The sequence below is a fragment of the Onychostoma macrolepis genome, chromosome 08 (assembly GCF_012432095.1).
Source record: "Onychostoma macrolepis isolate SWU-2019 chromosome 08, ASM1243209v1, whole genome shotgun sequence".
NCBI lineage: Eukaryota > Metazoa > Chordata > Actinopteri > Cypriniformes > Cyprinidae > Onychostoma > Onychostoma macrolepis.
This window is the reverse complement of record NC_081162.1, coordinates 18583422-18727600: the sequence shown is the minus strand read 5'-3', so window position 1 is coordinate 18727600 and position 144179 is coordinate 18583422. Positions and strand designations below refer to the sequence as shown.

The 144179-nt window shown below is 37.9% G+C and overlaps 9 protein-coding genes across 15 annotated transcripts in view; 8 read left to right on the top strand and 1 right to left on the bottom strand.

Annotated features, from left to right (window-relative positions):
• The window catches only part of npl (N-acetylneuraminate pyruvate lyase (dihydrodipicolinate synthase)), a 4189-nt gene extending 3924 nt beyond the window's left edge, over nt 1-265 (top strand). Inside the window, exon 12 of the mRNA XM_058784888.1 lies at nt 1-265. This exon is cut by the window's left edge and continues 675 nt beyond it. The gene's annotated coding sequence lies outside the window, so the exon portion shown is untranslated.
• A 1664-nt stretch (nt 266-1929) lies between these two features.
• Nucleotides 1930-8101, top strand: sec22bb (SEC22 homolog B, vesicle trafficking protein b). Its single transcript, XM_058785046.1, has 5 exons — nt 1930-2195; nt 4585-4694; nt 4855-5015; nt 5106-5252; nt 6805-8101. Exons 1-5 carry the CDS (start codon nt 2121-2123, stop codon nt 6957-6959), a joined length of 648 nt encoding a protein of 215 aa, XP_058641029.1. The 5' UTR covers nt 1930-2120; the 3' UTR covers nt 6960-8101.
• Nucleotides 8102-8722: 621 nt separating this feature from the next.
• si:ch73-281k2.5 (neurogenic locus notch homolog protein 1) lies at nt 8723-22052 on the top strand. 4 transcript variants are annotated; one of them, XM_058785042.1, is made up of 7 exons: nt 8723-10465; nt 12062-12143; nt 13614-13769; nt 20249-20371; nt 20892-21125; nt 21387-21542; nt 21690-22052. In XM_058785042.1, exons 2-7 carry the CDS (start codon nt 12125-12127, stop codon nt 21881-21883), a joined length of 882 nt encoding a protein of 293 aa, XP_058641025.1. In that variant the 5' UTR covers nt 8723-10465; nt 12062-12124; the 3' UTR covers nt 21884-22052. The 4 variants fall into 4 exon arrangements, with proteins under 4 accessions (XP_058641025.1, XP_058641026.1, XP_058641024.1 ...); XM_058785041.1 differs by lacking the exon at nt 8723-10465 and adding an exon at nt 10546-10825; XM_058785043.1 differs by lacking the exon at nt 13614-13769.
• A 7190-nt stretch (nt 22053-29242) lies between these two features.
• Nucleotides 29243-41409, top strand: LOC131545846 (neurogenic locus notch homolog protein 2-like). 3 transcript variants are annotated; one of them, XM_058785037.1, is made up of 8 exons: nt 29243-29402; nt 29979-30060; nt 33406-33656; nt 35472-35594; nt 35902-36135; nt 36331-36486; nt 36592-36773; nt 37624-41409. In XM_058785037.1, the coding sequence occupies exons 1-7, from the start codon at nt 29330-29332 to the stop codon at nt 36720-36722; spliced, it is 1050 nt and encodes a 349-aa protein (XP_058641020.1). In that variant the 5' UTR covers nt 29243-29329; the 3' UTR covers nt 36723-36773; nt 37624-41409. The 3 variants fall into 3 exon arrangements, with proteins under 3 accessions (XP_058641020.1, XP_058641021.1, XP_058641022.1); XM_058785038.1 differs by having other exon boundaries at nt 37352-41409; XM_058785039.1 differs by lacking the exon at nt 37624-41409 and adding an exon at nt 37266-37283.
• Nucleotides 41410-56527: 15118 nt separating this feature from the next.
• notch2 (notch receptor 2) lies at nt 56528-103601 on the top strand. Of its 2 annotated transcripts, XM_058785035.1 has the most exons (34): nt 56528-56852; nt 68513-68594; nt 80950-81215; nt 81369-81710; nt 82499-82621; nt 86745-86978; nt 87192-87347; nt 87493-87678; nt 87811-87924; nt 89090-89203; nt 89389-89622; nt 90175-90285; nt 90545-90737; nt 91001-91146; nt 91237-91350; nt 91927-92046; nt 92230-92382; nt 92741-92969; nt 93062-93263; nt 93532-93685; nt 93805-93989; nt 94384-94516; nt 94607-94849; nt 94957-95069; nt 96752-97266; nt 98970-99320; nt 99417-99559; nt 99663-99867; nt 100218-100308; nt 100399-100552; nt 100673-100995; nt 101599-101746; nt 101869-101966; nt 102075-103601. In XM_058785035.1, the coding sequence occupies exons 1-34, from the start codon at nt 56780-56782 to the stop codon at nt 103464-103466; spliced, it is 7440 nt and encodes a 2479-aa protein (XP_058641018.1). In that variant the 5' UTR covers nt 56528-56779; the 3' UTR covers nt 103467-103601. The 2 variants fall into 2 exon arrangements, with proteins under 2 accessions (XP_058641018.1, XP_058641017.1); XM_058785034.1 differs by having other exon boundaries at nt 100218-100552.
• A 2403-nt stretch (nt 103602-106004) lies between these two features.
• slc35a3a (solute carrier family 35 member A3a) lies at nt 106005-113416 on the top strand. Its single transcript, XM_058785040.1, has 9 exons — nt 106005-106148; nt 106237-106363; nt 107063-107285; nt 108701-108855; nt 108935-109057; nt 109156-109330; nt 111665-111783; nt 111960-112093; nt 112240-113416. Exons 3-9 carry the CDS (start codon nt 107096-107098, stop codon nt 112328-112330), a joined length of 987 nt encoding a protein of 328 aa, XP_058641023.1. The 5' UTR covers nt 106005-106148; nt 106237-106363; nt 107063-107095; the 3' UTR covers nt 112331-113416.
• On the bottom strand, nt 113075-118696 carry fam78bb (family with sequence similarity 78 member Bb). The gene is made up of 2 exons (XM_058785045.1): nt 117632-118696; nt 113075-115399 (listed from the first exon to the last, which is right to left on the bottom strand). The coding sequence occupies exons 1-2, from the start codon at nt 117892-117894 to the stop codon at nt 114877-114879; spliced, it is 786 nt and encodes a 261-aa protein (XP_058641028.1). The 5' UTR covers nt 117895-118696; the 3' UTR covers nt 113075-114876.
• Nucleotides 118697-126741: 8045 nt separating this feature from the next.
• Nucleotides 126742-128525, top strand: foxe3 (forkhead box E3). The gene has a single exon (XM_058785270.1). It carries the CDS (start codon nt 127174-127176, stop codon nt 128440-128442), a length of 1269 nt encoding a protein of 422 aa, XP_058641253.1. The 5' UTR covers nt 126742-127173; the 3' UTR covers nt 128443-128525.
• A 3706-nt stretch (nt 128526-132231) lies between these two features.
• Nucleotides 132232-134532, top strand: foxd2 (forkhead box D2). The gene has a single exon (XM_058785117.1). It carries the CDS (start codon nt 132684-132686, stop codon nt 133791-133793), a length of 1110 nt encoding a protein of 369 aa, XP_058641100.1. The 5' UTR covers nt 132232-132683; the 3' UTR covers nt 133794-134532.
• The last annotated feature ends 9647 nt before the right edge of the window (nt 134533-144179 follow it).

The window sequence follows — 144179 nt, the reverse complement described above, 5'->3', positions numbered from 1 at the left end:
GAATGTCATAGAGATGATGATTTGTATCACAAAATCTATTTCTCTGGAAGTGATATTTTATATATACTCTCAAACAGAATAAGTTCTTTTCAGATTCTATTCAAATGTGAGTGCTGTTGTCCATGAACACTAAATGTTTTTTGGAAAATCACATGCACCACACTGTTTTAATCTCTTGACTTCCTCATGTTTGCAGAAAACTGCTCAAAAAGGGACATTTTTGTATGTTTAATTGGAATGAATAAAAATGATTATTCCTTACTGAAAGCAAGATACTGCGTTGGAGTTCTTTTTCAGCCTCATAATAGCCTGGAATCAAACCACTTTAATTTGAAATTTCTATTTTGATGTCTGTTTAGTCAGTGATGATTTATTTATTTATTGTTTTTTTCTGATTGTTTGGCATTACCTTATTTTCTTCGGCCTTTCCCATTTTTATTTGGGTTGTTAGAGAGCCCTACAACAGGGGTGTCCAGTCCTGCTCCTGGAGGGCCACTGTCTTGCAGAGAACTTCAGCCGCAATTAAACACACTTGAAACCGTTAATCAAGGTCTCACTAAACATACTAGAAACTTCCAGGCAGGTGCGCTGAGGCAAGTTGGAGCAAAACTGTTTGGACACCACCAGCCTAGAAACTGTGAAATTGAGAAGGCATAGAATGTATCTCTCTTTTGGTCTGATTAATCCAGCTGTTATGTCATTGGAATAGCCCACTATTATCTGACTTCCCCCCTGTTCAAGCCTTTGGTGGGAATCTGGCAGAATGATGTGGAACAAATCAAACCTTTTAAGTAAATTAAATTTTCCTGCTTCCTTTGTCTTTTAGTTTAATTTCATAATCTCCCATAAACAGCATCTCATATAAAACATTCCATTTTTTTTTTTTTTTGATCATTCAAAAAAACTGAATGAAAATGAAGTATTGATTTTTTTTGTTTTGTCTTAAATATCTGTATGTGTGAAAAACAGTGTCGGAGGGGTATGGTTCATGTTTCACTACTATCTCAGCAGGACACATCCTAGACTGCACTATCATCACCTAATCATTTGTTTTACTGCTGACTCAACAGTCTGACTGAAACAAGCGCAGTATTTCAAAGTACATGAAATTATCATTGATCAGCGGCAGCAGCAGGAACAACATTAGCAATTTCCTTCCGGTGAGAATACAAGTAAAGATAACTAAACTGTGTCTGAAACAGACACCTCAGCTCTTTAAAATTCAGGTCATGACCACGTTTCTTGTAGAAAAAGCTGCCTGACTACAAATTAGAGACTGTTTTTCTTTAACTGGACACATAGTGTAGATATCCTTTAAATTACTTTTGTAACATCTCATGTTGTTATCAATAAAGTGTTTTTGATCCTTGGAGAGTGTCTGGTACAGAAATGTCATTGGTTCTTTATTCCCTGGTCTCTGTCCAAAAGACTTGTCATTTTATATGAGAAATGCTGCTATCTAGTGTCTGCTGAGTGCACCGGCTGCATCTGTCTCCAGTAACTGTCCTGACCAAACATAATGTTAAAGGGCAACTGATTTGTTCTTCGAGGGAGGTCCGAAATCATAAGGACCACAGATTTTAAATAGTGTTGAAGCTTTAATGAAAATTTAACCTCTGTGATTTTGTGAGGCTGAAACAAAATAGACACACAGATATCACTTTTCATTATTTTTATTTGAGCTATATTTTATGTCCATAAACATGTAAATATATTTATGTAACTTATATGAATTCCATTGTGGACAGATAATGGGTTAGCAGACAACAAGATATGTGTCTTGTTAGATAAGACGTTAAACCTGGTAGACTGGTAAAAACAACTGTCCCTAGTAAAATATCGAATAAATGACTCAAAACTAAATAATTAACATTAATTGCTGTCCTTCAAAGTCAGTATATAACAATATCTAATCTCCATTCACAGGCGGAACCAATGATACTGGTTTAAAAAAGTAGAACACTGCGGGACAATAATACAGCGACGCCAAATATTCACGTATTTCCGGCCAGCTCAGCGTACGGAGGAGTGTTGTAAAGCTATAATCCAGACACAGATATTTTACAGCTGTTAACCGCTTCATACACACCTGCTGTGGGTAAATTTTACATTACAGCAAAATGGTGCTGCTGACAATGATCGCGCGGCTGGCGGACGGACTGCCGCTGGCGGCTTCAATGCAGGAGGACGAGCAGGTAAGAGCTCAGTATATCTGTATGCTTCATCATTTACTTTAGGCCTATGCGTGCTATAATGTAAGAAATCAAAGAGCAATATCTTGAAAACATTACGTTTACTTTTAAAAGTGTCTAGTTATCTGGATTTGTAATCCACAACAGCAAAAACTGATTTAATCTGGCCTTTATTAGCTCAACTTGCAGTAATTAGACGTCTGTTGGAGTATTTACGTTAATTTGAAATGCTTTATTTGGAATCTAACAGCGTAGTAAATCTTGAGCTATTATATTTTTCTCCATATCGTTTATTCTCGGTGTGAAAGATGTAATTGGTCATACAGAGAGAGGCTTCATTAGATGGATTCGCATAATTTTGATCAGTTACAGCGCCCTCTTCTGTCATGATTTGAACTCACACCATTTGTCTTCCCACCATACTAAATATAGTAAATATACTAAGTATATCATTTTAAAAATATTAGAGTTGTTTTAAATATTTTTATGTAGTTTCCAGGTATATTCTGACTTAATTTTTATATATATATATATTTGGCACTTTTAGTTGAACCCTAAATTAATGGTGTCAGAGACATTACCCCCAAACACTATCCATGTTTTATCTGAGTATATTCAATAACCTGATGCAATAAATATAACATTTAAAAAAAAAAAACTGTATTTAAAGACCGTTCACTGAAAAAGGTTGTCATAATATTCACCTTTGTGTTATTTGTTGATTCTTCTGTGTAACACAAAAGGAGTGTTTTTTCTGTACATAGAAAGCATACAGTGATCATGGGCTGTCAAGCTCCAAAAAGGCATCAAATGATTCTTATGGTATATTCCATAAGTAGAGGTCGACCGATAGTGGATTTTACCGATACCGATAGCTAGGTTGGACCACACTGGCCGATACCGATTAATCAACCTATAGTTTTCAAAATGGATACTGAAAGAGAGCTAGTGCTTTACTATTTAAAAAAAAAAAAAAAAAAAAAGCAGCAACAGTACTGAACCATACTTTGTAAATGAATAAAAATATTAATATTATTTACTATATTGATCATTAAACTTATTTCATAATTTGCTAATGTTAAAAGAAGAAACTTTAAAATGTAAAAATATAGCCTATTAGTAGCTAATAGTGAATGTTGAAATGAACACACTCTAACAAGGAACAATACTTCTACAGTTTTCATTAATGCTACGAATGGACTTTTATTGTTAAATGTTACCATTTAATTTCAACAGTCATGCTTAAAGATGGCCATGTTTAAATATCTACACAAGGCCATAGCATTAAAATTACATGCATATGGATATTGTATGTGTACTCACACACTTTATTTGCTTCTATTTTTTAACACTTGATAATTATCTAATCAAAAAAAAAAAAAGTTAGTCACGCAGCGCTATCAAACACACACACCAGACGCTTTGCATTCAGATCAAGTGGCGGTCTAAAACAATTTATTTAAATCACCAAACGGACATAAGTTTGCTTCAAGAATGAACAATGTGGCATAAATGAGTTTGAAGTTTTTTCTTTTTTTTTTTTTAAATGTTATATTTATTGCATCAGGTTATTGAAACAGAGCAAGTGGAAAGAGAGAGCGCAAGCTATTACAGCTCTCTATATGAAGCATACCGACTTTATTAGAGCCACAGAAAGACAAACGTTTTGCTGAAAAATGCACAATACATAATTTATAGCCTAGGGTGAAGTCATTATATACATTCACAACGATTTGGGACAAATATAATGTAATTTAATAGAAAACTATGTGAATGGCGTTCTGTTCCGCGGCAGGCTTTTCTATCGGCTGTATTTAAATGCGCGTCTGGAGTTTCCTGCTCTGTGCAGTGCGCAGTGTCACATGTCAAAATAAACAACACGAGCTGTCAGTGATTTCTGCCTCTAGAGGCCGCTCTCGTACTGTATAATGCCAGCGGACCCTTCTCAGCCATTCCGGCAACGGTTGCAAACCGGAAAACTATCGGCATGGATTTTTGCCGATAACCGATAGTTGTGGCAATCAACTATCGGTGCCGATTAATCGGCAAAACCGATGAATCGGTCGACCTCTATCCATAAGGTATATGTTTAGAGGATCAAGACAAAGTTTTGGGCTTTGGTTGATTTGAAAGTAAAGGAAAAAGATTCTTTAGAGTTACTCCAAATAGTGTTAATGTGACTAATAGTTGCCCAGCAGTATTATTACCTTTACAACAGTCACTTGATTTAGGTCTAACATCTCTGTTTCCTCCTTTCATGCTGCCATGAAGGGAAGTGAAAAGGTTTGTTCACCTTTAGCTTTGTAAAATCCCTCTGAAGAGGATTGAGTCAAATGTATCAGAGTAAGAGTGACTGTGTTTTTATCTAATAAATTTGCACTTTTGTTCTCAGATGGGTCGAGATCTCCAGCAATATCAGAGCCAAGCCAAACAGCTCTTCCGCAAATTAAATGAACAGAGTCCAAACCGATGCACCTTAGAGGCTGGATCAATGGCCTTTCAGTAAGTTTACAGTACACTACAGCTAAAATAATTGATCATAAGAAGGTGAGTTTATTGATTTCGAGATCACAGTACTTTTTAGTTCTAGTTTTACACACAAAAATATGTGATAGATGAAACGCACGGCTAATAAAAGATTTATTTTCACCTCTTTTCAAAGCTACGTCATAGAGAAAGGCGTTTGCTATCTGGTGCTCTGTGAGGCCGGGTTTCCCAAAAAGCTAGCCTTCGCTTATCTCGAAGATCTGCAGGCAGAGTTTCATGAACAACATGGCAAGAAGGTGCCCACGGTCTCCAGGCCCTACTCCTTCATAGAGTTTGGTAAGAGCCCTCCATCTCTCAATAACCAGAGTTTAATTTACTCCCCGTCAAGAGACAAGTTTGTAATTCTGTTTTCTTATCTGTCCAAAGATACATATATTCAAAAGACCAAAAAGTCATACATCGACAGCAGAGCACGCAGGAACCTGAGCAACATCAACACAGAGCTACAGGATGTACAGAGAATCATGGTGGCCAACATAGAAGAAGTTCTGCAAAGAGGGGAGGCCTTATCTGGTAAATACTTCTTGTGAACTATTTTTTCTTTTTGGTTCTGATTTTATTACATTCGAATTTATTGAAAGGATATATTGTCAACGTTGACTGTTTTTACTCCATTTGGTTAATGAAAATAGTTCCAAACAAAGATCAACACACAGACAGCGGTGTTTTGTTAATTAATGATTCGCGTTTTTGAATTTTGAATCATTTGAATCAATGATTCAGTGGTCCATTCATAAGGACAGGCACTTGCTTCATTCTAGACTGAATCAACCGTCTGAACGAATCGTTTGAAGGCATGCTTCGACTTGTTAATTGCTGCCTCCTACTGGCGATTTACTTTCCTAGTAGCCTATCTTTGCATTTTTTTCCCCCCAACATTTCATATTTGTATATTAAAAAATATATATTTTAAAAACGCCAAGCTCACAACGTTATTTATGCTGTTATAATTTTGCAGTGTAAATGCATTTGTGCTAAATTTGCATCTGAAATAAATGTAAATGCATCTGAAGTCACTCCAGTCACTTCTGTTACTTCTGCAGTCGAAAGATCGATTTTGTAGAAACTGATTTCATATGATTGGTAACAGCCCTATATTATCTTATTATATTAAGTGAAATTATTAATAAAATCTAAGAATTGATATGAAAGATGATGAATGCATTTAATACGGTTAGGGAAAAATGCCCTTTAAATAGGTCAAAAATGACCTGGAAATCAATTTAAATAAATTTTTGTATGCAGTATTAAGTCATATAAAACGTAATTTCCCAACAACAAAATTGTGGCCAGTGAAAATGCGGAGTGGTTAGTAAATTTGGAAAACCACTAGCCCCAGCGGCCGGTGAGCAAAAAAGTTAATGTCAAGCCCTGGAGAGGCATTTAAAATACAATATTTAATCAAAGCTGCAAGTTAAGTTAAGAAGTTAAAGTTCAGCTGAATGTTTTACTGTCCTTCCTTATTTTAAAAGTGTAAATTAAAATGCAAGTATATGACTCTGTAAAACAATAAAATGCTTTTAATGGCTTTAATGACAAACATCAACAACATTTTAGATTAACAATGAATGTAAATGTATGAATATCAAATTTTTGTACATTACCATTCTGTGGATTTTTTTATTTAATAAATTTAAATTCTTTTTTTTTTTTTTCAGCAAGGGCTCATTAAATAAAACAAGGAACTGCTTTCCAAATTAATTATAATAAAAAATGTTTGTCGTGACTGCTAAAAATTCATCTTTGCCATCACAGAAATATTTTACATTTTAAAAATAGAAAATAATATAAAAAAAATAGAAAACTGTTATTTTAAATTATAATAATATTTCACAATATTACTGTTTTTCCTATATTTCTGATTCATTAAATGCAGCCTTGGTGAGTGTAAGAGAATTCTTTCAAAAGCATACCAACCCTAAATATTTTTAACAGTAGTGCATATAACAGCAGGTCCTTGTCTCTCTATCCACTAAAGACTCCTCTTCCTGAAAATCAAGATCCCTGAGCTAAACCTGCAAAATTTCAGCTTTCTTCTCTTCATTTCTTCATGTTATTTCCTCAGCGTTGGACTCGAAAGCCAGCAACTTGTCCAGCCTGTCCAAGAAATACAGAAGTGACGCTAAGTACCTGAACACTCGCTCCACATATGCTAAGCTAGCTGCGGGTGGAGTCTTCTTCATCATGCTGATCGTATACATACGCTTCTGGTGGCTGTGAGGTGTTGGATGTGCGGAGGGAAGAGGTGCTCTTGAGAAAGTTACAGGTGAAAAGCAGACGGACTCTCACATGACAAGTTCACGTTGTGTTTTAAAGCTACAGCTTGTTCTTAAAGACTGTTGGATCTGGCAATTTCCCTCCTAACAGGCTGTCGAGTCCCTAACCTGATCCTCACTGGTATCTGTTTTATGAACTACACAGAAGTTTGTCTGAGCTCGTTTGGAGTGTGAATGAAAGAGAAAGCGTGTTTTCCTGTATACTGTATGTCTTTGTGAAATCCCTCCATTTATGGAAATTAATCTTATATACTGTATAACAGTATACCATAGAGCAGCAGTGCATCCCAAAAAAGGTGAATTGATAATTCATTAACAGAAGTATGTTAATTCAGATTTGTAGTTTTAGCACATTGTGGGTTGGATCGCTTCCACTGGACACTTAATGCTCCTCATACTATGGCTGTTTGGTAAGATTACCTTCCAGCCAGGGGATTAAATGTAAAGCAAGCTTGTGGATCAGCTGTATTAATAAAGCTTTGGTCCCCCCAATGATTTGTGAAAAAAAATTAATAATTGTACTGACCGCCCATTTAGGCTCTTATCAATAAGCCAGATATTCAAGAATTCAACTTGTATCTCTTAAAGCCTTATAAAATGGAGTAGATTATTAAGTCTTAGTTTGAATTAGTCTCAAATGTATGTTTGTGTCGTATTTAGACCAAACAGATATTTTGGAATTTTGGATTGTTTTCTTGGCCAAAAGTTGCCCAACAAATTGCACTTGCACTGCAGCGAGCAGATTTGCGGTCATGTCCAGTTACTCAATCCAGACCAGATCATTGCAAGTAGTGTCAGGGTGGAATGACAGTTTTTCAAGAAGCAGAGATTTGGGACAAATGCAATCCGGTGCAGTCTAGAACTACATACATCTGTATCTGTGGTCCTTCCTCTTATACGGTTGCAGATGTGATATATGACCTGGGTTCCAACAGCTTTCTCTTTCAGTGTTTACATTCATCTGTATTTTACATGCATCGAAGAATTTAACCCACAGTAACCAACCTGACGCCCATGTACCAACTGGATGAAGCTAAAATGCTCATCAGAAGAGAGTTTGTTGGTCTCACCAAACCTACAGTATAAATAAAATGATTCAAAATCGATTTTTATTTGCTTTTCTATATCTTTTTACAGTTCACACTGACATGCACGTTTTTTTTAAATATTTGGATTGGTATGTCTTATTACAAGGCCACTGTCAATCTTACCTACAGAAAAGGTATCACTGGCCTGTGGCTTTTTGGGATTTTCATAGCCAAAGCAGGCCATTTTTTTTGTTTTATGTAATTTAACATGCATGTTCATTAGAATAATGGTTGAAGAGCATGACCTGATGAACTTAGATGGGAATATCTCACATTAAGTTACTTAAATGTCATAAAGTCTGTTCACAATTGCTGATTAAAAAGGGAAAAACAGCCACAAATTAAAGGTACACTCAGTATTTTTTACATTGTGTTTACCGCTATGACAGTAGACTTCCTCACCTACCAGACGAAATTGTTTTTTGTTACCATTGCAGATGTAAATGTCTTATTTCAGACATTAATTCAGGCACTATCAAAATTTCTTTTGAGTTTTCAAGATATATTGGAATTAAATCATCTGAACTGTGATATACATTGGTGTATATCTGATGTATGTGTTTTCATCTGGAAGATATTTTTAGACTGCTCATCTGCAAAACAGTTCCTTATATTTAATAGACATTTAGAAAATGTATTTAACCCATTTTAATATAAACTAACATGAGATGTTTTGATGATCATACTTGGATGTTTTCTGGATGAAATGCACTTTAAACAACTTTTAGACATACGTGTACTATTTGGGAATAGTATAGTATCTTTAGTCAGGTATTCCATATTGTTTTTAACTCTAATTAAAATAGGCTGTGAGGGACAGACACAGCCAATGCCACATATAAAGTAAAATGTAAAAGTTTTTTTGTAAGAAAATAAATTCTGTCAGTTTAAGTTCAGTTGCCAAACTATTTGTATATTCAACAACAAACCATTGAACACACTGTACATCTATCCCTCACAGCCTTGTCCAGCGCTACCCTGACTAAGTTTCATGGATGTGACACTTTCCTATATATAGTTATAGTATAGTTATAATAATGTGATTAAGTGGGGTATGATTTATGGATGTGACGCTTTCCTAGTGGGAGATAAGAGTGGGTGCATTTCCTGGCAGACTGGCTTGCTCTGAAAATCATTACATTTGTTCCATTTAATTGTGTGAGTTCAGATAAAGCCTTTTTTGAAACAGCCTCCTCACATTGATCTAAACCAGAGTCAATACATTTTATTTATTGATTTAACACTGGAACGCCAAAGGGGAAAGTTCTCAGTCCCCTCCTCTACTCCCTTTTTCTCCCTTATTCATCCTAGCAATTCCTTCAAGTTTGTTGAAGATACACCAGGACTGATAACAGACAAAAATGAGACAGCCTACAGGGAGGAGATTAAGATTTACCATAATAATCTCTGCTGACCTCACCTGGTCCACATCTCACAGATGGGGAAGGCCAACAGGGACCATACTTTCTTAGAAAGTTGAGTCAGTGATAGAGAGCCCCAACTGCTAACCCGACGTGGTTCAAAAGCTGCACAGAAGAGAACAGGATGGACCTGCAGCGGGTAGTGGCATTTGTGGGCAAACCACAAATGCATGCAGTGATCCACAAATGAATGCCAGGCAGAGTGGTGCGTGTGACATAAAAATATAATTGTGAATGTTTTTCTATTTGCAAATCTCATTTTATTTGTGAATTTAATTCATTTTGTTAAACACCAACTTATTTGTGGATCTCATTCTATTTGTTAGTGTTCATCTATTTATTTGGAATAAAGGAACAATTTTAACCCCATATGAGAAAATGTAGTGGATTTAAACAGTAGGCTACTGTAGTCTCTGCCCTCTGTATTTGGAAGAATTTCACCATTTTTTTCTCTACCGGCTTTCCTAGTCTTCACCCTGCTGCTGAACAATATTTCAATAAAATGTGATGTAGAACGAGAACGCTAATGAAAGTGTCGGTTGTTATTAGTTTGGTTTTCGTAAGGCAACTAACTTAAAATGCGCGTTCCCACGATAGGTGTACTTTTCTCTGCACACCGAAGTTCATAAGATCTCTCGATATGAATCGCAGACAAATGTTGCGGATTTGTCGTCGTTGTGATCTACGTCCTCCCACACTCTTTAAGTAGGCTACAAGCAGATTTTTAAAGTTTTAAATCTTTCAAAACAAGACACCACACGGATTTATGTGGCCAAACGAGACATTTTAAAAGACAGCTTCTCTATCGAGAATAATTCGTTTTCTGACGAGCACAACCTCTCACTGGTGACTGGATTTAACTCAAATTATGGGCCACTTATCCATTGTCTCTTCTAGCAAATTAATCCTCCTCGTTATTTGCTGCTTTAAAGTATCATATGGTAAGTATTTTATAGTTTATATTTCAGAACACATTTTTGAAAGAGTCATCATCAGTTCTTCATGGCCTCGAATGGCGTGCCGGCTTCACGTTATTTAAAACGCACGAGTAAATCGATGCGTTATCTATGTATTTTGCATAAACATTTAAAAAGGCCTTAGGATTTTTTCTTTTTTCTGAGGGACGCTCTAGTGTTTCACACCTGTGCACAGATGTGACAGCTTTTAACGGTTTTGTTGCATTTCTTGCGTTTGAATTGCAACCAAAGACGCGTAATTTTCGGTTTTTAAACTAAACCACCGCCAAGCCATCATGTTTTGTTTATGTTTGGAAGGCTACTTCGCAGAGCGCGCTCTTTAAGGTTTGCCATGTTCTTTAACCACATTTTGAACGAATATGAAATCTATGCAGTCAAAGTGCATGTGCATGCTAGTTTATTCAATATTTCAGTTCGATTTTAATTAACATGCTTGTGTAATACAAAATAAAAACTTAAGTACTAATGACTTAATCTTTGGGTTAGTTAAATGTTTGAGTAGGCTATTCTGAAATTATCAGGTTTTACTGGGTACAATATTTAATTTGCCTGTGTAATAAAATCTATTGACTAAACATGTTGATAGGCTACATGGTTCAGCTCTAATATTTATTTTAAATTTATACTGCTATTGGTTCTTTGAACAGCACTGAGCCAGTCCTGGGGTGTATTCCAGAAAGCATGGTTAACTTACCGTCAGATAAACCCTGAACTTTCGGTTGATTAACCCCAAACCTTGCTTACTCGAAGTATGTGGTTCCAAAAACGCGTCCGGGAGTAAGTTCATTCAACTCAGAGTATGTTCCTGGTTAAGACTCAAGACATTCTCAACAGAGCGACGAATCGACGAGTCACTATGGAAACGGACGCTAAGAATAAGCGCGCCATGCTGCTTCTTTCTTCTTCTTCTGTTCAAAGGTCATGTAGGCCTTATGCTTAGTGCATATCGCCACCTAATTGATGGTTTTGCAATCATTTTTATTTTTTTTTCCCATTTAATCTTTAATCCTTGAGAATAAGAATTATATTGTTTATTTGATGCTAATTATATATTAAGTCATATCAGATGTGTATTTTTATTATAGAAATACATTATAGAAAATACCGATCCATGTGTGAGATGATAATATAAAATGTAATAAATATATATATATAGGCTAATATAATAAATTAAACATTACATTTTCATAATAGTGTTTTATAATTTATACAGATAACTTATATATGCCAATAAAATATAATAACCATATTAGAGCAATATATAGGCTAACCTTATTTATTACTTATATTATCTGTCACGCCCACTGAAGGCTCGTCAGTAGATCATACATCCTCTGATAGCGCTGAAGTGAACTAACCCTGGAACATAACCTGCTCCGGAGCAGGTTATCTTCAGAGAGCAAGTTGCTATGGTTACTTACTTACCCAGAAAGTAACCTCCGATTTTGGAACCGAAAGCTGAGGTTATCCGCTCACTTATCCTCAAACATACCTGGGCATGTCACATAACCTGCTTTCTGGAATACACCCCTGATCTGATGTGTTCATGTTTCTTCACAGCTCTGCAGTGTGTGGACCCCGTGAAGCCCTGTGTCAACAACGCTGCCTGTGTCACTTTCCAGAATGGAACAGGCTACTGCAGGTAAGACAGGACGATTCTCACATTTAAACTCCACTGTCTGAGGCTCAGTGTGAACTGGGAAAAAACAATTGATGAGTACGAAGTTTGTATAGTTGTGTCATAGTTTGTATAAAGCTGTCTACCTCCACAAAAGTGTGTAGTGTGTGCAGAAGTGTGTGTGTGAGCGTGGCTACATGACTACGGAATGCCAATCCTGCCATAATTAGAAATAAAGAAATGTACAAAGAAATGTAAAAAAGTGTATGGGAAATGTGTGGGATGAATGACTTAGATGGGCGATATGGCCAAAATCTTATATCAAGGTTATTATTTCAGTTTCACGTGGGGGGTTGTTTCGGCTGGGAAGCGTGCAATCTGTGATTGCGTGCATTTGCTGAAGCTCGCGAAAGCGTGCAACCGCTCTCTTATGCGCACTGTTTTTTTAGGTTTCACTTTCAACACATACAACACGTTTCCAAGATTCAGAATAGAAAGAGGTATCAGTTACTGTAGAAGATTTGTCGCCTCGCACCACTTCTCGTGTGGACAGTCACCGCATCTACTGATTATAATGGGTTCTCTTGGTGTAGACGCAGCTTTAGATACTGATTAATCACACATTTTAGGCTGGAAATATCCAGAATTAGGTCAAACAAAAGGTGTCCATGGGAACGGAGCTAGTGAAACACACGCCATGCATTGAACATACAAGCATCATGCTCATCCAAACAGTGCCTGTTGTGTGCCCTCAGCATTTTGAGCTAACTTTAAACTTTTTTTTAATGTAACCAAAAACGACATTGACAGCATCAGAAACAAATCCATAAACTGATGTCCTGGGGCATTTTTTTAAAAACCGTATTAAATGTATGCATCATGAATATGGAATGCCATGTTCTTAATTCCAATCAATAAATTCAGTTAAATAATAAAGGGCTGTTACTAGTAAAAATCAAATCAGTGTGAACAAAAGCCATCAGAGACATCATTACTGAACGCATTTACACTGCAATTAGCCTACAAATGCATAAAATGTTATGAAGGCATGAAGGCAGAAATATGTCAGTATGTCAATCAATTGAATGATACGTTTAATATGAAACTAAAACAGACATTAGATGGCGCCAAGTCACTGTCTTAACGACTGAGTTCAATCCGGATTCCTTCAAATAGGTTACGCTGATTACAAAAATACCACTTGTTGCCGCGGTTCAGCTGTGGATTTGTTTCTGTGATAATTATACGTAGGCCTAATGTGTTATTTCAAAAAATAAAAAATATTTTCATGACAAAATGATTAAAAAGATGGCAGGTAGTGGACATGATCTGGGGAGCACGACTTCTTATGTTGAGAGAACGACATTTATTTCTCGTGGCCATTAATGAACGAACCTGCGTGACAGCAACCTTGGATATTCAGAAATGGATATTATGAATACATTAATATTTTGTTTTGAATTTAAGAAAGTGTTTTATTGTATTTTAATCAAGGTCTTCACTGGGGATATGACTCTGGGGCTCATCTCGGTGTCCTGGTCTCCGCTGACGATCAGGGCTGTAGACATCATCTCTTGGTGCTGATCCACCATCTGATCGGATACGGACTGAGAAACAGAATAGGAAAGAAACTGTTGTATTTTTATACCGGTATAAAGGTCTAAAACTTGCACTTTACATCTTCATCATCCATAAGTATCTAACAATCTAGTGATGCATAATTACCTCTTGTCTGGATAGATGTTGTTAGAAGTTTTAGACGCTCTCTCCTGGTGACCGTCCTGGCTCAGTCGAGTTCGGACCACTTGAAGCTCGATGAGCTTGTATTCAGGTTCAGATAACTAGTTATGATTAATTAATCACTCTGAGACTTGTTTTAAAAAGTTAATGAATCACCAACACACTGGTTTCGTTTTATTAAAAAACAATAACTCATAAGCAAATAACAAAAATAACAGCGAGTAGTCTTCACCACGAAATGTTGGCCTCGACAAATAGTTTTACAAACATTTATATAGTCTTTGCATATCATTTGCATTAATCTCATTAAAACCTCCCATAACTCTTCCGTCTTCTGCCAGCGCTTTAGACTGCCTCCTCCCTTTAAGACAGGAAGCAGGACCTTTGTTATAGAGTCTGCACAAGTCAGTGTCAAAAGGAAAAATTATGACATCTCTAGATAGCAAGCGTGTCTACTTCTATTTTAAACTATAGGAAAAATTGTGACGCCTCTCAAAACATAAGTGATACATAAGCGCATATGCCTAATCCACAATATAACACCTCTAACAAGTGTCAAGAGCATTTTATGCCACGGTTAACTAGAAGTTCCTTTTTGCACTAGAATTGCAAAATGCATCCCCTTGTTTTTAACTGTTTCGTTACAAAATAAGCAATGCAACTATATAGCAGTTAGATACACAAAGATATCATTATCAACATAGGATACACTTTTATGCCGCTTTCAACACTTATACTTTTATAACAGGAGTCTGGAGTTTCACTGTTTCTAAATCTTTTGTCAATCTTTGTAATTCAGCTGAAAAATCACACAATTCAATAATCTCTCTTATCAATTTCATTATTCTCTTATTTGTTGATTCTTGCTTTCTCATCAACCTCAGAATTGCCTTCATCTTGAAGATGATCTTTTGATCCTCCCGCTCTCTCTTGAGCCCGTCTGCGACGTTCCTTCTTCTCCTGTTTCTTGACCTATCTACTCCAGTTTCGTTGTATCCCTTGAACTAAAAAATCGTCAAAATCAATTTATATTTTGTCTGACCTTTTCTTATCGGTCCTGTTATAGGATCGGTCAGGAAATTGCATATCAGATAGGTTGGGACTAGGGATGCAGGGATTAACGGTTTTATGATTAACCGCGCTTTAAAACGTCACGGTTAATTAATCGTAAAGGCTCCGCTACACCGAGTGTTTCTGTTGCAGGGAATAGAACTGTTGAAACTTGCGCAAAACGAAAACAAAGTTACAGTAGCGGTGCACCATTTTAAAATGCCGTGCTTATCAGAGACATGGAGGCTACTAGATTAACTATGACAGAGGAACCAAACAGCGATCCTTTATTTCCACCAGAGAAATGACTGAAGTCGATATTGTGGGACCATTTCGGGTACACCAAGAATGACCAGGGAGTCATTTAAATAGTGCTGTAAAAATTGCTAAAGAGCGAATAATGCAGCTCGCCAACCTGTTCTCGCTGTGCAATAAACGATTTTAATGCACGACGTGAAGGCAAGGACCACCTGACACATTCTGCTCGCTTCAGAGATGAAATAATGCGGTGAGAGAGAGAGAGAGCGAGAGAGAGCGTGTGTGAATTAGCCTACCTGCATCTGCGCGTCACTTTAAGCAATGAAGATTTGAGTTTAGTTATTTAAACCGTCATTTTACCCCCTCTTTGCTGATTAATAGAATGGTGACAGAGGTCACGTTTTTTAATTCCAATAGGAGAGGTGTACTTTTTTTTGTGCTGTATTATTGGTTACTGTGTTATTTCTGTTTCAAAAGGCAGCAATCAATAACACGTTAATATCTAAAGCGTGTTTATGTGATTTTTATGTTGTGAAATGAATACATGCATAATAATCGTAATAACCGTGATTATTCCTCAGACTATAATCGTACCAACAAAATCTATAATCATTTCATCCTTAGTTGGGACTAGGCATGGGACGATAACTGGTTTCAAGGTGTCCCGCGGTTTGGAAAATTCACGGTTTCAAAACCACTAAAATTTTCTGTTATACCGTTCCTGCGGTATGCGCAGTTTTTTACGTGTCGTCAAAGACGGAAAGTGCTGGACTCCCTCAGTTGTGAGCAGTGAAGAGCGTAACGAATCACACGACCCCTCCCCCTCCGGACAGCGGTCAGTGAGAGTAACCTGTGTGTAGGATGATGGCCGCGTGAGGTGAATCCCTGGAATTTTTTCCTCGTCGAAAAAGGCGGAGTCTGCTGTATGGGAATTTCTCGGGTAACGTAGACCAATCATGTTCCGTACACAATGATGTTCCGTACAGATGCCGTTTTGGCGCCGATCGCTAAATAAATACTTCCAGGTCGTACACAAACGATATATCTGTGTCGTCTTCATTTCTCCCTCTTTCACCCTCAATCAAGACAGAGACCCATTCGCCGGTTGTTTCAGTGTTGAAATAAATACTATTTTGCTTGATACCGAGGCAGATAACATACCTAATTAACTAGCTAACGTCAACTAGTTTCCTCCCTCACGTTACTTCACAGAATGTGAATGTTTTTTTTCCCAAAAACATTGTTGAGCTGCAGGTTTAGGCTCACTTAAGTGACTGCACGTAATTTAATTAACAAGAATTCAATTATTTATATTAATTATTTAGCCTGACATGTTTGCCATTCCAAAATGTTCTATATGTTTCTTAAAAATAAAATGTATTGTGTTCAGTGGAAAAAACGTTGTTTTTTTTTACCCAGACATTTAAAAATAACATATTTTAGAGCTATAATCGCAATACCGTGATACCGTGAAACCGTGATATTTTTATCTAAGGTTATCATACCGTCAGAATCTCATACCGGCCCATGCCTAGTTGGGACCTTCTCCTTCAGAACAGACAAATATTAGTGTAGATGCCATTCTACTTACGATGTAACGAGTACATTGTGTGTTATGGGGAGGGTTCCCGGTTCCGGTTGATCTAATTAATGCAGCCTAACAATCCTTTAACGGATTTGAATAATAGAAGCATATTAGTGTGTCGTGTAAGCCAGGCTAAAGAGATGGGTCTTTAATCTAGATTTAAACTGACAGAGTGTGTCTGCCTCCCGAACAGTGTTAGGTAGATTGTTCCAGAGTTTGGGTGCTAAATAGGAAAAGGATCTGCTGCCCGCAGTCGATTTTGATATTCTAGGTATGATCAACGGCCAGAGTTTTGAGAACGCAGTGGACTATAGTGTGATAAGAGCTCGCTCAAGTACTGAGGAGCTAAGCCATTCAGGGCTTTATAAGTAGTTAACAAGATTTTAAAATCTATCTGATGTTTGATAGGGAGCCAGTGCAGTGTTGACAGAACCGGGCTAATATGGTCATACTTCCTGGAAGGACTCTAGCTGCTGCATTTTGGACCAACTATAGTTTGTTGATCAAGCGTGCAGAACAACCACCCAGTAAAGCATTACAATAGTCTAACCTTGAGGTCATAAATGCATGAATTAATATTTCTGCATTCGACGTTGAGAGCATAAGTCGCAATTTAGATATGTTTTTGAAATGGAAAAACGCAGTTTTACAGATGCTAGAAACATGGCTTTCAAATGAAATTTTGCTATCAAACAGCACACCTAGGTTCCTGACTGATGAAGAAGAATTGACAGAGCAGACGTCAAGTGTTAGATAATGTTCTAGGTTATTACATGTGGGGTTTTTAGGTCCGATAATTAACACCTCTGTTTTTTCAGAATTTAGCAGTAAAAAATTACTCATCATCCAGTTTTTTATATCGACTATGCATTCCGTTAGTTTCTCAATTTGGTGTGTTTCACCGGGCCGCGAAGAAATGTAGTGCTGAGTATCATCAGCATAACAGTGAAAGCTAACACCATGTCTCCTGATAATATCTCCCAAGGGTAACATGTAAAGCGTGAAAAGTAACGGCCCTAGTACTGAGCCTTGAGGTACTTCATACTGCACTTGTGATCGATATGATACCTCTTCATTCACTGCTACGAACTGATGGTGGTCAGATAAGTACGATTTGAACCATGCTAAGGCACTTCCACTAATGCCAACAAAGTGGTTGTGGTTGATAGTGTCGAACGCAGCGCTAAGATCCAGTAGAACTAATAAGAGATACAACCACGATCAGATGATAGAAGCAGGTCATTTGTAACTCTAATGAGAGCAGTCTCAGTACTATGATACGATCTAAATCCTGACTGGAATTCCTCACAGATACCATTTTTCTCTAAGAAGGAATATAATTGTGAGGATGCTACCTTTTCTACTATCTTTGACAGAAAAGGGAGATTTGAGATCGGTCTGTAATTAACTAGATCTTTGGGGTCAAGTTGTGTTTTTTTAATGAGAGGCTTAATAACAGCCAATTTGAAGGTTTTGGGGACATATCCTAATGACAATGATGAATTAATAATAGCCAAAAGAGGATCTATGACTTCTGGAAGCAGCTCTTTTAGTAGTTTAGATGGGATAGGGTCTAACATACATGTTGTTGGTTTACATCATCAAGTTGTTCTGAGCTATTGGATATGCTGAGGAACTGAGATAAGTCAGGAAGATTATTTATAAAGCAGTCTTTTGTGGTAGAAGTGATGGTTCCACCTATTTGTAACAAGGAGTTGGCTTTACAGCTTTAGCTATATGGACAGGAGACTAGATAATGATCTGAGATATCATCGCTCTGCTGCCAAATTTCAATGCCACTGACATCAATTCCATGTGACAGTATTAAATCTAGAGTATGATTTCGACAACGAGTAGGTCTTGACACATGTTGTTTAACACCAATAGAGTTTAGAATGTCTATAAATGCTGATCCCAACGAATCTTTTTCATTATCAACATGGATATTAAAATTACCAACAATTAGGACTTTATCTGCAGTCAGCACTAACTCCGATAGAAAATCAGAAAATTCTTTAATAAAGTCTGTATGGTGCCCTGGTGGCCTGTATACAGTAGCCAGTACAAACATCACAGGGGATTTATCATTAATACTTGTTTCTTTGGATAACGTTATATGAAGCACCATTACTTTGCGACCTTCTGATTTTCAAACCATATATGCGCAGAGGATGCTGAATTAACTTTTTTTTATTTTATTTTGTACTGTATTGTATTGTGGTGCATACCATGTTCATATACAATTCTTTGGTATTTGAACTTTTCTAGTGTTTTTCATCTACTGCAAGATTACTTTCCAGTAGTAAAATAAAAATGATCTGTTCCCAAAAGTTCATTGCTGAATTATTATTATTATCTGTAATTTAATTTATGTTGTATACTATACTAGACATGATTAAGCTGCAAAGATAATTCCTGAATCCTAATAAGAGCTTTTTGTTAATTGTTATTGATCTCATGAGTGTTCACCGGGCAGGAAAGTCATCTGTGTATTTGAATTGTAAGCATTTAAGAATACCTGTAATAACTAGATAGAAAAGTTTGAAAGACAATTTTATGCTGGCTTGTCTTAAAGTCTTGTTTAAGAAACATAAATAGTTTGGTCAGTTAGATGTTCTAGATGTTTGCTAAAGTGTTGCTAGTTGGTTGCTAGGATATTCTGGATGGTTGCTAGGCTTTTGCTATGCAGTTGCTGGGGTGTTGCTAGACTATTGATAGTGTTCTGGGTGATTACAGACATTCCCACCTCTGGTAATAACAGAATGTCTTCTTTAATGATACAAGCTCAGAAAAATTTATAACCTCTTGAAGTTTTTAATATTGTGTATTGACTTGGTGCCATGATGGATATTGAAATGTTGTTATTTATTTTTCATTTTAAACAGTATAGATGATTACTTAATGGTAATGCAATATTTGTGAACATAACTGTGCATGTCAGACAATAAATCCCCAAAATCTATGCATGCTTGCTTTGGTGTTGCCACCCCTCATAGACCCCATGCCACCCCTTCGCCACCCTAAATATTATTTTCTAGATCCGCCCCTGACATTAAGTCCTTGAATTTGAGGGTGTTGGACCTGGAAAGTCCTTGAAAGGTCCCTGAATTTGAAGTTAACCAAGGTGTGAGAACCCTGACTATAGAATCCATTATAATCAGTGATGCTGTCATCACTGGATGCAACGCGGCACAGCACAACAAATCCCTGACAGTAAACTGATGCCTTGTTCTATTTATGATGAACTCACACAAAGTTCAAATGATTTGCAGTGGTTGCTATGTCGCATCCAGTATTAAGCAATGGTGGATATTTTTTATTTCCTATTTAAGACAGGATGTTAAATACAATTCAAGTCAAGTCACCTTTATTTAATACACTATGTACAATGCAGATTGTCTAAGAGCAGCTTCACAGTGATAAACAGGAATGCTTGGACAAAAACAATTATGGAAACTCATGATAAAAAAGCATGATAAATTTTTCCTGTAATCAGGTTTTGGAGGAGCAAACTGTGAGGTGAACATTGATGATTGTCGGAATCACCGCTGTCAGAATGGAGCCATATGCATTGACGGAGTGAACACTTACAGCTGCCAGTGTCCACCTGAATGGACTGGTATGAAAACGACTTTATATACTGTGTGTGTTTGTGTGTTTTTATGTGTGTTAGTGCCATCTTTTCCCTTTCCATTAGTGGAAATGACTCACAGACATTGATTGACAAACCAATCTTTTTTTAAACCAATCACTTTTAATAATTAAAAAATAAATCGGTTTATACAAATAAAAGCTCTGGTTTAACGTTTAAAAGCAAAAAACAAAGCCATAAGTAATAGTATCATCTGAAAAATGTAATGATTATTATTATTAATAATAATAATAATAAATTGTAATACTACAGTACTATTATTCTAATAGAAAAACATTTTACTGAATTATTTCATTTTTATATTTTAACAATATAAAAATAATATCTTGAATTACTCTGTTTAAAATATTCACATTACATAAAACAATATACGACGAAATCAATATAAAATGATTCAGGCTTCTCAATGCTAGTGGAAACCTCTTTTCAAACCTGGTGAAAAACTCTTTTCAATATGTCCTACTAATTGTGAACCTTTCTTTTCCAGGTGAGTTTTGCACTGATGATGTGGATGAATGCAGACTGCAGCCCAACGCCTGTCAGAACGGAGGCACGTGCAGAAACACACACAACGGCTACAACTGTGTGTGTGTGAACGGCTGGAGCGGCCCTGACTGCTCTGAAAACATTGATGACTGCGCAGCTGCGGTCTGCATGGGCGGCTCCACTTGCATCGACTGCGTGGCTTCCTTCGTTTGCAGCTGCCCTCCTGGCAAGACTGGTCAGTAAAAACAACCACATGACCTAAAAATTACTCTTAGACATTTAATCACTTCAGTCATGAGGAAAAAGACTCTTACATCAAATCTCAACAAGGTAGACAACAAGGTTGTACAGTGAAATATACTCTCTATAAATATTTACTCTCTGAAATATAATCTCTAAAATAATGCATTTTTATTATCATTTGATTGTTGTCCCCAGTAAAAACCTCTCAGATCAGTTGTAGTAATCTGTAATCGATTGTTTCTATGGTTTCAAGGTTTGCTGTGTCACATTGATGATGCCTGCACCAGTAACCCTTGCAAGATGGGAGCTCAATGTGACACGAACCCCATCAATGGCAAGTTCAGCTGTAACTGCCCCTCAGGGTACAATGGCAGCACATGTGCCGAGGATATCGACGAGTGTGTCATCGGTGAGACAGTTTGCAGGACTTTTATCTATCTGTGTTTCTCAGTGTGTCTCTGTATTTATATTCATCTTTCCCTGCACACACATTACAGTGTTTTATGCATTTCATATCTTGCCTGAAACTTTCTAACTCTCTTTTTTGACACCTCAGGGCCAAACCCGTGTGAGCACGGTGGTTCTTGTAAGAACACAGAGGGCTCGTTCACCTGTAACTGCGCTCCGGGTTACACTGGTCCACGCTGTGAGCAGGACATCAACGAATGTGGCTCCAACCCCTGCCAAAATGACGCCACCTGCTTGGACCAGATAGGAGATTTCTCTTGCTTCTGTATGGCTGGTAGTTAGACACACACACACACACACACTCACACTCACACTCACACACTCACACACTCACACACACACACACACACACACACACACACACACACACACACACACACACACACACACACACACACACACACACACACACACACACACACACACACACACACACACACACACACACACACTGTAATCAGGTGCAAGATATGGAAGCAGATTGGTCTCAATAATAATTCATGCATTTGTGTGTGTGGGACCACCTTGCCTCATTTGTTTGACCATTAGCATTTAGTATGCAAAAAATGTCTTCATTTAAATTCTCACTTGTCCCTGAAATGTACTTTTAAATGATTTGTCTACTAAAAGTGTGCAAATGTGTAACACACACAGAAAATCCACATTAAATTGGAGATGTAATGATTTCTATGTACTGGAGTTTATTGAATACAATACATAAGCCATGAAAAGATGTGTGAAAACATAGAAACCTTGCTTTTATTGGTGGTTCTATTTGTTTAAAAGGTTGTTCCAACTTTCTCTTTACTTTGCAATAAAATTTGTTCTGCCATACACTCTCCATATGATTGGTTCTCACATTGATTTCCACCACGTCTGATGAGTGATGAACTGCTCAGTGGTGGTTCAGATCAGTGGAGTGACTGATATACAAAATAATAATAATAATAATAATGATAATAATAAATATAGTTGCAAGAAGCAGTTAAGGGAACAAGCACTACAGAGGCAAAATGGTGAGCAAGCAAGGCAGTGAGCAACAGATCAACTGCAAAGATGAGTAATTAAAGACATAAAGATGATTTTAGTCAAAATGGCTAAAAAGTCATAAACACAATCACAAGTAATATGATTTAATGGTTTGTCACTTTTGACCAATAGGTGGCACAGTTATCAAATTGATGTGTGGTGGCATGTCCGAAGTCCGAACCATTTTGTCCGTGGACATGAAATCCATACATTTTTGTCAGCATGGTCTGATGATGACCTGATTTGAATTTAATGAAAATTGGACCAACAGTCAAGAAGGAGTTTGAAAAAGTAGATTTTCAAAGGATTTCAAAATGGTGGACATAAAATTCGGCCAATTATGGCATAATTGGTATGTGTTCTTGGCGTGACCAAAGGAATCTATCAAAATGACTTTCATGATAACAAGCATAACTAATCAAAAGATATTAGCTTTTTTTTTTTTTTTTTTTTTATTCATTATAATTTTTTTGACCACAAGAAACTTTTTGAGTACCTTTTTGTAGTTTTGTAGATACGCCAATGCATTTGTAAAATATAGCAATTTACGTCAAAATATAAAATGGCCAGTGCTCAAAATGGCCGACATGGGTAAATTGATTGTGGTTCAACTCAAATGTTGCACCAAATCTAAAGAGACCAATCTTGTGATTTTTGGCCAAAATGTTCAGAAATTATAAGAAAGTCGGTGCTGATAGCCTCATGTTTGATGCACCAACATACAGCACAACTGTGCCTCCAACGACTAAAAATAAATGCATAAAAGCCCATATATAACTTAGCCTATATATTATTGTTCACATGGTATTCGAGAAGGGTTTGACAAATTAACTTGAATTCCATAACTTTATGGAAAAAAATGGTTTGGAACAATCCTTCAACATCTCACTACACATCTTGGGACACAGGCCAGATGTCAGTGAGTTTCTTTCTTTCTTTCTTGCAACAGGAAAGAGCGCAATGGGGTTTGTGTGCAACAGACTTCCCTATTCTGTAAAACAGGTCTCGTTGCTTCCGGATCAATTGTTTTGTATGTGCTCCACTGAATATGGAGATGTTTTACTCAAGATGCATAGAACTTTTTAGTTGTATGCCAAGGCTCTTTATAGGTCAGGTTGAATCTGCAATCTCCATGGCTGCTATACAATGGTTTTTTGGCGAATGGCAACTTGGGGTGTTGCAATACCACTGTGTAAACTGGCAGTGACCAGAATCACACAGACCAAAGCAAAAACAGACATTCAGACACAGAACGCACATTTCAAAGTATAATAACTGTCTGTAACATTGTTTTTCAGAGAGTATGTGAATCCAGCATATTTCCTAAATATCTGCAAACATACTATGGTATTTAATACTTTAGTACAGTCAAAACACATTTAAACAAATCACAAATATGAAAGTGTTTTCCTGGGAAATGCGAACATGTGACAATGGCGTCTGCTTAGCTGTGGACATTTTTCCTGTGACACAGAGCCCATCCCCCATCCGACACATTTCTAAATTTGTAGGTGTTTCTAAATCATGCAATAAAACGATAACCTTTAACTGACCCACCATTAAACACAATAGTTACTGTAACGTAAGTAACGTCGAAAACGCCCTTCCGATACGGCCTCGCCCACCAATCTTGTTAACTCGCATTACTGTCCTTCAGAGACCCACTTGCACTCGACGTGCCCAGTTATGAAGAAAAGGTGAGAACAAGTCTTGTTCTTAAAATGCATGATAACTACATACTTTGTGAAGCAAGAAAGTACAATTTAAGTTTGATTTTGTGAGTAAAGTAGATTCTGTTTAGGGCAGGGTTCAGTCCTGCTCCAAGAGGGCCAATGTCCTGCAGAGTTAGCTCCAACCTTCCCCAACACACTTGGCTGGCAGTTTCTAGTAACCCTCAAGACCTTAGTGGGTTCAAGTATTAAGTGGATTGAAGCTAAACTCTGCAGGTTGGATGCCCATGGGAGCAGGATTGGACAGCGATGGTTTAGAGTTTTATGTTTCAATAATGTTAACTTTCAATTTTCATCTCATTTGATGATTTGTTGCAATCAGCCAAAAATTTGATTTTACTCACTATATAGGCATTGAGAAATAAATATTATATTGTCATACAACAGTTTTTTAGAATCTACAATTTAATCGAAATTGCAGAATTAGTGGTTTAATTCCTGCTGTTCAATTGTTTTCTTGGTGCAAAAGTTGCCACAAACAGCACTTGCACTGCAGTGAGGAGATTTGTCCAGTTACTCAATCCAGACCAGATCATTGAATCTAGTGTTGGGGAAGAGTGGTGGCCTGCCACTTTTTTTTCAAGATGCATAGATTTGGGTCAAATGCAATCCGGTGCGGTCTAGAAGTACATATATATTGTATTTGTATCTGTGGTCCTGCCTCTTGCAAGGTTGCAGATATGATATATGACCTGGGTTCCAACAGCTTTCTCTTTCAGTGTTTACATTCATCTGTATTTTACATGCTTTGAATAATTAAACCCACAGTAACCAACCAGACGCCTGTGTACCAACGGGATGAGGCTAAAATACTTATCAGACGAGCATTTGCTCAGCTCACCACATCTACAGTATAAATATAATGATTCAAACTCAGGCCTTTCTTTTTATGCAATGTGAAGGAATTTAATCATTTTAAATTCATTATAACTAACATTCCTTTTCATTGCATACCAGCTTTAGTTGGTGTGTTGCAATAACGTATGTATATGGACAAGACAGCTAGACATCTGTCTGTTATAAAAATAACCAAAACAACCCATGACTTGAGTAAAAGCTGAAGTAATCAAAACCAAGTTTGTTTTGCCAGTAAAAGAGGGAGGTTTGCTGAATTGCACATAAGAAGAACAAGTTATATTAGAGCAGGGCTCCAACCTTATTCATTTCAGAGCTACTTTTAAAACCGAAAGTGGCTGAGAACTACATGTTTTACTTGGTTAAGTCAGCTGATAAAAGAATGTCAATCATCAAAATTTATGTTAAGATGTATAGAAGGTTCATTTTCTCAAAATGTAGCATGTATCCATAAAGTAGTTATTCCATTAATGTAGGATATGATTTTCTACTCGTTCTTTTCCTGTTCATTTTCTAAAACATGAATTTTGCTTATATAATTTCTTTCCTACAATTAGCGATGCTGAGACTTGTTCTGGCTATTAGCCTATTAATTTTATTGAGCTTACTTTTCTAAAATATGTAGATCGGGGCCTATAACAGATTTTTGTGTATTATTATTGTTGAAGGATCCTCCTGCTATTGCTAAAATAACAATCAAATCAAAGCAGCTGCACTTTTGCCTCCACCTTCATGGACTAAATATTGAGGCTATTCCTTCAGGGATTTCAATCTGACTGAAAATGTTATCGAAATTGCAGAATTAGTGGTTTAATTCCTGCTGTTCAATTGTTTTCTTGGTGCAAAAGTTGCCACAAACAGCACTTGCACTGCAGTGAGGAGATTTGTCCAGTTACTCAATCCAGACCAGATCATTGAATCTAGTGTTGGGGAAGAGTGGTGGCCTGCCACTTTTTTCAAGATGCATAGATTTGGGTCAAATGCAATCCGGTGCGGTCTAGAAGCAGGGCCGGATTATCCATAGACGGATTGGGCGAGTGCCCTGGGGCACCAGCCAATAGGGGGGCACCAAGTGATTACAATAATGACAAATCAAGTCAAGTCACCTTTATTTATATAGCGCTTTTACAATACAGATTGTGTCAAAGCACTTAACAGTATCAAATTGGAGGATAGAGTGTCAGTAATGTATAATGATAAGATTAAACACTCAATTTTCAGTTAAAGGCATTTCATTATTGAATTCAGAGATGTCATTGTCTAGCTCAGTTTAGTTTAAATAGTATCTGTGCGATCAAATCGGCAATAATCGCTAGAAATTAAGTGTCCCCAACTGAGCAAGCCAGCATAAGACAAGACCTTTAAAATATTTTTCATGTTTTGTATATATTATTTTGCTGGAAGAGATACAGATGGGTAGAAAATGAACAGTTAATGATACAATATACAGAGAGAATATCAAATATATGCACGCATATAAATAATTGCGATTAGGTCAGGTCACAGTGTGCCCCCTCCCCCCAGTCAGAGTCGAGCATATTTATTCTCAAATGGATAGGCAGCATCAATTTGGCGGTTGTGCGAAACGTAAATAAAAATAAAAAAAATTAAAAAAAGAGAAAATATCACAACACATTGCCAGGGCTATACAGTGCGACTGAAAAGTAGCTACTGTGTGCGACGATCAAAAAATATTTAGGAGCACCTGTGCGACTAACCCGATCAGCATAGACTATTTGTGTTTGCGCTGAGAGGAGCTTCAAAGATTTCTACTTGCGTGTTTGTGCAGCGGTGAGTAATGTATCGCAGACATGATTCCTTGAATGCAATGTTAATCAGAATCCACTCACTGCTCAAAATACTTTTGTTCATTGCTGAGCTATGCAAGCTCACAAATCCTCTCATTATAACAAACAAAGTGTAGACGGTGTAAATAAGACATGAACTGAAGTGAGTAACAGCTTTTAAAGATTATTAAAGGAGTTTGTAAATGTGATATTAAATTAATACAACAGCTCAATAAACAATAAGTTATGTAAAGTGATGTACATTGTATGACTTTTAACAATATTGCCCGATTTTGCTCTATTTGGTCAAGGAACATAGTTTCTAACAGTCACAGCTGAGCCACTGCTCATCATTCAAACACAGCTGGTGTTTCATTTATGAATGAACCTGCGTTTTTAAATGAGTCTAGCGAGTCAGTGATTCAATTACCCACTCATAAAGACAGTCACTTGCTTCGTTCCTGAATGAATCACCTGTTCAAACGAATCAGTTGAATGAATGATTCAGTGAAAAAAAAATCAGTGACTTGCCGCCATCTACTGGCAGTTTTATTTTTATGTTTAAAGTGTCCGTTCAGTTATTTAAATCATTTCAATCAAACAATAGTTCTATATTCAAAATTGTATATTTAAAACATTAATCTCACAACATTGTTATGAATTTAAATCATCCATGCCACCTCTGAGCCTCTGTAAATGTCTGTAAATTTACGTAGCCTATATGCCACTTTTGTGTTCTTCTGTGCCACCTTTGTAGTGGATTTTGTTATATGATTTCTTTTGATTAGTAACTTATTCTTCTTATTCTACCTGTTCTTATTCTATTTTTTTTATTATTAGAAATTTTTGAAAAATATACATTTTAAAATTTGACAATAACATAGCCTACCTTTAATAAAATTAAGGGGGAAAAAATGGCATTACAAAAAAATGCCCCTTGGGGGGGGGGGGGGCACTTCAAATGTGGTCACCCTAGGGCACTACACTGTGTTAATCCGGGCCTGTCTAGAAGTACATATATATTGTATTTGTATCTGTGGTCCTGCCTCTTGCAAGGTTGCAGATATGATATATGACCTGGGTTCCAACAGCTTTCTCTTTCAGTGTTTACATTCATCTGTATTTTACATGCTTTGAATAATTAAACCCACAGTAACCAACCAGACGCCTGTGTACCAACTGGATGAGGCTAAAATACTTATCAGACGAGCATTTGCTCAGCTCACCACATCTACAGTATAAATATAATGATTCAAACTCAGGCCTTTCTTTTTATGCAATGTGAAGGAATTTAATCATTTTAAATTCATTATAACTAACATTCCTTTTCATTGCATACCAGCTTTAGTTGGTGTGTTGCAATAACGTATGTATATGGACAAGACAGCTAGACATCTGTCTGTTATAAAAATAACCAAAACAACCCATGACTTGAGTAAAAAGCTGAAGTAATCAAAAACCAAGTTTGTTTTGCCAGTAAAAGAGGGGAGGTTTGCTGAATTGCACATAAGAAGAACAAGTTATATTAGAGCAGGGGCTCCAACCTTATTCATTTCAGAGCTACTTTTTAAAACCGAAAGTGGCTGAGAACTACATGTTTTTACTTGGTTAAGTCAGCTGATAAAAAGAATGTCAATCATCAAAATTTATGTTAAGATGTATAGAAGGTTCATTTTTCTCAAAATGTAGCATGTATCCATAAAGTAGTTATTCCATTAATGTAGGATATGATTTTCTACTCGTTCTTTTCCTGTTCATTTTCTAAAACATGAATTTTGCTTATATAATTTCTTTCCTACAATTAGCGATGCTGAGACTTGTTCTGGCTATTAGCCTATTAATTTTATTGAGCTTACTTTTCTAAAATATGTAGATCGGGGGCCTATAACAGATTTTTTGTGTATTATTATTGTTGAAGGATCCTCCTGCTATTGCTAAAATAACAATCAAATCAAAGCAGCTGCACTTTTGCCTCCACCTTCATGGACTAAATATTGAGGCTATTCCTTCAGGGATTTCAATCTGACTGAAAATGTTATCAAAATGATTACGAACATTGTAGCCTATGTTAATTAATAATAACATAAATGCATCAGTGCACTGATAATTCATCCACATTCATTAGGCTACTTTTAAATCATGTAAATGTTGCAGCAGGTGCAAAAAAAAATGTCATACATGGCATGACTGCTGGTTGGGAGGAGCTCCATCTTGTTCTTTTTTCGGGGGATTCACAGATGTGCTGTACACCACTATTATAATACGGTTTTCGACTCTAGAAGATCATTTTAAGACTTTTAAGCTGGTGACTGGATTTTACTCAAAATATGGGCCAATTACCCGATGTCTTTTCGGGCAAAGTCATCCTTCTAGTTATTTGCTGCCTTAAAGTATCATATGGTAAGTAGCCTACTTTTTATTTCAGAACACAATTTTGAAAGAGTCATTTGCCATCAGTAGCTAAATTTATTACTGGAAAGATCTATATATGCTATTTTTGTGATATATACAGATAAAATGCAGATAGGCAGCAGGATCCAATTTAATCCAATAATACCAAAATACAGCAAACTAGTTTTTATTAAAAAACAACAAAATTTCCTGCCTAAATTTAATGTCCAACAACAAATATTTGATCAAAATGCATCAAAATGTCTAATTTGTCATATCTAATCTGTAGCATTGACGTGTGCAAGAGTGTCGTTCAAGTTGAAAAGTGACTGCTGTTATGACCATAGATACTGTATGGACAGTAGGCTAATCAGTAAATTGTAGCTGTCATTATGCAAAAATATTTGATTTAACCATCAGAATCAAGTGTTCTGTGTAATTAAAAAAAATCTCTATTGTCTAAGTGTTTCTATATTGGTTAATTTCTACAAAATTTTGAGTTTGCTGTTATTGGTTCTTTGCACAGTACTTGATGTAATTTTAATTGAGCCAGTCCTGATCAGATGTGTTCATGTTTCTTCACAGCTCTGCAGTGTGTGGACCCCGTGAAGCCCTGTGTGAACAACGCTGCTTGTGTCAATTTCCAGAATGGAACGGGCTACTGCAGGTAAGACAGGACGACCCAAGATAAGAACCTAGTACCATGATACTTCTACCTACTTCTTGCAATTTTAACAATACAATACTTAATATTTCTTATAAATGGGAATGTGAGTTTTGAAAATAATATTTAAAAACCCATAATACTTAAAGGCAAATTACAACCACATGATACTGGCCATTAATAAATTTATAACAAAAGCTAATTTTGAGCAAAATTAAATTCAAATGTGTACACAAATGTATTATTTTACAGAACTATTGATTAAATAATAATAAATTAAAACTATGTTTCCTTTCTGCCATTCTCTTCATGCAGAAGTGTGTGTGTGTGTGTGTGTGTGCATTGCTGCACCACATGCTGGCTTTTCAGTCATTCACAAGATAACATATAAACAAAAGTATTGAAAACAATTTTTTTAACATTGTTTACATGTTCATCTGTTGTGTTGTTTTTTTTTAATATGCTCAAAGATAAGCAATGTAAAAATTAATCAGTCAACATTTTGTATTTTCTTCTTAAAACTGCGTTGTACTAAAATCAGTTTCAAAAACGCAGTTTGAGACCACCCGTTTCACAAACATTTAAAGGGGTCATATGATTTCAAGTTTCCTTTCTCTTTGGAGTGTTACAAGCTGTTTGTGCATAGATAAGATCCCTGAAGTTGCAAAAACTAAAGTCTCAAAACCAAAGAGATATTCTTTATAAAAGTTAAGACTCAAACACGCCCCCACATGTCTACGTCACAGTGTGGGAGAGATTTGCAAAACACCGCCCAAATGTATACGCAAAGAAAGGGGGCGTGATTTTTATTCTAGCTGTAGTATTGTTGCTGCTGCCGACGCCATGTCCTGGAGGTGCTGTGTTTCATTGTGAAAGCGAAACTACTTTCTTTGGGCTTCCAAAAGAGGACACAACTAGAAATCAGTGGTTAAGTTGTATTTACAACACTGTTCCAGAACAGTTCAACCCAAATATTAGAGTGTGTGCAGCGCATTTTACGGAGGACTATTTCCTGAACTTGGGAGTAGCCTGCCAGCTATGCTCAAAGACTTTCTATAATCTATGTATCTATGGTGGTTGAGGAGATTCCCCCCTTTCATGTAAAGTGCTTTGAGTACCCAGAAAAGCGCTATATAAATGTAACAAATTATTATTATTATTATAAAGTGGGGCAATTCCAACTTTGCAATGACAGTCTGGCGCTTCTGACTCACAGCCTGCAAGTATGTTTTCTTATTTAAAGAATTTGCCATTGTCTATTCACAGTTTTGAGCTGTGTAGAGTAGTGCTTGTTGTTTGTGTTTCTCCGATCACAAATGCAGACATGGTAATGTTTACGCGGCGCCTAAAAAGACAGTATAAGTCATTATAATCAGTAATTATGTCCCCACTGGATGAAACAAATGCCTCGTTTCTAATGGGTTTTATTGTTTTAGTCTCATCGCGCTGGGAAACGTCATCACAATACGGTAAGGGGCGTAATATTTCCGTCTCACGCTTGAGGTATTCGGCCAATCACAACGCACTGGATAGCTGGCCAATCAGAGCACGCCTCGCTTCTTAGAACGATGAGCTTTGTAAAAATCAACGCGTTTCAGAAAGGCGGGGCATAGAGGAGCAACAATAATGTACAGTATGTCGAAAATAATGTGTTTTTTTAACTTTAAACCATATAAACACATTGCATTACACCAAATACACAAAATAATGTTATTTTTAGCAACGTCATATGACCCCTTTAACAAATCCTGTCAACATGTGGGGTGGGGCTTTTCATATTTGGTCAAAGGTTATTTATGTGTTTTTGCAACATTGAGTAATGTAGCTAATCACACACACATCTGTCAATTTCATGAACGCAATATGGACAGTTAGTCAGATTTCACTCACTGCTCAAATCTCCTGAGTTGTGTTCAGTGTTGAGTTATGCATGCTCATGAATCCTTTCATTATAAAAACAAGCTGTAGACATGATGTAAATAAGATAGTAATTACACAGTGTAAAGCTTCACTGATTATAGCCTAACAGAACTTTGTGAGATCGCGAGGAACTAAGACGAGTGATCGTTTTTCCAAGATTATAAGGGGAGCGCTCTTTGCATGTTTCCTAGGCTATAATTTGAATTCACTCACAAATTCAATCTCGAAACTGCAATGAATCCAAGATTACCACTGAAATTGTGTAGTGTTTAGTACTACAGCATTCAGTTAACTGAGAGAAAGTGGAGCAGTTGAGCTTTTATAATTTAATGGAGCCGGGGCTAATTTGCATATATATATCTCCATAAGTAGAGTCACACGTGTGGAAAGCAAATTGAAGATATGAAGAAATTGTTTTATGGGGAAAAAACGTTCGAGTTAGTGCTGTCGCGATTAATCGCATCCAGAATAAAAGTTTTTGTTGTGTACTGTGTATATTCATTATGTGTATATATAAATACACACACATACATGTATATATTCTAGTTCCCCCAGTGCGAAAGCGCCTTAGCAGTGATGTAAGTGTACCAGTGTTGCCAAGTGTGCGGTTTTCCCGCGGAATTGGGCTACTTTAACACTGTTGCTGCTCTTTTCTCAGCCTTGATGATATAAAACACTGCAAGTTGTCATAGGAGATTTAGTCAGATTTCCATGCTCTTTCAATCGTGTAAATTGTGCGTTTACATTCTATCTCAGTTATCACGAAACCCATAACACAAAAACAGCTCCTCTGATCATGGTGTCTTCCATTCACCAGTTGTTGATGTTTATGCGAATAAAGATGTCGCTGTCAGCCGCTTCGGTGTTCCCGCTGCCGTGCGAATGCAACCAAGAAAACGACCCGAGGGAGAAATTGGTTCTCTAGGAACCACCATGCTGGCTAGTTCCCACAACTAAGTTCCTTGAACTTGACATGTGGTGCAAAAGCCCCTTGTATGCCACTCCTGGCATAAAAAATTCAAGCAGCTCAGCTTTGTTTGATGGCTTGTGACACTCCATCTTCCCCTTGATCACATTCCAGAGGTTTTCAATGGGGTTCAAGGAGATTGGTCTTGATCTTGTGGTTCTTCATCCACACCTTGTTTTACCTGGCTGTGTGGCATGGAGAATTGTCCTGCTGGAAAACCCAATCCCTCAAAGTTGGGGGAACATTATCAGAGCAGAAGGAAGCAAGTTTTCTTCCCAGACAACCTTGTAGGCTACATGGCTTGATTCATGCATACTTCACAAAGACAAATGTGCCGATTCCATCCTTACTGAAGCACCCCCAGATCATCGATTCCCCACCAAATTTCACTGTGGGTGCGAAACACTGTGGCTGGTAGGCCTCTCAAGGACTCCATCTAACCATGTTTTTATGTGTTTCAGGTGTGCTCCTGGTTCCTCAGGCAAGTACTGTCAGCACAAGGACCTGTGTTATGTGGGATATTGTCTGAATGGAGGAGAATGCACTGTGAGTGTGGACGGTGTACCTGGAAGCCCCAGATGTGTGTGTCCTCTGGGTTTCACAGGCCAGCGCTGTGAGACGGATTATGTGCCCTGCTTTCCATCCCCCTGCCTCAATGGTGGAACCTGCCGGCAGATTACAGACACAACTTATATATGCCACTGCCTGCCAGGTTAGTTCCCAGGAGAGGAAATAGAAATATGTTTTGATAATAAAATACCAACCTATAAGTCATATCAAATATATGCAAATTTCACTGCGTGAACTAGACAAATACACACAGACCAAACTGGCACATATTCGAATTTGGCTGATTTTGACACATGCTGACTGTATCTTCATCTTCCTAGCGAATCAGCTTTTTATTTTACAAAAATAAATGCAACAAAGCATCTAAACTTTCATGAAAAAAATATACAAAAATTTTAGTGACTGAACATTTTTATGAAGCTGAAAAATTAATGATATAATGTGGAACACCACATAGGGTAGAGTGGGGGAAAAAAGCCCCCTACTGTTTTCCCCAAAATAACCACAAGATAATGTCAAGATAAAATTTTATTGTAACTATGGACTACATTGACAAGAGTGATGTAGTAGTTTTCACCATGAAGCTTACACTGGTGATGTACTGGAGAGAAAACAGATTTCACAGTAAATTATCTAATTTTCAGCGGTAAGAATAAAAGTGTTTTAAAGCTTGTTTTGTAGAACATCACAGTTATATATGATATGAGAACAGTAGGGCCTGTAGATAGGGAGTATGTGTTATTTAATAAAAATATAATTATATTTTCAGAATGACAATTTTTTTCTCAAACATAGTCTATTCTGTGGGGTAAAACGCCCCCAGGGGGCAATGGGCAATTACTGTAGTTATTCTATTCTGAACATCAAATCCTTTGTTTTTTTCATCAAATGTATTCTAAATAGTTTGTTGACTAAAAATATTTGGGCTTTATATTTAAAAATTACCTCAAGTTAGCATCAGGTAGTAGTAGTACCCTGTAGTGTGAGAGTCCATGTGGTGAGCGGGTGACCTCTGGTGGTGAGTGAACGGAAGTTCATAGACCGGATTTGTGACATTCTTAATGTATTCCTTTAACTGTCCCAATTCATCAACAAAATTTTCTAATAAGTCATAGCTGTATTTTATAATTTATTATTATTATTATTTTTTTGAAGCAATGTGGCAGATGAGTGAATTTGTTCAGGTGAGAGTTGACCGTGTTGAAAATTCCAAATGTGTTGTCCAGTCTTTTGTAGGATTCACTTCTCTTGCTTACCTCTGTGACAAGTTTACCACAAATGTTCTACCTGACATTGCAATATCACAATCCAGTTCTGACGACTCATCCGCTTGTTTATTACATGTTTATCATGATGTTAATGACATAAAAAAGGTAATCATAATAGTTATTCTTGACAGCTAATGCAATAAGGTTATACTTTAAGTGTTTATCAATATTGTATTTTTGCATGCTTGACTGATATTAAGGCCTATTTTGCAAATCATAACCATGGTCATTCAACTGCACAACAGTAAATTTTTTTATGATACACTTAATTATACAACATGTGTGATGGCTAACTAACTATAGAGACCTCAACTATGTTATTACTAAGTTGAAAACAAGTCAATTAATCAACTAATAGCTACTGCTAGCATATGTCCTAATAAGAAGTGGTGATTGCCTTTTTTTGCTTCACCATAATGTGCATCATTGCTTAGGTCTTCAGTTTTTATATAAAAGTTTTTTAAAAATTTGATATATTTTAGTTATATTTAGATACTGGATATGATAAAGAGGTCTAAAATATGGTCAGAATAAGGCATTAATATGTGCTTTATAAGTACTAATAAACAGCCTATATTCAACTAGTTAATGTTGTATAGTGTTACTGTTCCCTAATATAAAGTGTTACCATGTTTGCTTTTGTAACTCGAACCAAATATAAGAGTAAGCTTAATTTTTATTGCAATCAGGTTTTGGAGGAGCAAAGATTGAGGTGAACATTGATGATTGTCCGAATCACCGCTGTCAGAATGGAGCCACATGCATGGATGGAGTGAACACTTACAGCTGCCAGTGTCCACCTGAATGGACCGGTATGAAAACAGCTTTATATACTGTGTGTGTTTGTGTGTTTTTAATGTGTGTTTGTTCCATTTTTTTCCCTTTCCATTAGTGGAAATAACCAATAATGGAAACCAATAATTTGTAATGTATTTTATATTTGATTGATGAATAAAAAAAATTGGAACCATTATTCATTGATTAAAAACAAAAATTGACACAAACTGAAACTGGTAAATAGTTTTTTTATTTTTATATATATATTTTTTAAATCAGGTCAACCTCATTTCAAACCGTCTTCAAAATGTCCTACTTAAATCGCGAACCTTTTCTTTGCAGGTCAGTTTTGCACCGATGATGTGGATGAATGCAGACTGCAGCCCAACGCCTGTCAGAACGGAGGCACGTGCAGTAACACACGCAACGGCTACAACTGTGTATGTGTGAACGGCTGGAGCGGCCCTGACTGCTCTGAAAACATTGATGACTGCGCAGCTGAGCCCTGCACGGCCGGCTCCACTTGCATCGACCGCGTGGCTTCCTTCGTTTGCAGCTGCCCTCCCGGCAAGACTGGTCAGTAAAAACAACCACATGACCTAAAAATTACTCTTAGACACTTGATCACTACAGTCACAACAAGGTTGTACAGTGAAATATAATCTCTAAAATAATGCATTTTTATTATCATTTGATTGTTGTCCAAAGTAGAACACTATAAAACCCTCTATCAATTGTAGTAATCTGTAATCGATTGTTTCTATGCTCAAGGTTTGCTGTGTCACATTGATGATGCCTGCATCAGTAACCCTTGCAAGATGGGAGCTCAATGTGACACGAACCCCATCAATGGCAAGTTCAACTGTAACTGCCCCTCAGGGTACAAGGGCAGAACGTGTGCAGAGGATATCGACGAATGTGTCATCGGTGAGACAGTTTGCAGGACTTTTGTCTCTCTGTGTTTATGTCTGCACACACATTACAGTGTTTTAGGTATTTCATATCTTGCCTGAAACTTTTTCGGCACATCAGGACCAAACCCATGTGAGCACGGTGGCTCATGTAAGAACACAGTGGGCTCGTTTACCTGTAGCTGTGCACCGGGTTACACCGGTCCACACTGTGAGACATCAATAAATGTGATTCCACCCCTGCCAGAATGACATCAACCTGCTTGGACCAGATAGGAGATTTCACCTGCTCCTGTATGCCAGGTACTTACACACACTCTCACACACTGTAATCGAATGCATGATATGGAAGCAAATTGGTCTCAAACAGAATTCATGCAAAAGATATAATGCACATATGCGTGGCCAAATTCACATGCATGAAATCTAATTCACATGCTCAAAACAATTCACAAACAATGATTTACAAATTCAGATTCAATAATAAACTCAGATTTTTTCTGAACAAAATTGTAGTTGTACATCTGTGAATTGTTTTGCTTTTGTGAAACGTATTTTATAAATGGCATTTTATTTTGCAGACAAGAATAGCTTTTTGTGACTAGCTTTTTTTTTGCATGTGAATTTTTTTTTTTTGTGTATGTGAAATAGGTTTGAATTTGGCAGTGTGTATTATTTGCTTATACATGATGTTTTGGTTCCACATTCTGTTCAGTTAGTGACTCTCTCTCTCTCTCTCTCTCTCTCTCTCTGTGTGTGTGTGTGTGTGTGTGTGTGTGTGTGTGTGTGAGTGAGTGAGTGAGTGAGTGAGTGTGTGAGTGTGTGAGTGTGTGAGTGTGTGTGTGTGTGTGTGTGTGTGTGTGTGTGTGAATACACACCAGTAAACTGGTCCTCATTTGTTTGACTTTATAATAGCATTTAGCATGCTCAAAAATAGTTTCCACATTTAAATTCTCACTTGTCCTTAAAATCAACTTTTAAATTATTTGTGTACTAAAAGTGTAAGCACCCCCACACCCACACATTAAATTTGATATACATTTACAATAATTAGTCTTCAAATAAATGTATATTAAAATGTGCTGAGTAGCAGAAGTTCTCACAATTTATATCCATTACTGTGGGTTTCTAACTTTGAATCTTATATTCACAGTTTTACAGTCTTGGTGTAAAGATAAGGCTGCTACCACTCCTCCAAGAGATACTTAAAGGATCTGAGGATTCTCAAATGCAAACTGTGTGTGTTTTGCTTCAAAAGAGCAACAAAACATTTGTATTGTGTTTTATATTCTTTCTTTTATATTCATTCATTAATTTATCATTTAGGCCTAATCATTTTATTATTCTATTTAATCATATAATCCTTCATAATAATCATTATAGCCATTTGTATACTCATTTCAATGATTTATTCATTGATTAGTCATTTATATTATATCATTATAGTTTATATTATTTTTGTTGTTTAATCTTAAGATGTGTGGTTTCAAGGGATGTTTGTCTTCATGAATATGTAGGCCTAATAGGAGAAAATGTGGTATAATCAGGGGCGGATCTAGAAAATAATATTTAGGGTGGCGAAGGGGTGGCATGGGGTCTATGAGGGGTGGCAACACCAAAGCAAGCATGCATAGATTTTGGGGATTTATTGTCTGACATGCACAGTTATGTTCACAAATATTGCATTACCATTAAGTAATCATCTATACTGTTTAAAATGAAAAATAAATAACAACATTTCAATATCCATCATGGCACCAAGTCAATACACAATATTAAAAACTTCAAGAGGTTATAAATGTTTCTGAGCTTGTATCATTAAAGAAGACATTCTGTTATTACCAGAGGTGGGAATGTCTGTAATCACCCAGAACACTATCAATAGTCTAGCAACACCCCAGCAACTGCATAGCAAAAGCCTAGCAACCATCCAGAATATCCTAGCAACCAACTAGCAACACTTTAGCAAACATCTAGAACATCTAACTGACCAAACTATTTATGTTTCTTAAACAAGACTTTAAGACAAGCCAGCATAAAATTGTCTTTCAAACTTTTCTATCTAGTTATTACAGGTATTCTTAAATGCTTACAATTCAAATACACAGATGACTTTCCTGCCCGGTGAACACTCATGAGATCAATAACAATTAACAAAAAGCTCTTATTAGGATTCAGGAATTATCTTTGCAGCTTAATCATGTCTAGTATAGTATACAACATAAATTAAATTACAGATAATAATAATAATTCAGCAATGAACTTTTGGGAACAGATCATTTTCATTTTACTACTGGAAAGTAATCTTGCAGTAGATGAAAAACACTAGAAAAGTTCAAATACCAAAGAATTGTATATGAACATGGTATGCACCACAATACAATACAGTACAAAATAAAATAAAAAAAAGTAAATTCAGCATCCTCTGCGCATTTGGTCAAATTTAATTACAGTGTACAGTACTATAGCGGTTTCCTGGTCTCCTGACACAAGACTATATCTGTAGGCAAACATGCAGTACACATAAAAGATGGTTACAGATAAAATTCGACAGTCACACGTTTGAAGGTGTACAACATGTTCTACAGTTTACTGTACATATAGAATAGTGAAATTTCCATCATGTACTGGTACTGTACTGTAATTATACTGAATGTGTAAGTATAAAACCCATGTATATTATTCGTTCAGCTCTCTCCTCTCTCAGTTGTTAGTTTGTCTCAGTTTTGATGTTAAACTTTTTGAGAAATGTGTCTTTGTTTTGAGAACTGAATTAATGGTTTGGGAAAATGGGCCAACTAAAATCACTTATATTAAATTAACAATAGAGAAAACTGCAATACAAGATTCTTCTTACCTAACTCTGCTATTAGTTTTCGTGATCGACTCGTGTTATTGTTTCGTCCGATATGGCAGAAAGGCCTCTATATCTGATGAAAGTGGAGCGTGCGGTCGGAGAATCGATCACCAAACAATTACGGGATGAATCTCAGACATATCCGGACGGGATTAGATTTATCAGAGGACTTCTGAATAAACCGAGAAGCAGTATCTGATTCACGAACAAATGTACAAACAATTCGTTAGTGAATGGGCTGCGCTTTGTATTTTTGACTCAAAAAGAACCAGTTCATAAGAGTCATTTGATAATGAAGCCGACTACACTGGGCGCGCTGCGTGCGCGTGCAACCATCGCGCGCTGTCATCGCCGCAACTGAAAAGTAGCACATGAAACACTGCTTACATTTATATTTTATTCTGTGATAATTCTGGGTGGCAGGTGGGGTGGCACAGCTTTTTCTTAGGGTGGCAGTTGCCACCCCGTGCCACCCCAGTAGATCCGCCCCATCAGGGCCGGATTATCCATAGACGGGATTGGGCGAGTGCCCTGGGGCACCAGCCAATAGGGGGGCACCAAGTGATTACAATAATGACAAATCAAGTCAAGTCACCTTTATTTATATAGCGCTTTTACAATACAGATTGTGTCAAAGCACTTAACAGTATCAAATTGGAGGATAGAGTGTCAGTAATGTATAATGATAAGATTAAACACTCAATTTTCAGTTAAAGGCATTTCATTATTGAATTCAGAGATGTCATTGTCTAGCTCAGTTTAGTTTAAATAGTATCTGTGCGATCAAATCGGCGATAATCGCTAGAAATTAAGTGTCCCCAACTGAGCAAGCCAGCATAAGACAAGACCTTTAAAATATTTTTTCATGTTTTGTATATATTATTTTGCTGGAAGAGATACAGATGGGTAGAAAATGAACAGTTAATGATACAATATACGGAGAGAATATCAAATATATGCACGCATATAAATAATTGCGATTAGGTCAGGTCACAGTGTGCCCCCTCCCCCCAGTCAGAGTCGAGCATATTTATTCTCAAATGGATAGGCAGCATCAATTTGGCGGTTGTGCGAAACGTAAATAAAAAAAAAAAATTAAAAAAAGAGAAAATATCACGACACATTGCCAGGGCTATACAGTGCGACTGAAAAGTAGCTACTGTGTGCGACGATCAAAAAATATTTAGGAGCACCTGTGCGACTAACCCGATCAGCATAGACTATTTGTGTTTGCGCTGAGAGGAGCTTCAAAGATTTCTACTTGCGTGTTTGTGCAGCGGTGAGTAATGTATCGCAGACATGATTCCTTGAATGCAATGTTAATCAGAATCCACTCACTGCTCAAAATACTTTTGTTCATTGCTGAGTTATGCAAGCTCACAAATCCTCTCATTATAACAAACAAAGTGTAGACGGTGTAAATAAGACATGAACTGAAGTGAGTAACAGCTTTTAAAGATTATTAAAGGAGTTTGTAAATGTGATATTAAATTAATACAACAGCTCAATAAACAATAAGTTATGTAAAGTGATGTACATTGTATGACTTTTAACAATATTGCCCGATTTTGCTCTATTTGGTCAAGGAACATAGTTTCTAACAGTCACAGCTGAGCCACTGCTCATCATTCAAACACAGCTGGTGTTTCATTTATGAATGAACCTGCGTTTTTAAATGAGTCTAGTGAGTCAGTGATTCAATTACCCACTCATAAAGACAGTCACTTGCTTCGTTCCTGAATGAATCACCTGTTCAAACGAATCAGTTGAATGAATGATTCAGTGAAAAAAAAATCAGTGACTTGCCGCCATCTACTGGCAGTTTTATTTTTATGTTTAAAGTGTCCGTTCAGTTATTTAAATCATTTCAATCAAACAATAGTTCTATATTCAAAATTGTATATTTAAAACATTAATCTCACAACATTGTTATGAATTTAAATCATCCATGCCACCTCTGAGCCTCTGTAAATGTCTGTAAATTTACGTAGCCTATATGCCACTTTTGTGTTCTTCTGTGCCACCTTTGTAGTGGATTTTGTTATATGATTTCTTTTGATTAGTAACTTATTCTTCTTATTCTACCTGTTCTTATTCTATTTTTTTATTATTAGAAATTTTGAAAAATATACATTTTAAAATTTGACAATGACATAGCCTACCTTTAATAAAATTAAGGGGAAAAATGGCATTACAAAAAAAATGCCCCTTGGGCACTTCAAATGTGGTCACCCTAGGGCACTACACTGTGTTAATCCGGGCCTGCGCCCCATAATAACACTTATTGGATTTGTTCTGGTCATTCAAACATACTCAACTAAAACTATTCAATAAACTCTGCTCCTTTTTTATTGTCTACTTCGTCTTCTGCTTTTTGTCTGGCTTTTACTCAGTCAACATCTTGGCTGATAGAAGACTGTTAACGGGTTTTGGGTATTAGACAATTTTGCTGAGTTGTCCTGTTAAAACGGATTCTGACAGTATCTGGCGTGGAGACGTGATCTAACATTTAAATGGAGTGAAAATTGCAGTAACTTCTTTAACTATGTTGAAAAAACAGACGATAAGATTAGTTCGTTGATAAGTTATTTCAAGATAGATGTTCAAAATGAATGCAGTCTTGAATCCTCATCCCCTTCTGTCTTGCAACAACTACGCTGACACAGAACTGCCTTGAGTTAAAAAAAAAAAATAAAGTAAATAAAAAAGTGTATTCAAGAGACCTATGATTAATTATAGCAACCATTTTAAATATTTTAAACATTCGTTGATTGATACCCATTGTATTAGATGAGTGTTGAACGCCAAAATATTATTCTGAACATTTTTTCTAAATAATATCTTATTGCTGGATTTTATATTTTGTCCTGAGCATCTTAGACACAAGAGTGAAGAAACAATGTTCAGAAGTGATCGTCTCTATTATGCCCTAACCACTCAGAAGGCTGTCCTCTTCACAAGGACAGTTTTGGATAGCGAATGGCTCAAAAGGTTCAATTAACGTGGTTGCCATAATGTTATCCCCCTGGAAAGTCATCACTACGCCATTTGGGACGCAGACCAGCTGTCAGTGTGGCAGGTGAGTGTTTTCCTTTCTTTCTTTTGTTAACTGCTGTGCTTTAGAATCTAAGAATTTGGACTAATCGAATCTACTTGTTTACTGTTCAAATGTTTTGAAGGCATAATGTATACAGTGTAATCATATGTGGTATATCAAACTACCAAAGTGTTGTAAAATAAAGATTTTATAATTAAAGCACCAATAATAGTTATATTTCATGGTTTATAATTATAATCATATGATTTAAATTCACTTTACTTGCGAAACTCTGTTTAAATGTAGAACTTTGCCATCTAGTGGTTATACTATGGTATTACATTTTATTTGTTTCAACCACAAAGCTCATTAATTAACATTTTATATATTTGTTATAGTTTTTTGTTTGTGTGTGTGTGTTTTATATAGAAATAAATGGTGTACAATCTAAATGTGAATAATAAGTGCTGAATTCTCCTCAAGCTACAAAATATTAAAGAAAAGTGTTATTGAACTAATTTTACATTTACTCAGCCGCAAATGACATGCATTCTAAATCGAATCTACATCAGACAAATGCATTTAGAAGATATGAGATTTTTCCTATTCCCCCTTATTTTCTCACAAGGCCTTTGTTTGTATGGTATTCTTGCATTTTTTAAGTAAAAAGCTGGTCTGTCTCTGAAGTATTGTGCATACATACGCCTATACGCTCCCATTTAAATCATGAAATATGCGTCGGAATATCATGAGAACATTTTTCCTTGTTTCGTCATACCCGATTAATGACTGAAAACTGTGGTTAACGTGTTTTTATGAAACATCTATGTTTAATAATAAATCGCAACAACCCCGTGCTGCAACTGCGGTCAGGCCAGCCGCCACTTTATTTCTACGGTCGCGCATAAACTGCTTATTACGGTAAATCCGTCAGAGAACTGATGTGAATGCAAGCGCTCTTCTGGCGAACGCGATTTTTTTTTTCCCAACACACAGTCCGTAACTGTCTGATGTGGAATTACATAATAAGAGCCCCCCAAATCTCATACATACGCTACTGCATCTATACTTTCAAAAAACTATAAAAATTAAATGTTCTAGATTGCACAGACGAGTTCCTCCTCAGATTGAGAGTACACCTTCCCACAGTGTCAGCTGCATCGTTTCACGACTGTCTGATATGGAATTACAAAATAAGAGCCTCCCAAATCTCATATAGGCTACATGTTGTTTTGTGTCTACATTCAAAAAGCTATATAAAGAAAAGTTCTAGATTGCACAGACCAGTTCCACCTCAGATTGAGAGGACACCTTCTCACAGTGTCAACTGCATCGTTTCAGGACTGTCTGATGTGGAATTACAAAATAAGAGCCTCCCAAATCTCATACATACGCTGCTGCATCTATACTTTCAAAAAACTATGAAAAAATAAAGGTTCTAGATTGCACAGACGACTTCCACATCAGATTGAGAGTACACCTTCCCACAGTGTCAGCTGCATCGTTTCAGGACTGTCTGATGTGGAATAAGAACTGGTCTGTGCAATCTAGAACTTTTCTTTTTATAGCTTTTTGAAAGTAGACACAAAACAACACATGTATGAAAGTTGTGGGGCTCTTATTTTGTAATTCCACATCAGACAGTCCTGAAACGATGCAGCTGACACTGTGGGAAGGTGTACTCTCAGTCTGAGGTGGAACTGGTCTGTGCAATCTAGAACTTTTCTTTTTATAGCTTTTTGAAAGTAGACACAAAACAACACGTATATGAGATTTGGGAGGCTCTTATTTTGTAATTCCACATCAGACAGTTACGGACTGTGTGTTGGAAAAAAAAAAAATCGCGTTCGCCAGAAGAGCGCTTGCATTCACATCAGTTCTCTGACGGATTTACCGTAATAAGCAGTTTATGCGCGACCGTAGAAATAAAGTGGCGGCTAGATTGACCGAGCTTTTCGACTTGGCGGCTGGTCTGACCGCAGTGTGCTTTTGCATTGCCATTCATACAGGCTACAGGTGAAGTTATTTTACACAACTACTCGAAGTTTCCGGTTTTCGAACGAGGACTGTGAAAAAGGCCCATTTAGTCCTTTACCACGGCAACACCGTTTCAGGTATTCGTTTGCAATGTTGCATCCGGTTGGTCGGAGCTGACTTTGAATTAGAAAGTTGTCCAAGTTGTGGTGGCTGTGAGGTGTGGGATGTGCGGAGGGAAAAGGGGCTCTTGACTTGAGAAAGTTACAAACGGAGTCTCGAATAAGGATAAGTTCACGTTGTGTTTTAAAGCTGCAGCTCCTTAAAGACTGTCGGACCCGACACTTTCCCTCCTGACAGGCTGCTGAGTCTCTAACCTGATCCTCTGGTAGGCCTATCTGTTTTATGAGCTACACAGAAGTTTTTCTGCACTTGTATGAAGTGTAAATGAAAGAGAGAGTGAACAGCTTTTCTGTATAGTGCATGTCTTTGTGAAATGCTTCCCTTTATGGAAATTAATCTTATGTCATTTATAACCGTATAAAGCAGCAGTGCATCCCAAACCAGTGAATTAATAATTTCTCATCAGAAGTTAGCCTAATGTTAATTCAGATTTGGGTTGAATGAGTTCCCCTAGCTCCCTGTGCTGTGGATGTTAGATGAGGTTTCAGATGTATATTCATGTCACATTTAGACCGAACAGACATTTTGGAACTTTCAATTGTTTTCTTGGTGCAAACATTGCCCAACAAACAGCACTTGCACTGCAGCGAGGAGATTTGCGGTCATGTCCAGTTACTCAATCCAGACCAGATCACTGAAGAGGGAGAGTGGTGGCCTGCCACTTTTATTTTCAAAAAGCAGAGATTGAAGTCAAATGCAATCTGGTGCAGTCTAGAAATGCATATATCTGTATCTGTGGTCCTGCCTTTTGCACAGTTGCAGATATATGACTTGGGTTCCAGTAGCTTTCTCTTTCAGTGTTTACTTTTATCCGTGTTTGAAATGCATTGAAGAATTAAACCCACAGTAACCAACCTGACGCCCGTGTACCAACAGGATGAGGGAAGAATACTTAGCAGAATATACTTTGTTCAGCTCACCAAACCTACATTATAAATAAAACTCAGTTTTTATTTGCTCTTCTTTTGTTTTAGTTCACACTCACATATGTAAGTGTTTGTTTGTTTTACCTTTGGACTGGTAGATGTCTCACTACAAGGTCACTGTCAGTTATAGGCTACCTAAAGAGATGGTTCCAGGTGCCTGTGGCTTTATGGGTTTTTATTGCCAAAAAGCAGGTCAGGCTTTTTATGTAATTTCACATGAATGTGCTTTCTAGTTAACTAGAACATTAGTTGGAAAGCATGACCTGATAAACTCGGATAGGAATTTCTAACATGACATCCTTTACGAAAGGTTACTTAAATGTCACAGTCTGCTCACTCAGTAATTTTTAGGTAATGTTTGCTAGATTCTTCTTACATAAATCACCTACAAGATGCAATAGTTTTTGGTGCCCATTTCCGTTGGAAAAAAACTGTATTCGCAGTCAGTCGTTATTAATTTATTCCATTTGAAAGCTTCCAGTAATATAGTAGTTAAAGGAATATTATGAACTGTAAACAGTAGCCTATCACATCATGTTGGTCCCCATTAGGTGACCCGCCCCATAAGCATTTTAGGATTCGGCGTTTTTCTTTTCTTTTTTTTATATGCTAGATAGATGCCTCGTGTTTTGTTGCTGTTTCAGTCGTGTTTTTAAACGTTAAAAAACACGTCTCGAGACTTTCCGTGTTTCGCTTTTTGAGATCCAGAAAGGTGTTTTGCCACTCGTGAATGACTGGATCTCATGTGAGTCAGTGTACATTACTTTAAACATTTTTAAGAATGCTGTTATCTTTTTTTATGTTCAAAACGTTTCTGATGAATCAAGTTTGTAAGTGCTCCTTTTTTCTGCTGTTTTTTTTCCGTGCACAACCACCAGAGTGCGCCCAGCTGCAGTTTAATAACCCTGAGTTACAAAACGTCTCCAAGCCTTCATGTTGTTGGTACGGGGCGCCAATAGTCTTCCGTTATTGTGCTGTTTTCAACAAGATGGAAACCGATAAACAGAGCTGATTTTTGCCACTAGATGCAATGAAAAGGTGCTAACCATTTTTTTTCGCTGCAGAGACAACAAAACGCTGACGTTCGTACCCCGTTCTGTCTTCGTGTGTGCAGGAAGTGGGTACAGACGAAAAGAGAAGCTGCCACGGTAGCGTGCATCACCAACCACAATGCTCAGACTCAACTCTTCACCCCTTAGTTTTTCTTTGCAGAGGGGGAAGTGGGAGTTTGCTGAGGCTGACCCGCTGATAAACACTGCCAGGCCTTGAACTATGCTGGTTTTCTTTTTCTTTGTTGAACGAATGAATAGATAAGAAACGTGTGCATTAGATGTTTGGATGCGTTTTTAGCAGCAGCTGTCTTTAGAGTCCGCAGAGCATTCAGTTGTGCATGTTTAGCAATGTTCTTCATAAAAACTCGATATGCATCACAGGCACCAGATGATGGAGCTGATTTGTAGTTCGTGACCCTGCTGTCACCATCAGTGTTATCTATGCCCTCCCACACACTTTTGTTAAAGATCACGTTATTAGGCTCTGTTTTACTAGTCAAAATCATTTACACCTAGAGACAGACATAGCCTACTCAAGTTAGAGATTGATCGATTAAAAAAGTAATAAACCTAGTTAAATCATTCTCCCTTTGAGATAAAATGTTCTGTGCCACTGCTACCTGAGAAAAAGGTGTAGGCCTATGCTATCTGTTTTTCTGTCTCATGTTCACCTTCGCAGAAGACCCTTATCTGAAACTGTGGGAAGCTGTGTGAGAGGGCAAGTGTTTGCACACTGTTGATCATCTATTCTATGCTCTTGACAGGGCAGAGTAAGAGCCAAGTGCTCATTTACAAGATGGTGTTTAGAAAGGGCAGATTCAGAACTAATCATTTGGTATAAGGCCGGAGGGGGGTGAGGGAGCATTTTGCTACTCCCTCTATCTCTTGCTCTCTTTTCTACCTTCTTTCCGTCTCTCTCTTTTCTGTTGCCATGGTGGCAGGGGTGCGTGACAGTCATGTGAAAACGAAGCCGATTGGATTAAAATACTTGGTGTGATCAGGGGTCGGGGATACTGCACACGTACTAAACACACCATAAACTGATTATGCGTACACATTGTCTCTGAACGGTTTGCAGGGAAAGTTAATGATGTGTGTGTGAAGTATTGGAATTGTTTTGGAGAAAACTGGCAGCTGGAAGAGATAAAAAAGAAAAAAAGAACATAACACACACACAGAGAGAGAGAAAACAGTCATTCTGTATTAACTTAGTATTATTATTACAGTAGTATTAAGTTACAGTGGCGTTCCATCCATATAAGCTGCGAATGCGCCGCATACCCAGGCCGTCTGAGAGAATAAGTTGACGGGCTAATTAATATAAACATGATTATAAGTTGATACCTTATCATTTGAGATGTGACTTAAAGCTTAATAAAGCGTTGGGAATAAGTACGTAAAATTATTTATGAAAAACAGCGGTAATTTTCTGTAAATCTACGTCAGTGATGGAAGCTTCTTAATCTTAGCACTTAATGCGTTTAATACTGTCCTTGGTACAAAAAAATATATATAATGGAAAAAATAGTAGCAGTCTGCCAAAATACCATAGTTACTACTAGTTATTTTTACTGTAAAATAATATGTATTTCTAATATATAAGGATATTAGACATGTACACACAGGACTCACTGCCATTGAGGGTTTTTTGGTAAAACTTTACAATAAAGGTTTAATTTGTTAACGTTTAGCTACATTAGTTAACATGAACTAACAATGAACAATATTTATACAGAATCCATTAATCTTAGTTGATGTTGATTTCAGCATTTACAAAAATATATACGTTTTTTTAATAAAATGAACAAAGTTTAATGACTGCTGTAAAATATAACATTTTATTGTTTTAAATTAAATTAATTATTTAATTTATTTTCCCTGCATGTTTGTTGCTATTAAAAAAAATCTCTTTTGATTTGCTTTAAAGGAGAGTCCAAGTCTCCTGCAACTTTTGCCTGCATAACAGTGGTGAGTGTTTCTTCTGAAAATGCTGTTTTGTTGAATTTTTTTAAAAATTCAGTTAAGATTGTTACTGTTTGGTGGAAAAGTTTTGTGTGGCCCAATTTATTTTACTGAATTGATTATGGTTGATTGATTGCATCTAATACTTCTGTATTTGCATGAGAACTGTTTGTCATGTCATTCTCATTTGTTATTGTGACACTTTAACCAGCATAAATCATACAGCGTCAATACAGTGCCGTTCTCACACAGTGGCTTGTTTTGTAGCCATATTGTAGTTCTGGTTGCAGTATTTATCACAATATGCCATGAATCTCAATATCAGGCTTCCTCTTTCTCCTGCTCGTTGTTTAAATTGACACTGTGATTTCACCTTTCTCCATCAGCTCTCCTGCTGTCCTGTCTCTCCTCCTGTTTCTCCTCTCTCACGCTCCCTCGATTCGCACCACAGAGCCTGAGCAGCTGTACTTCAGTCTACAGGGGTCGTAAAAACCAGGGACGAAAGAGGAAGTTCTGAGGGAGCTTGTGAGTTATTGCCCCCCAACGTACACATGGGGGCCTGGGAACTGCCCTCCTCCCTCACCCGGCCTGAAACAAGACTGACGGCTGAAGCTTAATGCCCCTTCACCCTGTGTGTACACAATCTCCATTACGTACACTAAAGGGAGTGACCCTCGTACCGAGGTCACACTAAACTTTATATGTACAGCTCATCAGCCATATGGGAGCGTATAGTAATGTGTCACAGTAATTGGGTTAGATGTGTGAAGATACTTCATTTTGCTGCTTAACTAGGTTTTAAAAAAGGTTTCAGGTTCAGTCGTCAGCATTTGTGTCATAATATTGGTTTACCCTAGAAAAAAATTATGAAAAAGATATCACAAGAAATCTTCTAAAGAGTTGCTTTATTAGGTAGTTCGATATGAGTTTGCAAAAACAATATGTGACCTTGGACCACAAAATCAGTCATAAGTTAAAAATTTTTGAAATTGAGATTTATACTTCATCTGAAAGCTTCCCATTGATGTATGGTTTGTTAGGACAGAACAATATTCGGCCGAGATATAACTATTTGAAAATCTGGTATCTGAGGGTGCAAAAAAAATCAAAATATTGAGTAAATCGCCTTTAAGGCTGTCCAAAGGAAGTTCTTAGCAATGCATATGATTAATCCAAAAAAGGAGTTTTGATATATTTACGATAGGAAATTTACAAAATATCTTCATGGAACATGATCTTTACCCAATATCCTAATGATTTTTGGCATAAATGAAAAATGTATAATTTTGACCCATACAATGTATTGTTGGCTATTGCGACAAATATACCCGTGCTACTTATGACTGGTTTTGTAGTCCAGGGTCACATATTAATAACTTAACTCTCATGCTAAGACATTATTAGTAGCTTGATATGCAGACACACTAAGCCATCCTATCTTTTTTCTGAAACTGTCCTACTGAAAATAACTTGAACTGGTCTTAAAGCTGGTCTTCCAGACTGACCAAGCTGGCGCTTAACTAGAAATTGTTTAAAAAGTGATTAAGCCAGTGAACAGACCAGCCTAACCAAGCTGGGAGACCAGAAAACCAGCTTAAGCTGGTTTATTTTAGCAGGGAATAGCGGACCGTTCAGGCAACTTGTCTGAAAACAGTAGTTTTGTGCCATTCTATTTGGATCCTCAAGAGGGATTCTTTCAAAATCGTGCATTTTAATTAATTTTAGTTTTACACTTTATGCCCTTTGTCAGTTTCTTATAGTAACTGCAACAGGTATATAAAAACTGTACCACAGATGCTGGGGGTAACTATGAATTATATATTCCTAATTATAGCCGCTCTGTTTTGTTCAAACCTCTAGCTGGTTTACCTGCAGAAGCACTTACTATTTGTCAAGCTGGTGACTGCAGATGGCAGTATTAATAGTGTCCTATGTAGATTATCTACGCTGCTGTGGGAGTCTGTGTTGCAGTTGGAGGTGTGAATACCAGTCATGCCTGGCCTCAGGCTGGATTTATGACACAATTAACCCTTGGCAGGAAAAACACTAGGCTCACCTCACATTACACTTTCCCCAATGTCATGCTCTTACATGTATGTGCATATGTGCATGTTTGTATGTATACTGCCTGTAGTAGACAGTAAATCTGCATATATTTCAATATTTTCATCACTTTCAACAATGGTCTTTTTTTAAAATTTATATCTTTGTCTCTCTCACTCTCACTTATTCCCTCCGGACTGGCTGAGAGGCTACCGACCATAGAGAATTACTTTGACCTCAGTGCACTTTTAAGCCGGTGGGACCAGTCTCAGGAAATCAAAGGGTTGTTTATTCAGCATGAACTCTAAAACGATTTGCCATACCCTATGACTGTAACCCACAAACACACACTTGTAATGGATCATCACAAGTGTCCTTTTGAAGACCCCACTCTTATATGCATCATACCATAATCACTTACAGTTGTTACATTTACATGTTCTTTTTTCCTAAGTTAGGTTCACATGCATTTTGCAGAATCTGTAAGATATTTAACTTTATTATTTCCTGATGAAGCCTTTACGCTAGTCAAAACAATGTCTTTATTTACAAAGACTATCCTGTTTATAAATGTGCATATTGGTTCTTAAGTGTGTTTCGTCCTCGAGCATCACATGGTATTATTTATTAGTAGTATTTAATTTCTATTTGAATCCATTTTATTATTTTATTTAATTTTTTACTTATTTTGTCTTGTGGCTTATAAGTAAATATGTCAATTAACTTCAAAGCAATGCTATTTCACATATATATGTAACTCTTTATAATTAAAATGATAAAAATCTCACAGATTCTGCAAGGTGTATGTAAACATATAAACTGTATGTTTCCAAGCGCAGACTTTGACCTCAATGTCACTAATGGTGTCCTCAGGCTGAAATGATATAGCCTTCGTTCTCCATGTCTGTAGGTCAACGCTCATAAACACGAGCGTTCTCCTTTTCCCACAGTGCTGTATAAATAGCCCTCGCACCGTGTATGTGATGGCTGAGTAGACATCACATTTGCAACAGCAAATTCCGTCCACCTGCCCCGGCCAAGACCCAAGGTCCGCTTACAGGACATGCACAAATTTCTCCCCCTAAAGAACCTCACGGCTTTCACTGCCAGCTCTTTCCTTACCCCATCTTCCAGTAACCTCTCTACTGTCTTGGCCCCTCTGAGGACAAGAGTGGTTTTCGTGCCAGGATGTGTCAGAGGGGGCCGCAAGCCGACCCAGAGCCCTGACCACCGTGGAACGTTGAGAAGTGGTATGGTGCTGCGGTGATCCCAACACTTGCGCAAAGTGAACCTGATTCTTGAGAATTTGGCTTTTGTCCATGCATGACTGTTTTAGTTTGAAGATAAAGTGCAAAATATCACAGGTGTTTTCCCTATAATTATTGCTGTATTACATTTCTCATAAACTTTAAAGATTCATTAGGTGCTTACCACATAAAGGGAGCACATTATCATCAAACAGCCATCTAATTTGTGAATTTGTGATTACACCTGCACACTATTGTTACATCTAGATTAATTGGTGTTATTAAATACAAAATATTATTTAAAATGACTGGATCAAGATGGATCAAGTATAAACAGATCTTTAAAGTAAATTAAATAGCTTTTTTTTTTTTACATTTTAATGGTGAAAAGCATGTCTGTGTGCGCTATTACAGTGAAATGGGTTTTACACCACCAAACTGAATTGAGTATGCCTTTCAATTTCAAATAAATTTCTTGAATTTGAATTGAGGTAGCAAACAGGATACAGAATTGCAATTTGAATTTGTACCGAAAGTTTCATTGGAAAATGTATGTTTATTAAGACAAATTTTGAATGTTGGCTTGCAAAAACTTCGTTTAAAAGTTCTGAAAATGTTTAAGGCTTGATGTTTATAGGCCTGATAGATACATGTAGTATTTCTTTGAATTGCAATTAAAACAAATTGCTCTTTTTTTGTCATTCCTTTTCAAATTCACTTAACCTTCCTGTTTGTGTGGCCAATTCAATTTCTAACTTATTTTGAAAGTCAGTCAGTCTTTCAATTCTGAATGTAAACATGTCACATATTTTTGCATTGTGTTGTTCTGTCTGTTAATGACTGATTTTGAGTCTTATAACTGTTAGCACGAATGTGTCTAACTGTATAGACACTCCATTGTGTTCAGAATCGAACACACCTTACATTCAAAAGAGCCAAATATTCCAGCTTCCTGTGTGTCATATTCATAATGCTGATGCAAATTATGTCATCTGCATGTCACATGACTCATCACATGATAATGCTTTCAATTCATTTCACATTCTGTAGAAAAGAAGGGACTGTTGTATGGATAAAACTATGCCATCATTGCAAGTCACATGCTATCATTTATATTAGATTTTCTTGTGGATGACTTTTGTGTGTTAAATGTGATGTGATGACCTAATGTGATGATGCATGGATAAGATGATGCATAAATAATTAAATGTATGGGTAACAATTTGCAGAAATGAGTAAACAGGTCAAACTAATCCATGCTGTCTTTTCCCAGACCTCACCTGTTGTCATCAAACTGGCTCTCTTTCTATAAAGATACTAGGAAGTAAACATATCATAGAGATCCATAAGTAGGGTTAAGTTGCACATTTAAAATACCTTAATCGTTTTATATATTGTGTATTTGGAACTGCTAGAGCAGATCTTAAGCCTATATGTGATCAACACTGTCTCGTCTTACAGCCACTGCTATGGTTTTTGCAGTGCTATCCAGCTCATATGCTGCAGGCGAGAGTGAGATAATCTACCACTAAATATACCCCTCACTTCCTGTGCCCCATCTCTTATTTCATTTTAACAGAGCAAGAGATAATGCTTCTGCCTGGTTTTGTCAGTGTGTTCATCTATCTATCTACACTGTAAAAAGTGATAAGTTGACTTAACTTAAAAAAATTGAGGAAACCCGTTGCCTTAAAAGTAAATAATTAAAAAAAAAAAGTTAATTGAATTGTCAAGTTCACTTAACTTTTTTTTTTTTTTAATTATTATGTACTTAATAATTTTAAGGCAATGGGTTTCCTCAATTTTTTTAAGTTAAGTCAACTTTCACTTTTTACAGTGTATCTATCTATCTATCTATCTATTTATCTATCTATCTATCTATCTATCTATCTATGTATCTCTCTATCTGTCTGTCTGTCCAAATGTTCTCAAACTGGTAACTTCCTTCTTAAATGTCAAGGCCAAATTTTTGGTGTACTAAGTGTAGTTTCCCACGCAAATGGAGGGTGGGCAGAAGAGGTGGGGGTGTAGGTAACCAATCGCGAGGCAATCAGTCTTCTGATGCCACCTAGCCGCAATATATCAGCGTTTTATCTAGCCCCTTTGACGCATGCCTACTGCGGTAAATCACCCTCTGGATGGCAGGCCATTAAAAATTGTCCCAGCAGTTTCTGACCTTTGCCTTGTCATGGGTACATTCACTCATTTTGATATTTACATTTGCAGCCCTGGCATCAAGTGTCCATCAATCTGAAATAATGTTTGTTTCAACTTTTAAAGGCTGTAGAAATTTGAGGCTTATGAAGGTGTTTTCATTAGTACAGTATAGGTGCTGTTCTACGGATGTACCACCAGATATGTTGTTGATTGTGGTACTCATCAGTTACAAAATATGATATGGGCGATTTTTTTTTTTTTTTTTTAGTTGACGTGCAAGATGTGCCAGATTTACTCTCTTCCCTTTACTACAGAAAAGATACTTTAGATCCAGATCAGGCAATTTTGTTTTCTAGAAGTTTAAAATAACAATAAATGAAACTAAGTTTTACAGCTGATATGTTGTACAGATTTTTATTTTAATTTTTTTGCTGAATTAGCACAATCTGAGTTCAGAGGCACAGATGGCACACCCAAAGGTTGAAGCCGTTGTTTTTGTAGGGACTTTAAGGGAGTTTCCAGAAGAAACTCCTAGTGAAAATGATTAATAGGTTAGAATTATTCAATGTGAAGCCAAAAAAAAAAAATGTGACTTTGATAAAATAAACAATGTTGAAATCATGCAAACTTTTCGCTAAAGATCTCTTAAATTTATGGGAAATTAATTTGATGACAGTCAAGGCCATAAAAAACCCCAGATCTTAATCATCAAATTCCTCTATATTTGCAATATAACTAGCAGTAATTGAAAATCACATGATGTGCATCTGAAAAGGTCATCCTTGAGGAATGAGCTGAGACCTGCGAGCCGTCTGGGTCTGGAAAAACAGGGAAAGAACTGAAAGTCTACGACACCCTGAAGTAAGGCATTATGGCACTGCGACGACTGCAGTCAGCTAGAGTAACTAAAGCTGGACCCCTACAGGCAAACTGGAAGGGTTAATTTGCTCTATTCAATGCAAAGTCTTTCATCAGAAAGCACTGGAGGACACGAACAAAAAAGGGATTGATTTGTTTATTTTGTCTTTACAAGAGGAGCCCTTCAATGCAACATCTTAAACAATGGTGTCCCACAGGCACATCTTTGATGATCTCTGGGTAGATGGTACTTGATTCATGACATATTTGAGTTGTAATGTTTGATGTGTGTAGGTTGAAAGAACTAGGGCAGGACATGGAGCAGCTTGTTTCACTGACTGATATAATTTTTTTTCCACCTCAGCAGGTGACATTGGCTGTTTAATCATTTTTGTTACAAAGGTCTCAGAAACTTTGAATGATACACATTTTCTGTTTGAGGATATTGTGTTTACTGTTATGCAAAAGGGAAACTCACAGACTTGGACTCAAGTTGCTCTTAACTTATTTGCCAAAAAATGGACTTAACTAGGACTATAAATTATATTCTTGTTGACAAGGAGCAATTTTTTTTTTTTGTGAATTTTGTCACACCATTTAGGGTCTGTCACTCTTTGAGAATGTATGTGGCCATTTGCTCCCATAGCAATGCTTAAACATGACAATAACTGGTTTAATTTGGCGCACATCAAGCATGTGGCCTTTTTATTAACTGCATATCTGTGGAAATGTGACATGCTTCAGTCATAAAGTTAAATCCTTTCATGTATTCTCATATGCTTTTATACTTATTTTAGACAAGTATGATAAATGATAAAGAAGTATAAAGGATAAAGGAACACACACTTGTCTGGTTTGCTATCCTTGTGGGGACTCTCCATAGGCGTAATGCTTTTTCTACTGTACAGACTGTATATTCTATTGCCCTACACCAACCCTACATCATACAGGAAACTTTCTGCATTTTTAGATTTTCAAAAAACTTAATTCTGTGTGATTTATTAGCTTGTTTACCCGTGGGGACCTCAATTTAGGTCCCCACTGTGACACGAGTCCCCATGAGTCTGTGTGTATTCAGGTTTAAGTTCCACCTGAATAGAAAAACAGGTACACACACACACACACACACACACACACACAGAGAGAGACAGGCCTACCTAAATTTGAACTAGTGAACAAATCTGTTTTTAATTTGTGCTAATATCTAAATTAAACATCCAAGAAGTCATCAAATTCATTGGGACAAATACTAAGATACATAAATTGCAGATATAACGTCTCGAAAACAGATTAATACCAAAATGGTGTTGCTGGGTTGTGATGTATCATGACACAACAACCCCATTTTGTTATTAATATGTTTTCTATTACTTCACGTGAGCCTGCCAGATGCGAAAGACAAGGAATAAACGGATAAATCACTCTAAATCGAAACCCCAGAGATAGGGGTGGGTAACTTACTAACGTCAACGGGCGGAGAGGAAAAAGTATGAAGGGGTTAAATTTGAGTCACACTCGTCTTTGCAGAATAAGTGAAAATTCCTCCGCCACGGCAAGAAAAAATTTTTTGGCACAAAATCGAGCCTTCTTTCAAAACCCGCTCAAATAAATAAATAAATTAATAGTTTATCTCTACGAATATTTTAAATGACTTATAGGAAGTAAACTTTCGAGGAGCTCGTTATTTATAGCCGCATCACAGACTATAGATCCATCAGTATATAGTGGCTCGCGGAAGAACATCTCTGTCTGTGACTTCAGTGGCTAGGACGACGAGAAGAGAGAAGTTCAGAAAGTTTGATCACAGCGCGACTACGAGAAGAAAAAACTTTCAAATGAAGGCAGTAAACGGATTTATGTGGCCAAACGAGACATTCTGACAGGCAAAAGACAGCTTCTCTATTAAGTATAATTCGTTTACCTACTCTTGAAGATAATTTTGAGATTCGTTACGCTTTAACCTGACGGAGCACAGCCTCGCGCTGGCGGCTCTATGTGGATTTTACTCAAAATATGGGCCAATTACCCGGTGTCTCTTCGGGCAAAGTGATCCTTATCGTTATTTGCTGCCTTAAAGTATCATATGGTAAGTACTTTAACGGCTTATATTTCAGAACACATTTTTAAAAGAGTCATTTGCCGTTAGTACGCATCTGTACGGCGGTGTGAAGCATCAGCGCTCACGTTTCGGTTCTCCACGGCCTCGAATGGCGTGTGTCAGCTTCACGTTCTCTAAAACGCACGAATAAATAAATGTATAAAATGTTATTTATATATTTTGTATAAACATTTAAAAAGCGCTAAGATTTTATTTTATTTTATTTTTCTGAGGGGCACACTCGTGTTTCACACCTCAGCCCAGATGTGAAAGAGTCTGAGCGGATGAAATCTGCAGGAGCTTTCAGTAACGTTATGTGAGAGAAGAATTCAAAATGGACACGTATGAGGGGAAAATATGGACTTTTCTTTTGGTTTTCAAAGCGGTTTTTTGGTTCTCTTCTTTGAGAGTAAGGAGGAAATCTTTTTACTCGTTATTTTATGGTATGCGTGTTGCGGAGTGTGAATTTTCTGTTTCCAGAAAAATGAAGTTGAACGATGGTTTGTGTATTTGTTGTATTTCTCAGTTCAGCAGTACTGAAGAGTTTTCCATCTGACGGTTGTTTATTTATGCTTAGCAGCTCGTCTCAGCGGTTTTCAGAAACAAAGGGTGCCAGTTGTTGCATTAGAAACTTGTTTGGAGGAATAAGGTCACATATGACTTCCATTCCGCATGCAAGTCAGACACAATCCCTCCAGAATAGAGGAGCCTCACAAAAGAAAACAAGACAATATAATGACTGCAGGCTCGGCAAGAAGAGGGAGGAATGCTGCTGTTGGTGTTTCACATTCCTCTCTCTCTCCCTCTCTTGCCTTTCTCGTTTTCTTCCTCACTCACTCTCTCATACACACACACATTTCCCTGTGGATGCACTCATTTTCTCGATGCTGCAGCTCGCCTATTGTGTCCCACAGATGATGTTTCTCCTTGTTTCTCTGTATTGAGTATCATTCCTTGGGGTGGGATTGATTTCACTTTTCTTTCTTTCCCCGCCTGGCACGTCGCCTCAGTTGTGTAGGTTGTTTCAAGTCGCATGTATTTGCTCACATATGCCGTTACAGCGTGTGCAAAAAGAAGTTGTCCCATTGTTCCCGCCTGCGAGCGGCATGCATGGTGCCCGGCCACGGTTCTGACCCACTGCTGCTCTCTGGTGTGAAATGTGATTTATCTTCAGCATACTCCCACCTCCCAGAACACAACGGGACGGTTATGAAATGGCCCACGGTCATGCATATCTCAGGGATGCCTACATCCAACCAGCTGGTGCGTGGAGGTCTTGACTGGGTCACTGGAAGGCGCTTTGTTGTGTTATGATGGCATTTTGAAATTATTCTCCAGTTAGGTTAAATATTTGTGTACCTTTTTTATTTCTTTTTTGGTTTAGTTTTCACTTAGTACTCAATGAACCGCCCAATGAAGCGCTCACTACTAGACTGAAGAACGTTGCTCATTCACTCTCTTGCTGGTTTATTGACTGTTGTGTTGCTTAAAATCATAAGGTGACAATTTTGAGCAAAGGAAACCAGGGAATGATCAGAGAAGCCTTTTACTTCCCATCTGTGTACTACAACGCATTGAGTTCCTAATAACCAAATCTCCACAACTGAGGTGTCGCCCCTTTTTCCCCCTAAGACTGAAGGAGAATGGTGCGGGAGGCCAGAAAGGAGTGAGACACTCAAGCTTGTTAAATCCATGGATTAAAACACTGAGCAGGTTAACAAATGAAGTGGGAATTAAGACGTTCTGCATTCCTGCCACACTGCAATACGCTCAGCCTGGCACCAGCCACAAGCTTTACAGGCCTGACCTGAGAACTGTATAACATGTCATGCAGCATCATTTCCTCCTTAGCATTGCTGACTGTGTGTCTGACATTTTTGATGTTAGTAATGTAATATCAGCCTAATCTACAGTGGGCTTGTGATTTAAGGATTTACCAGTATTAATATGACCAATGTTGATAAGCTGATATTAAAATTGTATACTATATTGTCTAAATTAAAAATAAAACAATAAATACTAAAATCAATCATTTTTAAATGCTGCTATTTTATGAAAAATACAGTAATATTGTGAAGTGTTATTATAATTTTAAATAATTGTTTTCTAATTTAGTGTATTATATAATATACTTTATTCCTGTGATGGTAAAGTTGAATTTTTAGCAGCCATTACTCTAGTTTCAGTGTCAAATGATGATTTGCTGATTTGGTGCTTACATATCTTATTATTATTAATATGATGAAACTGACACATTTTCTCATCAGATCCTGAAATAGAACGTTCAACAGAACAACTTTTATTTGAAATAGGAATGTTTTGTGACATTATAAATGTCACTTTTGACCAATTTTATGTGTCCTTGCTGAATAAAAGTATTAATTTAATTTAAAAAATCTTAACTTATTTAACGATAGTGTATGCAATACAGTATCAACCAATACAGTAAATAAAGCAAAATCCGTATTATCAGGCAATAACCAATCCCTAATTCCTACTTGTGATATACATTAATGCATTTTTTTTTTTTTGTGTGTGTGTGCTTTGTGCTGATGTGAAAGTGTTCTTTCTGATCGTTAGCATACAGCCAGCTCTCAGGACACTTTCATTGGAATGTTGTTGCTTTGAGAATTATCAGGTTTCCTCTCAAACTAGACGCAGCCTATCATTAAACAATCAGGGTGCCTTTTAGCCCCACGTGACGTACAGATTTAATGAGTGCCACTGAAAACCTCCCTCGTTCTTATGTTATCAAATCTGTATGCAATTACGCCCCCTGTCTCATTACAGATGGCTTAGGGAAGGGTTTATTGTTTGTTACCATGTCAACGTTTAACAGAATAGAGAGCGCTTGGTGTATATACAGAAATGCCAGGAAATGGGGTTACTTCCTCACTCAGCGTGAACAACTTCCTTCTGCTGTCCAGCATGGATGCGGGCCAATGCCGACAAATCTCTTCTGACTCTCTCTCTCTCTCGCTCGCTTACTCTATTGAGTACTTTCCTCTCAACCAAGCCCTGTCAGACTCTCATAATTACTTCCCCATCTCTCTCAGCAGCTATTAGCACTAACAGAGAGCAGGAGAGAGAGACACACACGAGCAGAGATGTCCCTTGGGTTCTGGGTTTGGTCACGGGGATGAGGCAGTGCTTTCAAACAAGCAAGGCTTACAGCTGTGAACCAGCTGCTCCGTGCAAGAGCTCCGACACACTCATGCCGCCTGATCCGCGTCAGGAAGGAGGAGAAACAGATTGTGTTTGAAACACTCCTTGACCTTATTAGGGCTGTTTGCAGGACTATTTCTATTGCTCATAGTTAGGATTAGGGTTTGAATGAACACTTAAAAGTAAATATTAAACTTTGGCACATAACTTATGGACATGAATGAATGATACCTCAGATTGCGTGGCTTGTTTTAGAAGAGGTGTACTATTACTTTTTGAGTGTACAAATTTCACTTAGCGGATGATAAACTGATTTTGAATTTTTTTTTTTTGTGTTGCTGATGGTCAAAGGCAGATCAAATGTGACCAGCACTTACATCTGACTGATACCGAGTTGCATGAACCATGTATTTCATGTGTTTTTGTGGGCGTAGTGGTGGGCGGCTCTTTATATCACAGCTGTTTTATGTATTCAAGACTAATTTCCCTCAGCTCAGCAAAGCCTAAGATCTAATTCAAGACAGATTTTGTGTTGAAAGCAGTTTTTATAAGTCACTGAATGCAGTTTAGAAAGTCCCTGATCCCATTCCTGCGTTTGTGGGGATAAAAAGTCATGGGACTGCTTTTTATTGAAGGCAGGTTTGAGTTGGCTTCAGAACGTACACCCAAGTGTTCAGTGCCAGTAAACACACACACACACACACACACATACATATCTAATACTGGTGCACAGTTTTGCATGTGTACATACATTGGTTGTGTGTAGATGTTTTGCAACTGATTTATAACCAGCTGAGAGAGTCACGCTTTCGCATCTGGTCACGTTACTGTTGGAGCCCCATCTGAAAGAGAGACAGAGAATGAGAAACACAGACTACAGAAAAGAAAAAGTATGAGTTCAAGATGTAGAATGACTAAGAGAAAGTTGAAAATTGTGTGGTGAGAATCCTGGCAGAACTGAGTGTGGATTGTTACGGTTTCCTGGAATGTCTGTTCTGTGTTGGACCTACAAACATTTATGTGGTCACACATCCATCCATCCATCTCAATGGGGACACAATGGTTGACATCCAGCTATGTGATTACAGAAATATTTGTATTATGTATGATTTGTATTACAGAAATCAATAATATTATTAGGTCCCACTTTATATTAGGTGGCCTTAACTACTATGTACTTACATTTGAATTAATCATTTGGTACAATGCACTTACTGTGTACATAAATGTTTTTACATTGTACTTATATTTTTTAAAATACCTATATGTAATTACATCTGTAATTAATTTCTGTAATTACATTTATAATTACACTGTTGACCCATCCCTTACACCTTAACCCACCCTTAAACCTACCCATACCACCAAACCTGTCCCTAACTTCACCCGTATCCCACCTCAATAGCAACAATAGTGTTTTGCAATACAGTATGAACACAATAAGTACATTGTACTTATTTTTTTGATGTAAGTACATAGTAGTTAAGGCCACCTAATATAAAGTGTGACCTATTATTATTTTTTAAAGATTTATTTTTTTGGCAATTTTTGCCTTTTTAGGACAGGACCGTATTTTAGGCCGCATTTACACTGCATGGTTCAAGTGACCCAATTCTGATTTTTTTTGTCCCATGTGGCACAGATCGGATATGACCCACGACCGTGTAAGCAGGAAAAAATCGCATGGATTCTGATATTCTCTGATCGGTTTCAGGCCTCATTCATATGTGGAAATAAATCAGATATGAATCGGATACGTGCATTTGCGCCTGCTGTGTAAGCGGACAAATCGGATATTCCCCTGTAAATGTGACTCGTACGTCATCGAAAAGTGAGTTTTTTTTTAAAAACATTTAGCGGTACAGACATACCTGTAACAAATGAAACATCTCTAGTTGAGTAGAAGAGTATTCATTTCATTCGTTCGTGTTAAATAAAAGGCGATCTGATGCTGAAATGTGTTGCTTTTGAAATCACGCTGAGTGCTCGTTGCTGCTGTTGTCAGTAATGGCGGCTTGTGCACTGACGAGCGCTTCAGTCCCGTTCGTTCCATTGAAACATTATCTACCACCTGAGTATTATTCCACTCGCAAGCTCTCAGCGGAGCTGAAGTTCATCACTGTCCTCAAGACTTTGTTCTAGGCTATATAATTATTTTGATGTATAGATGTAACTATTGCATTTAAAAACGTTTCTATATGAATTCCATGTCGATAAATTAAACTCGGTGTACTATTCAAATTGATTTGTGATGTCATATGCTATTTTTGGCTTGTTTCACTAAGTGCAGTGTAAAATGCACACATCGGATACGGGTCACTTTTAAAAGAAATGTAAGCACGTCGTCCAAAAAATTGGTTATAGTCCCAAAATCAGAATTGGTCATCAAGACTTGCAGTGTAAATGCAGCCTTAGATAGCAAAGTGGGAGAGAGAGAGAGAGAGGGTACAGGATTGGGGAAGGTCCGTAAGCGGGACTCGAACTCGGGACCCCCAAAGCGCAGCGGCGCCACATGTTGGCACACTGCCCACGAGGCCATTGGTGCCGACAAATAATATTATTTTTTAAATATTGCAATCTAATTTTTTTAAAGTTTTAATACTTTTTTTTTTCCGCAGTGCTGATTTAAACAGTGTGTTGTGCTTTAGTTGTTTGAAAGGTTGCATGGTAAAACCCTTGTAGGTAATTTGAGTTTTTAGATTCAACCTCTTCTTACCTTCGATATAGCCATACAAAACGGACAACTTTTCCCATTGCGTTACAACTTGCTTTTTTTTTTTTTAGCTCCCTTCCAAGAGCAATGTGTTTGTAAGATTGTGTCAAGTTAAAAATAGTTTCTCAAGACCCCTGCAATCTGTTCCATTTTGTTGCGCTCCATCTAGCTGTTTTTGAATGCAAGAATGCATGTTATGTAAACACCGCCTAAGAAATGCATCCATTTGGGATCAGGTGCACCCAAAACCAAAGTGAACATAAAACTACATTTGCTTGAAAATATATAGCCTAGTTTAGCACTTTGTTTGCTGTCTATCTGTTCATCGGATTATTCCTGGAACATCTAATCATGCATTTCTGAAAGATCTAGGTTTAGTTGAGTTTAACAGAAGGGGAGAAGAAGATGCGTTTGTTTTTAACAAATGAGTGTGAATTGCTTCTATTAATTATTCCACTTATCACCCTCCCACTTCTCTTTCATTGGGTACTTTTTCTCTTTTTCTCATGTTGTCCTCACATTTGCCCCTGGCTCCATTCCTTCACACCTCAGGGACAGACCTCTGGCCTCATGAATGTGGAAAAATGAAGACAAAATGTTTAGCAGTTGGTAAATCACAGCAGGGTTACTCTAAACAGAGTTTGTGTGAAAGTTTTGGCTGTTGTTTGCTTTTGAGAAAACTCCTGATAAACAGAGTGAATTTAGCTTGTGCAGAGCACATGCCCATACAGAGACTTTTAAGCCCACATGCAGTGTCCTCACCTAGGAACGGTTCCCTCCTGTCTGTGTGATCATTGCTCATTAGGTGGTTCAGAGTAGAGCCTGATCACAGATCAGTGATGTGGTGAATCAGGTTGACTCAAAGCCAGAATGTTGATCGCAGCAGGTGTGCAGGCTTTCAATGAAGTGCCTGGTTTATGGTTGCCAGATCCTGGATTTAGAAGTGGATGAGGCTTAAAAACGCCTCTTCAGTAGGACTAGAAGTGAAGTGAAAGGAGTTAAAATGTGTTCGTTTACGAAAGCCTGTCCCAAAATCCTTTGAGAACTTCCCCTCCGGCGGTTTGATGAAGCATTTGGGGAGCTTGTCAGACCAGTCAGGGCCGAGCCTCTCGCTCTCTGTGCAAGCCTCACCCTTCGCTTGTGTCTCTCACTCATCTACATTCTCTCGCTTTGTCTTCATCATGTTTGCCCATGAGACTTTGTGACCACACTCTTAGAAAATAAAGGTTGTCACAATACCATCATTTCAGAAGTCAGCAATACCGGTTCAGTTACACAACTGTTGATACCAATTTCAATACTACAGAAAAATGTGTATGCTAATGTACATGCATATTAATTACATATAATGTTAAATATTAGTATAACAAACAAATAAAATTTGAATGATGGCACAAAGGCAAGGATATCTAATTTAAGTAACCAACCACAGCTGCAAGTTTTTCAAGTTACAGTTCACGCAAGCATTCATAAATTGAGCAAAATTATCTAAAAGTAGTCAAATTAAAATAGGCTAAACCTACTTAACAAGATAGTTCACCCAAAAATGACTTTCTTTCTTTTTTTCTGTGTAACACGTCAGTTTTTTTTTTTTTAGTCCACACAATGAAAATCATTGGTTCTAATCATAATTTAGACCCCATTGTCTTTCATTGGATGGACAAAACAATTCATATTATTCAGAATAACTACTTTTATGTTCCACAGAAGAAAGAAAGTCATACAAGTTTGAAACAACTAAAGGATAAAAGGAATATTAAGTCTGAATTACATTTTTTTGGGAGAACTATCCTTTTAAACTGCTGTATTATGTTACAAGAATGGCTGTCATCAGTCAACATTAAAGCCTAAGAGTGTAATTCCTCTAAAACCTTTATTTGCTGGGTTTTTGTTGAAAATGATAACATCATGTTTACAGCTTATTGACTTATCTTAGAGTAGCTTACATGCTTGTTTATATCAAAAGGTGTCTTTAAGTGGCCTGGCTTGACCTTACGTATTAAGTCATATTAAGATGTATTAAGCACATATAAAGAGTGTATTTGAATTTAATAAGATCTGACAGCTACATTTAGCATTTTTAAAGAACCATATAGGCAACTCAGGAATTCTATACAGACAAAAATAAGTTTTGTTATCGAAAGGTGCTGCAATGGACATTTTATAAACCAGTACTTGGTTCCCCAGTCTCTCTCTCATTCCTTTCTCCATTATTGCCTCTTGCCATCTTGAGCACACTTGACTCCTGCTCTTGTCTTCTATTCTTCCCTCTCATATCTCCAGCACTCCAGTTCCCCTCCCCTTGGCTCTTAAATCTCTGTGAAAGCACAATTTCACACTCAGCTTAGCCACTTCTCCCAAATATTTCCCACCATAGTTGCTGCCAAAAAGGGGTGCAACCAAACGCCTTCTCCAGTTGCAGGCTTTGACCTCACAGGGCATTAAATGCCAGGCACGACACAGTGCGTATAGAAAGTATTCATCTTGCTTGGACTTTTTCATGTTTTCTTGTCTTACAGCATTGAATCACAGTGATCTTTCTGATGAAAAGAAAAGACTCTTTAATGTCAAGCATAAAGCAGTCTTAGACAAAGTAATCCAGTGTAACTGATTTCATAAGTATTCACCACCTTTAATATGTGTTTAAATCATCACAGGTGCAGTCAGGTGGTGTTGGTTTTGATGTCACATGATTAATTAAACGGAGAGTGTCTGTGTGTAGTCACAGGTTTTTAGTTGATTGTTGTACAGTATACATACTCCTGTATATGGATGGTCCAGCTTCTGAAAAATCAGCATTAAAGCAGAACATTCTCCATAAAGATAAAAAGACACTAAGCAACTCTGTGAAACAGTAATTGAAAAACAGCAAGCAAGGGATGGACACAGGAGAGAGTAGCAAAGAGAAGGCTACTGTTCAGATGTCATATGACATCTCAGCTGCAGAAATCATGTGGGAGAGTCTGATGAGACCAAAGCTGAGCCAAACACTGTGCGTGATCAGAAAAACGCCATATGCAGTGCAGCGGTGGCAGTGTGAATGAAATTTATTTTCATTAACAAAAACAGTAAAGTCTGTAAAAAGTGTAACAACCTAATTTTTATAGCGTAACATTTAAATGTTCTGACTGACTGAGTTAGGGCTTTACTTTTATTAAAATTAGACATTGAAACAAACATATGTTTAGCCTATATACTTACAGAATAATTAGTGTTGCTGAGAATGTCAGCTAGCATGTCTGAGAAATCTGCGCCAAATTCAAATGCTTGGCACTGGATCTCACAGCACTGTTTAGTAAATGCACCTGCTGTAAGCTCGCTCTGTGCTGCCCTGCACTGCCCTGCACTGTATTTGGGCTGAACTGATAAATGGTCCATGTGGCGTGGTTCAAATGAGTAGTGCTGTTTCGTTCCACTTTTGGTGTGGTTGCCGTTTAATGTTTCTTGTATGCTACAGAAATGGCAGCGGGTTGTCAGTTAGGTAAACTGGTAGCGGCACCACGACTTCTAACAAAATTTAACAGGCAAAAAGTTGTGGTGTAGAGCCCTGTTGAACAAAGGGAGAAACCTTTTTTTTTTACAATGAGAATGAGTAATATTGAACGTTTGCAGAGTGAACATATTTTTGAAGAGGTGTGTGCATGAATACACAGTATGCCTAAACAATGAGTTTAATATAGTATATTGGTTAACACTAGTGGATCTCAACACATTTATTTGGTGGTTTAAGGTGTTGTGCTATTTGCACCATGCAGGTCGTTTAGCCAAATAAATATGTGAATTGACAAGAAGACCACATCCACCACTTTTTCAACCTCCTTTTGCTAACATTAAAAGGTTTATTTTTCATGATGTAATGCTGTGTGTCGAGCCACTGGTATGGAGTTTTATGATCAATAAAACCAGGTTTAAGCCTTGATTTCATCACACACTGTTCTTGAACATTTTCCACAGTGCACAAGACTTGTCATTTCAGTCTCAAATTCTGTTTTTGAGTGTTAGTCTTCCAAGTGTTATTAATGATATGTAGCCGGGCTCAAAGTTAAAAAGCTTTGGGGCATTTATGTTAAGCTCCGTCTTTAGCTGTTGGCTTCGTGCCCAGGCTGTGCTCGCTTTCTCTGCACTTTTGCACACGGGGATATTTTGAGGCCCGGTCAAAGTACAGGAAGTCGGTATTAGCGCTCTATGCACTTCCTGTCTTGAGCTGTAGTACTATGTTACTTGGTGTCAGCGCTGCTTTGAAATCATATGACCTGCCACCCAGTGTCTTAAAGGGAAGTGTGGGCTAGGGCTCACTTCTATTTGCAGAAATGCACTTGACTTTTCGGTAAACCAGCCTAATATGTATAAATCAAGTTTCAAGGTTCTAAGACTTAGTCTGAACATAATCTTTGACATAAACCAGACACATTTACACATTTGAAATGAGTTTGTAGGATTGAATTTGCTTGGTTATATTACAGCCAGATGTTCATATGCTTCGTTGTGACGTCCAGACTTGTGACGTGTGTCCAGATGCTTCCTGTATTTTGAGAGGAAATGAGTGAAAGTATCTGATCAGTTAGGAAATTCCATCTTGAATGCACTTGGCACATTGTCACCGTAAAGGGTTAGGTTTTTTTTTTTTTTCTTTACCTTTGTTGCTCTACCACTTTGTCTCTCACCTCTTTCCCCCAACAACTCCACTCTCTGTAGTGTGTTTGTATCAGAGGGAGTGGTGTGGTTACAATCTACAGCAGCTTTTTTCCTTTGCTTTGTGTCGTCAGAAAAATTTTGCGACATTATGTGTAACATCCTGACAATGTGAAGCAGGTTTCACTTTTCTACTAAAGTACTAAACTAGTTAGCCTGACTGTGTGAATTAGAAATGCAGTGTTAAATTTGTGATAATTATGGGTATTGGCCATATTTAGTATTTTTAAAAATGTTCATATCAGCCTGATCAGGTCAGTTTTTAAAGCTTGTAATATTAAACAATTTTTTGGGCCAGTTAAAAGATTAAACTCTTTTTATGCGACATTTCAAAAACACTAAACAGGTCACTTTTTCTGCTATACATTAAAATGGAGTTCTGAACAAAAGTTTGGGAGGAGCTACTTAATGTAGCCTTGTCAATCATGATACAAAGACATTACTCTCATTAATTAATCTCCTCAACTCCAGCTTTATTTATGTTTACCCCTACTAGTCTGTTTACCTTTACTACTTTCAATTATTAGATGGAAATGTGAACTTATAAATAAAAATGCACATTACTGTTCAAAAGTTTGGGGTCAAAAGATTTTTTAATGTTTTTGAAAAAAGTTTATTTTGCTCACGGATACTGCATTTTATTATTTTTTTAATATAAATTCCGTAAAAATAGTAATATTGTAAAATTATTGTTTTACAATTATTATATGGGAAAAACTGAATTTGAAAAAAAAAAAAAAAATTGAATTTGGGAAAAAATAAAATGGAATTCATAGTGTCCTCAATTTCTTGACACAGATCAATTAATTGCTGTCTCAAAGCATTAATTTCTTTTAAAAAATCATAGTGACCCCAAACTTTTGAACAGTAGTGTACATAATAAATTAACCCGAATTAACTTGTACATGCGTAAATTAACCCAAAATTAATTTGAGTTGAAGTAAGTTTAATAGGTGAGAAGAAAGACTGGCACAGCTATATAACGATGAAATTGTATTAATTTTGATTTTGTACTGTTATTGGTTCTTTGCACAGCACTGAGCCAGTCCTGATCTGATGTGTTCATGTTTCTTCACAGCTCTGCAGTGTGTGGACCCCGTGAAGCCCTGTGTCAACAATGCTACCTGTGTGACTTTCCACAATGGAACAGGCTATTGCAGGTAAGACAGGACGACTCTCACATTTAAACTCCACTGTCTGAGGCTTATTGAGAACCAGAACAATCCAGCGGCGAGACTGTTTTGCACAAAGCTGCGTTGCCTAACTTCCATTTTTCCACAGAAATAATGAAATTAGGTCACCCTAAGTATTTAATATTGCCAAATCCGTTCTCCTGACAGAGTTAGAGTCCTCCCACGGTACACTGAGAAGTGTGGGTCTTAATGATTGCATTTTTATGTGTGCATTTGCGTCTTTTTGCGGTGCATTTAAACCTGTCTGTGAGTGTAGGAAAAACTATGCAAAGCGGATTCAAAAAAGACGAGTAACAGTTGGAGTGGAAAAACGGTAAAATGCATCCAATTCTTGTGGTTGTAGAGTTTAAAATACACACACACACAAGTTTCCTACACAGTTAAATGCCGGTTCCTTTACTGCTGTTGTTCGTTGAACGTTGCTTGTGGCAGCTTGTAATTGTGCTTTTTATGCCGTATGATTGAGGGTTACATTTATTGCTTTGCCCAAAATAAACACTTGCTAACAAACCTATCATGTTACATTTCTATGGGCTGTGAAACACAGAGCGACTGTTTTCCCATCATTGAATGAATCTTCTTCATACAGTCCACAGCTATGGAAACATATTTCACAAATTCCGCATGTCTTACCTTGACAATTTTTTGCAGTTTGGGTTACAGTAAATACGTTCCTACTGCCGCATCTCCAGTCTTAACAACGTGTAAATAAAGAAATTGAAACCACATCTGATGGTAAAGCTCTCGGTCTTGTGGTAAATCAGGACAGGAATGCACAGAAAGCTTACCTCAACGCCACATTGGAAGACGCAACTTTCAAAAATGATTTGAGACATAAGTTCAATTCATACTAGGAATTTCTTGGCTTCTATGGAATGAAGTCATGTTTCCCAGTGTCAGTAATTTGCAACCAAAAGTTGCGACCATGTGAATTTTCACAACAAATATTGCCAGGAAAGTGGATGAGTCAGGCCTTTAGCACAGGTTCAGATTGGGTAAGATAGACATAATAAAACCACAGACTTATCACACTCATTGTTCATATAAATAATCCTCCACATCTACTTGAGACAGACTTTAGTGTGTCTGCTTTAGTGTTTTTGAAGAGTTAACAGTGCTTAGTATGTTTGGAGAAAAGCCCTTTTATTGCTCTCAAATCTTAATGGAGGTTTTATTAACTTTTATATGGTTACTTTGCATTTTATTCAGTTATTTTATTATTCAACTTCGTATTGATTTGTGAAATTAATTGTGATGTCACAGCCTAGATCATTTAGAAAGGTTATTTGACTTTTGATTGTAGAGTTTTGATTATATCTTGGGAAGTCTGAGAGCAGTTTTTGATTTTGATCTCCATCACAATATCAGTACCATGTCATTTATCGCCTGATTTGAAAATGTTTTAATTCATTGTCATTTCGATATTTTGTTTATATTCATTTGATATTAGAATCAGTTTTATTTTAGTATTATGTATACTATTATATAATAATATCATTTTTAAAAATATATTTTCAGTTTTCATTTTGTTTTTAGTTTTTAATTTTTTTTTTTTAATGTGCTTTTGTTATTTTTATTAGGCTTGTTTTATATTTCTTTCCAACTTTAAAAAAACTTTTCCTTTTTTTTTTTTTTAAGTTAAGCTTTTTATGTTTTTCAGTTTTTAAGTTGTGAGCACTTATTGTGAAGTGTTACCAAAAATCTCAAAATTATTATCGATTTTACATACTGTACATTAAAATGTTGTGACGTCTGAATTCATTTATAGGTTTTAAAATGTTTGAATTTTGTCTTTTATTCTGAAATTATTTTGATAAAATAGAAATTCAGTATTAGCTGTTTTTTTGATTAACAGCCATAACATGAAAATAATTATCAGCTAGAATTTAAATCTTGGGGATTTTCATTGCGCCCCTAAACTCTAGAGGAGACACGTGCTATACAGAGTATGTTTGTCAGTAGTATTTGTTGAGAATTAGGAGATGACAATAATGGCATTAATTCTCCATTTAATGTCTTTACTTTCTTACTCGTGATGTTTCTTTTTTTATAGGTAAGAAGGAAAGGTGTTTGTGAAAAAGATAAGATGAAACAAGAAACCTGTGTAGTATCATTCGTGTTATCTCGATTTGTTACGCTAGAAAATTCCACAAAGTTTTTGTTAGGTTCTGCCAGGGAACTTTCTGGTGTGAAAACCAGAATCTGACCTTCCCAAGCTGACAGGAATCAGGCACACCGGTTGCTGCCGGATCCGACAGCTTTAGACTCTCTACAGCTCAAATTCTTGAATGCTATGAAAGTTCATCTCGGCTTGACTTTGCTCGAGAATGCAGGCTTTCAGCGACCTGAAATGGCTGCCTGGGTGTGCGTGCAATCTCAAAATGGAACAGGCTGACACAAGGTACTCTCAAGAGTTACTAATACATTCTATGTAGGTGAGGTGACACCCGAGAACCAAAGTCAACAAGGTGTTTTTCAGTTTTTTTTCCCTCTGCCATTGAGAGCTCGGTACAGGAAGAGCAGTGTGACAGAGGTTGGCAGAGCAGGGTGTGTGTGTGTGTGTGTGTGTGTGAGTGGTCCGACCGGTGCGTCTGCAAGCCTCCAGCCAGGGTGTGAGAACCAAACTGTGTGTCACCGGTGTGTCTGTCATTTTTTTGTGTGTTTTGTGTGCGCATGTACGCTTGTGTCTGGTCTCATATGTGCCTGTGTGTGTCATTGCACTTGAAAGCGCGTGTGTGGTGTAGGAGAGAGACACGTTAGGAAGCCTGCAGGATTTCCACTGCAGTGCCAGTTTCAGAGCACATTACCTGTAGAACAAAGAAAAGAATCAAGTGGTTCACCAAAACCTGACTTCATGGTGAAGTAGTGATGCAGATCAGTGAGTTTATTTAGAGTTCTTAAGCTACTGTGAATTTTTTTTAACTGGCAGTCTGACACGTCTTGTTACTATTTACATGCAAGAGCACAGGACACTAAAATCAAAATTTGTCAACTTTAACAATAAAGAGTTGCCTTTTTGTCAGTGACAGTCCGATAAAATGTTTAATTGGTGGAGTGGCAAGAAATGCTGTGTTTTGTAGTGTCTTGCTTTTAAGCAGACTCCAAAATATTTGTGTAGGTCTTTAACCGTTGGCAAGACACACATCTTTGGTCATTGCATCACATCTGTCTGTTTTTTCTTCTTTTTTTTTTTTCTTTTTCATTCACATGTTTATCTGACCAATGGCAGACTCGAAGAAGTTTTATTTGAGTCTTCATTCAGTTTTTCACTTGTTTATGGTGATTACTTTTTTAATAAGGGGTCCCTTACAGTGAATTTTTGTTTTTTGGCAAGTTGCTGGTTCAGACAATCCCCCAACTAATTGATTAAACATTTGAGGTCAGTCAAATGACCTTTTTTTTTTTTTAAAGAAATTAATGTTTATAATACTTTTATTCAGCAAAAATGTGTTGATCATACATGATAGTGACAAAAAAAGTTTCAGTTAAAATTTCAGTTCATTAAAAATTGTGGTTTCCACAAAAATATTACTGTTTACAACAATAATAATAAGAGCTGTTTCTTGAAAATCAAATCAGCATATTATAATGATTTCTGAAATATCATGTGAGACTGAAGACTGGAGTAAGTCAGTTTCAGGACTGCTGAAAATTCAGCATTGCCATCACAGGAATACATTGCATTTTAAAATATATTACAATAAAAACATTTTTTCTAAATTTAACAGTATTATTACTGGTTTTTTGTGTGTGTGTGTGTGTGTGTTTTATATTAAATAAATATAGCCTTGGTGAGCACAATAGACCTTTTTATTAACCCCAATTTCTTTGAACGGTAGTGAATTTTTGCACATCCCTACCTAAAACAAAGTAGCACAATTCTAGGCCTGACACAAGTCAAGGATTTTGCAACTTGCAAATGGATCTGTGCTTATCTGAGCCAGAGTGAGTGAGTTAGCAGTAAGAGAGAAGCTGGTAGTGTGTGTGTGTGTGTGTGTGTGTTTTGAGAGCAGAAGTGAAGACTGCCTTGAATACCTGAGCTCACTACCTCTCTCTGCCCAGAATCTTATTTTCCCTCTTTCACATCAAACAAGATCTCTTTGTCTTGGCCTGTGTGAGGGGTGCAAACTTATTAATTTTTTACCCCTCACTTCCTTCCCCCCTCCCTTCATTCATTCCTCCGCCCCCCCTCGGTCGGAAGGGAGAGTGGAGTCAGCTTGGCGTTTGTTTGATCTGACAGGTAGAATGTGCCTTCAGGGAAAGGAGAGCAGTACGGAGACGTCTTTTAGCGCTCAAGAGGGTGAAATCAGAGATGTGTCTGCCTACTGGTGAGAGATAGAGGAGGTAGAGAGAGAAATTACCCTGTCAATACCTCTCGCTGTCAATCATCTCTCTCTCTCTCAGAGCCCTGTGTTCCTTTATGACCTTTTTTTTGGCTTCTTTTTTCAGTGTTACTTCATCTCTCTCTCTTTTTTAATCTTTGAGCTATATCATCCCTTCTCTTAACATGCTTTATTGTTCTGTTTTTTTTTCTTTCTTTACCCTCCTTTCATCCCTGTCCTTCTTTCACCTCTCTCTCTCTCTCCTGTCTCTCTGTGTGCCTACAGGCTGGGCTGATTTGTTTCAAAGTCACATTCAAAGTGTGATGGCCTCAGGAAGAGCGTCTGCCAACCAGAAACTCTAGTCATTAAAGAGAAACAGAAAAAGAAAGGGAGAGAGAGAGCGAGAGGGAGCGAGAGAGAGAGTAGGTGCTTCAGGAACATGTACCCAATTCTGTATATAGCACTCAAGCTAAAGTCAACAACTCAGCTGTGTGTGAAGAGTGGCAAGCAGAGGCTGTGATTTACTCAAACACCCCCGCACACACGTTTAGCTAGCTGACCTAAGTGAGGACATGCAGTAAATGCTTTTTTATTTGTGTGTGTGTGTGTGTATGTGTGTGTGTACTAGGGGTTTTGCACCGACTAATCGACTAGTCGATTTTAATGCTCTGCCATGACACTTCAAGCTTGACGTCGACTAGTTGCTGGTCCTATAGAGGGCACAACAGTATAAGAAATCTCTGAAGGACTTCCACATTTACGCTTTGTTTCCAAACAGTTAAAATGACAAATAAATGCATATTCTGAAAGCGCTCCACAAGACATGTGTGATTATATTACTGGATGCTCGAAATTGAACGGGAGAATGCACGTTTTAAACAGCTTATCGTACAGGTCAGTTAATCGGCATTCTAATATAATGCACTGCTGCTCTGTAACGCGCGCACACACATAGGCTTCAGACAGTAGCGCGTACATCACGTGCAGATCGCGCGTGCACAGAATCGTTCAGCGCGGAAATGTGTTGTCAACACTGTTCTGTGATTTCTCAATAAAATAGCTTACAAACCGAAAAGTTCAAGCATATATTTCTTAACTAAATCCCACAGCTTTACTACTAGTAGAGAGTCGCTGCCAGGTAGAATTAATTCACACACGCAATTGCTCTCACTAATGCATTCATATGAATGTAATCTTTACTGTGCTGCTTTATCTGTATCTGATTTAGAACAAGCAGAAATCTGTGAGAAATATAACGACCCAAAGACAAAAGAACTGATAAAAATGAGCTGTTATAGGAGCAATAGCCATGTGGACAGCAGTATGTCATAAGCCATAGCTGTGCACAAGGTGTTTGTCACAGCTCCAGACTTATTTGTTCATTAATGATGTCATCAGCGACTAGTCGACTTCGAATCAGATGGGCTGTTCCAATGTTGCCATCAAAGCTCCACAAGTATAGAAGTTTGTATTTTTGTTCAAACAAAAATGTGAAGACCATTAAATAGCAATAGCAGAAACCTCAAAAATGGCATATCTCAATGTTACAATATTAAATGTAAGTAAATTTTGAGGATTTTATATTAATTACTGCAGATTAGATAAAAGTAGCTGAACCCATCTATTAGATTAACTGAAAATTATTGGCATTTGAATTTTTCAATTTATTGACAAAAAGGAATTTTTATTTTTAATTGTAATGTAATTTTAGTGATGCTTATTTCCAATAATTAAATAAATTTGCATTTAAAGTAAAACAAACAAAAAGATGTATGAATCCTTTTTATGAATCTTTGAGGGAATCTTATAAGGGAGGTTTTGCCAGATTTATGTGACATCTGGGAACAATTTTGTCCCCTAAGTATAGCTGAGTAAACTTATACACATGAACTTGTAGTTTACCATTATATTTATTCATTTGGCAGGCATTTTGATCCAAAGCAACTTTACTTGCAAAGCAGCATTACTTGTTTACCACTTGAGAAGCAGTTAAACAGTTTGTATGTCGTTTATACTCTCTGCCTAATCCCAAATATCCACAGGAACTCACTTGTATAAATGAAATGAAGTTTATCACACAGTCAACATGGTGTCTGTTTCGTTCTCTCATTTTATTTTATTTATTTATTTATTTTTCTGCACAGATTCCTATAAAGATACTGCTTATTAAGTCTAGTTTGATTTCTTGTTGTCTCACTATCTGCGCAAGTGTGAACTTGGGTACATGTTTGAACCACACTCTGGTATGAAACACTTTATCATGAGAGAAAGTTTCTCATCCTTGCCAAATAATCTAAGTGAACAACTGCTTCAGGCCAGAAGGGGCCGTCCCACGTCAAGCCAAACATGAGTCTATTGAAAACATTCTCACAAATTTTCACAAATGTTTCCTATCGCTGGAGGCCTCACACAATAGTGGGAAATGTGGCAACCAGGGCCTAAACCCACGACACACCGTGCTGACAAGTAGAGCTGAGTGACAGAAAGATGACATGATTATGAGAACAATGACACACAAACGCACATACACACACATAACTTGGGGTGTTAGCATCGCTGAAGTTTTAGGTTACCTGGCATACAGGTTTGGCTGTGATTTCTCTGTCCTCACTGTCATACTGGGGTGGAGGGAGATCTGTAATGATTAAGAATTTAGGTTCCTGACACAAAGGTTGCAAGTTCAATCCATAGCAGAGACCAGAATTGTGTCCTTGAGAACGGTACTTAACCCTATGTTGCTCCAGGGGAACTGGCCCTACAATTACAGCACCACAAGGCTCTTGAAATGAGAGCCCTCTGGTAAATGGCACGTAATTAACTAACTACTCTAAGAGTTAGCATTCCATTGCATGAAGATTCCTGAAAAGTATCGCTTAAGAGTTTTCCATTTGTGGATACCTTGTGTTTGCTGATATCAAAATATGATATAAATGTTGGAATTCTCTCTCAATGAGAAAAAACAATAAATAAAATTAAGATTACTTTTGTAAATGTTTGGAGGTCACAAACTAAAATCGACATGATAATCGTTTCCATCTGTTAAGCTAATGATGGTTAGTCAGCTCTTTTTGGTAAAGCCATCATTGTGTACATGGGTGTGTTGTTGACCCCATGACCTCTAGGGGATATATAAAGACCACCTTTCCTGTCATCTAGAACAAAGACCCCTGGGTAATTGTAGATAATTATCTTTATTTGGGGGAAACCGGTGTGAAACATTTTTCTGTTACATCAATAATGTGTTTGATCATGCTAATTTCACTAACTTTTGATATTCAGTGTTTTTTGTTTTTTTTACTGTAGTATTTAAATTTTCTTTAAAGGTTAGTTTAAAAAAATAATATTACAATAACTTAGTTAAATAATTATTTACATTTGAATTAAATTGTTTATATATTCGGTTTAAATTGGCTCACTTAATTTGTGTTCTTTGCCCATTGCAGCTATGGATTTGTTCAGCCAAGTTTTGTTAAGTCCAGATTTGTTCAGTGTGTGTTTTGGAGCTCAGACTTTACACTAGCACAATGAAGCTTTTCATCAGAGCACAGACGAAAATGGTACACTAACCAAGCGAAGTGAAAAGAAAGGGACCATAGAAGAGAACAGGAAAAGAAAGAGCGAGGGAGGAAGAGTATATTAAGGAGGAGTATATAAAGAGCAGAGAACCCTCCCTTCAGTGAAACATGCTGTTTTCAGATCAGATTTATAGCACATATGCACTCGTAGTCACGCTCAGTCTCACCACAGCACTTCTGTCTACTCCACCCTGCCCTCCTTCTGTCCTCCTCTTTTCTTGTTTCTTGTCAAAAATGGGAGAAAGAGAAACAAAACTTGCTTCATACTTTTTCTTTTCTTTTCCTTTCTTTCTTTCTTTCTTTCTTTCTTTCTTTCTTTCTTTCTTTCTTTCTTTCTTTCCCCTTTCTCGTCCCTCTCTGTGGTTCAGCCCTCCCTGTCTGTGTTACTCTTTTCATTTTGCACCCCTCCCCCTGCCTCCGCTCTTTTTCCCTCTGTTTTTCCTGCGGTCGTTGGGCTTTTTAGCGAAAATTAGAGAAAGCCAAGGATGTAGAGGAGGGCCGCCTGCTTCTATAAATACAGCTGGCTCTTATCCTCAAGAAAGAAGAGAGCAAGGATGAAAAAGAACATTTTTAGTTACCTTTTGTGTGTGATGCAAAAATGCTAAATTTTTGAAGCCCACTCGACCCTCGTCTGGTTCATATTAGATAATCTCAGTACCTTGGGGGTGGGGGACAAACTCTAAGGTGACGTTTTTTGCACGAGGAAGTTAGTGGGTTGAAATCAAAAAAGAGCTTTTTCTAGTTCATATAAAAATATGAACTAGAAAAAGTTTTTCCCCCACCCAATCACCCCAGGCCCCGTGGATGGGACATGAAGAGGTCAGTGAGCCAGAGAGAGAGGGGCGCTAATATGAACCATCTGTAGAAATCTGACACCTCAGGAGAAAGAGCGAGAACGAGGGGGAGATGGAGGAAGGGAGAGAGAAAAATGCATGAAGGATAACAAAGAAACCTATAGATGAGTTTAGCTGTTGGAGTCATTATTTTGTAGAGGTTTGGTTTTTAGATTTGCAGACTGTGAATGTTTGTGTATATAAATCACAAAGACAGTCGTAAATAAAGTCACAAAATTGCAAAAACCTGGGCTGTAATACCTGCAACCCTTGGATGGTGATCTGAATGAGCTTTTCCCTGGTGAAATCAAAAGAGAGATAAGCAAAAATCCCACCTTGTCTTTGAATAGTATAAAGTGACACAACTGTCTGAAAGAGGCCTGTTCCCCTGAGTCCAGGCTGTTTGCTTGCGCCGGGTTTAAGTGTGTTTGTTGTTGTTTGAGTGTCAGCACTGCTGTGATCTCGTGACCAGAGGGTCGCTGTGGGTGTATTCTTACCCAAAGCACAAACTCACACACACACAGCTGGAAAAGAGAGCCAAATCACACTTGTGCAGTGTGACCAGATGCAGGATGCAAGCTTATGCTATTCTTGCACCCTATTTTATGGTGGAGAATGCAGGGTTACAGATACACAAAACGGGGAGGGTGGAACAAAATGCATGAAGGATAATAAATAGACTCTTCTGTAGATGAGTGTTAGAAGTAAAATAAACCATTTTCATGAAATCAAAATCATTTTGATAACAAATAATGAAAAATACAGTGATATTAAACAGTTATAACCTGCACATTTTCTCATATCACCCACCATTATTTAATTTTGGACCGTGTGTGGTCTAAATGACTGATCTTGAGCCAAGATTTCTCCTGCAACAGTTTGCATGTGTGTGTTCTGTGTATAATCTTGAGAGACACAATTTGGGAAACGGGTTGTTTGGAATCTCAAGTAGGTGTGTATGCAGTCATACGGGCGCGACTACTACACACACACACACACACACACACACACACACACACAAACACTGTCAAAGGGGATTTTTTATCCCTCATCTGTGTTACCTGACCGTTCCTCTGGGAGGCCGGCACCTGCATGGCAGCAGGCCGTAGTGTGTCGCACACAAGAACACTTTACATGGCACTGAAACTAAGTTGTTTTAAGGACATTTTTCACTTTTTTTTTTTTCTTTCTCATTCAAACACTTTTTGGGAAGTCTATATCTATGACTTCACTGGACCATGACAGTTAAACATTAGCAAAAACTAAAAAGGTCAGAGAGAGAAAGAGAGGGTGGGGGTTGCATGGACAGAGAGAACAAAACAGAAGGACAGACAGGGTTTTTTCCCCCTCAATCTTATTTTGCAATCATGTAATTTCCTCTTTGTGAGCGCTAGTCATGTGCTGAAATCTCTGGAGAGCTGCAGTGAGGAGGCGGAGGAGAAATGTTCCCCACTGTCTCATGACAAATCACTGTACGCTGTCATACTGATATGTATGGTTTAACATCTACCTTTGCCCTCATTTTGTCCTCATTGTGGCATCACATCCCATGTGGCTTCTCAAGAGCTTTGAAAGACAACATGAAGCAGTATTTGCAATCATGAATAAATTTTATATATATTATATATAATATATTAGAGGTCGACCGATTCATCGGTTTTGCCGATTCATCGGCACCGATAGTTGGTTGCCGCAACTATCGGTTATCGGCAAAAATCCATGCCGATAGTTTTCCGGTTTGCAACCGTTGCCGGAGTGGCTGAGAAGGGTCCGCTGGCACTATACAGTACGAGAGCGGCCTCTAGAGGCAGAAATCACTGACAGCTCGTGTTGTTTATTTTGACACGTGACACTGCGCACTGCACAGAGCGGGAAACTCCAGATTCGCATTTAAATACAGCCGACAGAATATCCTGTTGCGGAACAGAGCGCCATTCACATAGTTTTCTGTTAAATTACATTATATTTGTCCCAAATCATTGTGAATGTATATAATGACTTCACCCTAGGCTATAAATTATGTATTGTGCATTTTTCTGCAAAACGTTTGTCTTTCTGTGGCTCTAATAAAGTCTGTATGTTTCATATAGAGAGCTGTAATAGATCGTGATTTCTTTTTCCACTTGCTCTTTTTTTTCAAACTTCAAATTCATTTATGCCACATTATTCATTCTTGAAGCAAACTTATGTCCATTTGGGAATTAAATAAATTGTTTAGACCACCACTTGAATTGAACGCAAAGCGTCTAGTGTGTGTGTGTGTGTGTGTGTGATACCTCTGAGTTCTCCTAGACGCAGCGCTGCGCATTTGCGCGGTGTGTGACTAACGTTTAAAAAAAAAATTGTATTAGATAATTATCAAGTGTTAAAAAATATAAAGTATGTGAGCACACATACAATATCCATATGTATGTCATTTTAATGCTATGGCCTTGTGTAGATATTTAAAGATGGCCATCTTTAAGCATGAATGTTGAGATTAAATGGTAATACTTAACAATAAAAGTCCATTCTTAGCATTAATGAAAACTGTAGAAGTATTGTTCCTGGTTAGAGTGTGTTCATTTCAACATTCACATTCACAACACACTATTAAAATGTTAAAGTTTCTTCTTTTAACATTAGCAAACTATGAAATAACTTTAATGATCAATATAGTAAATAATATTAATATTTTTATCATTTACAATGTATGGTTCAGTACTGATATAGCTTTTTTTTTAAAAATAGTAAAGCACTAGCTTTCTTTCAGTATCCATTTTTAAAACTATTGGTTGATTAATCGGTATCGGGCAGTATGGTCCAACCTAGCTATCGGTATCTGTAAAATCCACTATATAATATTAGGGCTGTCAGTTTAATGTGTTAACTTAATTAGTTATGAAAAGTAACGCAATTAATATGTTTTAACAGTTAACGCACTGTCCCCGTCCCCAGACCTGTACATCATCTTACATTTCATACAGTTGACTGTTGACAAATACAATGCAGGGCAACAACTCTATATATGCAGTTATGCCCTAAAATTCAATATAACACAAGTGCTGGTTATGTCCGAATACCACGAGTGCAAATGGGTTTTTATAGTAACAGTTCAGTAAATAAGAAGTTAATATTGTGTGTTAGCTCAATTTTGCCAAAATAATAAATATATATATTTAAAAATAAATACTGCTGGGTTTGGTAATTTGTTTGGATTGCGCTCATAGTAACATTTTATGTAACTGCATTAAAATAAATGGAAAATGCAAACACTGAACTATTGTTTCTCTTTTTTTGCTACAGGCCTCTTTCAACTGTCTGTATTGATTTTACATCAACATTTATGCAAATGACAGTGTTTTGTTTTTTTCTATGGGGTTGAAATGTTTTAATTATAATTCAGTTCCACATTAAAATTTTTGTAGTTGGAAGTTGCAATGGATGCCATCTTGATGAGGCAAGATTCTTGAGCAAGATTTTTACACCATACATATGTGATAAAATACTGTTTCCTGTTGTGTTGCATGACTCATCTCAAAACAAATTAATTTGACCTTAAATGATTCTCTTCTCAGATCCTGAATAATATTGTGCCATTTCTGTGTTTTAGGTGTGCTCCTGGTTTCTTAGGCGAGTACTGTCAGCACAAGGACCCGTGTTACGTGGGATATTGTCTGAATGGAGGAGAATGCACTGTGAGTGTGGATGGTGTACCTGGGAGCCCAAGCTGTGTGTGTCCTCTGGGTTTCACAGGCCAGCACTGCGAGATCCAGAAAAACTCCACATGCTTCCCCAACAACCCTTGCACCAATGGCGGGAAGTGCTCACTCCTCCCCAACGACCAGTACAAATGCCAGTGTGCCCGTGGATGGACAGGTCAGATCTCTCTCTCGCTTCCCGTCTCTCTTTGTCCCTCTGTCACTTTTTGAAAGAATAAAAACAAAAAAACTCTATTTCAGTAAGGTATTAAACTCACATATTGACTGTTTTTTTATTTTTTTTGTTCTACTGTTGACGTTTTCTCCTCAGGTCAGCAGTGTGAGCAAGAGGACACATGTCTGTCCAGCCCATGTGCCAACGGTGGTATCTGCCATGCTCTTCCCAATCGTGAATTCTCTTGTACCTGTCCTCCTGGTTTCCGTGGCCCCCGTTGTCTCAATGACACAGATGAGTGTGCCTTCTCTCCGTCTCTGTGCAAGAACGAAGGCGTGTGTCTGAATACCCCAGGCTCATATCGATGTAACTGCCAACCCGGCTTTACCGGCCTCCAGTGCGAGACGGATTATGTGCCCTGCTTTCCATCCCCCTGCCTCAATGGTGGAACCTGCCGGCAGATGACAGACACAACTTATATATGCCACTGCCTGCCAGGTTAGTTCCCAGGAGAGGAAATAGAAATCCTTTTTTTTTTTAATAGCAAAAAAAGCTATGTATGTTCAGATGCAACTGAAACATGTTAGTCAGACATGCCACAGCTCACCCAATGATTATGTCAGCACCCACTTGGACCTGAGCCAGACAGACCAATGTCTGATGAGATTTTACCACAGCACAAGTAGGAGTACGTGATAAACCAGTTAAAACAACTAACTGATTTTCAGATGTTTCTGTTGCAGAAATGCTAAATGTCACTGCATAGGAAATGGGTGTTCCAGTCACTTCACGTGTGAAGAGAAAATGTAGTAGAACTTGACTAGACACTTTTGGCTAGTAACGGTTAAGTGTAGTTACAGTCAGGCTTTTTGTGTTTGTTGTAACTGTCTGTTTTTATCAACCATAATTTGGTGAATATTGTGATATAAATGTGATACCAAATATAATAGCTTCATTTAATCTCAGTCAGAACAAACTGTTATGTTTCTTCATTGAAGTTGCTGGTTGTATCTGGATTTGTTTGAGGCTAAAACACACAGAGAGACTTTAACTTTATCAGTTTACCATTTAAAGAGTGCCCTACTGGCAAAACACAGCAACAGGCCAAAACTCCTCTCTCACCTCAGGCAGCGAATACGAGCCGTGAGAAATGTCTGTTCGTGCTTTAAAGTTGAGTAATTACGTTTAATAATGCCAAAGAGAGACAGAGCACCTTTGTGTTACCGAAACCTGGGATTGAGATTGAGTTGTTCAGGAAATTTTCTCTCTGATTTTCCTGTAATCAGGTTTTAATGGAACAAACTGTGAGGTGAACATTGATGATTGTCCGAATCACCGCTGTCAGAATGGAGCCACATGCATGGATGGAGTGAACACTTACAACTGCCAGTGCCCACCTGAATGGACTGGTATGAAAACGGCTTTATATACTGTGTGTGTGTGTGTGTGTGTGTGTTTGCTCTCTTGTTCTCTTTTCCGCTAGTGGAGATGACTCACAGATACTAATTCAGGAACAAATTGTTTTTGGAACTTGTTATTTTTAATGATTCAGATAAATCATTTCAAAGTTTGAAAGCAAAGAAATTAAGATGTCTCAAAATATTAGTATTGCATGTAAACTATTATTATTAAATGTTGGATTATTTTATTTTACTTTACAATAGATTTGGGGGAAATAATGACATCACTTTGTATGCGGATCAGCGGTTAGCATGAAGCTGGTTCCCTCAACAAAAAGCCAATGGGATTTTTCCATAGGCTTTTGTATAATCTGAACACAGAGCTTATTTTTTCCATCATAGTTCATGAAACTTACTCGTTTTGTCCATCAAGATAATCTTCACAAAATAATATAACTTTGATGAATTTTGAAGCCTAAATAAAAGCGCCAGAACTAAAAAGCTAAATTTAGGCTATAAACGAACTACAGCACCACGGTCGCTCGCCTTCAATGTCACCACCAGACCGCTTCTGACAACTTTTTCAAACTTATTTTTAACACGTTCAGTGAAAAGGATTTACTCTGTATATGAATTTTAATCCACGCTACATGAACCGTTTCATATAAACTGGAATAAATACATAAAAACTGAAATGAGACATTAGTAATAAATAGTATAGTGAATAAATGAAATAATCTTAACTAAAGGACATTTAAAGCACGTATTTCTGTACATTTCAAAATTAGGTGCATTAAAAGTGAATAAATCCTTGATTAATATTAATATTTTAATTAAAAACGTATCCCCGCGTATTTAATCTTTTAAATAACAGCAGAATGAGCGAGTTTTTGGATATGGTAAGATTAAACTTATTTTAGTGAACAAAGTACCACATTTCAGCTCTCATTTTGTTAGGGTGGATACACAAAATGTTATTTTATCCTTGCTTCTAGGAAATCCTCAATCTATATGCTTTCTAACAGCTTCATGTTGCCGTAAACATTTAATTTTAACGTGGCTTTAAGCACTATGCATCATTAAAGTTTCACTTTCACCGCGTAAAGCCAGTAAATGTGGTGTTTACATGTAATAATCGTAATATGAGTTCACGAACCCAGAGTCTCCGCATCAGTAAACGATAAAACAAGCTCCAACCGAAGACATGTGTCGCATTTCGGGGCAAAGCAAAAAAAACATTATCGAACAAAAATATAAAATGCAGGAAACTATTCATTGGTTATTCTAAAATTAATTGTATTACAATTATACTACAACTGGAAAATACTGTAAATTGATAAATAGACCTTATTTAAGGGATTTAACCAAAATCCCATTCAAAAAGCCCATTGACTATGGGACGATGGAACCGGAAGCGCTAAAATGCTAACTCGCTTCCGGATTTTTGCCTACAGAGTGACATCATAGTTCCCCCACTCTATTGTATTTTTGCAAAAGTAGTATACACACGTGGTCAGAATTGTTGGTACCCATGGTAAATATGATCAAAGAAGGCTGTGAAAATAAATCGCATTGTTAATAATTTTGATCTTTTATTTAAAAAATTCACAAAAATCTAACCTTTCATTGGATAATAAGAATTTAAGTTGGAGGGAAATATCGTTATGGAATAAATGTTTTTCTCTTATGCACATTGGACATAATTAACGATACCCTTTTATTCAGTACTTTTTGAAACCTCCATTTTTCAAAATAACAGCTCTGAGTTTTTCCTATAATTCCTGATGAGGTTAGAGAACACCTGACAAGAGATCAGAGACCATTCCTTCATCCAGAATCACTCCAGACCCTTTAGATTCCCAGCTCCATGTTGGTGCTTCTTCTCTTCAGTTCACCCCACTCATTTTCTATAGGGTTCAGGTCAGAGGACTGGAATGGCCATAGCAGAAGCTTGGTTTTGTACCCAGTGACCCATTTATGCGTTGTTTTTAAGGTTTGTTTTTGAATTATTGTATGGTTGGAAGATCCAAATATGGCCCATTATAAGATTTCAGAGTCAGTCACTTTTTGATTTTTTTTATCTGTTGGTATTTGATAGAATCCATGATGCCATGTGTCTAAACAAGATGTCCAGGACCTCCAGCAGAAATATAGGCCCACAACATCAAAAATACAGCAGTATATTTCATTGTACACATTGTACACATTATTCCTGTGTTCACCAAACCCATCTTGAGTGTTTGCTGCTAAAAAGCAAATTTTTTAAGTTACATCTGACCATAGAAGCCAGTCCCATTTGAAGTTCCAGTCTTGTCTGACAACTGAATATGCTTGGGATTGTTTTTGCATGAGAGCATTTTCTTTTCTTGATTTTTCTTTCTTTCATTTTTTCTTTTTTTTTTCTTTTCTTGAAACCCTCCCAAACAACACGTGGTGTAGGTTTGATTTTTTTTTTTTAGGTTTTCTGACCCCGAGACTCAACTATTTTCTGCAATTCTCCAGCTGTGGTCCTTAGAGAGTCTTTAAAGATACTCAAACTCTCCTTCTCACCGTGCATTAGGACGATATAGACACACGTCCTCTTCCAGGCAGATTTGTAACATTTTCTGTTGATTGGAAATTCTTAATTATTGCCCTGATGTTGGAACCATTTCCAACATCAGGGCAATAATTAAGAATTTCCAATCAACAGAAAATGTTACAAATCTGCCTGGAAGAGGACGTGTGTCTATATCGTCCTAATGCACGGTTTTTCACTGCTCTAGCTCTTTTCTTAAAGCTGTATCACTAATTTGTGAAGCTCAATTACCTTTTGCGGCACATGAGAAATATATTCTTTGGTTTTTCTCATTGTGATGGATGATTAAGGGAATTTGGGAATTTATATTCCTGTGAAACAGGAAGCCATGGCTGGATAATTTTGTGTTCAAAATCACCCTGGTGTGCTCAAAATTGTGAATATGAATGGGAATAGACTTCACGGATATTTTACTCATAAGAATTTTTAGCGTTACCAATAATTGTGGCCAACGTGTATTTGAGAAAAACATTTATTTCATAATGAGATTTCCCCCCATTTTCAATTGATTTAGTTCAATGAAAGGTTGGATTTTTGTGTTTTTTTGTTTTGTTTTTTTTAAGGATTAATAATGCAGGTTTATTTTCACAGCCTTTTTTTTTGGTCATATTTACCAAGGGTACCAACAATTCTGACCACGTGTGTATTTATTTTTTGCTATGTTAAATATTTATATTTTAACAAAATAAAAATAATATTTTGAATACAAATTAAATAACAAAATAATCACTATTTGATTTTTGGGTTAAAACATGGAGCCCTTGATTCACAAAAATATATATACCGTATATATACCGTATTGTCCCGATGATGTTTTTTTCTTGGAAATACATCTGAAAAAATGCGGTCGATTCGGGGTCTAGACTTTGACATGTCAGTAATACACCCACAACAATAGGTGGCGCCAAAAACGCATAAAACGAGTGTGCCATGAAATATGTAATGTAATGTGTGTTGTAAAGTCGTGACTGTCATGTTAGCCTGATGGGACCAAACTTCCTCTGTAAGTGATTTTAAAACATAAGACTATACCCACATTTTAAGACTACAATAAGATTTCACTTCTACTGATAATAAAATTTTGGTTGGCTACTATGAGATGGATAGCCTAAATGTTATATAATTCAGATGGGCTACCTGTTATTTCAATGGTATATCAAAAAGTGTATATTTTTCAATGTCATTGTTGGTACATTTTACCAGTATTTACCATACTTTCAAAACAAAAATTAAAATAGGAAAAATATGCAATTTGAAAATAATTTAACAGAGAGACAAACAAACAAACAAAAAAACAAGATTTGGTTTTCAAAAAGCCTTTTTCCAAAAGGTACATCTGGAAAAGGGGGTCGTCTTATAATCAGGGTCGTCTTATATTCGGGACAATACGGTATATATATATTTTTAATTATTCAGTTTGACTGATTTATGTGTATTCACTGATTCACTGATTTTTTTTACAGTTCCTTTCAATGCAGACTTCTCAGTGCTAGAAGCCTTCTGTCAAACCTCCTTTAAGTTGTCCTTTTGAAATTGTGACCATTTTCTTTGCAGGTCAGTTTTGCACTGATGATGTGGATGAATGCAGACTGCAGCCCAACGCCTGTCAGAACGGAGGCACGTGCAGTAACACACGCAACGGCTACAACTGTGTGTGTGTGAACGGCTGGAGCGGCCCTGACTGCTCTGAAAACATTGATGACTGCGCAGCTGAGCCCTGCACGGCCGGCTCCACTTGCATCGACCGCGTGGCTTCCTTCGTTTGCAGCTGCCCTCCCGGCAAGACTGGTCAGTAAAAATAGCCACATGGCTTAAAAAATGACTCTTGGACACTTGATAATTTCAGTCATGGGCTCAAATGACTCTTACACCAAATCTCAACAACATAGACAAGTTTTTACAGTGAAATAATACATCTCTAAAATAATGATTTTTCATACTACAATATAAAATCATCTCAGATCAGTTCTAGTAACAGTAGTGATTCTTTATATTTTCAAGGTTTGCTGTGTCACATTGATGATGCCTGCACCAGTAACCCTTGCAAGATGGGAGCTCAATGCGACACGAACCCCGTCAATGGCAAGTTCAACTGTAACTGCCCCTCAGGGTACAAGGGCAGCACATGTGCCGAGGATATCGACGAGTGTGTCATCGGTGAGACAGTTTGCAGTACTTTTGTCTGTCTGTGTTTATCTGTGTCTTTGTATTTATATTCATCTTTCCCTGCACACACATTACTATGTTTTATGCATTTCATATCTTGCCTGAAACTTTCTAACCCTCTTTTTTGGCATATCAGGGCCAAACCCGTGTGAGCACGGTGGTTCATGTAAGAACACAGAGGGCTCGTTCACCTGTAACTGCGCTCCGGGTTACACTGGTCCACGCTGTGAGCAGGACATCAACGAATGTGGCTCCAACCCCTGCCAAAATGACGCCACCTGCTTGGACCAGATAGGAGATTACACCTGCATCTGTATGCCAGGTACTTAGACACACACACACACACACACACACACACACACACACACTGTAATGAGGTGCATGATGACACGGTTTTGGCTCCATGTCCTCATATTCATCTAGTGACTCTGTATGTGTGTGTTTTCAACCATAGGCTTTGAGGGATTGCACTGTGAGATTGACATTAATGAGTGTGCCAGCTCGCCTTGTCTTAATAGCGGTAGATGTCTAGACCAGGTCAACCGGTTTGTCTGCGAGTGTCCTCAAGGTGAGTACAATCACTGGTGCAGTAAAGTTTTTTTGACTCGAATAGCCCACTTTTTCCAGTACAATATTTGAAGGCCCCCATATAAAAGATTTATAGGATCCTCTGGTATTTCTGCTGTAATTATGACAAAGCTGCCTGTTTTTTTTGTTTTTTTGTTTTTTTTTATTAACAGAAACTAGGAGTGTCGATATAGTTAATTAGCCATGATTAATTTTGTGATTCCAGAAGTTTCAAGAACTGCATGTTCTTCAATAAAAAATAATAGCTATTGAGGGTGAAAAATAATAAAAGAAATAATGATTTCAGTTTATGTCATGATTGCGTGTTTGTTTTAGCTAATCAGATAATGTGATAATCATTTGGATTATTTTAATATATTTTTAATGTTACTTACATTCCCAAATATTAAGTAGCACAACTATTTGACTGTTGAAAATTCAACTTTGCCATCATAGGAGTAAATTGCATTTTAAAATATATTAATAGAAAACTGTTATTTCACAATATTACAATTTTTACTGTATTTTTGATCAAAGAAATGCAGGCTTGGTGAACATAAGTGTGCACATTCTTTCAAAAGCATTACAAATATCACCAACCATTTGATTGATAGTGTGTATTACTACAATTATTAAAATTATTTATATAAATAGTAGAATAAAAGGCCCTCAAATGGGTAGTTGAGAACACCTGGCTATAGCTTTTAAAAATTGGACTACAAATAGTGTGCATTATCAGTATAAACAAGATGTCCACCTAATTTGGGTGGGAACTGGGAACTGAAGGAATTTGTTTTTGCTGCTAAAAATTAACATTCTAGAGAGGAAATTTTTGTATAAATGACAGCAGTACATAATGGATCATATCATGGATCATATCATGAACAATTACCAGTTCAGTCCTGCAAATCATCAAATCAGTACTAACAGTAACATGAACCTGGTAATCTTAATTGCATCACAAGTGCATTTGCATTGAATTGCAACTTTTCTCAAATTTAAGGCCACCAGTTGCTCATATTGTCAAATATCACCAAATCCCAGTCAAAATGAACACCATGCTATCATTTCATTGCTGCAAATAGTTGTATGGGTGAACAGCATTAATATGTGCTATGTTAGATACTGTTCATTGTCATGATACTGAATCTCTGTTTTGATCACAGGTTTCACTGGGGAAATGTGTCAAGTAGACATTGACGAGTGTGCCAGCACGCCGTGCCATAACGGGGCCAAGTGTCTCGACCGTCCTAACGGCTACGAGTGTGAATGTGCTGAAGGTAACATTAAAAAATCTCTATCCCTCACTGCGACCAAAAACAGAGGGATAGATAAAAGCACTAATAAAACAAATTTCTGCATAATTAAAATATATAAGTGTTTTTCATTGTAAACTAATTGGCTAAGTTCTCAGAGAACTGACCTTATTGTACTAATCCCTTGTCTTATATGCTGGTCTCTGTAGGTTTCTCAGGGACATTGTGTACGGACAACATTAACGACTGTGAACCCAAACCATGTCACCATGGCGATTGTATAGACGGAATTGCTACCTTCACCTGCGAGTGTCACCCAGGTTACATGGGCCCCATCTGCAGCGAGCAGATACGTGAGTGCCAGAGTGACCCCTGCCAAAACAGAGGACGCTGTGTTGACCTGGTCAACATGTACCTATGCAACTGCCAGCCAGGCACTTCAGGTGAGTCTCACACTTGATCTTTACATCTCAAAGGCTCTTTAAGAGGCTATATACTACAACTTTGAAGCATTTAATGAATTCTAATTATGATAACAGCAAATTTTCTTGCTGCAAAATGGTCTTAATTTAGTATCTCATGACTATTATCCACCATTTAGAATTAGACTGATTTTTGTGACTGTACGTTTGAGATGTGTGCATGATCGCTATTTTTATTTGTTAATCTTTATGTAAAGTATGTGATATGTGAACTTTGGTGGTGAGTGTTAGAGTATGCCTTAAAGTGCATGAGACAAATCCAGTTTTGCTCAGTTTTCTCATACTGTCCAACAAACAAAACAAAGCTCGCTACACTCCCCTGCTGGACACTTTCTCTTACTACACACACACGTGCACACACACACACACACACACACACACGCACACACAGAAAAATCTATCATTACTCAGACTTCTTTAGAGACCTTTCAAAGGCTCCTGTATAAATTAGACCAGTTTTAATTCACCTGTCTGTGCCTCCATTGACTATTTTGTCATTTGTCTTTGTTATAGGCGGGAACTGTGAGATTAACCATGATGACTGTGCCAGTAATCCCTGCCAGCATGGGACCTGTGAGGATGGAATTAATGAGTACAAATGTTTGTGCAAACCTGGATACACAGGTTTGTTCATGCACATGCACATACATAAATACACACATGCAGATGTGCTTCATTCATGAATCAAGATCAGAACTAAGTACTTTGTAAATATATATATATATATATATATATATATATATATATATATATATATGCTCTTTTCTGCTTTTTTTCTTTAATAATAAAACAACAAAATATATCACTTCAATTATATGAATGCACTGCTTTTATAAAGCATTCAATCAGTCTTATTCATTAACAACACTTTCTTTCTTCTCAGGGGAGCGATGCAACGAAGAGATAAATGAATGCAGTTCAAACCCGTGTCTGAGTGGAGGGACATGTGTGGACAAAGTGAATGGGTTTCAGTGTTTGTGTCCAGTTGGGACTCACGGTCCTCTGTGTCACTCAGGTGCAGACCACTGCAGCCCCATGCCCTGCCTGCATGGAGAGTGTATTGAGCAGCAGGACGGGTAAGAACAGCTTTTATCTTTCTGTCAAAGTGGCCTATACTGATTATTAGTAGCACAACCTACTTCCGTTTCCTGTTATAAGCTGTAAAGAGATCAATAAGCATTATTTAATTCTATATAAGAACTGTAAAATTGATTGACATAGCAAATGCATGTTGCATTTGTAGCATTGCTGTAAGAGGTATTTTTACTTGCCTTAGTATAAACCATCTATGGCCAGTTATCTCTTTCATGTCAGCTACTCTCATCTTCTGTCTGTGTAGGTATCTTTGCGCATGTAAGCCAGGCTGGGAGGGTAAGAACTGTGAGAGAGAGAAAAACGAGTGTCAGTCAAACCCGTGCCAGAACGGTGGAACCTGTAATGACCGTCTCAATGGCTACACCTGCGTGTGTGCTCGTGGATTTGCAGGTAAAGGCGTGTAATCCATCAGCCTTTCTAAACAAAGTAATAATGATGTTCAATTCCATTCCCAACTCCCTGATTTGCCCTTTTTTTCAGGTTTGAACTGTGAGATAAATATTAATGAATGTGAGCCAAACCCTTGTATGAATCAGGGAACCTGTGTGGATAGAGTCAACAGCTACATCTGCCACTGCACTCTGCCTTACACAGGTAATACACATTTACAGTGCACAGTTTTTTACATTGATTTTAATCACAGAATCAACACTTTTGTTGTCAAATTTGATAAGTTTAATTAAAATATTTCAGTCCTAACATGTAATAATAAGATTATAATTTTCACCACTGTTCAAAAGTTTGGGGTAATAAGATATTTTAATGTTTCTGAAAGACAGTAAAAAAAATACTATTGTGAAACATTAATATGTTTCAATTTTAATATATTTTAAAATGCAATTTAATCCTATGATGTTAAAGCTGAATATTCAGCAGCTGTTACTCCAGTCTTCAGTGTCACATGATCCTTCAGAAATCTTTCCAATATGACGATTTACTGCTCAAGAAACATTAATTATCATCAGTATTGAAAACAGTTGTGCTGCTAATTATTCTTAATACATTTTAATAATTAACCAATTAAATGAATAATGTTAATATTAATAATATTATAATTTAATATTATTATTACTAATATCCACACTATATTTACATTATATTTATCCTCTAATTTATTTATATATATAAACACTAATTTATCCACAACTAACGGTACTGCTCGGTCCTCAGGGAGACACTGTGAGGATAAGTTAGTCCCCTGTGATTCTCAGCCCTGTCAGAGACGAGGGGTTTGTCAGCCATCCCTGGATTACACCAGCTACACCTGCCTGTGCCACAGCGGATGGGAAGGTAAGTGCTTTGGGTTTGTTTGTGGGTGTGTTATCATTCCTCAAGAGTATATTTGATGTTGAGAAAACCACATGTAACACCTTTTCCTTGATCACTGATCACATGACATTCCCAGTAGTAGATTTAATTCATGAAAATCTGTCCAAAACATTTTAGGAGTGTCTGTCTGATTTGTGTGTGTAGGAGCCCAGTGCACAGAGGATGTAGACGAGTGCAAGAAAAACCCATGTCAGAATGGAGGTCATTGTCGTAACACAGTGGGCAGCTACCGATGCGAGTGTCAGCCTGGATACAGTGGGGTCAACTGCCAGACTAATATCGATGACTGCAGCTCCAGTATGTGTCATTACTACACAGATTCACATGTTGTAGATGAGTGACAGACAGTAAACGCATCCTTGTGTTAACATCATCTGTTTGAAGGAGAGTAGCGTAGCCTAGTGGTCAGAGATATGTACCAAATAAAATAAGTTTTACGTTCTAAGGAATATATCTATATATGTATATACATATAATTTATACATGTAATTTTATATCAAACATTTAAAACAAATTTACAAAATACTTTGCTCACCACATTTACCTTTGACAGCCCTAAAAAAATTATTTTGTAAAATCTTTTTCATGCCCACTAGAGGTCTTTAAACACCAGCTTGAAAAAACCAATCATTTGAATATTTGTTCTTTTCTCCAGATCCATGTCGTAATGGAGGTACGTGTGTTGATAAAGTGGGCCGGTTCTTGTGCGAGTGCAGAGCTGGTTTCTATGGTGAGCGCTGTGAGGAGGAAGTGGACGAGTGCACTAGCAATCCCTGCTGGAATGGAGGTCGCTGCACTGACTACGTGAACAGCTACACATGCCAGTGCCCGCCTGGCTATGACGGCATCAACTGTGAACGTGACATCCCAGATTGCACTGAGACGTTAGTTTTCCATATAAATTATAAAGGTATTCTTTTATTTCATTGTATCATATATATGCTTATTCATTCTCTCTCACTCTTTTACTCTATAGATCTTGTCTCAACAATGGAACATGTGTGGATGGAATTAACCGTTTCACCTGCCGCTGTCGGCATGGCTTTTCGGGTCAATTTTGCCAGTATGAACTGAATGAGTGTGATTCTCACCCCTGTAAAAATGGCGGCACCTGCATAGATGGCCTGGGGACTTTCCACTGCACCTGCCCACTGATGTATAATGGAAAAACCTGCGAGGTAAAAACTGTCCATTCAGCTTTAGATTGCAAACCCACAAGGTCTGATGTTGCTCAATGACTAGATGTTGATTTAAGCCTACATTTTGGACTGTCTGCTAATTAACTGCCATTAAAACATGAAATATTCTTTCAACTCAGCAAATACATACTAAACACTCAGTTGAAATAATAAAATGATTCTTGTCCTATGTTGAAATTTAGTTGTCAGTAGGTGAATGTTCAGAGATTAAAGTTTAGTTAATTTCTCTGACTGTTTCATTCTACAGTCAATGGTGAACGTGTGCAGTAAGATTATGTGTCTGAATGGAGGCACATGCATCCAGAAGGAGATGGATTGGAGATGCAGCTGTCAGCATGGCTGGACAGGCCTGTACTGTGACATCCCTAATATGTCCTGCCAGACTGTTGCCAAAAACAAGGGTGAGAGATTAGGCAGAGTGACTAATTTCACTGCAACTGTTTTGAAATGCAGAAAGATGTAATGGAGATTAAGCTGTAGGTTTGGTTGAATTCTTAATGCAACTTCTGATATGCTCCAGGTGTGGCGGTGGACATGGTGTGTAAGTACGCAGGGCGGTGTATCGACAAAGACAACACACACCAGTGTATGTGTCAGAGAGGTTATATGGGCAGTTACTGTGAGCAAGAGGTGGATGAATGTCTTTCCAACCCCTGTAGAAATGGAGGGACCTGTGTGGACTACCAGGGTGGATATGACTGCAAGGTAAAACCAGTCTCACTTACTAACATTGATATACTCTACTGTTCAAAAGTTTGGGGTAAAGACAGTGACATTATAAAGACATTTATCTTTTTATGTTACAAGTACTTTTAAATGTCTATTCGAAGAATCTTGGGGGGAAAAATCTATCACTGTTTGCACAAAAATATTAAGCAGCACCACTGTTTTCAACATTAATAACATTATTAATAAGAATCACCATATTAGAATGATTTCTGAAGGATCATGTGACACTGAAGACTGGAGTAATGGCTGATGAAAATTGAGCTTTGCCATCACAGGAATAAATTACATTAAACTTTTAAACAGTAGTGTATGTAGAAATAATATACAATAGAGAAGTCTATTTATCTAAACCTCCCACTTTCTCTATTAGTGTAAAGCAGGTTATCAGGGAGTGAACTGTGAATATGATGTTGACGAGTGCCAGTCAAATCCCTGTCGTAATGGAGGTACCTGTATTGATTTGATCAACCGCTTCTCCTGTGCATGTCCTCCCGGCACCAAAGGTATGACTGATTCTTAATGCAGTATGTTTAATGCTCAGATGTTACACTGATATGTGAATGTCCCCTTACCACATCTTCTCTGTTGTGCAGGTTTGCAGTGTGAGGTGGACGTGAATGAATGCGCCCCAGAGTTTGGCGCTCGTTGTAAGAATGGCGGCCAGTGTGTGGATGGTGTGGGACGGTACACTTGCTCCTGCCCTCCTGGTTTCACTGGAGAGCATTGTGAGGGAGATGTGAACGAGTGTCTTTCTGGACCTTGCCATCCATCTGGCACCATTGACTGTGTGCCGCTCACCAATAACTATCAGTGCCGGTGTCGTCTCGGTTATACTGGTGAGGTCTTACTTTAGAATCATGGATGATCATCCTAGCTGTTTTAAAGTGGTTCAAATGATCTGTTTTCTTTCTTACGCATGTTTGTGCTCTCCGTCCCCCTGTAGGGCAACATTGTGAGTTAATGGTGGATCTGTGCCAGTCCAAGCCATGCCACAACAACGGCAGATGTGCCATGAACACAAGTTCATTACATGGATACACCTGTACCTGCCAACCTGTAAGTGCAGAGTTAGTATTTATGTGTGTATGCAACCGTTCTAAAGTTTTTTTTGTTTGTTTTTTTTTAGGTTTTTAAGTCTCTTATTCGATCAAACATACAGTAAAACCAGTAAAATTAACATTAAACAAAGTTATTTTAATAATTTATAAGGGTGTAACGGTACACAAATATGACGGTTCGGTAGGTACCTCAGTTTTAACGTCACAGTTCGGTATCATTTCTGTACAGCAGGGGGAAAAATAAACTTTTTTTTTTTTTAATAGTGGTTTACTGAACAACTTGCTCTTTCTTTAAATACATTCAGTTATAGTTTAAATTTTCTTAGTGATAAAAATCTACCTCAGCTTATGCTTAAAACTATAGGGAACCCTTTTACATTATAAGGTTACAACTAGGCCTGACAACTTAACCCAAACTTAAATTTAATTACAATTTATTTTTAAATGGACATAGATCAACAATCAACTTTAAGAAGTCTTTTAAAAAGTCAATCAACTTTCTCTAGACTTCATTTCTCTAGTGAACTAACAAGGTGTGGACACTGATGACTTGCTGAGGTAAATCAAATGCTATGTGACATTTTATTTCCATGCCGTTTTGTTGATGACTTTCTGCGGTTGAAACACTGATTGAGCATGAGGTATATGAGGCATGAGATGTTAAGTCATGTTTATTCGCGTTAAAACTAGTAGTACAGAGGAAGGAATGATCGCGTTCACTCGTGCTCCGCTCTGCACAAGTCCGCAGACACGGGAACCAGAGCTGATCACGGCTGCTCGAGTCAATGCTTGTGTTGGGTTTATACCAGCACGTTTCTGAACTGTCCCAGAAGCGGCTCTCCAAGGCGTTTATACAGCGATCTGTCATGCCACAAAGACTGTCAAAACGCCATCTATTATTTGAATTTCCTGGGGGGGGAAAAATATAAAATACTGTATTCTTTCAGTACACATGCGTACCGAACCGAAAGAATACGTGTACCGTTACACCCCTAATTTATTCTTGTGGGTGCAAAGCACCCATTTCAGCAATTTTCAGTGTCACAATATTCTTCACAAATCATTCTAATATGCTGATTTGATGTTCAAGAAACATTTCTTATTATCACTGTTGAAAACAGTTATGCTGCTTAAGTTTAAGGATTCTTTGATGAATAGAAAACAACAAACAGCATTTATTTTTTTTAAATGGAAATCTTAAACTTTTGACCCCAAACTTTTGAACGCTAGTGTGTATGTGTGCATGCGCAAGCAATTAAATTTTTGCTGTACTGTGAAGCATTCCCTATTTTGGTAAATACATAAAGCCTTTATCAAATATTCACTAACTGCTCTCCGAGAGTAGGAGGGTAATTTAATAACTAATATGTCTCTTGCTGTGCTTTCTGACATTTCTTTTACAACCTTTAATGGCTGCGTTAGCTTTGCTTTATTCTGTTTTGCTTTGAGTGAAAATGTTTCCTTTTCTCAAGGCTGCTTGTTTCTCTCTCATTCTCATGCTTGCACTAAAGACTGAAGCTGCATAAATCAGGTATGAAGTGAAAGTCTGATTCCCTCTTAACTCGTCTTTTACTCTTCTTTCACTCACTGCTGCTGTCTTACTAGCCCCCAGTCATTTCGTTGTAAGGTAGCACCATGATTTGCTTTTGGGGTCTAACAACCTCTGTGTTGCTCTTTCAGGGTTACACTGGCTTCAACTGTGGTGATTTTGAGATCTTTTCCTGTGCCAGTTTGCGCTGTCAAAATGGTGGACAGTGCGTGGAGATAAAGGGCCGCCCGCAGTGCCGCTGCCCAATGGGTTTTACTGGACCCCACTGCGAGAGCATCACAAACCGCTGCATGTGTCAAAACGGTGGCAAATGTATGCCAGATGATTCTAAATTCAGCTGCCAGTGTCCACCCGGCTTCAGTGGGCCAACCTGTCAAGTGTATAAACCTTCCTGCCCATATTTGGAGTGCAAACAGCAGGCAGGAGACAAAGTGTGTGACCCACAATGTAAGACCCCAGAATGTGAGTGGGATGGAGGTGACTGTACGCTGCACTGGGACAAGCCCTGGAAGAACTGCACAGCCTCCGTACCCTGCTGGGAGTTATTCCATAATGGCCGCTGTGACCCAGAATGCGACAATGCTGGCTGCCTCTTTGACAGTTTTGAATGCCAGAAAGGTTCATCGACTGGCCCAAGCACTTGCAAGTATGTGTTCCAGTGTATTTCTCACACTCTAGAGGATTACTGCTCTTCTTTGAGAAACTTGCAAAGATAATGCTTGAAAACAATTAGATGCAGATATTACAGTTTTTACTGTATTTTTGATCAAATAATTTCGGTCTTGGTAAACATAGACTTTTGTCAAAAACATAAAAAAATCTTACAGGCCTCAAATATATCTATTTACATTATATTTACATTTTATATATGTGACACTGGACCACAAAACCAGTCTTAAGTCGCTGGAATATATTTGTAGCAATAGCCAAAAATACATGGTATGGGTCAAAATTATAGATTTTTCTTTTATGCCAAAAATCATTAGGACATTAAGTAAAGATCTTGTTCCATGAAGATATTTTGTAAATTTCCTACTGTAAATATATCAAAACTTAAAGCTGCAGTCCGTAACTTTTTTTGGGTTAAAAATGATCCGAAATCAATATTTGAGCTAGTACATAAACAGCCAGTGTTCAAAACTATCGCCTTTAGCCCGATTCACAACGGTTAGTTTATAATAATGCTTTCTAATTTGAGTGGTACGGGTAGGTTTTCGCGGGAAATTCGAGCATGGCACTGCGTCATTACGTCACGTCTGTAAACATGAAGAAGTTTTCCCAGCTACTAGGCCTATCACATGTGAGGATCCTGCAGGTGGCGGATCATTTATAGCCTTTTCTCACTGCAGCTAGAATAATTAAATGTATCATTTTGATGGCGGAATGTAATCCAGAAAGGATTTTGTTTATTAAATTAAATTATATTCCAGTTTTAAATGTGCTTCTGATTACAGATAGCCTGGGATTACACAAGATTTGTATTTTAAAGACAACCAGTTCGAAGGGAGTATAGTTTGCTTTTTGGGTTAAAAGAATTTCTTAATTTGAAATTCGAATGGCATGACAATTAGATTAGACTGTACAGAAATTGAAATCTACAAGCTAATGCACACTATACTCATTGTCATACAATGCTGATGTTGTTAACATTAATAATTTGAGAATAAAGTATAATAATAATAATAATTTGCACAGTTAGATGTGATATGAGCTAACCGATCGTTAGATTTAATTACCATTGGTAGGGCAATTTATTGTAGACCTAATGCTTTTTTCCTCAGTTGGTCGGGAAACAAACTTGGCAGACTTGTTCAGATGGCAATATACGGTGAAAATTCTTATTTGGGTCATATATTCCAAGAATCTGTGATTCCTAAGTACAGTATCCACACCGGTGCGGTGACTGACAGCTACACATACTCCTCAAAACATTCGATTCATCTGCGCTGGAGCCGTGACAGAGTACAACCCCACGCACGGAAGATAATTCCGCACAGAGCTGCAATTACAGGTTTTCAAACAGAGATGGTGACAGAGGCAAAACTTAAGGACTGCAGCTTTAATTTTTGATTAGTAATATGCATTGCTAAGAACTTAATTTGGACAAATTTAAAGGCGATTTTCTCAATATTTTGATTTTTTAGCACCCTCAGATTCCAGATATTCATATAGTTGTATCTCGGCCAAATATTGTCCGATCCTAACAAACCATACGTCAATGGAAAGCTTATTTATTCAGCTTTCATATGATGCATACATCTCAATTTCCAAAAATGGACCCTTATGACTGGTTTTGTGGTCCAGGGTCACATATAATAATGAATATTAATTACCCTAATTTCTCCATAGATATGACCGATACTGTGCAGATCATTACGCCAATGGTCATTGTAACCAGGGCTGCAACACAGAAGCATGTGGCTGGGATGGTCTGGACTGTGCCACAGATACTCCTCCCAAGCTGGCTGATGGTACACTGATGATCGTGGTGCTGCTGCAGCCCGAGGAGCTTTTGGGTGACCTTAAGGGTTTCCTGCGCTCTTTGGGGACACTGCTGCACACCAACCTGAGACTTAAGCTGGATGAGCATAAGAGACCTATGGTGTACCCATACTATGGAAATGAGGAGGACGAAATACAAAACAATATTGCCTCTATGAAGCAACGTGAAAAACGAGAGCTGGAGAGGGAGGTTATTGGGTATGTTCCTCACCCAGAAATGAACATTTTGTTGTTTACCTTCATGTTGTTGTGTTTGTATAAATTAACATGGTTTTGGATGTCTCCTTGGTTTAGATCAAAGGTTCACCTGGAGATTGACAATCGACAGTGTTCTCAGCACTCGGACGAATGCATCTCCAGTGCAGACCAGGCTGCAGCCTTCATAGCTGCCGAGTACCTGAAATCACAGCTGCAGTACCCTGTCTACTCTGTGGGCAGTAAGTGAACTAGTTAAACGGGGTCCTAGCAAAAAGGAATTGTGGTTTTTCACTGTGTTGTGCTCTCTTTATAAACTTTGTTAACCATCCTCTTCCTCTTCAGGTGATAAAGATTCAGTACCCCCCATGCCCCCTCTCCTGTACCTGGTTGCTGTGGCTGCAGCTATCATCATACTGATTTTGGTTCTGGGTGTGTTGGCTGCCAAGCGTAAACGCAAGCATGGGACTTTATGGCTTCCTGATGGCTTTCTGGCAAAGAAAGACAGCAAGCGGAGGGAGCCAGTGGGACAGGATGATTTTGGCATGAAGTAAGTGTGCGCCTGATCTCCACAATGATCTCAAGATATTTTTGTTGCCTTCATGTTGCCATAGGAAGTTCTTGATTAATTGAGTAGGAATGATGCGACAGTGTGCTTTTTCAACTGATATTGTAAATATTTTAGATATTATACACTGAACACATCATACATGTTGTTTAAAATGTGTGAGTGGGCAATTTCATAGCTCTTTTGTGCTTAAACATTATGAGATAAAATGAATATATGATGCTTTAAAAGCAACAGCAGCCTGAATCTTTTTACATGCTTTCTGTTAACCTGTTGATTTCAGGTGGCATCTTAAGTCAACCCTTTTTTCTCTATCCTCCTCTTTCTTTCAGGAGCATGCAGAAACCACAGGATGGAGGGTTGATGGATGGCAGTTCTACCCATCATTGGTCAGAGGAGGATCATCTATCTAAAAAACCTAGGGTAAGAGACGGTACCTCCACAGCCCTGAAGATGACCGTAACAGATCCCTTTGTTTATGATCAATCTGAATGGACCCATCCAACCTCACAGATGGAGGATAAGCCATTGCTTCCTGTCGGAGTGGATGGAGGAGTGGACAGGAGAGAGTGGACCCTGCAGCATCACAAAGCCGCGGACATCTCACTTACTCCCCCTCAGGCGGACATAGACATGGACAGCCTGGATGTCAATGTTAAAGGACCAGGTTAATAGACTAAGATTCTTTCTTATTCACAATCTTAGTAGATGAGGAAAGAAGGTTTTCACTCTTTTGTTTTCCTTTTAAAAATGTTGACTTACTCCGTATTCTCTTTCATGCTCATAGATGGTTTCACTCCTCTCATGCTGGCATCTCTACGAAGTGGCAGCAGCCCTGATTGTGGCAGCATGCTGGGAGATGAGGAGGAGGAAAGTGGTGCTGACGAGCCTGGCCCAAACGTCATAACTGACTTAATTGGCCAGGGTGCTTCACTCAATGCCCAGACAGATCGCACCGGAGAGACTGCCCTTCACCTCGCTGCACGATACGCCCGAGCTGATGCCGCCAAGAGACTGCTGGATGCTGGTGCTGATGCCAATGCTCATGATAACATGGGCCGCACCCCTCTACATGCGGCCGTCGCGGCAGATGCCCAAGGAGTCTTTCAGGTGAGGGCATGTGCTTCTACTCATATGCCTGCTCATATGCCTAACTTCATCATGAATTACAGGTTTCCCAGAATCATGGAAATTATAAATGAATTTTAAACTTGTGACATCCATGCCTTGAAAACGTAAGGAAATTATTAAATAAGTCATGCAAATATCTATAGTGACTAACATATAATTGAGCTATACATCAGCTCTAAAATATTTAAAAATATATATATATTATAATAATAATAATTACCTAGAAAGTGCTCTTTAATAGTGATCTTTATGCTCTTTAATGGTAAATCTTTATACAAATAGTTTTCTTATTTTTAGATATAATAGAAAAAACAATAAGACAGTATTTATTTTAACATTATTTATAACAGTAATTATATACTTATTTATTTATATATTTGGAAAAAAATGAACTTGTGATCAGTCTACTTTCACTGTGGAAATTATATTTTTCAGTATTTTTCACTTTTGCATTAATATGTGTATATCATAATATATTGTTATCCATCAATGAAAAAAAAAATATTGTCATGTAATTGTTTTTGTTTCATAAATAGTTTTTAGCTGATCTGGGTCCTGTTTTGTTTGTTTTTGGAATTCCAGATTCTCATCCGTAACCGTGCCACGGATCTTGATGCCCGTATGAATGACGGCACCACACCACTCATCCTGGCAGCCAGACTGGCAGTGGAGGGCATGGTGGAGGAACTGGTGCACTGCCATGCAGATGTCAATGCTGTGGATGACCATGGTAAGATGAAAACCCGTATGAACATACATCACATTAAAGTACTTTGTTGATAAATGGAAAGAAGTAAATTCTAGACATAAAATGGACACTGTTTAATCCCATCGTTCTCATCTTATCCTCAGGCAAGTCAGCTTTGCACTGGGCCGCTGCTGTTAATAATGTAGATGCCACTCTAGTGCTACTCAAGAATGGAGCCAATCGAGACATGCAGGACAACAAGGTACTCGTTCATGTCTATTTGTTTATGTGCATGTTTAATCACTTTTTGAGTACACAGATGTTTTGTGTGTCAGCCAAACACTTCAGTTTTGTTTGTTCTGTGATGTAGGAGGAGACCCCCTTGTTCCTGGCTGCCAGGGAGGGCAGCTTTGAAGCAGCCCAAGTTCTCCTAGATCATTATTCAAATCGTGATATCACCGACCACCTAGACCGCCTGCCTCGTGATACTGCACAAGAACGAATGCATCACGACATTGTGCGTCTGCTGGACCAGTACAACCTGGTGCACAGCCCACATTCTGGGCCTAACCACGTGGGCAATGGTGGGGGACACTCCTCCATGATCTGTGGGACAAACGGCACAGGATTCATGATCGGCATGCGTCCAGGACCACAGGGAAAAAAGAATCGCCGAGCAGGAGGAAAAGCAAACACGGTTGCAGCCGGGACAGCCAAAGATCTAAAAGAAATAAAGGCGAAGAGGCGGAAGAAGCCGGCCGGAGGAGAGGGACCGAATGTTGTGGCGGTGGCAGGAGCCAGCGGAAATGTCACCAAAGCAGCTGGCGGCCTCTCTGAGAGCTCGGTCACCATGTCACCTGTGGATTCCCTGGAGTCTCCACACTCGTACGCTGGAGAGGCAGTGGCCACCACCAGCACGGCGAATTCTCCCCCTCTGCTCAGCACCCCGTCCGTGAGGCCCATGCTGCCTCCTGTGAGTCACATGTTGAGCCAACAGCAAAGCTGGGTGGGTTTGGCCAAACACAGCTACAATGGCCACATGTTTGGCCTCATGTCGCCCCACCAGATGAACGCGGGCCACACCAGCATGCAGCAGCACCACAGCCCGGGCATGCTCACCCCGATGAACGTCACCATGAGCCGTGAACAGCTGCCGCCCATTGTCACCTTCCAAATGATGGCAGCAGGCAACGGGCAGAGCCTCCTCAAGCAGGCGCAACAGGGGCAGATGCAGGCACAGGGGCAAAATCAGGCACAAAGTCAGCACCTGCACTGTAACCAGAGTATGATGTACCCCATGCCTGATGTGGGAATGCAGCACAGCTTGTCGCATACACTTCCACACCCCCACGGTCACAACCACGCACTCCCTCACGGGCTGCCTGAGAGCCAAGCACGACAAGTAGCTTCCTATCAGCCACGGCAGAGCCCCGTGGATAAATATCCAACGCCACCTTCCCAGCACAGCTACGCCACTGCCGGCTCCGAGGGAACCACCCCCGGTCATCCAGCGCACAATCCCAGCGAACACCCCTACCTCACTCCTTCGCCTGAATCACCCGACCCCTGGTCCTCGTCATCGCCCCACTCCAACTCAGACTGGTCCGATGTCACAACAAGTCCCACCCCTCTAGGAAACCCCCACACACTGCCTCCTTCCTGCCACACACACATTCCCGAACAAGCCCAGCTGCAGGCCCCGTCACAGGCTGCGCAGCCGACGCAGTCGCAGCAGTCACAGCGCAGCAGTGTGTATGCATAGGAACTTGGACCTTCGAGAGTTTAATTGCACGGCTGTTTTGATTGTCTCTCTCTTCAGCTGCCAGAGGAGTGGCCATTTATCCTTTCTCCATTCTTCAGCCTTTATTACGCTCTGCATGTTGACTTTGAAGTTTGCGTATCGTAAATTCCTGTTAGCCCGGATATTTCATCGCACAGAAGCCCCGGACTAAACAGAAAAGAGAGAAACAGCTTTAACAACTCGGGAATCCTGTTAATGACCGTCTACGATCTAGGACACTGTTACCAATGGACAATCACAGTGTCTCACAGAGTCTCGATTGTGGTTACTGTCCCCAATTTGGGGAAATTTATTTCAAGATTTAGTCAGACATTTTACAATTTGAAGGAAATTTTCTCATTTAATCTGCCATCTTTCTTTGATCATTTTTGTTGACGTTAAAAGTCAGATATGCTTAGTTGGCACCAACCTTAAAGGGATAGTTCACACGAAAAAGAAAATGATGGCATCATTTACTCGCTCTTCTGATGTTCCAAACCTGTATGACTGACTTTCTTCTCTTGAACACCAAAGGAGATATATTTAAAAATGTCTTTTTTGTCCATACAAAAACGTAAAATGGTTTAATTTTGTTTTGGACCCCACTGACTTTCATTGTATGAAGAAAAACATTCTTTACAATATCTTCTTTTGTGCTCCTCGTACAGGTTTGAAAGTACATCAGAGTTTATTGGTGAGCTATGCTTTTAACTGATAATGTAATATTTTTATATAATGGGTCAGCTTTCATGTGTTTAGATCAACCTGCATATTTTTTATTTTTTATTTTTTTGTAGTAATGAAATGTTGGTAGTACTTTTGTAGGTGGTACTTTTTTTGGCGATTGGTAACATGAATGTGCTACACATACATCTCATTCATTCATGTGTGGTTCAGAGCTAAACTGTGGTGTAAATAAATGTTACATTTTTATGTTATTTCCTTGTTGTCTGTTACGGTTTATCCTCTGCCTTGCCAATGATTAAGAGAGGTAGAAGGAGGTGTGTAAATATGAATGGGCTCCACTTTGTTTCTTTTGAAATGGTATGCAGTATTCAGTGGCCGCACAAACATGACAGAGGTTTGAAGAGGATTTCCAGCTGCCATCATCAAGCCGCTTGAGCCTTTCAGAAAACTAAATGTCTATACATAATATTATCAGTGCCTTTTACAACATCTTTGTAACCATTGTTACTATTTTAATTGTTTTGTTCTGCCTTTTTTGTGTTATTGAATAATAATATTCTGAGCAGTTTAACTTGTTCTGAAGTTGTATCTTTTATTTACATGAGTTTTAAATACATCATGTATTTCCTTCATCCTAAATACAATCAGCCTGTCTGAGCATCCGAATAAATCACTTGGTAATTTAGATAATAATACTTTATACAATCTAAATGTGCTGTTTCACTTTTTCAGTTTTGTGTTTTTGAGCAAAGCTTTATAAAACTGATTAGTACAATCACTTTTTTTTTTTTTTTTTTGTGTTTTGCACAATAAAGCCCCTGGGTCTCTGAAACGCCAAATAAACACTCATAATAGTATTTAGAGATGCATGCATACATTAGCCAGAGTGGTGATGAAATACTGTCAAAGGTCTTATGAACTTCCGGTTTGCTGTATTTGTGCAGGTGGGTGGATCAGTGATATTGTGTGTGCTCAAGGTCAATATTAAGAGAGTCTGCATATGCAAATAGAAACCTTTATGTACTATAGGCTCCATATGGCATGTTCTTTTTGGAAACAGTTGATATCCTGTAGCACTTAAGGGCCCTTCAACAGTATGATATTTAGTGTACTAAAATCTGAGGAATTTAATGGGTGTTAGTCCACCAAATAAAGATCAAAGGTTTTGGAACATTGTATCTTCACCCAAATGTTATGCAAAGCTATTTTTATATGTTCTGTATATAATTTTATGTTTTGGGTTTTTTATGCCTATTGTACTTTCTTTCCTGTTCACCAAATATATGCAATACAGTATGCTAGAATGAAGTAAATGTTTCGTCTTAGTATTTTATAGATTACAATTTGTGATTTAAATAAAAAAAATTTAAAAATCCTGTGTATTGGAAATAATCCAAGACAGTTGATGATTAAAATAGAGATGAAACACAAATAAAGGAAAACCTTTACAAGTTGATCTGGCTAAATGAATGAGTCCCCATCTCTCTCTCTTTCTCTCATCATTTAAGTGTATATGTATGTTTTTTATTCTTAAAAAATATCTAGGTCTCTTATATTTTTATTGAATTACTAAAGAAGACCTAAAGTCTCTCTCTCTAATTGTTATATATTTATTTATTAGGTTGATAGCTATTAGTGTTACAATTCCCCACTACTTGCAAAAGGAAAGCGTGCAAAAGGCATTTTATAACGATGATAAAAAAACGAAGACTAATAGATGCAATGCAAAGCAGGTGAAACGCGCTTCTCGATTAAGGTTCAGTTTGAAATCATTCTGTCCGCCAACCGACAGGTGGCGACAACGACACAATGAGGATCGAAACAACTAAACACTAGGAAGTACTGCAAGACTGTTGAGGTTCATATGAAGATTTTCTACACTTCAGTTGACAGTCTGCTTTTCATTCTTGATGAATGAGGGTATGCGGCATGGGTGGACACATAGCAGATGATCATGCGCGAGGAACACCCAGAACGGTTGATTTCCTCAGATAATAGCTTAGCTGCAGTAGCTGTCGGTGTGTAACTGTCAAAATAATTGAACTATTGAACTCACTGTGTGTAGATTCAACTTATGCAGAACTCATCTTGAAGGATGGATTTTTGACGGGGTTTTAACGTTTATGTTTGTATTCAAACTTCTATTCACAAACTGCAACTCTTCCGGATCTTTGCAGTAGTCTTCAGAAAAGGTGAGACTGTGAACATATTTTGCAGCTATTTTACCAAGTGGGATCATAGTTTTATGTCAAACGTCTGTCCTCTCGCGTCTGCCTTTTATTATGTTTGCGGTAAACTATAGACAAATTTAGTTTTAATATTTGAATCGTTTTTAGTCATTTACACTTGGTTGTTTCATTTAGCCGCTTATGCGTAAATACTCTTTACAACTGACTTTATTTACGCTTAAGTTGCAGAATATATGACTCTTTTTCTCTTTTTTTAAAAACCATTTTAACTATAAGTAATAAATATGTCATTGTTTACACCCTCATGTTGTTGACTGTATTTCTTTCGTTGAAACACAAAAGGAGATGTAAATGCAAAATGACAGCCTCAGTCACCATCGAGTTCCACTGTATAGAAAAAGATGCAGTGAAACTGAATGGTGACCAAGGTGTCAATTTGTCTTTCCACAGAACGAATAAAGTTTGACTGTAAATCATGACACACTTTTCATTTGACCGTGAATGTCCTATCCCTATCCCTTTAAATGTCCTAAATTTAGTAAACTGCAGGGTTAATATTTGTTTTCTTGGTTAAAGACACTATAGCTGTTGTTTATGGCCATTAATGTTTACAGAGCAGCTTGCTTGTCAGACCCAGCTGGGACAACATTGTATTTCAACATCTGTCTGCTCTTTGCCCCTTTCTTTCTCATGTCACCCCAGTCTGTCGTGGTCTCCTTGTGAGAGGCTGTCATCATGGCATCAGCCAAGCTGAAGTACCTCTCTCTGGGGATTCTGGTGTTCCAGACCACGTCCCTGGTGCTCACCATGCGTTACTCGCGCACCTTGCAGGGCGACGGGCCCCGTTACCTGGCCTCCTCTGCCGTGGTGGTCGCAGAGTTCCTCAAGATCCTCACCTGTGTGGGGCTCGTCTTCAAAGATCATAGTAAGTTTCATGGGGCTTCATTCATCCTTGAGATTGTTTTTGATATATTTTCCTGAAAGCACCATAGTAATAATGTAGTCAGACTATAGTTCTTAGAAAGTCATTCACATTTCTATTAGTGACTGTGAATGCAGTGAGAAATTCAGTTTGTCTGTATTTAAAGTTTGTGAGATGCGTGAGACAAATAGTTGCATTTGCGTAGTCTGTTTACTTTGGAATTTACTTCCAAAAGTTTTATGGTACTCGCCTTTCTTCACACATAACATCTGATGAAAGTAAGAAATTACTAAATATTTTATTCAAATGTCCCTTGGGCTGTAAAACGATTAATCATATGATTAATCACATTCAAAATAAACGTTTATGTTTACATACTATATGCGTGTGTACTGTGTATATTTATTATGTATATATATAAATACACACACATACGTATATATATTGAGAAACATTTTTTAATTTATATATAAAATATAAATGATATACAAGTATAAATACATAACATTTTAAAATATATACATGTTTGTATTTGCGATATATGCGACTATGTATACATAATAAATATACACAGTACACACACATAGTATGTAAACAAACTTTTATTTTGAATGCGATTAATCACGATTAATCATTTTGCAGCCTTACTTTAATGTCTCTGTTTAAATTCATATTTCAATAATTTAATAAGATATTTGCAGGTCACATGACATGCAGGTAAACAAATAAGATATATATTATTTATATTATTTAAATATATATATATATATATATATATATATATATATATATATATATATATATATATATATATATATATATATATATATATATATATATATATATATTTATGTATTATTGTGATTTGTTTTTATCTTTAAATAATTTATTTTACATTTTTATTTAATTATTGCTAGCTTTTTAATCAATTCATGAACCCCTGCTGTTCCCTCCAACATGACTGAAATAGACTGAAGAAAATAAAATAAAATTTATGTTGCAGTCTTTGTAAACAGTTGTATGGGAGTGTTTCCCATACAACTGTTTACAAAGACTGCGGCAACATAAATTTTATTTAGAAGAAATAGTGTAAACATGTATGGAGACAATTTCTGTACACCCAAAAGTAGCAAGTGGATTACTAATTAATTTACAGTCAGAAAACAGAATGTAATATTGTGAAAACAGTAATATTGTGAAATGTTATTGAATGCATCTGAGTGTTACGTGATCCTTCAGAAATTATTCTAAGATGCTGATTTGGTGCTTAAGAAACATGTTTTCTTATCAGTGTTGAGAACAGTTGTGCTGCTTAATATTTTTGTTTAAAAGAACAGCATTTATTTGAAATTAAAATCTACATTGGCTGTGAATTTTATGTATTATTGCCAGGTAACTGCTGTGTCTGTGTGAAACAGGTTACAGCGGCCGAGCGCTGAGCAGTATTTTGAGACAGGAGGTTCTACACAAGCCTATAGAGACGCTGAAGCTGGCGATTCCTTCAGGGATCTACACGCTACAGAATAACCTGCTCTACGTAGCACTGTCCAACCTCGATGCAGCTACCTACCAGGTAAGTCACAATCCATCCACTAGTTGCCTTATTTTTATGGCTATCATTCTTATGTTTTTTTTTTCTTTTACACTTCTAGGTGACATACCAGTTGAAAATCTTGACCACAGCCCTGTTTTCGGTTTCTATGCTGGGCCGCAGGCTTGGGGTGTACCAGTGGTTGTCTCTGCTAATTCTTATGGCCGGCATTGCACTTGTACAAGTAAAAATACCTTGATTAGAGTTTACATACCAAAAAAACCTCAGTTTTGTTATAGTCTTTGATGTATTCATGTAGTTCATGATTGTTTGTTTGGACAGTGGCCAGCAGACTCCCCGTCAGACCCACAGAAAGAGCAGCTGACTGCAGGCTCACAGTTTGTAGGGCTGGTGGCCGTGTTGGTAGCCTGTTGCTCTAGTGGGTTTGCTGGTGTCTACTTTGAGAAGATCCTTAAAGAGACCAAACAGAGTGTTTGGGTCCGAAATATCCAGCTTGGTAAGTATGTTTATAAGGAAAATGGCTCTTATATTATACTCTATATTGAATTTAAAAGAGGGTCAGTTATGCAAAAAGAAATAGTTCAAAAATGAAAATGTACTACCCTTAGGCCATCCAAGATGTAGATGAGTTTGTTTCTTCATCAAAACAAAAGAGATTTGGACAAATGTAGCATGACATCACTTGCTCACTAATGGAACCTCTCCAGTGAATGGGTGCCGTCAAAATGAGAATTCAAACAGCTGATAAAAACATCACAATAATCCACTCAAATCCAGTCCATCAATTAATGTCTTGGAAAGCAACAGTTTAAAGAGTCCTCTATTGATAATATTGTTTCCTCCAGTGAAAAAAAAAACATCTCCTCTGAATCAGGAGAGAAATAGGCAGAGATCAAGTGAAAACAGTCATAAACAGCATTAAACAAACATGTTGATGGATTTTGATGTGAGAAGACAACAGGGGATGGACTTTTTCACTAGAGAAAGCATTATTATAAATTATGGACTTTTTTCACCTTAAGTAACAGTTTGAATTTAAAATGCCTTGATGAATTTATTTATTACAAACACACATCTTTTCACTTCACAAGACCTTAATTGGTGGATTGGAGTTGTGAGTATTACTTTAGGGTTATTGTGATGTTTTTATTAGCTGTTTGGACTCTGATTCTGGCGGCACCCATTCACTTTAAAGGATCCTTTGGTGAGCAAGTAATGTGTTTCTCAAAATGTGTTCCGACGAAGAAACAAACTCATCTACATCTTGAATGGCTTGCGTTTTATTTTGGGTAAACCATTCCTTTAACTAGATTAAAGATTTTTTGTGAATCTTGATGATATGCTTGGTGCTAAAATTATATTTTTACACCTCCTGCCATGTAAAAATATTAAATAGATTAAATATAATTTTTCTAAAGCACAGGTCAGGAACCTACAGTATTTAACATGAACTGCCATTTTTAGCATCTGCTAAGTGCAAAGTATTGTTTAAAAAGCAACATAAAAGCAGATCAAACTGCATCACTGTGATGGGAGACTACACCTATGTGTGCTAGACAGTGCAAACACACCTGCCAGCTGCTGTGCTAGAAGGATTTTGCATATAAAGTCATTGAATAAATTGTGGGGTTAGTGTAATCAGAACCTCACAGAGGGCACAGATTTTAGACTGGGTAAAAATATATGATGCTTTTCCTCAGTCTAAACATGTAAGTGTTCAGATTGAATTAACACTTCGCACAGCTTAGGTGAAAATGAACTGACAGTATCGAGCACTTTGACACGCATAACCTGTTTTTACACTAGAAGTCTGTTAACCATATAATCTGTATTGCTGAGAGACGATCTCAAATAGGTCAACTAGGTTTTATTTATTTTTGCAAGCAAAATCCTTGCTTAAAACAGTCTAAGGTCACATTCAGGAGCTTTGGCTAATATTTATGCCTGTGTGTTTTCATTCTTGCCATGTGGAATCTCAGTGTAGGGTTTATTTATAACTGGCAATGTGTGAATTTAGCGTCTGTAGTGATTCACCTCCTAATGTGAACTTCTGTTCATCATGATGAGCTGAGCCAAAAAAGCATCTCTGTTCTTCAATGAGTGCCAACATAATTTGATAACCTATAATTTGATCATATCAAAGTTCTCGGAATGAGCCATTCATTTATTCACTTGCATTTATAAGCTACTGTTCAAAAGTTTAAGCTCAGTAAGATTTTTTTTGTAGTAGTAGTAGTTTTTTTGTCAGGACACATGGATCGAATGTGTCAGCAAAAGATTTATAGTAGTACAAAAGATTTCTATTTGAAATAAACGCTGTTCTTTTTTAACTTTGTATTCATCAAAGAATCCTGAAAAGAAAAGAAAAGAAAAGAAAAAAAAAAACAGGTTTTCTGAAGGAGTTTGTGCCACTGGGTAACTGAACTAATGGCTACTGAAATAGCCTTGCTATCATGGAAAATAAAATGCATTCAAATGTATTAAAATAGAAACGTTTTAAATTCTAATAATAGTTTATAATATTAATGTTTTACTGTATTTTTGATCAGATAAATGCAGTAAACGTTTGAATGGTAGTACAGATGAAATCATTCATTTACTGTTTGTGATTTTAAATTCATTTTCATATTTGTTCAGTCTTAATTATAAATGTATTTATAAATTAATAATTGAAATATATAAATGATGTGTATAAATCAATTCATAATTAATTGATGTATTTTGTAATCAAATTGTAATCCTATTTATTTATTTCCAAAAAACATAGCTGAGTGCTGTTGTATTTCAAACAAAACTAAATGTTTTGCCCTCTGTGTCTTCTGTGTTGCAGGCATGTTTGGCCTGATTTTTGGGATCTTCGGGATGTTGGCCTACGATGGTGACAGAGTCCAAGAACACGGAATGTTTCAGGGCTACAACATGCTGACCTGGATTGTGGTCGCTCTCCAGGTGAGCTTGAACACTTTTTAGACTTCTGAAGTGCAAACAAGTTTACATGTGAGTGAGTACTGATAATTGCTTCATCATCAACAGCTAACAGGAAGCAGCACAAGAGCTTTTCCCCTGCAACGCATTAATGTGCAACAATATAAATTGATTTTTTTAATTTTTTTTATTTCCCACAGGCTCTTGGAGGGCTTGTGATAGCTGCTGTCATCAAGTATGCTGACAACATACTGAAAGGCTTTGCTACATCACTCTCAATTATCCTCTCCACATTCATTTCATATTTCTGGCTTGAGGATTTTGAGCCTACCAGGTAAAAAGGACTTTAAAAAAAAAAAAAAGTTTTATGACTTGTGATCAATGAATGTTTTAAATTCAATTAATTTAAAGTAAAAAAAAAAAAGAGGTATTTAATTGAAATGAGAACTGAAAACCCACTTGTTCTTCTTTTCTGTCCAGTGTGTTCTTCCTGGGCACAGTATTTGTCATAATGGCGACGTTTCTCTATGGTTATGAGAGCAAGCCGGCACCCAACCCAAGCAGGGCATGAAAAGGGGATGGACGAGGTGAAAGTGGATGGAACAAAAGGATGAAATGAGTGGAAGGACAGAGAAGAGGAGAGGAGGCGTAGAGAGCAGGAAAAAAGGATTGATACAAGGTTGGATAACAGGCTGGGCCACTGCTGTGCAGTGCTGAGCTGAAGCACACTGGGAGAAATGCTCTGGGTCTCTGGTCTCAGTGAAACTCACGTCTTACGTGAAAAACTTTAATCGGCGCTGATCACATTAATGGGTGATGGACTAAAAACACTTCATAGCGTGCCATTTTCAAATGTTGCTGGAGACCTTTTTTTGGACAATTAGGACTTGAACCATGAGCACAAAACTTGTGCGGCTTCATCTTCAAGGGGCAATGGCTGCTTTTGATTCGCAAAAGTGGCCTGCAGTAATTTGCCACAAATGAAACTTGAATCTCTGCAATGGATGTTACTAAGGGGGTCGTTTCGTCACTGTATTTTTGTCATTATTCAAACTGCTTAAGTCCTAAAAAATATTTTATACTATTTTAATTGACTGAGTTGCTGGGTTAGTTTCTTTGCTGTAGAAATTAAGGGAATAAGGGATCTTTTGTGAATAGAATGTAAACGTTTGATATTATTATTATTATTATTATTATTATTATTATTATAATGAAAATTATAACAATACTTAAGATGATACCAGCCAGTCAGTTTGTGGGATGTTGTGATTAATTTACAGATTACCTCTGTCACCAGGCAACAAAGAATACTTGAGTTACTCCGTTATATATGCAAGGAAGTGCTTTTTTTTTTTTAGCGACTTTGCACTGTGTGAAGCTATATTAGTATCTGGTGAGGAGTAATAATAAATCAGGTGCATAATTAGCTTTTCTTTTTTCAAACAATACACACATTTTCACCAGGGCAGCACAAAATTGAAAAGAAAAGGCATGGCATTTTTTCAAAAGGTGTAAAAACAATGCATGCAGTCACAGCTTGAAAAAGGTAATTAATTAAAAAGGCAAATAGATTTTCCAGTCAGGACAACTCTAGCTGCCCCAGTCCTTCACAACACACTGTGAACCTCAGAATCAATAAAATCTACGGTGACCTCTGAAGACCAGCATTGGGTCATTTTTGAAGTCTGCAATCCCATATGGCATCATGAATTCAGTTTATGCAAATCCAGTGGTTTTAATGCCTTAAAGCGAACTGATTGGATCCATTTTTGATAATCAAACAATCACTCCACTGTAATTTGTGCAGGCGCAGGACTCTCCAGAGGAGGAAGAGGAGGGTGCTTCAAAGAAGGCGGTTGAGTGTTTGTTGTGCTTTTGTGTCTGGATGTGTGTTTGTTATCTCCGTAGGAAGGTCCGGATAGTTTTCACCTCTCTAATGAGTAGCGGTGGGAGTTGGTGTTTGCAGCTCTGTTCAAATCTCTTTCTTCCCCTCCCTCGATTCCCTCGCTCCCAGGTGAGCAGAACAGTGAATTAGTAGACAGCTCCAGACATTCTTAAGCTTGGAGCATGGAAATTTAAGCAGCCAAAGTTCCCTCATTTCCACTGCAGCGGTATTCACAGTCCAGGTTATGCTCAGTGGAATTCAGAAGTCTTACATCTCTTCTTACTTAAATTATGCAGTGCTGAATAGCAAACATGCCTGATGGTTAAAGCTTCCTGCTGCCTTCAAAATTAACTTTCAGTAAAACTGATTGAACTGAAAGGCAATGCTGAATTCAGCTGTAGACCTCCTGAAGTCATGCATTCATGCACAACTGCTTTTTTTGTTTTGCAACATTGTGTATCTATAATTAGGATGTAAAGCTTGCTGCTCTGCCTGAGCAAGACTGGCTTATGTGTAGCTCAGACATTTTACACTTACAGAGAACTTTTAAAAGAAAATGTTGGAGCCAAGTAATCTGTGAATAGTTGAATAGTCTGTGATTTCAACAGCCTTTTAGGGATACTCCACCCGCATTTCTTTCTTCTGCATAAGAATGTTTTGAAGAACACTGGGAACCAAACAACACTAATACATATATATTAGTCATACAGGTTTGGAACGACATGAAGGTCATAAATTATGACAGGAATTAAAATTCTGGTCCAGTATCCCTTCATGTAGAAGTATGGTTTCTTCTCCTGTACTTGAGTCTGAGGATTTAAGGCAAATGTCAATATCAAATTAAAGGGACAGTTCACCCAAACAATAATTTTTCCGAAACCTGTCTGTCTGACTTTCTTTTGTGGAATGCAAAAAGTTTCAATGTATGGGTTTCTCGCCCCCAGTGCAATGAAAGTCAGTAGGGTCTAATGGTTTTTTTTTTTCATTGGATGGACAAAAACATTGTTTAAAATATCGTCATGTGTGATCCGCAGAAGGAACAAACATCATACAAGTTTGGAGTGACATGAGAGTGAGTGAAAGATGATAGAATTTTCATTTTTTTGAATGAACTGTCCCTTTAAGTGTCTCCAAGGCTGTTCAAGAACCAATTATCTATTTAAAGGCAGCAGTGTGGATTTAAGGCAGATTGACTATTTTGATTAAGAACCTTCAAGTTTTGCCACAACCTGCTACTTAGAGGGAATCACCACCAATGGCGGTCCTCGCTTGGGCCTCCACATTAGCACTTGTGCGTCATTAGCATTGGGTTTACCCAAAGCATTAGGAGGGATCGGCTCCATATGGGTCAGCACCTTGGGCTGATCCTGGTGCACCCGGCCGGTGAGTCTTGCTCGAGAGCCCAAAGGCTTGGAGGGGTCCACAGCAATGTCCACTTTCATCCTCCACTTCACTGTCTGCAGGAGGATCTTCTCCTGTGTGGCCATATTCAAAGCCACCAACCAAGTGGTGAAGCTCTGGTCGCGTTTGATCCGCGTGAGCAAAGACACATTGCTCTCGCTCACCGGTACGGCCCATGTTACGCTGGGGTAGAAGTTATCGTTCATGCTGACAGTGAAGCGTGAAGGTTTGGACGTGGGGCCGGAGAGGGTCACAGTTTCAGTCGTGTTTCCGTACCACGGGTAACTCACGCCGTCTGAGTCGCTGATGGCCTTCACCAGTCCTTCTCGTAACTCTGGCAGCTCCCAGCTTGACCTGTGGAAATTAACATTTAGAGGTTAAACAAACAACCCCAGTTGTGCTGTTGAATATACAGTGGTGGCCAAAATGATTAAAACACTAGTATTTTGACCAGCTAAAAAATGGTTTTAAGTCAGTTATAGTGTGTCAGTAGGAAATGTCAGTTTACATTTCCAAACATTAATTTTGCCATTAATTTGAATAATCCAGTGATCAATGTTTCCAAGATGCTTTAAGAGACCTACCTGAAAAACTATGCGCAAGTGCATCTAGGGCAAAAGCTGCTTTAAATGTAAAGGATGGTCACACCAAATGTCGAATTAATTTAGTTAATAACTGATAATGTCATAAATGGACGTTCTTTATTTTTGACAGCATCCTAATTTTACAGCATTTTTACACAAGTGCCTAAAACTTTTAACAGTACTGTAGCTTTGCAGGTAGGTTTCTTGAAGCGTCTTGGACACGTTGCCACAGTTATTCTGGATTTAGTCTGTCTCGGTTTGTTCTGTTTCTTCACTTCAGTCTTTCTTCCTTCAGACTGGATGATGATCATGGACCATGGATGACTGTTGTCAGACTCTCACTGGATTTTTGCAGTTAATGCCCAAATGAATGTTTGGAAATATAAACTTATATTTCCTACTGACACACTACAGCAAATGATAGAAATAACTGACTTAAAACCATTTTTTAGCTGGTCAAAATACTAATGTTCTAATAATTTTGGCCACCACTGTATAAATGTAAAAAGATGGTGAGTCCAAGTGTACAAATGATAATTGGGGTTAAGGATGACATTCATTATCAGGGTCCCAGCTGCCAGTGTAAAGTGACTCAGTGTGAGAGGACGTTAATGTGGCTGGGTGTTGTTAGGTATGACCCGACGCTGGCATTTCTTCTTTGGTACAGCACCATCTGTGTCACAGAAAACCCCACGCAACCACCCGCTCAGGCAGTAATACACACCCCCACACACATGTCCACACCTCCACACAGACAGGCCCCCCAGGCAGCATCAGAAGGGCCCACATCACGCGTCACAGGGCTCGTGGGTGGGTGTGAGAATGTCTCTATCTCGTTCTCCTGCTCTGTCTTTATTTGTAGATTAGGCAGTGAGCACGTAATTGCGTTCGCCTGCGATACTAAACTCTGTTTAGTGCAACCACGCTGATGTTTCAGAGCAGCTATTCTGTTTTTATCCACTGCCTCTCCCCGTCTGATCCAGTGACAGGCTGTGAAACTCATTTGTGGGAGTATAAATGAAAGAGCAGTGACTGATGAAGGTGCAAACACTCCTTCCCTCAGGCACTGAGCTGATGTATGCATACTCTATGTGAATATAAATCACTGGTGCACTGCACTGAAGTTATCGTTTGCTTCACACCATTTGAAGACATAATTAAACAAAGTGCCACATATAAATGAAAGATTTACTCATATTAACAGTGTGACGGATGGGTCAATGACATTTTCTAAAATAATATATTCTGAAATACATTAGAAATTGAAAACAGGTTCGTTATAGAAGTGGATTTTTAATTTAAATCCACTTTGATATATATTTTTTTTTATTTGGCTTAAAGTAAAAATACTTTCCTGAGAATTAGAAAAAAAGCAAAAGAATGTCATTAAAGGGCTGAAATTCTGGACAGTAGAAATGGAAATTGTATGGACAATAGAAATGGTTCAGCGTATTGTTTTATTAGTCTGTTACTTTAAAAAATAATAATTTTAAATAATTGAATATAAATAACTTTTGTCCATCTAATCAAAGTCACCACAACATAATATTGATCATAACATTTTTTTTAACAAATTAAAACTTTTTAAAATCGGGTATTTTTACTTTTTTGAACAAATGAACGAACAAACAAACACACTTTGTTCAGGACAAATTGTGTAACTCTTGATATTCATGAATCATGACTAAAAAAATGACTTTTTTCATTGATGGTTACACTACTTTACATTTTTGGAGTTGCTTATTGATGGTTATAAACCGTTTTGTTAATATTTCTGAAACCTGGACTCAAAGGTTACATTTTCTAAGTTTGCACTTTTTTCCTAGGATTTCAAGCTTTAAAATAAATAAATAAATAATAATAATAATTTGTCATCTTGGACATCCTTATTTGGCGTTGACCCACATAAATTATTTCTTTTCAGTGGGAAAATGTTCCTAATTTTAGATCAGGATGTGTGTTTATGGTCAGGACTAAGTCATAAAACATGCACTATGCTTACATGCCGAGGTCTCCATAAGTGTTGTAGAATTCCATTTGAGTACACGCTTGAATCCAACCCACCATCCAAGCCTCGTTTCGAGGGATCGGCGGCATTACTATCCGAGCGGAGGCCTTGAAGTACGGAGTTTTGTAGCGGAGCACTATGGGTGAATTCTCCTCGATCACTGTCGGGCAGTGGTCAATAGTAGCAGAGACGTCGTAAACAACGATGTTCTCGCGTTTAATTCGGGGTTTGCAGGCGACGCTCTGAAGGCAACCCATGGCTGGAGAGGGTCAGAATCAGGGTAACCAACCAACCATGAAGGGTGTTTTTCCCTAATATAAAGATACTTTTATATTCCCTAAAAAACGCGTCAATCTAAGCTCATGTCCAGTCCAGGCGCCCAATGTAGTTGCTCCTCAAATTAATAAATGTATTTGAATTAATAAACACAAATCAAGAAACAAGACCGACATCAATCAATCAAAAGCACGTCTTTCCCCCCCAAGTCATTGCCATTTAGATATGATCAACATCAAATCTCTGTCTACTCGGGATCAACAACAGGTTGCAAGACCTCCGACCATCTCTTGATCTTTGATGTCCCCATGCCTGTGATTGTCAGTCGCGATCGGACTTGTGGATTGTTCCGGGCTCCCACTTCAATCTGATATGTTCCCTTTCAAATCCACATGGCCTTTTGCAGCTCTTCGCCCTTTCATCCGTTTCTTTCTGGTCCGAGTTTTCATGTCACAACCGGAGGCAGAAAAACAGTCAGGTGTGGCGGACCGCTCGCCTCGACAAGAGATGGTCGCGATTCTGTTTTTCTCGAATGATGTTTGCGCTTTCGGAACAACAAACAGTTTCAAAGTATTTCATTATTTACGACAGAAGAGGAACCGCAAGAAAAAGTATGTTACTCAGCGGAGCGTTGCTCTCGATCAAATCACATTTGACGTTCCTTTATAGCGTATATTCCTTCAGTAAACAGGCGTACACATATTAACACGAGATAAACCGCAATGATGTGCGCTGACAAAAGGACTGCTGTACGGCTTTTAAAATAAACCGTTCCCATCTCCGTTGTTGGCGTGCACACCGCGGTCGCTGTTCGGTTGCTGTGGTGCTGAATGAACGATCAGAGGCGCGTGGGAGTACCAGTGCACGTTATAGTCCTCCTCACGTAGCTACACTCCGTTCATCATCTTGGGGTCTCCGTTAATCAAAACCAGAAATAACTTTACAGTGCAATAATAGTATAATGACTGCTTGACTCAAGATTGATACCCAGAGTTTGGACCTGTTGATGTCGCTGAATATGAAAAACGTGTAGTCTAAAAATTCGTAATTCTTTAGTAATAGTATCCTATATTAAAACTTATGCATGAATATATTATCAGTGTTGAACAAGGCCCCTTCATATTTATTAGGTCCTTGTGACACGAATAGGCTGATATATGTAAAAGTGGAACAAATAAATAAATAAAAAGGTTAGGGTATAGCCGTCTTAAAAATGTTATTTTCATTCAAGTATAGTATATAAATGTGTAACGCACGTTACAGTAATCATAAAAGTAAGATTACATGTTAATCATTGCGCGCTAAATGTTCGTGAAGTTGCTATAGCAACAGTACACCGCTTGAGCGCCAGAATCAGTAGCCTACCGGACGTTTGATTGACAAAATAGTCAGCCTGCTGTCATTGCTAATTTTTATGTTAGATTTACATGTCACCAATATGTCTCAATAAGCTTATTTTTTTCCAAAAAAAAAAACACAGACTCAGTAAGTGCCTTGAATATAATATATGCTGTATGAAAATATTTTGTGCTTCATAATATAGCCTAGGCTACTTCAGACTCAAAAGGCAGTTTTACCACGGACTTTAAGAGCTACATTATCGCTCGAGAACTGAAAATAATAATTACCTTTTGTAACTTTGATCCATATTTACCTTCCCTCTCTCGTACATATTAGCTACTACAGGGGAGATTATACAGCGCGAGAGACATGTTCCGCTGCTTAATTGATGGCTTTCCGTGTAACCATGACAACCGGCATAGATGGACTGTCGTCACTAAGGCCGATCTCATGTCAAATTTATCCGACAGAGAAACATCACTGTGAAAATTGTCTGGTATCTTAAGTTAGTGTGAGGTCAGAATTAGATGACAGTGATTAGTGAATATGAATTCACCCCGGAGTAAAGTACAAATTTGACAGATTAAACGTAGACAGGTGTGAGTGACATCAGAGAATGCCTGCTTAGAATAAATCCCTTATTTTTCGCTTTACATAAAAGAGTCAGCTTAACGGATGAATGTTAATGACTGTCTGCGCTTCCAGCTCGTTCTTCTAAAGCCGAATTAATGCGCAGAGACCCGGTATCTGCCACAAGAGACATGAACAGCCAGACAAGGTGAGGTAGAGAGATTAAAAAAAAACAAAAAACAATAATAACCTTTAGACGTCGACCTCTCCTCATTTTATACCAGTAGGCCTATGCGAATTGAATATGAAAACATATATGTAGTATGAGTTATGAGTCACACAATCTGGTTTAAGGGCTTTCATAACACTGAGCACACAAAGAAAACTTGCCAAAAACAAAACAACAATAACAACAAAAAACGTTAATTTCCTATATTGACATTGGAAAAGTTATACTTATTTTTTTTTTTTGTAGTTTCAAAATTTTATCCTGTGCTTCCTTATTTGTTTTGTCTTATAAGTATTTTTGTTTTTTCTCTCAGTATGCTACCATCTCTGTGTCGGCAGAGAGCGCATTTACCAAAATATCCAGAAGGGGGAGACATTGCTTCTGAGTAATGCGCGTCAATTTTGGCACCTGCTCGGATCTTCTAGTAACGTAGACGTGGCTAAAGTCTTTGGATTTTTGGATTTAACGCAGAAAAGTGTTTCTGTAAAATATGTCTGCATTTCTGTTGCCTTCATCCATATGACACATATATGATTGTGATGCATATTCGTGGCTATTTTGTATTTCTGAATCTAGCTTGGGGTCAAAATGGCAATGGAGAGAACAAGAGAGTAAGCAGTCAAGAAAAATAACATGAGCATGAGCAGGAATCTTCATTTCAGATCACGCGCTTTGGTTCTATCAGATCAGGCTTCTGGTGGAGCGGATTAGAGCTCAGGTGAAAAAAGAGAACGGGAGAAAGAGAGTCTGTCAGGTAGCCCATCTGTCTGAGATGGCCCAGCGCTAATGGACAGGTTAAGATGGTCTGTAATCCTTACATGGGTGGGTAAATAAACCAGGACTTCTCTGTCCTTTGCTGAGCAAGTCTAGACCACTTTAGCACCTATTCAGACCGTGTAATGTGACTCAGTGGAGGAACAAGCATGAGAATCCTCCTTTAGTAAACAGTACAACAAAATACTTAAATCTATGGAATCTAGAGGAAACCGGGGCTGTGGAGTAGAACGGGGAAATCCCTAAAAACATCTGAGCATTTAATGCTGTGAATAGAATGTTCACTGGTTTGCTTGGTGTCTTTTAAGGTGACACGGAAAGTGTGTGTGTGTGTGTGTGTGTGTGTGTGGTACTGGATGAATTGTGGGAGGAGCACAGAAGGTGAGGAACTCATCAGAAACCTGTTTGTATCTGACCTTTCTGCTTTAATGAAATGTCATAAAGATAAAAGAGGAGTAATGTGTGTGTGTGTGTGTGTCGATGCAGGCCCTGTTTGTGAGTGTCAGCTGAATGTAGGCCTAGATGTGTACGTTATACGTTGTCTTCCTCTTTCTCCCTCCTCTCTCTGTCTTTCTCGATGTAATAAAAGGTTGGAGATGCTGAAGCTCCATCTCTCATCACTATTCAATGCTCAGCTACATCGCAGATGCCTGAGACCACGGCTCCTGCCAGACTTTCAGACTAATTACATTCAATCCTTTCACACTATTCAGCCTACTGTTTGATAATGAACATTTTCTGAAATGAAATAGAAAAAAAATGTAACATTGACACTGACACTTGATCTACAGTCACGTATTGTCATGTTTGGGTCTATTTTTTGAGGTTGAATTAAATGAAAGCATCTGTACTTTGTACTAACAAAAGAATGTAACTGGAAAGTCAAATTTTCTTGGAATCTAACCAAAGTTTTGTACGTTTTTTTTTTTTTCTCAGGCTATGAGCAGAGTAAAGACAAGGACAAGTGTTTGTTGAAAGATAAAACTGGAGTAAGACAGAAGGTCCTTGTGTCTTTGCGGTCGTCTCTGTCTCTCATCTCAGAGACTTGTGGCCTCACTTGCGTCACTTGCTCACTTTTTTCCACTGAATTTTATTGGTGGATCTGACTGTCTATTTTTAGATGAACAACAGTTGTATTTAACACTTGTATTTAATTTTACACTATTTTCAATCTCAGATTTAAAAAACAAAAACCGTAACCAGAAAAAAACTGTAATTAGTGTAATTAAACTGTTATTTTTATATTTAGAAATATTTATTATTTTATATTTTCTGTAGTGCTTCAGGACACTTAAGAGCTCCCAAAACCCCCTTTTGCTTCTAAATAGACCCAGACACGTTTAGTCAGTCGGTCAGTCAGCAGTCTGGGCCAACTAACGCTTCAGGAATCTCCTGCCTGCTCAGGGCACTTCCTGCTCTGAATAACAGATCGGAGAATCAACAAACCCACCAAAACCTACAGTAAACACCACCGAAGGAGAGTAAGCAGATTTACACCTATCAGGTCCAGTTTTCTAAAATGTTTTCTTATCCTGTCTGTGGATGCATAATCAACATGTTATGATGCTATTTTTGATTTGTCCCTTAGTCAAATTAGTTTTTTCTCATCAGCCATGATGTGGTCATTCTGAAGTTTGCACTGTGCAAACAGATTTTTTTATGAGACACACGGTAGATTTACAAGCAGTGGGTCTATTGGTAGATTCTGACTTTGTCTTATTAGTGATATCTGTTTTAAACACAACAAAACATTTAATTTTTATTTAAATGCAACAAGTAAATATTAATGAGAGCTGGCCTTGACACAACATTAATGGTATGGTGCAATTAACACCGTTAATTGTAGTTATTTAAAGGAAATTAAATTAATTTCAGACAGATATTAAAGGGATAGTTCTAAAATAAATAAATTCTTTCTCTGGTGGAACACACAAGAAGATATTCTGCAAAATGTTTTCAATCCATATACTGAAAGTCAGTAGGGTCCAATATTGTTTAGACCACAAAGTTCTTCAAAACATCAAAGAAAGTCATACAGCTTTAAAATGAACAAATTATTTTGTTTTGGTGAAATATCCCTGATAATTAACCCCTATAAATATCTATATAAGATAACTGAGAAGAAAAAAGGGAGGGAAACTGATGTTTGTGCTAGTGAGAGTGAGTTGTCATCTTTGTGCATGGCTGCAGACCCCGAGGCTCAAATTCACTAAGCACTGTCATTAAGAGTTTGTTGATAAGATCAACCAGTGCGTGTTCCTTAAAGGGATAGTTCACTAAAAAATGAAAATTCGCACATCGTTTATTCACCCTTATGTTGTTCCAGACCTCTATGAGTTTCTTTCTTTTGTTGATCTTAAAAGAAGATATTTAGACGAATGTTTGTAACCAAATAGTTGCTAGTAGCCATTGACTTCCATAGTACAGAAAAAAATACTATGGAATTCAATGGCTACCAGCAACTGTTTGGTTACCACCATTCTTCCAAATATATTCTTTTTGTCTTCAACAGAAGAAAGAAACTTATACAGGTTTGGAACAACATAAGGGTGCTATTGGAGGCCTACATACATAAATCATGTTGTAATTTTTAGTGTTGCACCCTCATAATATTACTTGAATGCAGTTCTACGAGATTGGGACATGTAGATGTGTTAAAAGTGTTTGTATACATTTTTGACTAATATATGTGATGTCTAAAAATATGTGAAAACTGATTTGTGAGGACATTTGAAGTCATCCTACTGATATCAACGGCTTTGCCGGAAGACTAAATATTATAATTTCCAGATTAAAAAGAAAAACATTTTCACTATAATGAAGTTGTGTGTATGTGTTGTTGTGGACATTGATGTGTCAAGAGTTACAGTAAATGATAATGCTACTCTTTGCCGAGAATGTCATTGACCCATGCGTGGTGCATGCTTGTGCGAGCGTGCTGGTAAGTGTGTATATGCATTGTGTCTTTGTGTATGTGTGTGTTTCTGTGAGAACCATGTTGGAGCGCTTTAGCGAAGCAACGTAGCGTGCAGTACAGGAGTGATGTGGGCTGAGCCGACCTGACCGAGCCCCGGCCCTCCACTAATCCCGCCGTTTTCAGGAGCCCTGGCCCGTACTTGATGAGCTTGGGTAAGAAAAGGGGCAGCTCTTTCTCCCGCTCGCTTTTCCCTCTCTCGTTCCCTCTCGTTCTTTCATTCTCTCTCTCTTTTTCTCATGCACCCCCTCTCAAACACCAGCCCTGCCTGGAGCCAGTGTGCAAATGAATGAGTTCCAAGTGTTTACTCAGCAGTTCTCTCTCTCCCTCTCTCTCTTCCTTCACATCTCTCTCTCTCTCTCTCTCTCTCTCTTTTCTGACAGAAATAGCAGAGGTGGACACCAAGCTAAATTTCAAACATCTTTTCCAACATGAAAAACATTGCATAGATTTGGGGTTAGAATTAGGTGAGTTGTGGGACATATATTCATAGACATAGACGTGGCTTCATAATGTGTGGAACATTTAGAAATGTATGAATGTCCTTGCATTAAATTTACAAAATGTCAACCCAAGGGAAGTGTTTTAAGAAAAGAACTTGTATGCAAATGCAATTTGTTTTAATATTTTAATGCATGATAGTTATTCTGTTATCATTTACTCTGCATATACCTGCATGATTTTTTCTTCTGTTTTTGCATTTCCTTATATGCATTTTTTTTTCTATACAAAAATAAATCAATAAAAATGAAATGTATGAATGCCATTAAATAACAAAATATCAACCCAAGTGAAATATATTTTAAAGAATGATAGCATGAGCACATTTTTAAAGCAAAACATTTCACAAAAGTGAAGTTGGGTCTGAGAAATGGTCCTGATTTGTTTGCAAAAGATATTTAATAAAAATGTTATGAAATTCTAGTTATAATTTACACACCTATGACTTTTTCTTCTTCTGTGGAACATATCTCAACTGTTTTTTGCCCTCATTGGACCTGATTGAACTTCATTGTCTTTCATTGCATTTCATTTTTTGTCTACACAAAAAATACAGGTTCGGAAGGACATGTGGGTGAGTAGATGATGAAAGAATTGTTCTTTTTGGGTGAACTACCCCTTAGGTGTCCAAATAACACAGAAAAGTTTTCCCTGAGCCTTTGCATGAGGTTGCATAAAATTCATGGGAAACGGACATGTATTGTACTTTCATAGCTCTTGGGACATTAAATCTTAACCGTCCATTTAATTCAATGCAACCTCAAACAATAACCATAGGAAGGCACTTATATCTTGTTTCTTTACTGTATATTCACTTGTTGGAGACTCGTCATGATATAATGCGTACCACAGTGTGCATACGTCCATGCAGACACACAAGCATTACAAACCAAGTAGAATTTATTACAGCACTTTTTCAAGAGTTGGCAGATTGTGTATCTCTGGTGTGTGTGTGATAGAGTAATATTACGGGGATTACCGTGAGATGGTAGGCCCTGGGGCTGCTGAATGAGGGTGCGTGGGAGGAGGGGCTGTTTCCTGGCTGTAGCCCTTGTTTGTCTGCCTGACCTGGCAGCACTAGGGGCAGATCCTGCTTGGATACAGCCCTGATCCCACGCCTGTCTGAAGCTGTTAGCCAGCCGCTCTGTTCGGCTAGCTGGGCTTAGCGCGTCTGGGCGCAGGGAGGGGCTTGGGCTGGGGCTGGGGCCGCCGCATGCTTTGTGCTTTGGGCAGGGGTGAATGCTGTTATGGCTTATGACTCTGGTCTTATTCATCCTGCAATTTCTTTCTTATCTGTCAGAGCTGAATACTGTCTGTCCAGTTTCTCCCTCTTGTTCATCACTTTTCTTTTTTCTTTTTCTTTTTTTTTTTTTGCTCGCTCCTACCCAAATAAGCATGCACTTACCTGTTTTAAATTGTTTATGGGTTGTTTAATTTAGTTTTAGGCATAGGCTGAGAGTGAAAAGTTTCAAGATAACTTTCCACCTCCTGACCTTCCTATAGATCCCTTGTGTTGAAAAGCAAAGCCCTAGTAATTCCCTGATAGGTTAAACTATTCTTTTAAAGCTGATGAGAATTCTGTGTGCTCGCTATTATTGTCTTGCTGTAATTCAATCAGTAAAGTCCTGGGCGAGAAGTTGATGTTGAGTGCTATGATGCTGTATTAACACCTGTCCCTCTATAGTCTCAATCTGGAGAATACAAATAAACCAGCAGTATTTTTTTTTTTTTACATTCTGTAAAGCTTTCACAGCTTAATTGCTGTTTGTAAAGGCCTGTTTTTATTTTTCAATTGGTGGATTGAGAGGTAGTTTGGGAAGTCTGTTACAGCCTTTCTGTGTGTTGTTTCTGTCCTGGATACACAGTGAACCCTGGGCAAACTATGAGAGAGAGAGAGAGATCAAAGATAGAACTTGCAGTGAGCGGTCTGTGACTTTTTTGCACTGTAAAACATTTAGCCTCAAATCAAAGTGATGCAAAAGTGACAAACTGCAAAGAAAAGTTTATTGCACTTTGTGACCACTTTACACTTAATTGAAAAGAGTATACTGGCAGAAATTGTTACAGTTTAAAGAGATTTATGCAGAGATTTTTTTTAAATATCATAATGGTATTTTTTATTTTTTTATATAGTGAACAAACATTATCAACAAATTGAGTATACACATTCATAATGTTCCAGATCTCTGTGATGTTAAGAAAGCCATACTTTGTGAAACTGTGCAGCTTACAATATTTAGGAGGTATTTAACCTCCACCTCTCCAACCTTTCCTTCCTAATCCTGTTGCTCTTAAGACCCCCAAGTCAGTGGAAGCTATTATGTAAGCCACTTTGCCTTATCTGATATCTCACAATGTATATTCCATATAAGGTCACAATAGCCTATAACTTCCTTTTTGTTTTCATTGAAGGACAGAAGCGGAAACTCTTAATGACAGCTCATACTAAAATATGAAAAAGCTAGATTATATTCTTAAAACTTTTCCCGTGTTTAGCTTTTTTAAATTTTTGTGTTTTTTATTCTTCAATTATGGTGTTTAATCAGATAGGCATGTCTTTTAAATAACAGGTTGTAAAACATACAAATTCATCCGTCCAAAATGCATTTAACGTTGATTTTCTGACCTCGCATTCTTTGTTAGTGAGGGCAGAACTGTCACCCAATCGATCGTCACGAGGCGGCCCGTGTCGTCACTCCGCCCGCTCTATAAAACTCCCCCCGACAAACTCACCTGGTTAGACAAACACCTCTAATCTACAGCTGGGCGCACGCTTATTTTATTATTGTCAAAATTGTACGCCCTGTTTAGTGGGCAAACTGAAGGATTTTTACAATTCTGACAATCCTAAAAGTTTAAAAGACAACTTTTATGAATCTTGCAAGTTTTTCATACTTCACGGGCATGTGCAACATGACGGCAGAGTCCCAGCACTCGCCAGCCGAGGCGGCCAGTCCAGTGGTGGTGTCTCCCAACGTAAGCCTGGACTCCCCGATTCCTCTTCCTCCTCCAGCGCTGAACCACCAAGCCCGAACCAAGGACGGTGTTCTCATCAAAGCCGAGCCTCGGGGCAGCAGTCCAAATACAGACAGGGAGGAAGGGGTTTCATTGGGTCAAACAGAAGAACATCTGCCCGCCACTGGCAGCCGGCGGAGGAAAAGGCCAGTGCAGCGAGGTAAACCTCCCTACAGCTACATCGCGCTTATAGCAATGGCCATCGCCAATTCACCTGAGAGAAAACTCACTCTAGGCGGCATCTATAAGTTCATCATGGAACGCTTTCCCTTTTACCGCGAGAATTCCAAGAAGTGGCAAAATTCCATACGGCATAACCTCACCCTCAACGACTGTTTTGTGAAGATCCCGCGGGAGCCCGGTAGGCCCGGTAAAGGAAACTACTGGACGCTTGACCCGGCCGCTGAGGACATGTTCGACAACGGGAGTTTCTTGCGCCGGAGGAAGCGCTTCAAGCGGACTGATGTTAGCACATATCCTGGGTACATGCAAAGCTCGAGCGCTTTTACGCCCACACCTATGGGTAGACAGGCGTACCCCAACACCTTGTACCCAGGTGTAACGTCTGGCTACGGGTCTCAGTTGGCTGGTTCTCCGCACCCGGCGGTACTGCATCACTATCAGGCATCGGCCGGGGTCACGCAGGGCCAGCACAGGATGTTCAGCATCGATAACATCATTAGTCAGCAGACAGTGATGCAGAGTGGAGGAGATCTCAACGCGCAGTCTCTCGGCCTGGGTGCTGGAGACTTGGGTGCCATGACCTCCAGCTGTTCCGTATCCACCTCTGACCCAACCTGCTTTCAGACACAACCGATAAATCCCACGGGCAACATGCTGAACAGGAACACTGGACCTCTCACTTCAAACATGGCAACCAGCTACACGTACCCCTCCTCGGCTTCGCCTACTCACCTGTCCGGGGTCACGCAGTCCAGCTTCTCACCGGGAGGTTCACAGGTGTACTGTTCGGGAAACAGGATTTCTCTGCCCCCTGTGCGTTCTGGGTCGTGCGCAGATCATACAGAACCACTTTTAGGTCTCTCCGGACCAACAATGAACTCCTACAATAATTCATATATGAGACAAGCCAATTTTGCCTCAGGACTGGAGCGATACATGTAAAAACTCCTGCACTGACAGCGCGATCCACTGCATAACTATGGCCGCGAGATTGAGTTCTTTTTGATTATGTAACAAAAGTTGTGTACCGTGTGACAGAATTAACAAGTTATTTGTGTTGTATAAAATGAAGAATTACAGTTCTGTTATTGATATGAGGTCTGAAGCATTTGTTTGGCTATATATCAGAGGACAAACCAATCCCCTGAACAATGTAAATATTTTAAGCAAATAAATGTGTTTGTGTAATAATTTTTTTTCGTTTATTCTCTATTTTAACTGTCTTTCAGAACAATTTGATTCAATAATCCAACATATAATAACAACAACAATAATTTCCTACGTATCTTGTTACTTGAATCTTCCTATTATATGTTTAATAGTCCGTATTATTGAAGTTATTTAACATTCGACACAATGTTTCTATTTATTATTAACCTTTTTAATTATACATTTTATTAAATAGTTCTGTCAGTTGATATAGTCTGTGGGTCTTCTCTAGAGAAAGAAATCAGAATTATTTTTAATTGAATTATTTTTGACACTTATACGCCTATAAAATATCATCTTAAAATATTTATGCACTATATTATTTTAACTTCAATCACAAATTGTGTAAACCTCCATTTATTTTGCTGGTGAGAGGGCGACATCGACTGGTTATTGGACGAAATGCAATAAAACCAAGATTTGGAGCATTTTACATAAAATCCACTAGATGTCAGTCACCACCAAGTTTAGGCCATGACTTGGTTTCCCAATATCCTAAGAACGCTTGTCTAAACACATGGTTGTCTGTGAAGCACGTAGAAAACGTCTAATGACACGTTTTATCTGCAAAATCATATTAATTCCGAGAATAAAATGTTTTGTTAAAAATAGCGTTTAAAATAATACTCCACAGTCTTCGTCTATTTTTGTAGCCTGTCCTATAACTCTGTTTTGAACATTTTCAATTGTGTGTATAAGTTTTCAAAGGATCACAAGTGTAGGCTAAATGTAACCGCGTCCCTGTCAAGTGCAGTGCCATTAAATGCACTTCTTTTTTAACCTTAATTATTGTATTTATTGAGTAGGCTATCTATTTTTATTTTTATTTTGTAATTCCCCTTTTTAAATTCAGAATGTTTTATTCATTGGATGTTCAGCCCCTCCGCAAGATGAATTTTCATGCTTTTTTCATACTGGAGAGACAAACTCTTGTTTGGCGGTAGTTTAGTCTAAAACACTAACGGTGCACTACATTTCTTTATTGATATGCAATAGGCCTATGTAGGCTACTGGCTTGAGAAAAGAAAGAAAAAGAGTTACTTCTTTTAATTAAGAGCATGATTGAGAAACCCAGCCCATGTCGTTGTGGCCCTCCGACTTTTTGCAGCACAAGGTTTAATTACCACGACATTTTATTCATAATAGGCTACGTTTTAAGAGCCACTATACTAGTTTTCGTAAAATTAAAAAAGTGTGCATGGTTATTTTTGTTTGATTTGGTCGGATACGGAGTTGAAGCGCATCTTTTTTTCATTTGTGTGGGTTGCACCATAAAACCGCTAGGTGGCAGTAATTTGGTTAAAAATGTTACAGTGTTACAGTGCGCTGTAAAGAGTCCTTTTATTCCGTGTCAGCCATCAACACATCAACTGGTGAGCCCCCTTAAAAGCGGAAAGGATGAAAAAAAGGAAGGGGAAGCCTATTTGTCAGTTTAGGCCAAAAACCGACGGTGATTATCTGGTTCTTTTTCAGAGTGTCGCCTGTGGTTTGCACTATGACATTTATGTTGTGCAGGGACCAAGACGTGCACGACATTTACTTCTTTCTTTTTCTTTTCTTTCTTTCTTTCTTTCTTTTTTTGGTCTGTTGAGCAGACAGAAAAGAGTGTTATTAAAGTTTATTTAGGCCTACTCGAGCGCTGTATTAAGATAGAGACTGAATTTCATAAGGCATTGAAAAAAGTAATAAATATAGGATAACAATGTGAAAATATTTTGAACTATTGAATTTATAAATCAAATATCTTATCTGATGAGACAGAAAAATTGCATAAGGTGCTAACTTGACCGCTGAGTTTGGGCTCCCATAAGCAGCTGATCTGTAAATGTCACAGATTGCTCCGTCCCCACCATCGTTTCTAACGAGCAGTTTATGAACTACAATTTTTACTTTTTTTATTTCTACCTTACCTTTCTTTTATAACGTTGACTTTTTTATATATCTGAAATGTTTAGCAATGAACTCCTTTTAAGCTATTAAGACTACAGACTAAACTACAGTCTAGTAAAAGATTAAATTTAAATAGGCTATGTTAATTACCGAAATGACTGTTTTTATGTGCACTTGAATTTCTAGTTTAATAGCAGAAAAGATGTATGTTTAGCTTAATGGAATAGAAATTCTTATGGGAAACGGAATATAAGAGAAAATATGGTCACAAAGCATGCTGAGCATGAAATTTGGCAAATCCTGTGGAACATATTTTAATTTAACTGAGGCACAGACTGGGTCTTGGGGTTTGTATATGAATAATGAGCATAATGAAAAATGAATTCGATGCCCACGTTTTGTGGCGCATAGCTTGTCATCTACCCATAAGCAATGACGAATTCAAACAGGTTGCAGAGATTATTGTGCTTTTATATACGTTAGGAGAATATTTACATAGTATCCATAAACGGATGTGTTTGGAATTCTTGACTGAGAAAAAAAAAAAAAAGAGGTGGATAACGGCACTAAAAAAGTAACCTTCTTAGAACTCGAACTCATGAGATTTTGTACTAAACGCAAATTTCGTTTCACCCTGTTTTTGTAAGCATATATTGTTATATTTATATACAATTTAAGGTTATTTTCATGCCAAATAAATAAATGTTATTAAAACAGTCCATGCACCTGCCGAGTTCTAGAATAACTTTGCCTATTGATTCATGCTGTTTTACAATGCAAATGAATACAAGGATATTTACAAATATCGTGAAATATTTAAATACGTGCACTGAACTATTGTGGACTCTATATGCTAAAGGATTAAAATAATTTGTCCCTAATCGTGCTGTGCAATTTAGTAATTAATCACTGTTGCTTTGTGACCCTAAAATCTTTCTGTTTTCAGTCTCATGTAACCTATTATTTGATGTGTCCGTTTATTTAGGAAATTTCGATTCGTTGAATCGTGTTAAAGAAAATTTTTTATACTACTTATTTGGTAGGATTTTTTTTTTTTTTTTTTTATCTGCTTCTAGCCAATGGAATAAAATATTCTTCTGGTGATTTGATGCAAAAAATATGCCAGTGCCTTTTTTTTTTTTTTTTTTTTTGCTTTCTTTTGTTTATTTGCCATATCATTGACTTATTATAGGCTACTAAAGTATAATCATTATTTATTTGGATCATTATTAATATCTTATTGTTATAATGCTGATTATTTTAAGCAACATAAAAAAGTAATAAAACGTTTAGAGTAGTAAGTTGTGATATTATTTGATTTATGCGTTGCCAGTTTATTTGTTGTCACATCTTTGAAAAATCCTCAGCTTTATTAAAGTTAAGTCGTGCGGGATTTAACCTGTCATATAACCTTTTCGGATATTTTGTATTTTATTTTATCAGTATTATTTTTGTAATTTGTCGCAAATGTCAGTTAAATACACATGTTAAGGCGAGTTGATAACACGTACTTGCTGTTTTCTCTCTTCTGCTGCTTTTCTCGGCTCTAAACTTGCCGTAGTTCCTGGTTACTGACATGCTGATCACGTGATTATGGTGCCTGGATAAATAGTTTTTGGAAGCCGCGCGGGGGTATACTTGGAGGCTCATTCACGCGCAGCGCTGCGACTGTACACGATAACAAATGCTCGAATAATGAAAACTGAAAACTCGTTAGTGAATGCATAGTCATAGTGCTATTCATAAGATCCAAAAGTTAATATCGCATACGGACCAACTACGCTCCATGAAAAGGAAATCGAGGTCTAACCGAGTGTCCAGCTAGACTTGAAAGCGCTCTGAGGTCTGGACGATTTTTGTGTTATGCAAGCCCGGTGTGATCCTTTCGAGTGTTTTTCGTTTCTTAAGGTACATTTTCTATGCGGCTCCCGGACGTGAAGAAAAGATATTCTTTGCTTCGGGAGGACTGGAGTTTTGTGGTTCCAGTACGCACAAGTGACTGAGAGGGACACACTGCTTGTGTTGGGTGCTACACGAGACTGGACACGGAACGCGAGAGAGGAAGACAAAAAGACTCTCCAAGGATGACTCTGGGGACGGACATGTCGGACAGTTCTGCTCTGTCCGACGATGTGGACATCGATGTCGTTGGCGGGGATATTGTAAAAGAGGGTAAATATCTTCATCACCATCATAGTTTTCACTTGGACAATGACTCCGATGACAATCTATCCCAGAATGCGGGGGAGGGCGCAATCTCTCCGGGCCAAAGCAGCTCGGACTGTCCGGCTGACCGGGTCGGGCCACGGGATGACAACAGAGCCGGTACGTTAACGGGTGATAAACCAGGGAAAAATGCATTGGTGAAACCCCCTTATTCTTATATAGCCCTGATAACCATGGCTATCCTACAGAGCCCAAAGAAACGTTTGACTCTCAGCGAGATCTGCGAGTTCATCAGCAACAGGTTCCCATATTATCGGGAGAAATTCCCCGCGTGGCAAAACTCTATCCGTCACAACTTGTCACTAAATGATTGCTTCGTCAAAATACCCCGTGAACCCGGTAACCCGGGCAAAGGCAATTACTGGACCCTCGACCCAGAGTCCGCCGACATGTTTGACAATGGGAGTTTTCTGCGCAGAAGGAAGCGCTTCAAAAGACACCAGACCAACGAGATCCTTAGGGACGCAGGGGGATTTCTACCTGGCTTCGGCTACGGACCGTACGGTTACAATTACGGCCTACAGCTGCAAAATTTCCACGCGCATCACCCCTATCACCCACACCACCCGGGAGGCGCGTTCCCTTTCCAAAACGCACCTTGTGCTCTCCCAACGCCTTCCTCCATATTCTCCACGCCACACAGCTTGCCTTCGTTTTTAGGTACCGAGCTGAGAAAGCCTTTCTATCCTCAGCTCAGCCCGACCCTTCCTGGTCTGGCGCCTCTCAAAACGGACACTAATGGCCCAAGTCGGCCTTCCTTCTCAATAGACAATATAATTGGTGCGGCTAGCTCACCGGCTTCGCCGTACACCACACAACCGAGTGGACAGGCTCAGATCTTGGCCATGCTGACTCCCACACTTGCTTCTGCCACGAACCACTTGAATCTAACGCAGGAAACGATGCTTCAGTCCGGCACACAGACTTTCTCGAGCAAAACGTCAAGCCTTAACAATTGCCATTTCTAGAGTGGCAGCAAATAGAAAGTGCAGCAGTCCAGTTTAATATGGTTGTTTCGTCCTTTGCTAAGGTAGGATTTACACTTTTGCCAGATTAAAATGCCGCCCGTTTCATGTTTCTGAATTCTTAAATAAAAGGATAATTAAGTATATTTATGAACTGTAAATATGTAAGATTTTGAAGAGAGAAACAGGCTGAAGAGAGGAAATGAAGACCATGTAAATAGTAAGCTAAGATTTCACCTTTGGACGGCCAGTGGACCTTTGCCGTTTTGTCCAGAAAGTCAAATAGTTTGTACTCATTGACATGGAATTTCCTCTTTTGGTTGACTTAAATGAAGATTGTTTTAATTATTTTATTGTTTTGTATAGTTTGTGAGTTTGTGAAAAGCACTGTCAATACCGAGACTTAAAACTCAGGATTTACTTGTTTTGAAAGCACATTGCCAGAGACAATAGGGGTTGTAAATAGATTACATAGGTTAACGTCCCACTTCCCCTAGTTCTCTCAACAGAAGTGTTCTGGTGAATTTTATTCTTATTTTATTTCTGTTGATAGATGATTATGTGGTTCTTGGTGTAAATCGCATTACCTCTTTCTGTCTGACTCTTGTTAATACATATTTCATTATTCCATTGAAAAAATTATCTGTGAAAAGAATGTTGTTATATGTAAAGAGACAAAACAATGTCCATAGGTCATTTTTTTGTTGTATTGGCAAGACAATAAATGTTTGTGAATTTTGAAGATGTTTTCGTTAACTTCTTTTCGCTTTAGTCTTCAAACAGGCCTATAAGCCTACAGCCTAACAGAGTTGTCTAACGTTTATTCACAAAATATAATATTTGACGTTCAAACAACTGTCAGTTAGGAAAAACAATGATTTTAACCATTGTTTTTGGTTTAGTGTAATCATTTTCACCAGTTTATACGATGCTAGACCTAATCAGAATATTCAAATTCAAAGAACAATAATATAATTACATTGTCAAAATGTTAGTTTAATATTTGCTGCCACAAATTATTTATTAACGCTTTAGGCTACAGATTTTAAAAAAAAAGAAAAAAGAAAGAAATCATAGTGTGTGACAATTTCACACCAGTATTTAGTACGTTGAAGGCCCAAGGCACATGTTTCCTCTTGTGTGGCGCTTTGAGCCATGATAATTGACCAGTTTCTGGCAAACGACAAAGAGCTAAAGCAATGGGAACATCAACGCTTGAAAGCCTATAATTGAATGTGAGGGTTCTACATGGATACCCACGAAGTCTTTTGAGGATTCGTTGCTAATTTGTGGTAGCATTTTTTTCATCTGGAATCTAATCCACAATAATGCAGCTTTTTGCCCATTTGTTGATGTTGTCACTGAAGACCTTGTCCCTAAGGCCTGAATGGGCACCCAGCAAGTGGTCCCTAGCGAGACAAGCCACACACATTTGCTTCTGAAAGGCGATCGTCTTAAAAGACTCTCGGTTGCCCGCTTTCATGTCATCTGTGTTGTCTTGAGACATGTACAAAAGAAGCAGCGGGAATTCACCGTAGTGCGAAAAACAGACTGATGAATCCATTTCAGAGTTGGCCGAGCACACGGTACTGTTCAGAAGGTGGTATAAAAAAGCTGCCTTTATTTACTTGGTTCGTGCGCAAATGGGTAAATTTGCTTCGTGGGGTGTTTTTGACAACTGGTTGTTAGGCATAAAGGAAGGGTTGACTCACTCACCGTATTTTTCTCTCTTCTTAAACTCCGCAAATCCTTTTGAAGCGAATGCAAACATGTTGGTCGTCGTATATTTTGTCATCTAAAAAACAGGCTAAAATATTGGGCCATGTTTCATGAGAACAAAAGTGAACCAAACTAATGGTTTACCCGTATTTTGCAAATACTTCTGGACCACCAGCCAAAAGTGCGCGTGAAACTGAAGTGTTTTTTTTCTTTTTCTTTTTTCTGTCATAATAATATAGCCACAGGCTATAAACATTTTGTATTTTTTAATAGGCTACCTTTATATTAAATTATTTTATTATTATTTTTTTTTTGTAAAATTATAAGTACGAGCTGCAGAGTCTAAGAATTTGTAAATTACTCAATATTAAGGTAAATTAATATAATGCGCGACTTATGCAATTCTTTTGGCTAATCAGAAATGTGATGCTTAGTATACTGAATAATTAAACCAACGGTATAATAATTAGGCCTATACTCTATATTTATTTATGTATTTAATTATATATATATATATATATATATATATTTTTTTTTAGATTATGTATGTTTGTATAAAAAATAGGGTGACTTTATTTTGAGACATCAGGCTGACTTGAGGGCAGAGGTCATGTGCTTCTCTAGCAAAGACTGGGAGGAAGGACGATAAATGTATTGCTGGTCGGAGGTGACAGAGAGCAGCAGAGAGGAAGGAGCATTACACACTAGTGTACTTTTGATCTGTACTTACAGCGAATAAAACTGTACTCGCGGCCTATGAATGAAATGGAAAGGAGAAAAATGTCCTCCTAACCGCGCTTGCTTACATGTGGTCGTGTTTACGCAAATGTCATAATTTACAGCTAATGAATTTGTGGTGAATAGTTAAGTTTCAGAAAGATGGGCTCTTGATTAAAGAAGGCGAAATGCGAGATTGGCTTTAATGTAAAAGGGACGTTTATCTTCTCTCTTGACGTTCAGTACTTTTCAGTCTTGTTTTGTCTCTCCATGAGAAATCACATCACTCTCCTTTAATCGGATCGAAAGTGTAAATCATGGGTTACGGCCTTAAATCCCACTAATTGCCCGTTCATTTCGCTTTCATTTTTTTTCGGTGTGGCGCGTTAGTTACACCATGAGGGGACCACCCACGATTTCGCGTGGAGCAAAGCTTAGCCTATCTCTACTTATCTCTTCTATCGCTGTAATTTTAAAGCGGATATCTCTAAAACAACTGCGTATTTGCTTCTGGCCTGGTGTTTTATATGTTCTCTACATTTTGCGACGTTGTCAGCTTTTCTTGTCTGCTTTTTTTTTTTGCACTGGCTGTTCATCCAAATTACAGGGTTCACCCTGTTGCGTGCAGTGATCCAACCCCCTAGTTAACTGTGCTGTTGATTATAAAATTTAAGTTTACGTGCCCCTTTACTAACGCTATCCGATCGACATTTCATTCAAATAAATGTATAGCCTATATGTAGGATAGTTACCCATAAGCTTCTCTTTTTAATCGTTGTTTTAGGGGATGGATATTTCTAACCATTTAATTTTACATAAGGACTATATTCTAGATAAGTAATTTTGATTATTTTATAGTTAATATCTGCTTAACAATGTCTGAATATTTTTAAGCATAAGTGAACCTGAATCATTTTAATTTCTTAGCAGGCTTTTATGCGGACGCGTAAAACGAGTATGCATCATTCAGTATACATTAACAATATGTTTTATCTCGTCTGGATAAATGGTGTATTAATTATAAATTGTGTTGTACATTAATTAATTTGAATGATAAATGTAGGCTTATTATTATTTAATTTGTGGGTAATTCAATTAACGAACAAAGAATTTACATATGCACTGTTTTTCATATTTTTGGTTTGAATAATGCATAAAAGCGCTAACGATTTCTTATTCTTCTGACATGGTTAGGCTGCTTGCAGACCACACTCTCAACCTTTCATTAACCTAATGAGCAACCGATTATTTCATATAGCATATAAATTCATACAGCAAACGTCAGCTTTAAAAATATTCATGTAATGTGTAAAATATCAAATAGGCTATGCCATAATTTGGGCTATACATTTGGAAGTGGCAGTGGCAGTGGCAGTAGCCTATATATTTTTGAAAATTAATTTTCTTGCATATTATGATAATTTAATTTTTTTATTTTTTTCAAAATAGTTTAACGCATTATTTCAAAATTATTATTAGGCCTATTAAATAGTTGCCGTTGTTGTTTTTGGCTTGTGACAAACAACACTCCACCGCGTGTCTAGTATTAGTGAGGATCTAGTTACAAGACCATAGCTTGCAAATCTATTTTAGTTCTATAGTTATAATTAGAAAATTATTTAAAGCGTCTTGATATAAAAATCAGTCTGAGATAGGCCTACATATTACCTTGGATGAACTGGGGCACCTGCTGCAAGAACTACACGGTGCTGCGCGCTCGTGCTTGTGCTCGTGGTACATTTAATCTGATATAGGCTACAAGTTTTTATTCATCTGCGTGAGGCCGTTTTTAAAAACATGATATCGGGTCCAAACCTCTTTTTAATGCGCATTAATGTGATGTCATTATTATTATTTTCCATTTTTGATTAATGTTAAATAATGAAACCTGTATTGACGCAACCTGCATAAGTCAATATTAGATGTTTTATTTTTACAATGTGGCTTTGGAAATACTGGCGCTCTGTAACTTTCCTAATCATAGCCTATTGCTCGTTAAGACAATTATCAGTGGGTTCCACAATAAACTTTGTTGTTGAGTCTTTAAACTTTTCTGTTCTCTCTCTCTCTCTCCTCTGCGTCTCTAACATACTCTTTCATTTAAAGCGGTGAAATAAACAGATGATGGGAGCTCTAGTCCTCATTGTGAAGGAATGCCGTCGGCCGAGTCCCCTGACACCCTGGCATGAAGCAGAGATGTACGGCCACAATAAATTAGGCCCTCCCTTCGCAGCCCAGCATCTCCCCCTCCATGTTTTTCTAGCGCACCGAGGAATCCTCTGCTTAATTAATTTAGAATGTGTAAATAAAGCAGAGATACAGGCCTCCCCTCTTCTCTGGAAACAAAATATTAACTTTGGAAGTGTTCGCCCCATCGACTTCGACTCACTGGGACTCACCGAAGGACACCTGCTGTTGGTCTGCCATCCCACACACAGAGAAACACACGGGCATCACCGCGATGAGCGATTACTGAAGAAAATTCTGAAATCTGTTCTGTCATCAGATGAACACAATAGCTTCTTTATATGACCCAAAAATGACCGCTCGACAAAAAGTGATGTATGGTCCGTATAATGACGGTCTCCATGGCAACATGCCCAACTTATCCTCCCGTGCGTCTTCTCTGTTTGCCAGAAAACAGTAACGCACACTCCTCCAAGATGTGGCCTGGATATCACCGAAGCGGAGCCCGGCTTAGTGACGGTTTAGTGTTAGCGTTATGGAAGCCCGAGGACTTAACTTGTGACCCAAAAACTCTTAGTTTGATGGAGAGGGGCAGCTGTCGTCTGTCCACGAGCATGCTCCCGTTATCCGGTCAGGATTCCACTACTAGGCTACCAAAAAAAAAACAACAACAAAAAAAAAACATTTTAACCACTAAATGATTTAAATTATTTGAATGGCTTATTCTCAGGTTTGCTTGACTCATTTACTTATTCCCGCATTTTGCTTGCATGCAAACCGGACCTTCATGAGCGGCACACCTCTCAAAATGATTTTCCTCACAGGCAAATAATAACTAAGGTTCGCTTTTAGTAAGAACTAAACAAACTCCAACACTTTTCCAATTTAGAAAATGACATATAAATACAGATGGTGCAACAAGGGTAGTGATTTTTTAATTTAGCTAGTCCCAAGAACCTATCAGTGACAGACTGAGAAAAATCTTAAGTGAAATGTGGGGATGCACAGTCGCCTCAGATAACGGCATAACATTTCACCTATAGTCTCCCTCTTGCACTCTAGAAGACAAATTTTCCCTCAGTGTGAAGTTTTGAGGTCTGTCTAAACTAAATAATGATCTTTTGGTTTTCAGGACTAATCCAAACACGTTTCTCAACGGAGAAGCATGCATACCTTTTCATCTTGAAATTAAAACTTAATTCCCGTGTCACTTTTAACGGCTCTATTTTCCACAGTAAAAGAAATGGGATACACGTCTATTCCAGAGCCAGGTGAAAGAGAAACTTTGTCAGTGTAGGCATTTCATATCTTCGTAAACCGAAGACTGTTTTCGGAAAGAATGGGAAAGTCCCGCGATAAAAATGAAGTTTACTATCCAGAGTGAAATGCGATCAGAGAGAGGTCGCGGGGCCAAACTTTTTAAGACTAATGTTTATTTAGAGAAGTGAGCGCTGTCTATGAGCCTCCCGCGCTCTCCTCGAGCGCAGCACTAATGTCTTTAGCAGAGCTGACCGGACCACCGCGCGCGCGCGAGCCTCTCCTGGCTACTGACACTGTGGCGGGAACCCCTTGAGGAGACTTGTGTATCAAAAAGCGAGACGGACAAATCACAATATTTGGGTTCAACACATTCATTATTTTGAAATTTTAACCGTTACCCAAATGGACTCGTTTCAGAACCAATTGACCCCGTTGCCTCTCCGCTTTTAGATAACAGATAAAAGCCTCCGTGCTTTGTTTAACTGTGTATGTGCGTTGTTTGTAAGGAGACCGAGGCTCCATCGAACTCTGTGTTTTCTTACAGTTTGTAAAATTGAATTAGATACGGTTAGGAATCTGACCTCGTAGCAGACCCGCACATATTTCCAACTCCCAGGTTCGTCGTGTTTTGGGGTGTTTTGTTTGTTCAGCTGGAATGGCCATCAAACAGCCAGTCCATGTCTTCCGCGTCGAACTCCCTCTCTGCTTTTGCCTCGCTCCCTCCTGAGACGGTTGTCCCCTCTCACGCTCTCCCGGCCGCGCCTCACCAAAACGGATCCCAGGGAGGGTAATCAGCTCTGGAGGAACACCTTCTAACACACATACAAACATTTATGATGCTTTCTTTCAAGGAAAAAAATAATAATAAAATAAATAAATAAATAAATAAATCAAAACTTCAGATCTGCAGTAAGTCGTCGTTTTTGGCGGTTCATTATGGGATGCAAGGATGTGCTTAACAGCTTTAACTAATGATTATTTGGCTATTTAAAAGACCTGAATTTAATTGAGAAAGATATTTATTAATCACATTCACCAGAAGTGCTCATTTAAAAACAATCTATTTTAAAATTGTATTAATAGATTCCAATTCGAACTGTAAAATTTCAAACAGAACTTTATTCTCTAGCCGGAAAAAAAACGTTAATTTTTAAGAGCTTGGGTATTTAAAAAACAAACAAAATGATGTGCCTCTGCAAACTTATAGTATTGACTGTATAGAGTCCTAGCAACAACAAATGTTGCTTACAGTTTAAGTGTTAGTGCGTTAAAACTATTGGACAGATGCCACACCACTGAGATAAGGCCATTGAGAGCACAGATTCACAATGGCTGGGGAGCAACACATACCAAAGAACATACTCAAGTGAAGAGGCAGCGGGCAGAGAGCGCAGGATGAAGCCTCTTTGCACTTCACTCTCTTAGTACTACCTTTATGGGACCCTGTCATGGCAGAGCCCCCTGCCTCCCAGATATAGGCCAGCATACGGGCACAATAGCTTTGAGTTCACAGGGTGACTCGAAACACTTAATGTTCCACCACTCTCAAGCACCTTTCCCCAACCCCACTCTATATAGTATGGTGGTGTGAGGTAATGAGAGTTTGTGTGTGTGTGTGTGTGTCTAAACAATACCAGATAATCCATTGCCAGATAATCCGGATTTGTTGCACCTAGTGTTTAGCTCTCTGGACAGACGTTGTCTAAATGTGTCCTGTCCAGTGATTCATTGTTTCAAGATGCTGCCGTGCTCTGTGCACCACTACTAATTCTTAAATGAACAGATTGTTGTGTGCTATCTAAATGGATTTACTGTCATTATGCTCACATTTGTAGATCTGTGTAGGAGAGGAAATGAGAAGGGGAAACTATTTGCACATTTTGGAATGAAATCTTTCCCTCTGCTCCTGTTGGTCATCCCTCTTCTACACCCCAGCCAGCCAAGGCGAATCCACAAATGAAATGTTCTGGAACAAGTGAAAAGAGTTCTTTATATACTTTTTTAAAACAACAAACATGGTGAAAATGTATTTTTAAGAAATATATAATAAAAAAAAAAATATTTTTTTAATGATAAATGAAATATAAGTTAATGTATTATTAAAAATGTATATAGATAGATAGATAGATGGATGGATAAATTTGAACAAAGGTGGAAAAAGGTCATATTATTTATTATAAAATGAACAGAATTATTTTCTTAATAGTGTTTTTTAATATTTAAATATAAAAAAACAGTTGTATATATTTTTTACAAATCTGATTAGTAGATTATTTACAAATTCCTTCGCTTTTTTTGAACACTACACAATTTATTAATTTGACATTAAAATGTTAAGTTTTATTAATATTACTTGATTTTACGGACCAATTCTCAATATTAACTACTTGCTTATTAGCATGCATATTATTAGCATATTTGCTGTTTATTATTATTATTATTATTATTATTATTATATATTAATATATAATGTATTATTATAAAGCACATATTAATGCCTTATTGTGCATGACCATATTTTAGATCCTTTAATCCTACCTCATACATAAACATAGCAACTACCTTGCTAACTATTAATCAGCAGCAAATTAGGAGTTTGAGGCAAAATTTGTAGTTAATAGATAATAGTGAGAATAAATATGAATATAATATTTAAAATATAGAATATAAATCATTTACATTATACACAGTCATAAGTCCTCATAAAACCATTAAAAATGATTTATTTGTGAATGATTTATTTGACTGTTAGCTTACCTTTTTCATAGAAATATAAAAGCATGTAAAGTCTTGGCCTCTTCTTTGTTATTAACACTATCATATATTGTGCACCTCCATGCTATTGTCATAGGCAGCAGGACATGATTAAATTCACACATGTGCTAATCTTATTTTAATAGATAGCAGACGATGCATTTCTTTCTGCCTGATTTTTCCCTTGAGCATATATGTGTAGTAGTAGTTGTTGATGCTTTGAGGTTTACTTATGATTGTGTCTGTTTGTTCACACAGCTGACAGGTATGAGGCCATCATGCATAACATGGAATCGCACTTACTCTCACTAAAATCCTTTTTCCTGCGTCAGCAAACACCACAGGAGCTGTGGAGCACCGTTATTACTACAGCAACTTACTGCCATTTTCAATTTCTCTCAACGAAAGGAGAGAGGAGGTGGAGACTACTTATCACTCTTAGAGAGAGTTTCTAAGGTAGTAACCCTACTTTAGTGGTTTTAGTCCTAAATACTGCTTCTCATACCTTAATCCTTTAAGAGAGGACTGTGTGTGCGTGTGTGTGTGTGCGCGCGCATGTGTAGTTATATTCCCCTTAGCCTTTTGTTGCCTTTAGAGAACCTTTCCTAGGACTATTTTTCAGTCCTGAAGCACCATGTTATGGAGGAACAAGTCTTTTGTGGCGTATGTGTGGGTTTCTTCATGTGCATATGTATATGTGTGTGTGTGTGTGCGTGTGTGTGTGCGTGCGTGCGGCCACACAGGGCTAAAGGTTCTGAAGTGGGTTGTGGTTTTCAGCCCCCAAGTTCAAAGCTGAGAAGGGCTGAAAAGCGGGAAAAGATGATGAGACCTCTCTAATGCGCCTTATTTAAAAAATGTTAGGAATAAAGAAATAAAAGCTGGCCAGAAACAATGGCCGTCCTCCCTGAGAGGCAGCAGCAGCGGAGGTGAAGTGCCCTGAGATTGCAGAGCAGAGGCTCAAACAGAGAGGCATCTGGCAGTACAGGGGCTGCTTATAATCTGCCCTAATGATTAATGTCCTCCAGTAATTTTACTAAGGATTTCTCCTCTCTTTTTCTGTCATGAATACATTGTGAGAGATCTCAGAGAAAGTATGCCTCTGTGTGTATGTGCATGTTGCCGGCGGAGAAAGTGACAGAGATGAGGTTAAGTGGGCTGTTTAGATGTAACAGATGCTGAGTGAGTGAGAGAGAGGAGAATGAAAGGACATCTCAGGGCTGCGGGAGGAAAAAGCTCAAGTGAAAATAATATAATTGCACTGGGTCTCTCCATATCCTGCGGTTGCATATGCGTTTGAACCCAGAGTGTTGGATGTATACAGAAATACAGCTGATATTGAGGCACAAAATCAATAATGTCTCGAATAAAAATAAAACCATCTGATGCCAACTATCTTCCTACTCTAATATAACCTTCCTCTATTTTTGTTCCGTCTCACCTTCTTTTATTTCTGGGTCATGTTTTGGAGTAGGGCAGGAAGTTTTTCCTGGGTATTTATGTACTGAGAGGATGTGCCGAAGAGCACGAGGGAGGCCGACAGGGTGGCAGACCCCTGTGTGAGTAGTATGACGGGAGGGAAGAGGAAGTGTGTATCCACCAGTGTTTGTCTTCCCCTGCGGTCCTGCCCGGCTCTGTCACAGACCATTGTGGCCTGGGCAGATTGATGGGCAGCAGTGGCAGGAAGCTGAAAGCTGGGAAAGAAAAAGCAGGTAACAGATACGCTGCTCCATCCTCATGACTTCTTTCTTCTTG

Coding starts and splice junctions, on each gene's coding strand:
- sec22bb (XM_058785046.1), top strand. CDS start 2,121: ATGGTGCTGCTGACAATGATCGCGCGGCTGGCGGACGGACTGCCGCTG. Junction 2,196..4,584: donor CAATGCAGGAGGACGAGCAG/GTAAGAGCTCAG, acceptor TTTTGTTCTCAG/ATGGGTCGAGATCTCCAGCA. Junction 5,016..5,105: donor CTACTCCTTCATAGAGTTTG/GTAAGAGCCCTC, acceptor ATCTGTCCAAAG/ATACATATATTCAAAAGACC.
- LOC131545846 (XM_058785037.1), top strand. CDS start 29,330: ATGGGCCAATTACCCGATGTCTTTTCGGGCAAAGTCATCCTTCTAGTT. Junction 36,136..36,330: donor CTGCCCTCCCGGCAAGACTG/GTCAGTAAAAAC, acceptor TCTATGCTCAAG/GTTTGCTGTGTCACATTGAT. Junction 36,487..36,591: donor TATCGACGAATGTGTCATCG/GTGAGACAGTTT, acceptor TCGGCACATCAG/GACCAAACCCATGTGAGCAC.
- slc35a3a (XM_058785040.1), top strand. CDS start 107,096: ATGGCATCAGCCAAGCTGAAGTACCTCTCTCTGGGGATTCTGGTGTTC. Junction 107,286..108,700: donor GCTCGTCTTCAAAGATCATA/GTAAGTTTCATG, acceptor TGTGTGAAACAG/GTTACAGCGGCCGAGCGCTG. Junction 109,058..109,155: donor CCGGCATTGCACTTGTACAA/GTAAAAATACCT, acceptor TTGTTTGGACAG/TGGCCAGCAGACTCCCCGTC.
- si:ch73-281k2.5 (XM_058785042.1), top strand. Junction 13,770..20,248: donor ACTGTTGTATTTTTATACCG/GTATAAAGGTCT, acceptor TCCTGTAATCAG/GTTTTGGAGGAGCAAACTGT. Junction 21,543..21,689: donor TATCGACGAGTGTGTCATCG/GTGAGACAGTTT, acceptor TTGACACCTCAG/GGCCAAACCCGTGTGAGCAC.
- fam78bb (XM_058785045.1), bottom strand. CDS start 117,894: ATGGGTTGCCTTCAGAGCGTCGCCTGCAAACCCCGAATTAAACGCGAG. Junction 115,400..117,631: donor ACTTATGGAGACCTCGGCAT/GTAAGCATAGTG, acceptor TAATTTCCACAG/GTCAAGCTGGGAGCTGCCAG.
- foxd2 (XM_058785117.1), top strand. CDS start 132,684: ATGACTCTGGGGACGGACATGTCGGACAGTTCTGCTCTGTCCGACGAT.
- notch2 (XM_058785034.1), top strand. CDS start 56,780: ATGGGCCAATTACCCGGTGTCTCTTCGGGCAAAGTGATCCTTATCGTT. Junction 87,679..87,810: donor CACCTGCATCTGTATGCCAG/GTACTTAGACAC, acceptor TTTCAACCATAG/GCTTTGAGGGATTGCACTGT. Junction 101,747..101,868: donor CAATGCTGTGGATGACCATG/GTAAGATGAAAA, acceptor TCTTATCCTCAG/GCAAGTCAGCTTTGCACTGG.
- foxe3 (XM_058785270.1), top strand. CDS start 127,174: ATGAATCTTGCAAGTTTTTCATACTTCACGGGCATGTGCAACATGACG.